We start from the raw sequence: 144,179 nt of genomic DNA, 5'->3' as shown, positions 1-144,179 counted from the left end.
AACTCCACCAAAGGTAGATGCTGCCTCCAAGAACCGCCAAAGTCCAGCATACACATTCTGAGCATATCCTCGATAGTCTGGATGGTCCTTTCGGACTGTCTGTCCGTCTGGGGGTGGAAGGCAGTACTGAAATCCAACCTGGTACCCATGGCATTCTGCAGACTCCGCCAAAACCTGGAGGTGAACTGGGGCCCTCTATCAGACACTATTGAAACAGGAACCCCATGCAGCCTGACGATCTCATCCACATATACCTGCACCAACTTATCCACAGAGTAGCCACTCCTGACAGGGATGAAGTGAGCAGATTTGGTGAGTCTGTCCACAATCACCTATATGGAGTCCAATCTGTTGGACGCCGCCGGTAACCCCACTACGAAGTCCATAGCTATATTTTCCCATTTCCACTCTGGAATAGGTAGCGGGTTAAGCATTCCAGCCGGCTTCTGATGTTCCAGCTTCACCCTCTGACACACTTCGCAAGCTGACACAAACTGTGCCACTTCTTTCTTCATTGCTGGCCACCAATAAACCTTCTTCAGATCTTGATACATCTTGGTGGCTCTGGGGTGAACGCTGTATCTTGCATTATGAGCCTCCCTCATAATGTCTCCTTTTAGCCCTATGTCATCTGGTACACACAATCGACTCTCATAGCGGAGGATCCCCTTACTGTCAAATCTGAACTCACTGTCCTTGCCTAACTGAACAGTCCTAGCAATCTTCACTAACTCTGGGTCCTCATGCTGTTTCTGAGCCACTTGCTCTAGAAACACAGGTGTCACTCTCATCTGGGCCACTAAAGCACCTGTACCAGACAACTCCATCTGAAGACCTTCATCAATGAGCTTGTAAAACTCCTTCACCACTGGTCTCCTCTCTGCCGTGGTGTGGGATAGACTGCCTAGTGACTTCCGGCTTAGGGCGTCTGCCACGACATTCGCCTTACCCGGATGATACTGAATCTTGCAATCATAGTCACTCAGCAGCTCTACCCATCTCCTCTGTCTCAAATTCAAATCTCTTTGACTCAAGATGTATTGCAGGCTCTTATGATCTGTAAAGATCTCACATTTTACCCCATAGAGGTAGTGCCTCCACATCTTGAGTGCAAAGATTACTGTTGCCATCTCAAGGTCATGTGTGGGGTAATTCAACTCATGCTTCTTCAGCTGCCTAGAAGCATAAGCAATCACCCTCTCATTCTGCATTAGTACTCAACCCAGTCCCACAAGGGACGCATCACAAAAGACTGTAAAGTCTTCATCACTGGATGGCAGAGCTAACACTGGTGCTGAAGTCAACCTCCTCTTAAGCTCTTCAAAACTCTCTTCGCACTGGTCGGTCCACACAAATTTCTGATTCTTCCTGGTCAACCTGGTCAGAGGAGCTGCTATTTTCGAGAAGTCCTGAACGAACCTCCTGTAGTAACCAGCCAAACTCAAGAAACTCCTGATTTCTGTCACTGAAGTGGGTCTGGGCCAGTTAGCCACAGCTTCTACCTTCTTGGGGTCCACCTCAATCCCATTCTCTGACACTACATGCCCCAAGAACGAAATGCTCCTCAGCCAGAACTCACACTTAGAGAACTTGGCATACAGGCCATGTTCCCTCAAAGTCTGCAGAACCAACCTCAGATGATGGGCATGCTCCTCTGCATTCCTGGAATACACCAAGATATCATCTATGAAGACAATAACAAAGTGATCCAGGTATTGACTAAACACTCTGTTCATGAGATCCATGAATGCTGCAGGGGCGTTGGTTAACCCGAACGACATTACGAGGAACTCAAAATGCCCATATATGGTCCTGAAGGCTGTCTTCGGCACATCCTCTTCCTTTATCCTTAGCTGATGGTACCCCGATCTCAGATCTATTTTGGAGAAACAACCTGCTCCGGCTAGCTGGTCAAATAGATCGTCGATCCTAGGCAACGGGTACTTATTCTTGGTAGTGACTTTGTTCAACTGTCTGTAGTGGATACAAAGCCTAAGGGATCCATCCTTGTTTCTCACAAACAAAACTGGTACACCCCAAGGTGAAGTGCTCGGTCGGATGAAGCCCTTTTCTACCAGCTCTTGCAACTGTTCCTTCAATTCCTTCAACTCGGCTGGAGCCATCCTGTAGGGAGGGATAGAGATCGGTCGGGTTCCAGGCATTAGTTCTATCTCGAACTCTATCTCCCTAGCAAGTGGTAAACCTGGCAGCTCGTCTGGGAAGACGTCTAGAAACTCTCTAACCACTGGCACCGAGGCGGGCTCTCTAACCTGACTGCTAAGCTCTCTCACATGAGCTAAATACCCCCTGACATCCCTTCCTAAGCAACCTACGAGCCTGAATAGCTGATATCAGACCTCTAGGTGTACCCCTCTTGTCTCCCCTGAAGACAACCTCTGAACCTGACTACCTTGTCCCTGCAGTCCAAGGTAGCACCATGGGTAGATAACCAGTCCATCCCTAGAATGACGTCAAAATCAGTCAAATCTAGAACCACCAGGTCGGCGGACAAGCATCTTCCCTCAACAAACACTGGGCTGCACTGGCAGACTGACTCTGCCACTGATGGATCACACTTAGGTCCACTGACCCAGAGAGGACACTCTAACCCAGAGATCATCAAACCCAACCTCTCAACTGCTCTCGGAGCAATAAAAGAATGAGATGCACCAGGGTCCATCAAGGCATACACATCTGAACAACCAATGACTAAGTTACCTGCCACCACGGTGTTAGATGCATCTGCCTCCTGCTGAGTCATTGTGAAGATCCGTGCTGGAGCTTATGGACCTTCACCTCTGAAACCCGCTGAAGAAGAGGCTGCCCCTCTCCCTCTGCCTCTGCCGCTGGCCTGAGTCATGGCTGGAGCTGCTGGCTGAGCCACACTACCAGAAGCTGTCTGCTGAGACTGTGCTCCAAAAGCTGCCCTAGGACACTCTCGAGCCATGTGTCCCTCTTGCTCGCATCTGAAGCAGGCTGCTGTCCCAGCTCGGCAAACTCCCCTGTGTGGCCTACTACACTTTGCACAGACTGCATTATCCGGACCAGAGCTAGAGCCACTCCCTAGTCCTAGACTAGACTTGACCTTGTTCCAAAACTTGTTCTTCTTGGGATTCCTAGTGGTATTATTCCACTTTTTGCTACCTGAAGCTGCTGCACTCAGAGAAGAAGAGCCTGGGGTCTTGGAACCAGAAGGCTGTGCCACAGACTGTCTGACTGATCCCTGAACGATGGCACTGGCCTCCATTTTCTGGGCCATATCCACTATGGCATGGAAGCTCTCCCTATCTGCTGACTGGATCAAGGAGGAATATCTGGAGTGGAGTTTCATGATATACCTCCTTGACCTTTTCTGATCTAAGTCAAGATTTTACCCTGCAAATGGTAACAGCTCCAAGAATCTGTCTGTGAACTCCTCTGCCTCAACTGCTCAAACTCTATCATCTTTAGCTCCCTTGAACTATCTGGGAAAGCCCATCCTGCAAACTCGTTTGCAAACTCCTCCCAAGACATGCTGCAAACTCATTTGCAAACTCCTCCCAAGAATCTGTCTGCGAAAATCGGACCGCTACCGGCGCTAGGACCCAGGTCGGCTTAAGGCCGCCGGGACCCGTAGCAAGCCTGACATGAAACCTGTAAACCTGTTTAATCCCATACATGATCAACAATCATACATAAAAATTTAAAACTTTTCTTTCATACATTCTATCATACACCAAACTCAACCTGTGCATGGACTCAACATAGTCATAATCATAAACTTGACCCCTCTGTGGGATCTCATCAATGCCCCCAATGGGTGGCATAATATGTGTTGAGTTGGTTTACAACTATATCAACGAACATCTAAGATCATGTAATAAAAGGGATGACAACATCAATAGGGTCAAGCACAACTTCTAATCCTCAATATCATTATACATAACATGACTAATCAACTTTACATCATTAAACATTTTATCATGTCCACTTTCTATCTATTACAAAGATAAGACTTTACTCTTCTTGACTTCTCTGTCTAGCCCGCACCTGCAATCCTGGGGGATTAGGGAAAAGGGGTGAGCTACTAGAGCCCAGTGAGCAGAATAATAGAAAACACTACTTAAAATCTCATGCCATCATGTAATGCAACACATCACAACAAATCACATCTCGGATGGTATTGTCACCAATAGTCCTCTACATTCCAAAGTGCCGGGACGTAGAATGGGTACAACCGGTCTTTCTCTTAACATAACATATCATAACATTCCAATGTGCCAGGGACGTAGAATGGGTACAACCTGGACTTTCTCTTACATAGTGCCAGGGACGTAGAATGGGTACAACCTGGACTTCCATACCATATCATACCGTAACATCATCATACCATATGAGGACTAAAGGATCATTCAATAACCAATCCACATCAACATCATAGATGCAATGCAACATATTCATGATTTCTAATGCAAACAACCTAATTCATCGCATGGCATTCATGATGCATGAACATGCTAGAAACTTTATCATTTAATTGCTTTAAATCGTAAAGGTTTATTCTACTCACCTCTTGGCTAGCTCTGACAAGGACTAATGCAACTAACTCACTGCTGGGGTCCTATGTAACGCCCTGGAAATCCGGACCGCTACCGGCGCTAGGATCCAGATCGGCGTAAGGCCGCCGGGACCCGTAGCAAGCCTAACATAACCTGTAATCCTGTTTAATCCCATACATGATCAACAAACTCAAAAGAATCTGTAACATTTTCATATAACAACCAAGCTCAACCTGTACATAAACATAACATAAACCTCCACTGGAGCCCTCATCACATAATGCTCCAATGGGGTATCTCATCATACATAAGCTTGGTTGAAACATAATCCTCATATCTCATATCATAAAGACCATGTACATACAAGTGGGATTAACAATCTGTATTGGTCAAGCACAACTCTATCCTCAATATTCAAATTACATAACATAACTTAAATCACTTTTACATTACATCATAATACAATGTTCATGTCCACAATCTAACTATTACATAACATCACTTCATACTCTGGCTAACCTCCTGGTCTACCCTGTACCTGCACATCTGGGGTTAGGGGAGAGGGGTGAGCTATAAAGCCCAGTGAGCAGAATAGAGAAAAACATATATTAAATATTTCATGCTTCCATGAAATGCAACACATCACAAACATATCACATAAGGATGGTATTGTCACCTATAGTCCTCGACATAGTCCAATCGTGCCAGGGGCGTAGAATGGGCCTCACTGGTCTTTCTCTTACATACATAACATAACATAACATTCCAATATGCCAGGGGCGTAGAATGGGCCTCATTGGTCTTTCTCTTAACATAGTCCAGGGGCGTAGAATGGGCCTCACTGGCAATCCATACCGTATCATCATCATATCATACCATAGGAGGACTAGAGGATCATTCAATAGCCAATCCGCATCCACATCATATTATGCAATGCAACATATTCGTGAATACTAATGTAAACAACCTAAAATATATCATGGCATATATGATGCATGAACATGCTCCAAAAAGTTATATTTCATTTATTTAAAAAAAACTTAAGGTTCATTCCACTCACCTCTGGCTGAAGCTCTACAGACTCTGAAGCAGCTATCTCACTGCTGAGGTCCTCGGTTCCTCGGGTCCGAACCTACACAGGTGGACTCCAATGAGGGACCAAACATATATAAACATAACTCTAATAAACTCCCCAAAAACCCCCTAAAACATCCTGAAACATTACATAAAAATATGCATGAAATGACTGAACAGGGCACTTTCGGCGGCACCTTCGGCGGCCGAAAGTCCTGGACAGATCCGAAAGTCAGACACTTTCAGCGGCACCTTCGGCGGCCGAAAGTCCCAGACAGAGACGAAAGTCTCTTTTTGGGGGCAACTTCGGCAGCCGAATGCTGCCTCCAAAAAGGGGGTTCGGCGGCCGAAACTCCCTTCGGCGGCCGAACCTGAGTTTCTCCCGAAGGGCAGAAACTCAGCTCCTCTATGCTCATTTTGCCTCCCAAGCTCAAATCATGTAAAAACTAGTTCTAAAACATGCATACCTCACATACATTACACCTAGGGGTCTCAAGCTATCATATACCCCAACTACAACACTTCAATCAACACATAAACAAGCTACATTGTTCATCAAAGCATCAAAACCCATAAACTCAACATATACCCTAACATGCATTTCTACCCATAGATCTTGCATAAAACTTATTTAAAACACATAAGGAGCTTAAGATCGGCCCCTTACCTCTTGAAGATCGAGAGGGAGACGACCTAAACTTGGAGATCCACGAAAATGAGCTCTTGAGTTCTCAAAGCTCCAAAACTTGTTTCAAAAGCTTAGATCTTCAAAACCAAGGGAAAACAAGTGAAAATCTTGAAAGATTTAGAGGAAGAACATCAAAAATGGGTGAGGGGCGGCGGAAAGCTCACCTTGGCCGAAAATGGGGAAAACTCGCCCGTTTTCGGCTAAGGGACCCTTTTATAGTGGCTGGCCAGACCACGTTCGGGGGCCGAATGTGCCTCCGCATCCATGCAATGTTCGGCGGCCGAACTTGACCTTCGGCGGCCGAACCTGGACTTCCCTCGCCTATGCTTTCGGGGGCCTAACGTGCCTCCAAAACGCCTGCATGTTCGGCGGCCGAACTTGCCTTTCGGCGGCCGAACCTGGGTTTTCCTCCAATGCTATTTTCATGTAAAAACTCATTTTCTTTATACTTAAAACATTAAAATACATGAAAACATTTTATAAAACATGTTCTTACCCTTCTAGAGATTTTCGACGTTCGAGATCCCACCGGACGGTAGGGATTCCGATACCGGAGTCTAGCCGGGTATTACATTCTCCCCCCCTTAAGAACATTCGTCCCCGAATGTTCCTCAACTAGTACATGGCATAACAAACAACATAACATACATACATACACAAAGAGATCTAACCTTAAAAGAGATGAGGGTACTGCTGGAGCATGGACTCCCGTGTCTCCCAAGTGCATTCTTCTAAATTGTGGTGGTTCCAAAGGACTTTCACCATCGGGATTTCCTTGTTTCTTAACTTTCTGATCTGGGTGTCTATGATCCGTACTGGCTGTTCAACATAGGTGAGATCCTCTTGGACCTCCACATCAGGCTCACTAAGAACCTTGCTCGGATCTGACACAAACTTCCTCAACATAGAAACATGGAAAACCGGATGGATTCTTTCCATCGAAGTAGGTAAATCCAGCTTGTACGACACATTCCCAATCTTTTGCAAGATTTCAAAGGGTCCGATGTATCGTGGGGCTAGTTTACCTTTCTTCCCGAAGCGAACCACTCTCTTCATTGGAGACACATTGAGCAACACTAGATCCCCCTCCTGAAACTCTAGCTGTCTCCTGCGGACGTCTGCATAACTCTTCTGTCTGCTTGCAGCAGTCTTGATTCTCTCTTTGATGATGGGTACCACCCTGCTGGTGATCTCTACTAACTCAGGCCCTGCCAAGGCCTTCTCTCCAATTTCCTCCCAGCAAACAGGTGATCTGCACTTCCTTCCATACAAAGCTTCATATGGAGCCATCCCGATACTAGCATGATGACTGTTATTGTAGGCAAACTCCACCAAAGGTAGATGCTGCCTCCAAGAACCGCCAAAGTCCAGCACACACATGGTCTCAAGCTATCATATACCCCAACTACAACACTTCAATCAACACATAAACAAGCTACATTGTTCATCAAAGCATCAAAACCCATAAACTCAACATATACCCTAACATGCATTTCTACCCATAGATCTTGCATAAAACTTATTTAAAACACATAAGGAGCTTAAGATCGGCCCCTTACCTCTTGAAGATCGAGAGGGAGACGACCTAAACTTGGAGATCCACGAAAATGAGCTCCTGAGTTCTCAAAGCTCCAAAACTTGTTTCAAAAGCTTAGATCTTCAAAACCAAGGGAAAACAAGTGAAAATCTTGAAAGATTTAGAGGAAGAACATCAAAAATGGGTGAGGGGCGGCGGAAAGCTCACCTTGGCCGAAAATGGGGAAAACTCGCCCGTTTTCGGCTAAGGGACCCTTTTATAGTGGCTGGCCAGACCACGTTCGGGGGCCGAATGTGCCTCCGCATCCATGCAATGTTCGGCGGCCGAACTTGACCTTCGGCGGCCGAACCTGGACTTCCCTCGCCTATGCTTTCGGGGGCCTAACGTGCCTCCAAAACGCCTGCATGTTCGGCGGCCGAACTTGCCTTTCGGCGGCCGAACCTGGGTTTTCCTCCAATGCTATTTTCATGTAAAAACTCATTTTCTTTATACTTAAAACATTAAAATACATGAAAACATTTTATAAAACATGTTCTTACCCTTCTAGAGATTTTCGACGTTCGAGATCCCACCGGACGGTAGGGATTCCGATACCGGAGTCTAGCCGGGTATTACATTCTCCCCCCCTTAAGAACATTCGTCCCCGAATGTTCCTCAACTAGTACATGGCATAACAAACAACATAACATACATACATACACAAAGAGATCTAACCTTAAAAGAGATGAGGGTACTGCTGGAGCATGGACTCCCGTGTCTCCCAAGTGCATTCTTCTAAATTGTGGTGGTTCCAAAGGACTTTCACCATCGGGATTTCCTTGTTTCTTAACTTTCTGATCTGGGTGTCTATGATCCGTACTGGCTGTTCAACATAGGTGAGATCCTCTTGGACCTCCACATCAGGCTCACTAAGAACCTTGCTCGGATCTGACACAAACTTCCTCAACATAGAAACATGGAAAACCGGATGGATTCTTTCCATCGAAGTAGGTAAATCCAGCTTGTACGACACATTCCCAATCTTTTGCAAGATTTCAAAGGGTCCGATGTATCGTGGGGCTAGTTTACCTTTCTTCCCGAAGCGAACCACTCCCTTCATTGGAGACACCTTGAGCAACACTAGATCCCCCTCCTGAAACTCTAGCTGTCTCCTGCGGACGTCTGTATAACTCTTCTGTCTGCTTGCAGCAGTCTTGATTCTCTCTCTGATGATGGGTACCACCCTGCTGGTGATCTCTACTAACTCAGGCCCTGCCAAGGCCTTCTCTCCAATTTCCTCCCAGCAAACAGGTGATCTGCACTTCCTTCCATACAAAGCTTCATATGGAGCCATCCCGATACTAGCATGATGACTGTTATTGTAGGCAAACTCCACCAAAGGTAGATGCTGCCTCCAAGAACCGCCAAAGTCCAGCACACACATTCTAAGCATATCTTCTATTGTCTGGATGGTCCTTTCTGACTGTCCATCGGTCTGGGGATGGAAGGCAGTACTGAAATCCAACCTAGTACCCATGGCATCCTGCAGACTCCGCCAAAACCTGGAGGTGAACTGGGGCCCTCTATCTGACACTATAGAAACAGGAACCCCATGCAGTCTGACTATCTCATCTACATATACCTGCGCCAACTTGTCCACAGAATAGCCACTCCTGACAGGGATGAAGTGAGCAGATTTGGTGAGTCTGTCCACAATCACCCATATGGAGTCCAATCTGTTGGACGTCGCCGGTAACCCCACTACGAAGTCCATAGCTATATTCTCCCATTTCCACTCTGGAATAGGTAGCGGGTTAAGCATTCCAGCCGGCTTCTGATGTTCCAGCTTCACCCTCTGACATACTTCGCAGGCGGACACAAACTGTGCCACTTCTTTCTTCATCGCTGGCCACCAATAAACTTTCTTCAAATCTTGATACATCTTGGTGGCTCCAGGGTGAACGCTGTACCTTGCATTATGAGCCTCTCTCATAATGTCTCCCTTAAGCCCTATGTCATCTGGTACACATAATCTGTTCCCATAGCGGAGGATCCCCTTACTGTCAAATCTGAACTCACTATCTTTGCCGGACTGAACAGTCCTGGCAATCGTCACTAACTCTGGGTCCTCATGCTGTTTCTGAGCCACCTGCTCCAGAAACACAGGTGTCACTCTCATCTGGGCTATCAAAGCACCTGTACCAGACAACTCTAACTGTAGACCTTCATTCATGAGCTTGTAAAACTCCTTCACCACTGGTCTCCTCTCTGCCGTGATGTGGGATAAACTGCCTAGTGACTTCCGGCTTAGGGCGTCTGCCACAACATTCGCCTTACCCGGATGGTACTGAATCTTGCAATCATAGTCACTCAGCAGTTCTACCCATCTCCTCTGTCTCAAGTTCAAATCTCTCTGGCTCAAGATGTGCTGCAGGCTCTTATGATCTGTAAAGATCTCACATTTCACCCCATAGAGGTAGTGCCTCCACATCTTGAGTGCAAAGATTACTGCTGCCATCTCAAGGTCATGTGTGGGGTAATTCAACTCATGCCTCTTCAGCTGTCTAGAAGCATAGGCGATCACCTTGCCATTCTGCATCAACACACAACCCAAACCTACTCTGGATGCATCACAGAACACTGTGAAGTCCTCATTGCTAGTTGGCAGAGCTAACACTGGTGCTGAAGTCAACCTCTTCTTAAGCTCTTCGAAACTCTCTTCACACTGATCGGTCCACAGAAACTTCTGATTCTTCCTGGTCAATCTGGTTAGAGGAGCTGCAATCTTTGAGAAGTCCTGAACGAACCTCCTGTAATAACCAGCCAAACCCAAGAAACTTCTGATCTCAGTCACTGTGGTGGGTCTAGGCCAGTTAGTCACAGCCTCCACTTTCTTGGGGTCTACCTCTATTCCATTCTCTAACACTACATGCCCCAAGAATGAGATGCTCCTCAACCAGAACTCACACTTGGAGAACTTGGCATACAAGCCATGTTCCCTCAAGGTCTGCAGAACTATCCTCAGATGATGGGCATGCTCCTCTGCATTCCTGGAATACACTAAGATATCATCTATGAAGACAATAACAAAGTGGTCCAGGTACTGTCTAAACACTCTGTTCATGAGGTCCATGAATGCTGCAGGGGCGTTTGTTAACCCGAACGGCATTACAAGGAACTCATAATGCCCATATCTGGTCCTGAAAGCTGTCTTTGGTACGTCCTCTTCCCTGATCCTCAACTGATGGTACCCCGATCTCAGATCTATTTTGGAGAAACAACCCGCTCCGGCTAGTTGGTCGAATAGATCATCGATCCTTGGCAGAGGGTACCTATTCTTGGTAGTGACTTTGTTCAACTGCCTGTAGTCGATACAAAGTCTAAGGGATCCATCCTTCTTTCTTACAAACAGCACTGGAGCACCCCAGGGTGAGGTACTCGGTCGGATGAAGCCCTTGTCTACCAATTCTTGCAACTGTTCTTTCAATTCTTTCAACTCAGCTGGTGCCATCCTGTAGGGAGGGATAGAGATCGGTCTCGTTCCAGGCATTAACTCTATCTCGAACTCTATCTCCCTAGCAGGTGGTAAACCTGGAAGCTCGTCTGGGAACACGTCTAAGAACTCTCTGACCACTGGCACTGAGGCGGGCTCTCCAACCTGACTGTCTAGCTCTCTCACGTGAGCTAGATAACCCTGACAACCCCTCCTGAGCAGCCTACGAGCCTGTAGGGCCGATATCATACCTCTAGGTGTACCCCTTTTGTCTCCTCTGAAGACGACTTCTGACCCGTCCTGACATCTGAACTTAACTACCTTGTCCCTGCAGTCCAAGGTAGCACCATGGGTAGATAACCAGTCCATCCCTAGAATGACGTCAAAATCAGTCAACTCTAGAACCACAAGGTCGGCGGACATGCATCTTCCCTCCACAAAAACTGGACTACATTGGCAGACTGACTCTGCCAATGACGGGTCACACTTGGGTCCACTGACCCATAGGGGACACTCTAACCCAGAAGTCATCAATCCCAACCTCTCTACGGCCCTCGGAGCAATAAAAGAATGAGATGCACCAGGGTCCATCAATGCATACACATCAGAACAACCAATGATGAGATTACCTGCCACCACGGTGTTGGATGTGTTAGCCTCTTGCTGTGTCATTGTGAAGATCCTTGCTGGAGCTGACGGACCTTCACCTCTGAAACCCGCTGAAGAAGAGGCTGCTCCTCTCCCTCTACCTCTGCCACTGGCTTGAGTTGGTGCTGGGGCTACTGGCTGAGCTACACTGCCTGAACCTGTCTGCTGGGACTGTGCCATAACAGCTGCTCTAGGACAATCCCGAGCCATATGTCCCTCTTGCCCACATCTGAAGCAGGCTCTGGACCCATAGAGGCACACTCCCCTGTGTGGTTTACCACACTTCACACATGCTACATTGTCTGCACCTGAGCTCGAGCCACTTCCTAATCCCAGACCTGACTTGATCTTGCTCCAGAACTTGTTCTTCTTCTGCTTCTTGGTGGTACTGCTCCACCTCTTACTACCTGAACTTAAGGAAAAAGGATCCACTTTTCCCCCACCTGGGGTTTTGGAACCGGAAGGCTGTGCCACTGACTGCTTGACTTTTCCCTTGATGATAGCACTAGCCTCCATTCTCCTAGCCATATCGACTATGGTGTGAAAACTCTCTCTATCTGCTGACTGTACCAAGGAGGAATACCTGGGATGGAGCTTCATGATATACCTCCTTGACTTCTTCTGATCTGTGCTAAGGTCCTGCCCAGCAAATGGCAGCAACTCCATAAACCTGTCAGTATATTCGTCTACACTCATGTCATCAGTCTGCCTCAACTGCTCGAATTCTATTATCTTCAATTCCCTTGAACTATCAGGGAAAGCCCATCCTGCAAACTCATTTGCGAAATCCTCCCATGGAAGACTGTCCACCCTCGGTTTGATGTAGTTCTTGAACCACTCACGGGCCTTCTTGCATTTTAGGGTGAACCCAGCCATCTGAATGGCTCTACTGTCATCCGCCCCTATCTCGTCTGTTATCATTTTGACCCTTTCCAGATACGCAAATGGGTCATCACCATCATCATATTGGGGAGCACCCAGCTTCATGTAGTCGGTCATCTTGACCTTGCTCCCTCTGGATGAGCTAGGGTTAGGAGGTTGAGTAACTGGGGCTGCTGGTTCTGTAGGTGGTGGAGGTGGGGCAACATTTTCTGTGGTAGGGTTTTCTGGATTTGGGTGATAGGGTGGTGGTGGATACATAGGATACTGTGGGTATGGTGGGTAGTATGGTGGGTATGGCATCTGTGTGGGGTAAGGGCTAAAACTAGGGTAATCCGACGTGCCTCCCATCGAATACCCGGGGTGTTGCGAGAAATGTGGGTAGTGGGGTGGCTGAACAAATCCCGAGGCCTGAGTGCCTCCTTGGGACTCTCCCATTCCCTCTTCTGACATACTAATCCCCAAACTGCCATCCCTCCTCTGGTCCACATCCATGTCACCTCCCACATCTTCTGACATACCACCTTGAACTGTTCCTCGTACTGATCTGCTTCTTCCCAGATCTAAAGACCTTCTAGGGTCTCTCACTGCTCGGTCCCTGTTGGACCTGCTAGACATTGCCCTAGGCAATGCTGGAGGACGGGCGCTCGTGCCCTCATCCTCAGGTGGCACTCCAGTCAATCGCGCAGATCGACGAGTTCCTCTCATCCTATTCTCTGAAAAACAGCTCATAACAAGCAAACATTAGCATTATATGGTTTATGTGAGCACACATGAACCCTCATCACATACATCACATAGCATATCATATCATCAATGCACATGCATAAAGTCATGGCATTTCACATCATCATGCAAGACAGGACTCAACATCCTATCCTAGTGGACATGACTTTTCCTATTGTGCTTGACCTTCTATAACATCTATGAGCCCAACACTCTAGGTCCGACCATATGAACCTAGGGCTCTGATACCATTCTGTAACGCCCCGGAAATCCGGACCGCTACCGGCGCTAGGATCCAGATCGGCGTAAGGCCGCCGGGACCCGTAGCAAGCCTAACATAACCTGTAATCCTGTTTAATCCCATACATGATCAACAAACTCAAAAGAATCTGTAACATTTTCATATAACAACCAAGCTCAACCTGTACATAAACATAACATAAACCTCCACTGGAGCCCTCATCACATAATGCTCCAATGGGGTATCTCATCATACATAAGCTTGGTTGAAACATAATCCTCATATCTCATATCATAAAGACCATGTACATACAAGTGGGATTAACAATCTGTATTGGTCAAGCACAACTCTATCCTCAATATTCAAATTACATAACATAACTTAAATCACTTTTACATTACATCATAATACAATGTTCATGTCCACAATCTAACTATTACATAACATCACTTCATACTCTGGCTAACCTCCTGGTCTACCCTGTACCTGCACATCTGGGGTTAGGGGAGAGGGGTGAGCTATAAAGCCCAGTGAGCAGAATAGAGAAAAACATATATTAAATATTTCATGCTTCCATGAAATGCAACACATCACAAACATATCACATAAGGATGGTATTGTCACCTATAGTCCTCGACATAGTCCAATCGTGCCAGGGGCGTAGAATGGGCCTCACTGGTCTTTCTCTTACATACATAACATAACATAACATTCCAATATGCCAGGGGCGTAGAATGGGCCTCACTGGTCTTTCTCTTAACATAGTCCAGGGGCGTAGAATGGGCCTCACTGGCAATCCATACCGTATCATCATCATATCATACCATAGGAGGACTAGAGGATCATTCAATAGCCAATCCGCATCCACATCATATTATGCAATGCAACATATTCGTGAATACTAATGTAAACAACCTAAAATATATCATGGCATATATGATGCATGAACATGCTCCAAAAAGTTATATTTCATTTATTTAAAAAAAAACTTAAGGTTCATTCCACTCACCTCTGGCTGAAGCTCTACAGACTCTGAAGCAGCTATCTCACTGCTGAGGTCCTCGGTTCCTCAGGTCCGAACCTACACAGGTGGACTCCAATGAGGGACCAAACATATATAAACATAACTCTAATAAACTCCCCAAAAACCCCCTAAAACATCCTGAAACATTACATAAAAATATGCATGAAATGACTGAACAGGGCACTTTCGGCGGCACCTTCGGCGGCCGAAAGTCCTGGACAGATCTGAAAGTCAGACACTTTCGGCGGCACCTTCGGCGGCCGAAAGTCCCAGACAGAGACGAAAGTCTCTTTTCGGGGGCAACTTCGGCAGCCGAATGCTGCCTCCAAAAAGGGGGTTCGGCGGCCGAAACTCCCTTCGGCGGCCGAACCTGAGTTTCTCCCGAAGGGCAGAAACTCAGCTCCTCTATGCTCATTTTGCCTCCCAAGCTCAAATCATGTAAAAACTAGTTCTAAAACATGCATACCTCACATACATTACACCTAGGGGTCTCAAGCTATCATATACCCCAACTACAACACTTCAATCAACACATAAACAAGCTACATTGTTCATCAAAGCATCAAAACCCATAAACTCAACATATACCCTAACATGCATTTCTACCCATAGATCTTGCATAAAACTTATTTAAAACACATAAGGAGCTTAAGATCGGCCCCTTACCTCTTGAAGATCGAGAGGGAGACTACCTAAACTTGGAGATCCACGAAAATGAGCTCCTGAGTTCTCAAAGCTCCAAAACTTGTTTCAAAAGCTTAGATCTTCAAAACCAAGGGAAAACAAGTGAAAATCTTGAAAGATTTAGAGGAAGAACATCAAAAATGGGTGAGGGGCGGCGGAAAGCTCACCTTGGCCGAAAATGGGGAAAACTCGCCCGTTTTCGGCTAAGGGACCCTTTTATAGTGGCTGGCCAGACCACGTTCGGGGGCCGAATGTGCCTCCGCATCCATGCAATGTTCGGCGGCCGAACTTGACCTTCGGCGGCCGAACCTGGACTTCCCTCGCCTATGCTTTCGGGGGCCTAACGTGCCTCCAAAACGCCTGCATGTTCGGCGGCCGAACTTGCCTTTCGGCGGCCGAACCTGGGTTTTCCTCCAATGCTATTTTCATGTAAAAACTCATTTTCTTTATACTTAAAACATTAAAATACATGAAAACATTTTATAAAACATGTTCTTACCCTTCTAGAGATTTCCGACGTTCGAGATCCCACCGGACGGTAGGGATTCCGATACCGGAGTCTAGCCGGGTATTACATCCTCGGTTCCTCGGGTCCGAACCTCTTGAAGATTGAGAGAGAGACGACCTAAACTCGGTGATGGGAGGGATTTGAGTTCTTGAACCTCAAAGCTCCAAAACTTGCTCAAAACTTGAAAATCTTCAAAACAAGATGAAAACTTGTGAAAGTCGTGAAAGATTTGAAGGAAAGAACTCAAGGAGGGTGAGGAACGGCGGAAGGGCTCACCTTGGCCAAAAATGGGGAGAAAGCTCGCCCATTTCGGCTAAGGGGCTCTTTTATAGTGGCTGGCCAGGCCACATTCGGGAGCCGAACGTGCCTCCGCATGCATGCCATGTTCGGCGGCCGAACTTGAGGTTCGACGGCCGAACCTGGGCTTCCCTCACTTATGCCTTCGGGGGCCTAAGGCTCACCCGAAATGCATGCATGTTCGGCGGCCGAACTTTGAGTTTCGGCGGCCGAACCTGAGTCTAGCCGGGTATTACAAAAAACATCCCCCAAAAACCCCCAAAAACACCTCAAACAATCATGCAAAATCATGCAAAGGAAGGCTGAACAGGGCAGGTTCGGCGGCACCTTCGGCGGCCGAAAGTCCCTCCAGAGCCGAAACCCAGGCAGGTTCAGTGGCACCTTCGGCGGCCGAAAGTCCCAGACAGAGACGAAAGTCTCTTTTCGGGGGCAGGCTTCGGCAGCCGAAAGGCTTACCTCCCCAGCCATGTTCGGCGGCCGAAAGTCCTTCGACTGCCGAACCTGGTTTCTGCCAAAGGGCAGAAACTTGGCTCCTCTATGCACATTTGCCTCCTAAACTTCCAATCATGCATAAACTTATTCTACAACACACATCCTCAAGCATACAAGTTCCTAGGGGCTTCAAACCAACTAAGACCCCATCTACAACACATCAAACAACACAAATCCAACATACATTTCCCATAATCCAACAAAAACCCAAAAACTCATAAAACCCTACACATGCATTTCTACTTCAAGAATCAACTTAAAACTTGTTAAAAACATAAAGTGAGCTCAAGATCGGCCCTTACCTCTTGAAGATCGAGAGGAAAACGACCCTAGCTCGAAGATGGGAGAGATTTGAGTTCTTGAACCTCAAAGCTCCAAAACTTGCTTTAAACTCGAAAATCTTCAAAACAAGGTGAAAACTAATAAGAAAAACATGAAAACTCGAAGGGAGAAGCTCAAAACAGAGGAGGGGCGGTGGAGAACTCACTTTGGCCGAAAACGGAAAGAAAAGCTTGCCCGTTTCGGCCATGGGGTCCTTTTATAGGGCTGTCCTTACCACCTTTCGGCGGCCTAACGTGCCCCCACAGCGCATGCAAGTTTGGCGGTCGAACCTTGGCTGATTTAAACAAGGCTTTCGGAGGCCTAAAGCACTCCCAAAACCTCCCCACGTTCGGCGGCCGAACATGACTTTCGGTGGCCAAACCTGGCAAAGTCTCCAAAGCCCTCTCCACTCAAATCTTGGATTTATTTTCATTAAAACCCATAAAATACATCAAATTATTTTAAGAAAACATGGTTTTACCCCTTCTAGAGGTCTCCGACATCCGAAATTCTACCGGACGGTAGGAATTCCGATACCGGAGTCTAGCCGGGTATTACAAGGACAGAGCCAGTAGGGGAACTGGAGACTTTTCCATTATCAGAGGTGGAAACAGATAAGGTCTTTAGTCTCAACGCCGGCCTGACAAAAGAGCAGAAAACCGAGGTCATGACTCTGGTCCGAAGTCACGCACCAAGCTTCGCCTGGAAGCCTTCTGACATGCCCGGAATTGATCCCGAAGTGATGACACATAAGCTGAATGTCCTCCCCGAATCCAAACCAGTAAAGCAGAAGAAGAGGGTGGTAGGAAGGGAAAAGCAACAGGCTACCAGGGAGGAAGTACAGAAGTTAGAAGAGGCAGGCTTCATTAGGGAAGTCATGTATCCGCAGTGGTTAGCTAATCCTGTATTAGTCAAAAAAGCCAATGGCAAATATAGGATGTGCATAGATTTCACTGACTTGAATCAAGCTTGCCCTAAAGATTGTTACCCCCTCCCTGATATTAATAAAATGGTCGATTCTACGGCCGGTTTTGATTATATGTCGTCTTTGGACACAATGTCTGGTTATCATCAAATCCCAATGGATAGGTCGGATGAAGAAAAGACCTCGTTCATAACAGAAGATGGGACTTATTGCTATAGAGCCATGCCTTTCGGATTGAAAAATGCCGAGGCAACTTACCAAAGACTGATGAACAAAATCTTTAAAGAACAGATCGGCAAAAACGTAAAAGTTTATGTAGACGATATGCTAGTCAAGAGCCTAACTTTCCAACAGCACGTGGCAGATTTGAAGGAGGTGTTTGGAGTATTAGATCAGTACAGAATGAAGCTGAATCCAGCAAAGTGCGCTTTCTTCATCAGAGGAGGAAAATTCCTGGGATACATGGTGAGTGGGAAAGGCATCGAGACCAATCCGGAGAAGGTAGAAGCCATACTAAATATGTCAGAACCGACCTGTGTAAGGGACGTCCAGAAACTGACCGGGAGAGTAGTGGCACTCAATCGATTCATATCACGGTAGAAAAGTGTTTACCGTTCTTCAGAAAGTTGAGGAAAGTGCCAAACTTCGAATGGACAGAAGACTGTCGTGAAGCCTTCAAAGAACTCAAAAGTTATCTCAGCTCGCCTCATGTGCTTAGTAGTCCCATAGAAGGTGAAGAACTTCTGATATACCTGGCAGCCTCTGAACAAGCAGTTAGCGTCGTACTAGTAAGGGTGGAAGAAGGAGAGCAGAAGCCCGTTTTCTATGTCAGCAAGGTGCTTAAAGATGCCGAGGTCAGATATCTGAACATTGAGAAAATAGCGTATGCTCTACTGCTGGCAGTCCGGAAGTTCAGGGTTTACCTGGAAAGCCACCAAGGAGTAGTGATGACAGATCAACCATTGAAGAAGATTCTGCATAGACCAGAGACCTCAGGTCGGATGCTCGCATGGTCCCTCGAGATCAGTCCTTACTGCCTAGAGTACCGACCTCGAACAGCTATAAAATCTCAAGCCCTTGCCGATTTCATAGTAGAATGCACGTTCAGTAAGGAACAAGGGGAATCATCTTCAGAAGCATCGAGGAAGGAGAGGAAGGAAGAACTCTTCCAAAAGTTCAACTGGAAGTTATATGTGGACGGGGCTTCAGGCGCCGGAGGCAGCGGTGCAGGAATAATGCTTAAGGGGCCTGGAGAATTTAAGGTTTGCTACGCCCTGCGCTTAGGATTCAAGGCTTCCAATAATGTGGCGGAGTATGAAGCCCTAATAAACGGAATGATGGTGGCAATGGAGGTAGGGGCAACCGACCTCGAAGTAAATAGCGACTCACAACTGGTGGTCAATCAGATAACTGGGGCATATCAGGCCAAGGATCCAACCATGCAGAGTTATCTGGCAAAAGTAAAAGCAATAGAGGCTGAGTTCATAGATCAGGGAGTTACCATCAAGTTCCAAAGAATACCACGAGAAGAAAATGAGGAAGCAGACCTGCTTAGCCGGTTGTCTAAAGAAGAACTAGAACAGCTTCCTGACGAAGTGTACATACAACACGTCCTTACGCCCGCTTTCAGTAAAACAAACACGGTGCTACAGGTGGAACAAAGCCCAACTTGGATGACCCCATACCTAGAATACCTAGAGAAGGGAAAGCTCCCCGAGGATAATGACGAGGCCAGAAAGATAGCAACTCGTGCCGCCAACTATCAAGCAGTAAGGGGGACCTTGTACAGAAAAGGGAAGTCCAGCCCATGGCTCCGGTGTGTGAGCCCGGTGGAGGCTATAAGGGTGATGGAAGAGATACACAGGGGAATATGTGGAGCTCACGAAGGGGTAGGGACCTTAGCCAATAAAATATTCAGGCAAGGATACTACTGGCCCACTGTCAAAAGGGAAGCAGAAGAGTTCATCAGAAGGTGTGACATATGCCAAAGATTTGCTAATGCCATCAGAGTCCCAGCCACTCCTCAAGCCAGCATATCCAGCCCATGGCCATTCTCACAATGGGGAATAGACATCCTGGGACCCTTCCCCAAGACCACGGGGCAGAGAAAGTTCGTAGTAGTGGCTGTAGAATACTTCTCAAAATGGCCAGAGGCAGAAGCAATAGCCACGATCACAGCTCGCAAGATGATAGACTTTGTATGGGGAAACATCATCTGCAGATTTGGCATACCAAGAGTGCTTATCTCAGACAATGGCAGACAGTTCGACTGTAGTACTTTCAAAGCATTTACAGCAAATGTGGGCATATGGCACAAATTCTCCTCCGTGGCCCATCCCCAAACTAATAGCCAAACAGAGGTTACTAACAGAGCTATCCTCCAAGGATTAAAAAAATGGCTGGATGGAGCAAAGGCGAACTGGGCAGAAGAGCTCAACAGTATCCTGTGAGCACTCCGGACTACCCCCAGGACGTCTACTAAAGAAACACCTTTTGCACTTGCCTACGGCATAGAGGCTGTAGTCCCAGTGGAGTTGCAAATCCCCACTCATCGAATCCAATTCGTTAGTGAAAATACTAATGATGACAAGTTAAGAAGCAACCTGGATGCTCTCGAAGAAATTAGGGAAGAAGCTCAAGTCCGAACTGCCGCTTATCAACAACAGGCAACACAATATTACAACCAAAAAGTCAGAGAAAGAAGCTTGAAAGTGGGAGACATAGCCTTGAGAAACCTGGAGGCGACAAGAAAAAGAGCGGCAGCGGGCAAGTTAGCACCAACCTAGGAGGGCCCATTCAGGATAACAAAGATAGTCAAACCGGGAGTATACCGAATTGAAGATATGCAAGGAAATCCGGAGCCTCACGCCTGGAATATCCAGCACCTAAAAAGGTACTTCCCTTAGTATATTTGTAAAAGAAAAGCACTGTACTTTGACAAACATAAATGAATAAAACAACACCATTGTTCACACAGTGGGATTATCTCTATTATCATTATGCATAACAATCCTCCATAGAAAAGAAGACCGGGATCCCCTAAGAACTCCCGGGAAAACAAAACAAAAAAATGGCCAGTGAGGATCTTAAAGACCTCCCAGAGCATGAAGACCGGGATCCACTAAGAACTCCCAAAAACAAAATAAAAAACGGCCGGTGAGGATCTTAAAGACCTCCCGGAGCATGAAGACCGGGATCCCCTAAGAACTCCTGGGAAAACAAAACAAAAAACAGCCGGTGAGGATCTTAAAGATCTCCCAGAGCATGAAGACCGGGATCCCCTAAGAACTCCCGGAAAAACAAAGAAGACCGGGATCCCCTAAGAACTCCCGGAAAAACAAAACAAAAAACGGCCGGTGAGGATCTTAAAGACCTCTTGGAGCATGAAGACCGGGATCCCCTAAAAACTCCCGGGAAAACAAAGAAGACCGGGATCCCCTAAGAACTCCCGGGAAAACAAAAAAGACTGAGATCCCCTAAGAACTCCCGGGAAAACAAAGAAGACCGGGATCCCCTCAAAACTCCCGGGAAAACAAAGAAGACCAGGATCCCCTAAGAACTCCCGGGAAAACAAAGAAGACCGGGATCCCCTAAGAACTCCCGGAAAAACAAAGAAGACCGGGATCCCCTAGAACTCCCGGGAAAACAAAGAAGACCGGGATCCCCTAAGAACTCCCGGGAAAACAAAGAAGACTGGGATTCCCTAGAACTCCCGGGAAAATACAAAACAATCGGAGAAGGCCTTAAGGACCTCCTAGAGCAAAAATTCCCAATATCATCTGCAGGGACAACTCCTAAAAATACAGTTCCGACCTCACACGAAAGACGAGTCCTGAGCTACCAATGAAAAACAAGACCCCGACCTCTCGAAGGAGCTCGGGGCACAATAACCAAGAGCGCCACAGCCCTAGGCCAATATTCAAAAGCGAGCTCGGTACAACATCAACCTCACAAATCAACTTCTAGTGCTGAACTAGCTAGCCTAGAAAGAGGTCCGAACAGCAAAGCGTCCGGACAATACTCAGAAGTACAGGACGCGCTGTAGATTGTAGGTATAAAAGCCTAAGCAAAAAGCAAAGAACCGATCTCCCAGCTCGGATAGACTCGCACTATGTGACATTCAGAAGGATAGATACAGGCAACAGATCGTGTTCCTAGCTCAAGCCAATTGGTCATAAGCAAACATTTAACAAGAACAACCCAAACAGAAAGAAAACGACAAAAGCCGACCTCCCCGTCCCAGTGGAGCACGCAGAAAGGCAAGGACCAGACAGCCGACCTTACAACTAAAAAAGCAAAGTAAAATCGCCTAAGGGAAGGCCATGCGAGTACAAATAAAATACAGAGATCCACTCCCTCACTACTCATGTAATAAATATTGAGGAAGTAAAGGGGCAATCTGAGGGAAATCCAATGGCATGAAACAGAGAACACCTCAGCTCCAATCCCCGTCAAGAAAGAACTAAAGGCAAAAAATCAGCCCTGCTATTCACCATTAAAAGGTACGTGATCTGAAAACCGAGCTCATGGCTAAAAATAATCCAGCTCGATTAGTTCAGATAGGAAAAAGCTCATGAACAAAATTTCTTAGTGAAATATCTTAGTAAAATATAAATCACGAGATATGAAGATTAAGTGCTCCAGTTACGATAAGAAAAGATAAGTTCAAGAATGAAATAAAAGCAACAATAGTTCAAGTAAAAGAAATTAAACTGTCATTAGAAGAAGAAGATAGTACAACTTATTTATCTGATGAGTTTGAAAGAAAAACAGTCCTCAAGGGACTTATATCTCTCGGAATGTCATCACCTATAGTATCTTTATTTACATTTACATCCGGAGGAGATCTGGCACCCTCCAACCCTGGGCCAGGGTCTCCCTCCTCAGGCTCAGGGTCTTCGCCTTCAATCCCGAAGTCCTCCATATTGTCCCCCTGTTGCTCGGACTCTTCCTCAGAAGACCCAGCCGCAATGCGAGAGGTCCCTCTAGGCAAGGGGAAATCATCTTCCCCATAAAGAACATCCTCGCCATCAGAATCCATTTCTCTAGCTCGAAGTTTTGCCAGAGGAGTATCAGGAGCACGTTTGGCTTCCCTTAACTATTATAGCCAGTTCTAAACATACGAAAGGCTTTCTGCCAAATAGCATTCTTCATCTCCGCAGAGGCTTTATACTCGTCTAGATGCAACTCGTAGGCCTCAGCTATAACCGCCTTCAATTCAGAAGAATCCTTATAGTCTTGGAGGTGAGCTTCACAGGCCCGCTCAATCTTTCCTTTCAGCTCATCCGACTCCTGATACTCCTCCAGACGCCTCTCGCACTCCTGCTGGATCTTATCCTCGGCATATCTAACCACCTTGAGCAGGGCTGAACATTTACGCTCTAAAGCCCTGACTTCATGGCTAAGCTGTTGGTTACGAAGCGTAGACTCCTCGGCCGATGAAGCCAGGTCTCTGATACGCTCAGAACTCGTGCTCAGCTCCTGCTCAAGGACCTCCACCCGAACCAAGGCCCTCTCCTTTTGAATATTCACCTTATTTAGGTGAACTTGAAGCCCTTCAAAATCAGCCTTCAGGGCCTCATACTGGCGCCGGACCTCCTCCTTCTGGCTTATGGCCTCATCCCTTTCCCGAAGGGTCTCCACCAGGGAGGACAACTACTTCAAAACTTCTTCACTTTGAATCTCTGCTGCAGCCGCCCTCTCATCAGACTCCTTGAGAACCCTGCGAGTATGAGACAACTCTGCCTCCAGGGACTTGGTATGCTCTTGTGCCTCAGTCGTTCTCTCGTCGGCTCTTTTGAGGGCCTCCAAGGCAGAATGCAGCTCCGCTTGGAGGGACTGGGTATGAGCTCGAGCTGCTGTAAGATTGCCCTTGGCATCACTAGTTGCGGATAAATTCTCCTCCAGACGCGCCTCCTCTATCCAGCGGTCCACAGATTCCCGGAGAGAGTGATCGCGGGCATCCACCTCCATGAAGAGGCCTATCACCTAAAACAAAGGAAAAAACTGTTAAAACAAAGAAAACCAGAATGAAAGCAAAGGAGGTAGCTTAGCTTACCATCAGGAGCATCTCCCTGATCGTATCTCCGAGCTCCCCGCGAGGTCGGGAACGGAACGCTGCTTGCTCTCTAGTAGAGCTAGCTAAGAGACCAGTGAGAGCAAGCAAGCGTGGATCCAAAGCCTCCAAGACGCCACCAAACATCCATTCCTTAACAATCTTAGCAACCACGCTTGCGGGGGACTGATGAGTGATATCCTCTGTGTTCAGAATGTCATTATCAGGAGCAGACAACAGTGGTATCACAGGGACTTCTTTCTCTTTCCCAATAGGAGGGAGAGCTGGAGCTGATCCCTTAGAAGCTTTGGATCTCTTCTGAGTTGGAGCTGGGGATGGCACTTCGAGGGAGGTAGGACGTTTGTCCCCTACCTTCTCTATGACATCCTCGTCCTTGGCAAGGTCGGACCTCACCTCTTCAGGGGCATCTCTGGTAGGAACCCCCGGGACACTATCGTCAACAAGAACGATCTCCAGTCCTGTCCCAGGAGCCTCCTCTTCAATAATAGGGGATTCAAACCTCCCCCCTGGTGCCTCCTCAACAGGAAGAGCAGGATCCATCCTTGTCTGTCCAATATCTCCTGCCTGCTTCACAACAGCTAGAGGAGCTCCCTCCGCATCCTCCGTAGAACCCTGACCAGAGTTAGCCTCCTGAACAGGTTTCAGGGCAGGGGCCGACCTGCCACGACCAGATGGTCGAGAGGGTTTGGCGCCTGGGAGCTCGACTTTGGAGCCCGAGAAGAAGCTCTAGTAAGAGGCCGGCTAACCTTCTTAGCAGAAACAACTTGAGCCACCTCTGCAGCGACCTCAGACACGCGGCGCCCAGCCAGAAGGGCATCTAAGGCGGCGTGCATACTCTCCCGGGACAGAACTAAGTTCTTCGGGGGCTTGATCTCATCCATTTTAATGTTAGAAGCTGCCAAGAAACACAAAACCAGAAAGAGTTAGCGTACTTTCTAATATCACTTACGAGAAAAAAGCGGAGTTGCTAAACAAGGCATTATACCCGTGTCCCGGATATCCCTAAGGTTAGACACGAATATACACCTCTCGACGTCATACTTCTTGTCAACAGAAGTCAGTCGAAGATACCCCACCTGCTCGGTGAGGCTTAGTTGGGGCAGGTCATTGATGCCCGGGGGGACATCCTCCCAGTCTAGCCCCACTCCTCACGACATGCTGGTCTCTTTTCTCAGCTCTGCCACAAGGAAATTCTCTACCCATCCCTTTATTGAGTCCTTGTAGCCCGTGAAAAGAGACAATCCACCACGGGGGGAAAAATAGTAAAAATTCTAAGTCGCCCTAACAAGGCGGAAGAAAGTGACAAATAGACACGCTGTGGGTGTAAAACCCCAACTCAAGCAAACGGATTCAAAACAAGCCATGAACAAAATGGAGTTTGGGGACAGCATCCGAGGGGTTATCCCAAAGTATCGGAAAACCTCAATGAAGAAAGGGGTAAAAGGGAAAGTCAGACCGAAATCCCTCTGCTTAAGGAAGAAGATTATGCAAAGGCCCCTTTGGGGATCTACCAAGCCAGGAGGGGAAGGGTTTGGAAGAACTATCCTTTCATTTCGGAGAGGAGCTCGAATAAGATAGAGTGGAGTGTCTAAATAACTCCGAGAAATATACTTGGTTATGGAAGAAGGAGTAATGTGCGACTCGAGATTAGCAACATCGGGAAGTTTAGGACCCTCCATGGAAGAGTGAGAGAGCGTACCTGAAACGCAATAAGGTTGAGAAAGCAGAAGAAGTCGAAGGAAAACAGAGAGCAGACGAGAACAAGTTTCTTCAGAAGACAGAAAGAATTCGAAATGAAAGGCAATAATGAGACGAAGCGTTGCTCTGCACAATTTTGTCTTGGAGCGGCGCAGTCATTAACTACTCTCGAAGTTTACCCCCTCACCAGTTAGACAATAACTGACGAGAAGGTAAAGGGGCAATGCTAACCGCTGGATTCTCCTCACCCGGTCTAGGGCCAAGCCCATGGCAATAGCCTGTCACCCAAAGGCCCACATGATATCTGCATAAAACAAGCCCAACTTGCTCAAACATTAAGACCAGGCTCCACTTGAACCTCTCACTCAGCAATAAAGACCAGACCTGCTCATTACCTAAGAAGGTCAAGAGCTCGGCTCACAGGTTAAAAACAGAGCTCATGAGTACGACTAGCTCAAAGACGCAAGCAGATGGAAGCATGATACAGACCAGACCTGCTCATTACCTAAGAAGGTCAAGAGCTCGACTCACAGGTTAAAAACAGAGCTCACGAGTACGACTAGTCCAGCTCGGAAAAAGTAAGTCGAAAGCTCAGTTGGCTAAATGAACTCTAGTTCTGAACGACCAAGGGGGCGAGAGAGAAAAAGCAATACAGCAGATCCCCCGGGAAAAGTTACGGAGCAAGCAACCTAAATACTTCATTTATGACAAGGAAAGAACAGCTCGAGTATGAACGCAAAACAAAAATTTCATTAAAAGAAAAACACATTACAGCATGTCACAAATACCAACACTACGGAATAAAAGGCTATCCTTAAAGGATTTACATGCCCAGATACATCATCATCTACATTTACACCACTATCTTAGTTTTTTATTTTAGAAGAATCTCGTAGTTCGGAAGATGAGCTTTGCAGGCCAGCTAAGCTCTGTCTCGTTATTATAGGGGAACTGAACAGGTCGACCCCCATAAGCACCCATCACTGTTCCGTCATAGATAGACATTCTGAAGAGCAATGGAACAAGTGAATGTTGCAAGCCTACACCCAAGTGTGATGCACGATACACTCATGCACAACCAGGAAAACCAGCGAAACATTCTGAAGAGCAATGGAACAAGTTAAACTTTCAATATCATGAAACATATGCGGAAAGGCATCATCAGGAGATGGGGCAGGCTTTGTTCCTGTTGACCTGAAGTTCTCGATCGATCTCAAAGTCCGAGAGGACCCAAAAGTTCGAACAATTGGAGCAGTTGAGACTGACTTGACACTGATGTACAGCCTTGAAGATTCGGAACCTCGAGAGCTCGGCATGGAAGCCTGAGCTGGAGCCAGGGAAGGACAAACCATACTCCTTCTGCACAACAAAGAAAACTAAACCCTCATCTTTTAGGAGACCGGTTGAACAAGAGGAAGGAAGATCGAAAAGAGAAATCTCGCTGTTTCGTTAAAGATCCCAAGGATGAGAAGGAAATGTCAGTAATATATAGTCAGAGGCTGAGTCATTAATGTGAAACGGGGCGACTCTATACTCTAGGCTAGCAGCATCAGAATCCTTAAAGGCTATTCACCATAAAGGAAAGAAAGCGTACCGGGAAGATAAAAGTAAGAAAGCGAGGATAACAGCGCGCACAAAGAGCAGAGGAAAGCTAAAAATAGAAAAAAGACAGAGAAGATTTAAAGGTACAAGTGACAATAAGATGAAAGGGCAAGCCGAATTCAAACAGACGCGGTCATAATGGTTCTAAGGGTTTACCCCCTCGACAGTTGGGGCAATAACTGCCGAGAAGGTAACGGGGCAATTGATGACCTTTGGACTCATCTCACCCAAGTCTAGGGCCAGGCCCATGACTTTAGCCCATTACCTAGAGATCCCCAATCCACTCACGCCAACTGGGTCCAGTCCGCTCAGCCTCACCGCCAGGCCGGCCTCGTCTTCACTGTACCTCGAGCTGATCCCGTTTGGGCCCAGCCTTGTTCCTATCCTCCGGCCCAACCCGGAACCCGAAGAAGGATCCATCCACCCGCCTCGTAGACCCGCCTACACGCGCACAGGGAGAATCAGAGGCCGTTACGCATGGGGCAGAGATCTGATTCCCTCGTACGTCTGTATCAGCGTAGCATGGACAGATGACCTAATGATACTCGTTCTGTTGGCACGTCACTAGCAGACAAAAGGAAACATATAAAAGGGGAAATGATCCTCTCTATATTTAAGCTTTTTTTAAATTTTATAGAGCCCATTGTAAAAACCCTATTTCTCTGGATTTCAGATCATTAAATACCTATGATGCTAATTAAAATAATGAATTGACATTTTTATAAAATATTAATAGTTTAATTTAATGATAAAATATAAATAAATTTAAATAGTTAATATAAAATAAATTAGTTACGTTCTTTAGATTAGGGTATATTAATTTATTTTTTAAAATTAAAAAATAATTATAGCAATGGAAGGGAATCGAAAGTCGAAAGTGAAAACATGGAGAGATACTATTTCCCGGACTCGGAGTTGACACTATAATTTTCTAAAAGAGTCCATGGTGCCGGCTATTTAAATTGGCTTTTTTATTTATTTATTTTTGTTATGGAGGAGCAAAGCCCAAAACCCAAGCTTAGCCAAGTTTCTTGCATCATTTAGATTTGAGAACCAACTCTGATTCCAGGCGGCTATCTGAATCATATTTTTAAACTATTTTAAAATAAATGTAATTTAATGGCTCGCACATGTTTCCATTTAATATACCAAGGCAGGTAATTTCTCACGATATTCACTCAAACTAATTAAATTAATTAATAATCTTAATTTAAAAAATATGATAATTTATTTAAAATATCATTTAAATAGTTATTTTTTTCACGTATTACCTTAAAATTTTTAAAGTAATAAATAATTTAAAATAACAATATCTAAGATGAGGTTATTATAAAATGAAGGTGATATTACAAAAAGAATATTTTAATTTTGATGGTATAATAAAATTTACTGATTGATAATTTAAAAAATATATTATAATATTTTTAAAATTTTAAAAAATTTAATAATTAGTTTATTTATTAATTTTAATCATTAAATATTTTACTATTTAATTTATATAATTTTAAAAAAAATTTTAATTAATTTTTTAATATTTTAAAAAAATTTATTAATTAGTCTTTACATATTAATAATATTTTAAAATTTTTTTATCATATTTAATAATAAAAATTAATTAATAAATTTTTAAAATATTAAAAATATTTTAATATATTTTTTAAAATAAAAGAATCAATCAATAAATTTTATCATGAATTAAATAATTAATCTTTCAATTTTATAGATCTAATAAAACCTATTTATTAGTTATAAAATATAATTATCGATTATTTTGTTGAGAGATTAGTCGACAGTTATAAATCCACAAACATAACTACAGAAAAATAAAGAAGAATGCGAGAAAAAAGCATATGAATTATAAATAAGGGCTTGTATTATATATTTTAAAATCTTAAAAGCTTTTATTCTATCTATTTTGAAATTTGAAAGATTAATATGTTCTTAATAGCATATTTGATCTCTTATTAAAATTTAAATATTTTATTTGATATATTTTAATAGTTGCAGAATTTATTTAAAAAAATAAAAATTTATTTCACTATTAATTTATAAATTAAAAATAAAATAGTTTTTTTTTATTTTTTTAAATAAATACAATTAATACTTTAATTTATATCTTGAATTTTAAATAAATATTTTTTCTTTGAAATGAAAGATTGAAAATTGAAGGAGTAGAACTGCAACCTTTCAGATTTACTCAAATACATTTATTACGATTAAGTTTGTGATTGCAATTTTAAATAAATATATATTTAGTTATTTAACCTTTATTTTAACTTTTTTTATTATGTGTCAAACAATTAATTTAAATTTAACAAATACATAATTATTTATTATTATTATTATTAAATGTAATTGTTGACTGCATAAATAGTAGTTCAATATATTAAAATAAGAATCAAAGCATCAAATACATTTTCTTAAAAATTGATGGATTATATATATATTGTCTTTCTAATACATATATGTAAAGAATTATCGTCCATTCATCTTATTTGTTGATTATTTATTTATTTATTTATTGAACAACGAAATTTTATTAGCTACAAATGGCATTTTCTTTTTTTAAATATTTTATTTTGATTAAAAAAATTATTAATTATTTACATATATTTAAAATTATAAAAATTAATTAATAAACATTATATTAATCATTTAAATTTATTTATATTCTACCATTAATAATACACTTAAATTTATTTAAATCCTACCGTTAATTTGAATCGATAAATGTCACCTAAATATTTTAGTTAGCATTTTACTTAATATTTTATATAAGATAATTGTAAAAAAAAATTATCAATTTCAATAATTGTACTTATTTTTTTAAATAAATATATTTAAATTAATTTTCAGATTTGTTTGATTTTCAATTTTAATTTAGTTTATATATTGTGTAAAATAATAAATTTTTAAAAGTCCATAACTTTTTTTTTTGATATTTTTCGCATCGACTTGTTATATGGCATAAATATTATAGTAACATTATGTTTAAAAAATCAAAAATCACGATTCTCTCTATTTGTAGAAATTATACATATTATTTTCATTTCCATAGAGTTAAAAATCAACAATCATCATAGTTAATTGAAAATGGCTAAATTCAGTATAATTTATAGCTACAATTTAATTGTCTAATGAATTTATAGCTACAATTTATTATAATTTTAATAAAATTTAATAGTTCATATATTAAAATTAGAAAATAAAGTTTCAGAAATTGAAATTTCATTTTGATAAATTTTTAAAAATTAAATTATATTTAATTGTTCTATTTAAAATCTATATTTTATTATATTAAAATTTAATGAATAGAAGTATACATGTATTACAAATTGTTAGATGATTATTTTATGAGGTAAGATTGTAGTAGTTGAAATTTGACCATATTAACAAAATATAATTAAAAATAACTTATTTTTAATAATAATAATAATAATATTTTTTTTCTATAAAATAACATTTAAAAATAAAGAAAAATAATTTAAAGTGAAATCGGACAGAAATAAGTGAAAAAATAATCCATGAAAGAAAAAAAAAAGTAATAAAAGTAGAGTAAATATTTTTTATGATTTAAATTAATAAATAATATATTTTTATTATATAATTATTTGATTAATAAAAATAATATAAATTTTTTAGACCGGCATTAAGAGTATTTAAAAAACATATGATAGATAAAATTTAATGTTATTTAAATCACAAATGTGTACGTACAATGCACGCTGAGATAACTAGTTTTTGTAAAACAGTCAATTGTGTTGTGCCGGCTATTTGAATTTATTTATTTTTTTAACAAAGGTGTGAATTCCAAAAATAATCCATGGTGCCGGCTATTTAAATTGGCTTATTTATTTTTATTATGGAGGAGCAAAGCTCAAAACCCAAGCTTAGCCAAGTTTCTTGCATCATTGAGATTTGAGAACCAACTCTGATTCCGGGCGGCTATTGAATCATATTTTTTTAACTATTTTAAAATAAATGTAATTTAACGGGTCGCACATGTTTCCATTTAATACACTAAGGCAGGTAATAAATAATAATACTTTTCGTATCCAACGTTTCAGATTTATAATTTATTCACTCAAATTAATCAATAATTTTAATTTTAAAAAATATAATAATTTATTTAAACGTATTATATAAAAATTTATAAAATAATAGATAATTTACACTTACAGATTTAATCTGATAGCAAGTATATCCATAGTAAGTATATTCGGATAAATATGAAAAATTTTAAATTTTACTCTCATATTTCAAATTTAATTTTTTTAAAAAATAATGAATAATTTAAAATAAAAGTTTTTCTAAAAAGACATTGATAAACGCTGGATTTTCTCCATCTCGGTCTCAGACCAAATCCATGACGATAACCCATCACTTGAAAGCCCTCCGGTCTCTTGAATAAATCAAGACCAGCTCACTCAGCCTTAATACCAGGGTCCACCCAAACCCTCCAGTCAGACCAGACCGGCCCGGCCTATTGGGCCCTGAGACCGGATCTCCACCTGGATCAGTCCACTTCTCACCAACTCTGTCATGAGAAGAAAGGACAATAGGCCCGGTCACTTCGCTACCCTGTCCACTCGCGCACCGGAGGGAATTAAATGACCGCCTGACACAGGGAGGGTCACTACAATATCCGTACGTATGAGCCCATGCTACAGAAAAGATAGTCCTTTAGCAGATAGGTGGGGACACGTCGCCAGAAAAAGGGGATAAAATGAGAGACACTCTCCTGACAAAAGGAAGTTTTTTTTTTTAAAGTTCATAGAACCCTTGTAAAGTCCTATTTTCTAGATCTCATATCATCAATTGGCGCCGTCTGTGGGGAACAAAGGAGATCTTCTCATCACCGGAGTTCCACTCTCACAATACCCATTGAAATCCACAATGGCTAACCACAACGAAAACAACCTTCCAACCACTCCCAACGACTTGAGCTCTGCCCAAGAGGGGCAACTGTTCTCTTTCTCAAACCCCGCAACCCCAAACAACCAAACATCAATCCCCTTCAACCCCTCACCGAGCTTGGCAGGAAACACATCCGGAGCTGTCTTATCCAACCAAGACCTCCAAACCATGGCTCTACAACTACAAAACACCGCTCACTGGCTGGGACAGATGATGCAACAGAGGGGCCTTAGCACTCCGATGAATGTGACGCCGGTAATAGAAGAACCCCGAACCAATGAACCCCAGCCCACCTTCAATCACCCCTAAGCCATCAGCCAAGAAACCGGAGAAAAGGGGCAAAGAACAGGAGGAGAAGACGAACCAGAAGCTAGAGTTCATGGAAGAAGGGTGAGGGAGCTGATAGAAAATGACGAGGCATACAGTTATTCTGCCAGAACAACCAGGAGGACGGAGAATGGGGAGCAGGAAGGGGAGTATCATTCGGAGAAGACGCCCAGACAAGAAGAAGAAGATGTAGATAAAAAACTATAGAAGCTGAGGGAACAGCTCCTGGCTGAGTTAGGAGCGAAAGACCATAGCCAGACTCTATTGCCTACCTCTTCTCCATTCTCGAAATGGGTGCAGCAGGAGACCATCCCCAAGAAGTTTATGATGCCACCTATGGCAGCATACGATGGAGCTAGGAACCCCAGGGAGCACGTCATGAACTATAAGACTTTCATGGAGTTGCAGACTCTATCAGATGCCTTGATATGCAAGGTATTCCTGACGACGCTTACGGGGCCGGCACGGGCGTGGTTTAACAGCTTGGAGGCTGGGAGTATCAGGAGCTTCGGGGATCTGGCCAACACCTTCATCAGCCGGTTCATAGCCGGGATACCAGCGAATAGAAAGACCAGCTATTTGGAGATGGTCAAGCAGAGAAGGGACGAGTCGCTGAGGGAGTATGTTGCCCGTTTTAATACGGAGGCCCTGCAGATCCCCGAGTTGGATGAGGAGAGAGCAGTGGAGGCCATGCAGAAGGGGACGACCTCCGCCGAGTTTTTCGGCTCGTTGAGTAGAAAGCCCCCCACCACGCTGGCAGAACTGATGAAGAGGGCGGAGAAATATATAAGGCAAGATGACGCCTTAATGACGAGTAGATTCGCCAAGGGGGCGGAAGATAGAGGAAAAGCCCCCGAAGAAAGGAGATCGGAGAAGCATGAGAAGAAGCAGGGCAAAAAACTGAGCCCTACAGACAACCCTGGGACCGGAGGGACCAAAGACCTTACCCCCCCGGATTCCAGAACAAAAGCCATTCCCTCCGTGTATTCCGAAAAACCTGACCCCGCTCAACGCATCCAGAGCCAAGGTGCTCATGGCAGTTCAGGATAAGGAGTTTCTACAATGGCCCAGGCCTATGAGGGCAGAAGCAGACCAACGAAATCCTGACAAGTATTGTCAGTATCATCGCACCCACGGCCATGATACCAACAACTGCTACCAGCTGATTAGTGAGATCGAAATGCTGATCAAGAGGGGACACCTCAGGAACTTTGTGAAGAAGCCGGAGGGGCAGAGTCCTCAGCCGAACCCAACAGCACAAACACCCAGGAGGACGGGAGCAGGGCCGGTGAATGATGGCTCCAGTGGAACCATCAACATGATCGTTGGAGGGACCGGAGGTCGGATGAGTCGAAGGGGAAAGAAGAGAGGCCGAGAGGGGGAAAGCAGCAGCGCCGAAGTCATGCAGGTAGTTGAGCACTCTCCAGTAACTATCACTTTCTCTCCGGAGGATGCCCAGGGTGTTCAGATGCCTCATGATGACGCCTTTGTTATTGAAGCCGTCATCCACAACTACCGGGTTAAGAAGATTTTGGTGGATGACGGGAGTAAGGTGAACTTGCTGCCATACCGGGTCTTCCAGCATATGGGAATCCCTGAGGACCAATTGGTTCGAGACCAATCCCCAGTCAAAGGGATCGGGGGAGTCCTAATACCAATGTATAACCTTCATATAATTAAAGTAAAAAGGATCATGTACCTTTTAAAGTGATGAGTAGAGATGGCTTTTTGTTTTTAGTTCTGCTCTGATAGGGATCGAGACTGGGGCCTTGTCTGCTCATTCACGCCGCTGGAAAGGGGGGATAAAAGGAGAGACACTCTCCTGGCAAAAGGAAGTTTTTTTTTTAAGTTCATAGAGCCCTTATAAAGTCCTATTTTCTGGATCTCAGATCATCAATTGGCGCTGTCTGTGGAAAACGAAGGAGATCTTCTCATCACCGGAGTTCCACTCTGACAATACCCATTGAGATCCACAATGGCCAAACACAACGAAAACAACCTTCCAAACACTCCCAACGACCTGAGCTCTGCCCAGGAGGGGCAACAATTCTCTTTCTCAAACCCCGCAACCCCAAACAACCAAACATCAATCCCCTTCAACCCCTCACCGAGCTTGGCAGGAAACACATTCGGAGCTGTCTTATCCAACCAAGACCTCTAAACCATGGCCCTTCAACTTCAAAACACCGCTCACTGGCTGGGATAGATGATGCAACAGAGGGGCCTTAGCACCCCGATGAATGTGACGCCGGTAATAGAAGAACCCCGAACCAATGAACCCCAGCCCACCTTCAATCACCCCTAAGCCATCAGCCAAGAAACCGGAGAAAGGGGGCGAAGAACAGGAGGAGAAGACGAACTAGAAGCTAGAGTTCATGGAAGAAGTGTGAGGGAGCTGATAGAAAATGACGAGGCAGACAATTATTCTGCCAGAACAACCAGGAGGACGGAGAATGGGGCGCAAGAAGGGGAGTATCGTTCGGAGAAAAGGCCCAGACAAGAAGAAGAAGATGTAGATCAAAAACTGCAGAAGCTGAGGGAACAGCTCCTGGCTGAGTTAGGAGCGAAAGACCATAGCCAGACTCTATTGCCTACCTCTTCTCCCTTCTCAAAATGGGTGCAGCAGGAGACCGTCCCCAAGAAGTTTATGATGCCACCTATGGCAGCATACGATGGAGCCGGGAACCCCAGGGAGCACGTCATGAACTATAAGACTTTCATGGAGTTGCAGACTCTATCAGATGCCTTAATGTGCAAGGTATTCCTGACGATGCTTACGGGGCCGGCACGGGCGTGGTTTAACAGCTTGGAGGCTGGGAGTATTAGGAGCTTCGGGGATCTGGCCAACTCCTTCATCAGCCGGTTCATAGTCGGAGTACCAGCGGATAGAAAGACCAGCTATTTGGAGACGGTCAAGCAGAGAAGGGACGAGTCACTGAGGGAGTATGTTGCCCGTTTTAATATGGAGGCTCTACAAATCCCCGACTTGGATTAGGAGAGAGCAGTGGAGGCCATGTAGAAGGGGACGACCTCTGCCGAGTTTTTCAGCTCATTGAGTAGAAAGCCCCCCACCACTCTGGCAGAACTGATGAAGAGGGCGGAGAAATATATAAGGCAAGATGACGCCTTAATGACGAGTAGATTCACCAAGGGGGCGGAAGACAGAGGAAAAGCCCCCGAAGAAAGTAGATCAGAGAAGCATGAGAAGAAGCAGGGCAAAAAACCTGAGCCCTACAGACAACCCTGGGACCGGAGGGACCAAAGACCTTACCCCCCTAGGTTCCAGAACAAAAGCCATTCCCTCCGCGTATTCCGGAGAACCTAACTCCGCTCAACGCATCCAGAGCCGAGGTGCTCATGGCAGTTCAGGATAAGGAGTTTCTACAATGGCCCAGGCCTATGAGGGCAGAAGCAGACCAGCGAAATCCTGACAAGTATTGTCAGTATCATCGCACCCACGGCCATGATACCAACAATTGCTACCAGCTGATTAGTGAGATCGAAATGTTGATCAAGAGGGGACACCTCGGGAACTTTGTGAAGAAGCCGGAGGGGCAAAGGCCTCAGCCGAACCCAGCAGCACAAGCACCCAGGAGGACGGGAGCAGGGCCAGTGAATGATGGCTCCAGTGGAACCATCGACATGATCATTGGAGGGACCGGAGGTCGGATGAGTCGAAGGGGAAAGAAGAGAGGCCGAGAGGGGGAAAGCAGCAGCGCCGAAGTCATGCAGGTAGTTGAGCACTCTCCAGTAACTATCACTTTCTCTCTGGAGGATACCCAGGGTGTTCAGATGCCTCATGACGACGCCCTTGTTATTGAAGCCGTCATCCACAACTACAAGGTTAAGAAGATTTTGGTGGATGACGGGAGTAAGGTGAACTTGCTGCCATACCGGGTCTTCCAGCATATGGAATCCCTGAGGAGCAATTGGTACGAGACCAAGCCCCAGTCAAAGGGATCAGGGAGTCCCAGTACCTATGGAGGGGAAAGTAAAGCTGGCCCTCACTCTGGGAGAAGCGCCAATGACTCGTACTCATTATGCGGTGTTCTTAGTAGTCAAGCTCCCCCTGAGCTACAACGCAATACTGGGATGACCTACGCTGTTCGACTTTGAGGCCATAACCAGCATCAGGTATGTGGCCATGAAATTCCCAACAGAAGCAGGAGTGGGGGTAGTCAGAGGGAGCCAAGAGGAGGCAAGAGTAGTGTACCTAACCACGGTGTCAGAGCCAAACTCGGCAGGAGAGAAACTCGACTCGGAAGTTCTGAAGGTCCGAGACAAGAAAAAAGAGGCCAGAACAGAGCCGGTTGGAGAGTTGGAGACCTTTCCCCTATCAAAAGCAAAGACAGATAAGGTCTTCGATCTTAACGCCAGTCTCACTAAAGAGCAGAAGATGGAAGTCATGGCCCTGATCAGAGGTCACTCGTCAAGCTTCGCCTGCAAGCCTTCTGACATGCCCGGGATTGATCCCAGAGTGATGACACACAAGCTGAATGTCCTCCCAGAAGCCAAGCCGGTGAAGTAGAAGAAGAGGGTGGTAGGAAGAGAGAAGCAGCAAGCTACCAGGGAGGAAGTGCAAAAGTTAGAAGAGGCCGGGTTTATTAGGGAGGTCATGTACCCACAGTGGCTAGCAAATCCTGTATTAGTCAAAAAAGCCAATGGCAAATATAGGATGTGTATAGATTTTACAGACCTCAACTAAGCGTGTCCCAAAGATTGTTACCCCCTCCCTGACATTAATAAAATGGTCGATTCTACGGCCGGATTTGATTACATGTCGTCTTTGGATGCTATGTCTGGTTATCATCAAATTTCAATGGACAGGTCAGATGAAGAAAAAACCTCATTCATAACGAAATATGGGACCTACTGCTATAAAGCCATGCCTTTCAAGCTGAAGAATGTCGGGGCAACATACCAAAGATTGATGAACAAAATCTTCAAGGATCAGATCGGCAGGAATGTCGAAGTGTATGTGGACGATATGGTGGTGAAGAGTTTGACTTTTCAGCAGCACTTGGTGGATCTGAGGGAGGTGTTTGAGGTGCTAGAACAGTACAGAATGAGGCTGAACCCAGCGAAGTGTGCCTTCTTTATCAGGGGAGGAAAATTCCTGGGATACATGGTAAGTGGAAAAGGCATCGAGTCTAATCCGGAGAAAGTGGAGGCTATCCTGAATATGCCCGAGCCGACCTGTGTAAGGGATTTCCAAAGACTTACTGAAAGAGTGGTGGCGCTCAATCGTTTCATGTCAAGGTCGGCAGAAAGATGCCTGCCGTTCTTTAAGAAGTTGAGGAAAGTCCCAAACTTCGAATGGACTGAAGACTGTCGGGAAGCTTTCAAAAAGCTCAAAAGCCATCTCAGCTCGACTCATGTACTTAGTAGTCCATTGGAAGGAGAAGAGCTCCTGATTTATTTGTCAGCCTCAGAACAAGCCGTCAGCGCTGTGTTGGTAAGGGTGGAAGGAGGAGAGCAGAAGCCTGTCTTCTATGTCAGCAAAGTACTCAAATATGCCGAGGTGAGATACCTGAACATTGAAAACATAGCATATGCCCTGTTGCTGGCAGTCAGAAAATTCAGGGTCTATCTCGAAAGCCACCAAGGAGTAGTGATGACAGACCAGCCGTTAAAGAAGATCCTCCACAGGCCAGAAACATCAGGTCGAATGCTCGCCTGGTCCATTGAGATCAACCCCTATTGCTTAAAGTACCGACCCCAGACCACCATAAAATCCCAAGCCCTTGCTGACTTCATAGCAAAGTGCTCGTTCAATGAAGAACAGATGGAACGGGGTGAGTCGTTTTTGAAAGAGTTGGGGAAGGAGAGGGAAGGGCAGTCCTCTCAAGAATTCAGCTGGAAGCTGTATGTGGACGGGGCATCAGGCGCTGGGGGCAGTGGTGCTAGAATAATGTTGAAGGGACCTGAAGAATTTAAGGTTTGCTACGCCCTACGTCTAGAGTTCAAGGCCTCAAATAATGTGATAGAGTATGAAGCCCTAATAAATGGAATGTTGGTAGCAATAGAAGTAGGGGCAACCGACCTCGAGGTGAATAGTAACTCCCAGCTGGTGATCAATCAGATAACAGGAGCATATCAGGCTAGAGACCCTACCATGCAGAGTTACCTAGCAAAGGTAAAAGCCATAGAAGCCGAGCTTAAGGGTCGAGGAATCACAGTCAGATACCAAAGAATACCTCGGGAGGAGAATGAGGAAGCAGACTTGCTCAGTCGGTTGTCTAAGGAAGAGCTAGAATAGCTCCCTGACGAGGTATACATCGAACACATTAGTACACTTGCCTTTAACAAAACGGCCACTGTATTGCAGGTGGAGCAAAGCCAGAGCTGGATGACCCCATACCTGGAATACCTGGAGAAGGGAAAGCTCCCTGAAGACAAGGATGAAGCAAATAAGATAGCAGCTCGTGCCGCTAATTACTAAGCAGTAAGGGGGACTTTATACAGAAGGGGAAAATCCAGCCCATGGCTCCGATGTGTGAGCCCGGAGGAGGCAATAAAGGTGATGGAAGAAATACACAGGGGAATGTGTGGAGCTCACGAAGGAGCAGGAACGCTGGCTAATAAGATATTCAGACAAGGGTACTACTGGCCCACTGTCAAAAAAGAGGCAGAGGAATTTGTCCGAAGATGCGATGTATGCCAGAGGTTTGCTAATGCCATCAATATTCTAACCACTCCTCAGTCCAGTATATCCAGCCCGTGGCCGTTCTCACAGTGGGGAATAGACATCCTGGGACCTTTTCCCAAGACCACGGGGCAGAAGAAATTCATAGTGGTGGCTGTGGAGTACTTCTCAAAATGGCCAGAGGCAGAAGCAATCCCTAGAATCACAGCCCGTAAAATGATAGACTTCATATGGGGCAACATCATCTGCAGGTTCAGAATACCGAGGGTACTCATCTTAGATAATGGCAGACAATTCGACTGCAGTACCTTCAGAGCATTTACATCAAATATGGGCATATGGCACAAATTTTCCTTGGTGGCCCATCCTCAGACCAACGGTCAAACAGAGGTCACTAACAGAGCCATCCTCCAGGGGTTAAAGAAGCAGCTGGATGGGACAAAGGCGAATTGGGCAGAAGAGCTCAATAGCATCCTGTGGGCACTCCGAACTACCCTCAGGACGTCCACTAGAGAAACGCCTTTTGCACTCGCGTTTGGCACTGAAGTTGTGGTTCCAGTCGAGCTGCAGGTCCCTACCCATCGAGTCCAATTCAATAGCGAGAGCACCAATGACAATAAGTTAAGAAGTAACCTGGACGCTCTGGAAGAAGTTAGGGAGGAAGCTCAAGTCCGAACTGCCGCTTATCAGCAAAGAGCGACTCGTTATTACAATCAAAGGGTCAGAGAAAGAAGCCTGAAAGTAGGGGATCTGGCCCTGAGAAACCTGGAAACTACTGGAAAGAGAGCGGCAGTAGGAAAGCTGGCACCGACCTAGGAGGGTCCCTTCAGAGTAGCAAAGGTGGTTAAACCAGGGGTATATCGAATTGAGGACATGCAAGGAAATCCTGAGCCTCATGCTTGGAATATCCAGCATTTGAAAAGGTACTTCCCTTGAGATGTTATCAAATGTAAAAAGATCGATTGTATTTTAAAGCATGGTAATAAAATAGACGTTGTCATCGTCTAAAATTTTTATAACTTACGTTGCTTTCATGAAAGAAACAAAAGAGAAAATTAAAATAGGCACCAAGGCCCGAAGCCTCAGGAGGGTAGGAGACAGGGATCCCTAAGATCTCTCAGCACCACAAGACCGGGATCCCCAAGATCTCCCGGCAGTACAAGACCGGGATCCCCAAGATCTCCCGGCACCACAAGGCCGGGATCCCCAAGATCTCCCGGCACTATAAGACCGGGATCCCCAAGATCTCCCGATACCACCAGACCGGGATCCCTAAGATATTCCAACACCAAAAAACTGAGCTGAAAAGACAAAAATAATGTAAAGGCAGAAGTGCCGGCCTGAGACACACAAATATGAGCCCGGAAAAGCAAGCAAGGAAAAGGCTGAACTCAGCAAACTACAAGCCTCCTATAATCCAGAAGGAAACCTAAAGTATGAGCAGACAAGGCCCCAATCTCGATCCCTATCAGAGTAGAACTAAAAAAAAAAAGCCAGCTCTGCTCATCACTTTAAAAGGTACATGATCCTTTTTACTTTGGTTATATGAAGGTTATACATTCGAGCCCCTATTAATGAAGAAATAAAAGAAAAATGGGGATGTCCAGTCAATTGTTAAAAATCGAACTCCTAAAGATTGAGTGAACGCGAAGCTTAAAGATTTTTATCCCTAAGGTAGATCCAGTTCGGAAAAGGCCTACAGATAAGAACACCCTTATGAAATTGGAAAAGTTCGTAAGTCAGGAGCCAAGTCTCTGGTTAAATTTTCAGCCCTGATTAGCTTAAAGGCAAGGGATAAAGAACAGTATGGTGGATTCTCTAGGAAAATCATTAGGCAGAGCTTAAGTGTTTTATTCTTAAGTCTTTTACAAATTAAACAAGTTAGGTTTTAACAGATTAAGTAGCTTAATGAAGCTGGAAAGGCAAACAAAGGTAAGAATAATTCAAGTACGAATGTAAAGCAGAAAAAAGCCCAAGTGTGAACAGAAAATAAAAATAAAAATAAAATTTCATTAAAGAAAAATAAAAATTACAACCTAGTCTACCGAAGGAAAAACTATCCTTAAAGGACTTACATGCCTAGGTATATCAATATCTACCTTACTATCGTCTACACTATTATCTACAAAGGGGACAATCTCCTGCCCCTGAGGTCCAGCACCTTCATCTTCCTTCCCCAGCTCAGCACCCGCCTCAGAAGGCCCAGCTGCAGTGTGAGAAGCTCCTTTGGGTAAGGGTCTGTCATCCTCCTCGTAAAGCACATCCTCGCTATTGGAGTCTTCCTCGGCATCTCGGAGCTCGGCCAACGGGGTGGAAGGGTTGTACCTGGCATCCCTTAAGCCCCGATTATACCCAGAGACGAACATGCGGAAGCCTTTGTTCCATAGGGCTATCTTCATCTCGCCAGAAGCTTTAAACTCCGCAAGTCGCTCTTCGCAGGCCTCAACTATCTTGGCTTTCAACTATCTTGGCTTTCAACTCTGAAGAATCCTTATAGCTCTGAAGATGAGCCTCACAAGCCTGCTGGATATCCCTTTTTAGCTTGGCTGACTCCTTGTACTCCCTCAGACGCTCCTCGCACTCCAACTGAACTCTATCCTCGGCCAGTTTGGCATCTTCGAGCAAGGCTGAGCACCTCTTCTCCAAAGCATTGACCTGTTGGCAGAGCTGTTGATTCTGAAGTTTGGACTCCTCTGCCGCCAAGGTCAAGCTCTTAACGCTCTCAACTTGCTTGCTCAGCTCTTGCTCCAGAACCATGACTCGAGCTAGGGCTTCCTCCTTTTGAGCCAGCAAGGCATCAAAATCAACCTTCAGTAGCTCATGCTGGTACTGGACCCCCTCCTTCTGGCTTAGAGCCTCATCCCTCTCCCGCTGAATCTCCTCCAAGGAGGACAGCTGCTTTAAAACCTTGTCGCGCTGATCTTCTGCCTCAGTTGTCCTCCCATCAGCCCTTTTGAGAGCCTCCAGCGCAGTGTGTGCTCTATCTGGAGGGACTTGGAGTGTTCCCGAGCGGCTGCGAGATTACCCTGGGCATCGCTGGTTGCAGATAAGTTCTCCTCCAGGCGTGCCTCCTCAATTCGGCAATCTACAGACTCCCGGAAAGAGTGGTCACGAGCATCCACCTCCATAAAGAGGCCCATCACCTAGCACAAAGAAAAAACCATTAGGGCAAAGAAACAAAGAAAACCACAACGAAAATAAAAGGGACAACTTACCATCAGGAGCATCTCCCTGATCCTGTCTCCGAGCTCCCCTCGAGGTCGAGACCGAAATGCTGCTTGCTCTCGAGTGAAACCAGCCAAAAGGCCAGTCAAAGCAAGCAAACAAGGGTCCGAAGCCTCTGTGATCCCCCCGAACATCTGCTCCTGCAAGATCTCCACTACAACGCTCGCCGGAGTTTGATGAGTAATATCCTCCGCGTTCAGAATGTCGTTGTCAAGAGAGGACAATAGGGGAACCATGGGAGCCTCTTTCTTCTTCTCGAGAGGAGGGAGAGTTGGAGCCGATCTCCTAGAAGCCTGAGACTTCTTAGGGACAGGAACCGGGGCAGGCACTTCAGTTGAGGCAGGACGCTTGCCCCCGACCTTCTTGGCGACATCTCCACCATCAGTGGGTCCGGGCCCCATTCCCTCGGAAGCAGGGACAACCCCAAGAGGGGCCTCATGGACACCTTCAGCCACCGGGATGACTTCCATTCCTCTCTCCGGAGCCCTCTCTTTAGCGGCTGAGGCCTCAAGCCTTGCCTCCGGAGCATCCTCAGAAGGAAGGACAGGATCCGTCCTTGTTAGCTCGATGCTTTCAACAGGCCTGGAGATGACTCTCGGAGCCTCCTCCGTCCTTTCTTCAGAAGTCCGTCGAGACCGGGGAGCTTGGGAGGACTGAGGAGCCGAGCTCGATCTGCTACGGCTGGACAGCCGAGAAGACTTGCTACTTCGGGAGCTCGGCTTGGGAGCCCGAGAAGGAGCTGGGATAGGGGGCCAGCTTGCCAACCTGGAGGAAGTGACTTCGACCACCCTCTGAGTAGCCTCCCCCATGGATCGCCCAGCCAGGAGGGCGTTCAGAGCCGCGTTCATGCAGTCCCGGGAAAATGTAAAATTCTTGGGAGGCTTGATTTGGTCCATCTTTACCTTAGAAGCTGCAAAAATTCAAAATCAGGACAAGTTAGAGCAACCCTCCGCAAAAATCACAAAAATAAGGCAAAACAGGCAAATGAAATAGAATACCCGCATCCCGGATATCCCGGAGATTGGACGCAAATAGGCACTTCTCGACATCATACTTCTTTTCGACAGAAGTCAGTCGGATAAATCCGACTTGCTCGGTAAGGCTCAACTGGGGCAGGTCATTGCAACCCAACGAGACATCCTCCCAGTCGAGTTCTACCTCCCAAGCCAACCCAGTCTCTTTCTTCAATTCCACCACAACAAAACCCTCTACCCAACCTTTGATAGAGTCCTTATACCCCGTAAAAATTAACAGCCCTCCGCGAGGGGTAAAATAGTAAAACTTTTAGCTCGCCTTGACTAGCCTGAAGAAGGTAACGAATAGACGCACTGTGGGTGTGAACCCCCAGCTCAGACACACAGATTCAAAAGAAGACATGAAAAGAATGGAATTAGGGGTCAGCATTCGAGGGGTAATCTCGAAGTACCGGAAGACCTCGATGAAGAAGGGAGAGAAAGGAAAGGATAAACCGTATTCCCTCTGCTTAACGAAAAATACTAAACTCATATCTTTCTGAGGGTTGATTAGATCGGAGGGAGAAGGATCAGGAAGAACGATCCTCTCATTCCGGTAAGGGGCCCAAATGTGAAAAAGGGGGGGTATCAAGGTATTCCCTGGAAATGAAGTTTCTGATGTTGGACGGGGTAATACTAGACTCTAGGTTGACGACATCGGGAAGGCTAGAGCTATCCATGGTAGGAGAAGAGACGTACCTGCAAAGCAGTTAGAGCGGATGAGCAGAGGAAAGTTAAGAGAGCAAAAGGACGGAACGAGCATGTAATACCCGGCTAGATCAGGCATCAGAATTCCTACCGTCCGGTGGAATTCGAGGATGTCAGAGGTTTCGAGAAGGGTAAGAGAAAGGTTTTCTTAAATGTTGTTACGTAGTATACAGGTTTTCTTAATTGATAAACTGTTTTCAGTGTTTCTACTCACTGGGCTTTAGTAGCTCATCCCTTTCCCTTAACCCCAGTTTTGCAGGTTCAGTGTTAGCTGGGAAAGTCAGAAGCAGCAGAGTGTTGGCTCCCGTGTTGCTTGTGTAATCGAGTAGTGGACATGATGTAAATTAAAGAGATATATGTAAAGGCATGTAATAAAGAGTAAGATAGTGTGTAAATGGTTTAGTATGTGCTTTGCCTAGAGTATGCATAATCCCTGGTGTATGCATGTATCCTGTTTTATGTTTCTTGATGAGAAATGAGTCAAACCAGGCTTCATAGATGTTGTGTTTCGAAAACTCTAGTGAAATACAACTGTGAGGGAAGAAAGGGTTTGATTCCCTTGACCCAAGACCAGACCGTAAGGGAAGAGAGGGTTTGATTCCCGTGACCCTAATACGGACATAATTACTGGTGTAAGCCCTGGGGGCTATTTCAGATTGGTATATCTGAGTGTTTTAAGATTAAGTCTGGTCATGTTAAAGAAAAGTTTTCCAGTTGTATGATTATGTCGGATCATGTATGGGATTTTGTCAGATACTTTGAGTTCAGGTTAGGCTTGCTACGGGTTCTGGCGGCCTTAAGCCGATCTGGATCCTAGCGCCGAGCAGTTTGGGCCGTTACAGAGAGGTATCGGTTTCCGGGCGGTTACAGAGCAACTCGCACAAAAAGCAAAGGAAAGCAAGAGTTTGGAGAAGATGGAGAGAATTCAAAGATCGAAATGACAATAAGGTGAAAAGATGTTCTGAGGCAAGCTGTACTTAGACGGCGCGGTCATAATGATTCTCGAAATTTACCCCCTCATCAGTCGGGCAATAACTGATGAGAAGGTAAAGGAGCAATTGATGACCGTTGGATTTTCTCCATCCCGGTCTCGGGCCAAGCCCATGACGACAGCCCATGACTTGGAAGCCCTCTGGTCTCTTAAATAAACCAGGACCAGCCCACTCAGCCTTAAGACCAGGGTCCACCCAAACCCCCTAGCCAGACCGACCCAGCCCATTGGGCCCTGAGATCGGATCTCCACCTGGATCAGTCCACTTCTAACCAACTCTGTCATGAGAAGAAAGGACAATAGGCCCGATCACTTCGCTATCATGTCCACTCGCGCGCCGGAGGGAATTAAATGACCGCCTAATACAGGGAGGGTCACTGCAATATCCGTACGTACGAGCTCATGCTACAGAAAAGATAGTCCTTTAGCAGATAGGTGGGGACACACCACCGGAAAGGGGGATAAAAGGAGAGACACTCTCCTGGCAAAAAGAAGTTTTTTTTTTTAAGTTCACAGAACCCTTGTAAAGTCCTATTTTCTGGATCTCAGATCATCAGACATTATTGTAGAATGAAGTAATATTATAAGAAGAGTACCATTTTCATATAATAAGATAGATATGGAGTCTGTTTGGTTTAATTATTGAATATAGTTGATAGTTGATAACTAATAATTATGGTGTTAATAACGGATGATTGATAGGTAATTGTTTAAAATATTTAAAATATTTGATAAATTATATTTATTTGTCGCCCTGTTTAAATATAAAATAATGAATAAGAGTGTATATTATATAGTTTATTTATAATTAAAATGCATATAAAAATTATAATTTATTATATAATATATATGAAATTAAAAAATATGGTTATTAATAAAATAATTTATATATATATATATAATATTTTTATAATATTTATATTTATTTTATAATTATAAATAGTTTTATATTAAAATTTATTTTAATATAAAAATTTGATAATTAATAAATACTAAAAGATAATATACTTTAAATAAAATATAAAATCCCATTAACTATCAGTTGATGAGAAAAATCCCTAAAATTAGAGTCCATTACTGTATTTTTTTAAGAGTTATCAAATATAAAAAAGAGCAGTTTATGAACTGATTAGATGTCAGTATTAAACACCTCATAAATAGATTTGCATGTGAGCTTTAATTGAAAAGAGGAAGAAGAAGGACTAAAAAAAATTATTTAAAGTTGTCTATGCGTAGTTACCCTGCTATATAAGTGGTAGTGGACTTGAACGGTGGTATGCAACTCAACTCTAAACTCTTAAAGAAGGCAATGGAAATGGTAGCTGCGTTGAAACAACGGTGGCAAGAGTTTGCCTTCAATCCTGTGCTTGTTTTCTCTCTTCTTCTCTTATCCTTTGTTCATCTTTTTAGGCTAAGTCGAACTCGCAAACTCAAATTACCTCCATCACCACCAAAGCTACCAATTATTGGAAACCTTCACCAACTTGGTGCTTTCCCCTATCGCTCCCTCAAAAAACTCTCCGACAAATATGGCCCCCTTATGCTTATGCATTTTGGCGGAGTCCCAACTCTTGTAGTTTCAACTGCTGAGATGGCTTACGAAATCACTAAAAATCACGATGTTACTTTCGCAAGTAGGCCAAAAACCAGCGCCGGAGATGTTCTGTTTTTCGGGCGCCAAGACATTGCATTTTGCCCATATGGTGAATATTGGAGACAAGTAAAGAAGGTTTGCGTTCTTGAACTCTTGAGCCAGAAAAGAGTTCAATGCTTTGAGTTCGTGAGAAGAGAAGAAACTGCTAAGCTAGTGGAGAAGTTGCATGATGCTTGCAACGAAGGATCTCCGGTTAATCTGAGTGAGATGCTTGTTACAATCTCCAACAATATCATATCAAGATCAGCTCTCGGTACAGTATATGATAATGAAAGTGGCCTTCAGAGCAGTTCAGGAGATTTAGTTAGATTAACAATAGATCTTATGGGGAGTTTCAGCTTTAAAGATTCTTTTCCTTACTTGGGGTGGCTTGATGTTTTAACTGGCTTCAGTAGAAAGGTGAAAAAGACTTGCAAAGAATTGCATGGTTTCCTTGATCAAGTGATTGAAGAACATCAAGAATCAAAAAGCCAAAGCAATGTTGAAGATACAAATGACATTGTGGATATTCTTCTCCATCTTGAGAAGAATGGCATGCTTAGTGCTAACTTCACTCGTGAAAGCATGAAAGCTATCCTAGTGGTATATATATATCTCTCTTTCTTATATAATACAGGGATCAAATAGTAATTATTCCTGTTGTATATTTATCTTTCATCTTCTACTTATGTATTAAATTGTTTCTTTTTTCACTAATAATTGTAGGACATGTTTATTGCTGGAACTGATACTACTGCAACAACTATGGATTGGACAATGGCAGAACTGATGAAAAACCCAAACATAATGAAGAAAGCCCAAGAAGAAGTAAGAAGAGTGGTCGGAAACAGATTGAAAGTAGATGAATCTGATCTTGATCAAATGACCTACCTAAAATGCATTGTAAAAGAGACGCTGAGGCACCACTCAGGAATGCTTCCTCGACAAACAACTACGAGGTCGGAGCTGGCAGGCTATGACATTCCACCTAATACAACAGTTTTAATCAACATGTGGGGAATTCAAAGAGATCCAAGATTATGGGAAAATCCTGATGATTTTATTCCTGAGAGGTTTATTGACAATCCAGTAGATTTCAATGGCAAAGACAAAAAGTATATTCCATTTGGTTTTGGGAGAAGGCTTTGCCCTGGAATATCATTTGCAGTTAAAGAAGTTGAATATGTATTAGCTAATCTCCTCTTCTTGTTTGATTGGAAGTTGCCTGATGGTCAAGGACCTGAGGACTTGGACATGAGGGAAGTATTCTACCTTGTGAATCGTAAGAAAATTCCTCTCATGATTATGCCGACCGAGCATTAATAATCAATAATGAAAATTTTCTAGAGAGTTGAATTTGAAGTGTGATATTTTCCTTTTGTATCCAAATAATCCTTGAAGGTTAAATAAATAAGCAATATGTGCTTTTCAGTTTTAGTGTATGTTCTCTTATAGTATGCTTTATTTGGTTATAATTTAACTATTTAAATTATTTATTCGGAATAAAAAAATTTAGAATTATTTAATTTAAATAACTTTTTTTAATAATTTTTTTGTTTGAATGAAATAATTCAATTTTTTAAACTTAAAAAAATTTAAAAGCAAAAGTTATTATATATTCTCTTCTCAATTAAGTTTTACAAGTCGAACTTTACTTTTTCAGATTTTCTCTCATCTCACCATGAATATCAAGTCGCATGCACTTTTACTTCAAAAACAAAAATTGTTATATATCATTTTTCTCACTTAAACTTTACAAGTCGAACTCTTGCATTGCAAGCTGATGATTGCTCCTTGGTTTTTCGCAAACGTTGCAGGTTTCTCCTCCTTGGATATTCTTGCAATTCACTTGCAATATAGTGCCAAGAAACCGTAGCTCTAGAACCCAACTAACCTACCCAAAAAAACTCTAGACCTAACAAAGCATAAAGCCAAGCGCCACACCTCACTTCTAAAAGAAACAATAACGAAGAGGAAATCTCCTTCTATAATTGGCTAACTACGGCCTTAAAAATTTTCACTTATGAATCAAGGAGGAAAAAGCAAAGCTCGGAATGTTCTAGGATGAGGAAAGCTCGGCTTGAGGCAGAAAATCTACATGCAATCACCAAATTAGAAGCGGACATAAATGAGTCTATAGAGAAAAATCTCATCCTTAGCTACTACATGAAGCCTGTGTATGGGTTAAAGGAAGCTTTTTCATTCAGCCATGACACGAGTAGAAGAGGTAGGTGCGTTCTTCACAACCCCTTGTGTCCATGGAGTTAGGTAAATTATTATTTTTAATTAAAAATAAATATATTATTTTATATATACTACTGTTTATAAATTAACATGCCAATCTCATGAAAAGGCTAGCAGATCAAGATGTCTGGTAGAAAAAAATCGATGTGGTGTAGAGGTTTTTAGGTAAATTATTATATTGTATTCATTTAATTTTAAAATTTCACAATATATTTTATTTGACTTTTTTTAGTAATTTTAATTTATAAATATTAAATAAGTTAATTTTATTAGTTATTTATAAATATTTTAATTAAACACGTAACTATTAAAAATTTATAAATTTTAATAATTTATAAAAAGTAAATTCTATAAATTAATTTTTAATTTTTATAAGTTAAGTTAAACATTTTATTAATGAATTCATTGTAAAATTAAGATTTTTTTTAATTTAAAACAATAAGTTTAGTTATTTAGTCATTATGTATTTATTTTTTAAAATGAAATAAATGTATATGTCATGTGGGATCCACAAATAGGTTCTAAACTAAATTTACAAATGCATTAAGAGATTTAGCTGGCAAGTGTATCCGAATAAATTTAATAGATTTTAAGTTCTATTCTCTTAATTTTTCGATCTTTATTTAAAAAAAATTAAATTTATAAATATTTTTAAATTATTGCGCCAAAATTTAAAATTTTAATTAAATAACAAAACATGTCAAAAATTTTGCTTTTTAAGTATCATTAACACTAACTCTATTAAGTGATTAAACTTGAATTTGTATACAGTTGAAGTTGAAGCGAATTTATAATTAAAAAAATAAAAATATATATTCTCAATAATTATGATAAATTATTATACAAAATTAAATAAATAATATAAAATAAAAACAATTTAAAATGCAAAATAAATATAAAATAATATTTAATAATAAAAATACGAACTAAATTAAAGTAAAAATTTTTAAAATGCCATTGAGAAATTTTATTAAAACAGTTTATGTACAATAATTTAATATAGAACTATTATTTTAATTTAATAATAAAAAACTGTCAAAATTCTAAATTCAGTGATTAAACATTAATTTATATAATAGTAGCAATAAATTACTCACAAAGAAAAAAAATTCATTGAAGCATTTTAATAAACACAACACAAAATCAAAGAAAAACTATATAAATTCGTTTAAATAATTCAATTTCACAATTAAAACATCAAAATAATACTAAAATTGAAAAAAAAAATTACTTATTCAAAATTAAAGAGTAAGAGAAATAATATGATATGAAAATTTTAATTTTTTTGGTATATTTCTAGCCATATTTTATTGGAGAATAACTCATTGTATTATTAGCTCAAGTTTTATTGAATATTATATAAAAATTAATTTTTTTTTCAACTAAATATTTTTTAATAAAAAAAAGTAAAGTTAATACCGCCACTTATCCTTTTAATTTATACACAATCATATAAGGGCTAAAAGCATAACAATTTTTTTTAGTAGATTTAACTTTAAGCTCCACACACATACCTTCCTTCTTAGAAAGGAAAGACTTACACTTTAGAATCAGTTTAAAGTATATTATTATTATTATTATTATATAGTGTTGAGCAGTATTCGGTTTAAATTTAAAAAATTGGTCGAATTGAATTAATTTTAAAATTCAGTTTAATTTTTTATTTAATTCAGTTCGGTTTGATTTTTAATTTAAAAAATTTTGATTATTTCAGTTCGGTTCGATTCTGATCATAAAAAAATCAAACCGAACCGGTTAGTAATAATAATATATTATTTTTAATAATATAGAAAAATTAAATTATATTAAAATTAAAACATTTTAATTAAATTTTAAAATATTAAAAATAAAATATAAAAAATAAAAAATTTATTAAAAATTGAAACCGATCAAATCAAACTGAATCGAATTGAATCAGACTGGTTCGGTTTCGATTCGGTTTCTGATCAAAATCGATTCGGTTCGATTTTTATAAATACTAAAATTTCGGTTTATTCGGTTCGGTTCAGTTTTAAATCGAATCGAATCAAACCGGTTTGGTTTCGATTCAATTTCTGATCAAAATCGATTCGGTTTGATTTTTATAAATACTAAAATTTTAATTTTCAGTTTATTCGGTTCGATTCAATTTTGAACCGAATCGACCGAATGCTCACTCCTATTATTATATACACATGCTTAAAGTCATTAAGTCATAGAAAAATACATTCAGTCTTAAATCATAAGAACAATTATCTACAAATCTCTAATTAACTGTTTCTATTTTATTTGTCTGATCTTTAAAAATTTGGAAGATATTAGATTTTAGATTGACAACTTTTCTCGATAATTATTTAAGGATGTTTTTATATGCTTAGAATTGTTTTGATTGTGTTCTTAAACGAAACTATACTATTTAATTGCGGTGTTGATGTTCTTGCCACAAGAAATGGAAGATCGAAGGGTGGCCGCATTTTCTCTCAACAACCCTAAAATTGTTTTAAATGGATTATAGGCTTTATTTTTTATATTTGGACTTGGATGACCCCTTCCTATTAAATCTTAGGCATCTTTTTGAACTCCTTGCTAAGTCTATTTAGGTACTATGCAACTTTTAATTTATTACCACACTATTCTTAAAAAAAAAAAACACAAAAAGATAATGTTGTGTAAGGTTGAAAAGAAACCACATGAAGTCTTCGAGCAAGTTGCACGGAAACTTCTTTGACATACTTTGTTTGAAAGATAACTATTACGTAAAATTATCTTTTATAAATTATATATAAAAAATACAAAAAAGGTAAAAAAAAAAATTAATTAAATCTCTAATTTTCCATTTATTTGCAAAAAATAATTTGAATTTAAAAAATATTTTTTAAAAAAATATTTTTCAATAAAATAACACAACTTTTATTGTTTAATTTTAATTTAAAAAATAAATATATCAATAAATTTATATATGAAATTTTTAATAATATCTTTAAAATATGAAAAATTATTTTCTCTTCTTAAAAAAAATATTTTTCTTAAAATTGTTTAAAATTTTCTTTATTAGAAAAATATTTTTTATTAATTAAAATTTTTGAATATTCCTACTGTAAAAAAATATAAAAAATATTTTTAGAGTAGAAAATTCTTTTATAGAAAAGTAGCATTTAAAACACCAAAAAAATTTAATAAATAAAAAATATTTTTTAAATTAAAAAAATTAAATTATTTAAAAAAATATTTTTTAAAAGAGAAAGTCACTTTTCACATTTTAGAGTTTTTATTAAAATTTTTATATATAATTTTTTAATATATTTTATTTTTTAAATTAAAATTAAATAATAAAAAATAATTCTATTTTTTATAAAAAAATATTTTTTAAATATAAATTATTCTGTGGAAAGGAATGAAAATTAAAAATAATCATTTTCTTTTTCCTAAAAGTAGCCATTAATGGTATGTTTTTTCTCTGCTTTTCTAAAAATCATGGACCTGTCACAGTCCAGGAGAGTACACCTACGGGTCCACATTCCAGCTAAACACATGCATCAATATTTATTAATTTTTTAAAAAAGAATTATCATCAGTTTTCTGAAATTTTTAAGAAATTCACTTGAATTATATTTTAAAATTATTCAGTTGAAATGTTTTTATATTTTATTAAAATTAAAACTTTTAGTTTTTTATTAAAAAATTATTAATTAATTAATTTTAATTTTTATTAAATAAATTATATAATGTAAATATTTAAAATTATAATATTAAATAATATATGTAGTTAAAATTATTGAAATGAAACAATATAAATATTAAAATTAATCCATAATTTCTATATTAATAAATAAAATATTAATATTAATATTAATAAATAAGAAGTAAATAAATAAATAATAAGTGATAATAGAGGTAAAAAGTACTTGATTCCAATTGAAAAAATTAACTGGATTAATTTAAAATTTTAATTTAATTTTTTATCTATTTCGATTTGATTTTTTAATTTTAAAAATTTTAATTAATTCAGTTGGATTTTATTAGTAAAAAAATAAAAAAATTGAATCGAATTAATTAAAAATAATAATATATTATTTTTATTAATATTGAAAAATTAAATTATAATTAAAATTAAAATATTTTAATTAAATTTTAAAATACTAAAATACAGTATAAAAATAAAAAATTTATTAAAAACTCCACTGATTAGATCGAACTAAATCGAATTAGACCAGTTTAATTTGATTTAATTTCTATTCAAAATTTATTCAGTTTAAATTTTTATAAATATTAAAATTTTAATTTTTAATTTATTTAATTTGATTTTAAATCGAATTATCAAATATTACATAAACACACTTATTAATAATTTATAAAGATATTAAATTTTTTTTATTTTACTAGATATAAAAATATTTTAATTGAGTGAATTCAGAATTTTATCAATTAATTTCACTTTTTTTAAAAAGAATTAATTATTAAAAAAATTTATTATTTTTAAACTTTTATAATTTTACTCCATATTAATTTAATTATTAATTAAATATTAAATTTTATATATTATTTCAAATATATTCACCATTAATTTTAGTGTTAATATTTTTTTTTGAAAATAGTGTTAATATTTAACTAAATTACCACTGCTATATAACAAATTTTAGAACACAATTAATAAAAACTTAAAATATTATAGTGTAACTTTAATTTTTTAAAATTTTAAGATTTTCTTATTATTTTATCTAAAATTAAAATTTATAACATTAAAAATATATATTATTAGTATAATATATTTTTTTAATTTTATCTATAATTTAAATATATTATTTTATATTAATTTAATTTTGAATTAATCTATTTCTTAAACTATTTTTTAAAAATCTATTAGAAATATTATTATAATTAAAAAAAGTTACATGATTAATAATATAGTCAAAAATAAAAAAATATAATTAATAATATAGTTATAATTGTATCATATACTAATTTAATAATCAATTTCTATCTTTACAATAATTTTTTAAAAATATTTTTAATCATATTATTAATTATATATTTTTTAATTAAAATGATAATTAAAGTGAATTTTAAAAAAATAATTTAGAAGAGAGATTAATTTGAAATTAAATTATTGTAAATTGAATATTCAAATTATCGATAAAATTAAAAGTAAATATAATAATAATATTAAGTATTTTAATTGTTATAAATTTTAATTTTAGATAAAATAGTAAAAAAATTTTGAGTTTTAAAAAAATTAATAATTATATTGTAGTTTAAAGTTTATTAATATAATAAATAATATAATAATAAGGTGATAGATGATGAGATAATTTTATTAAATAATATATAAAATTTGAAATTTAATTAGTAATTAAATTAATGTAAAGTATAATTATAAAAATTTGAAAAGTAATGGTTTTTTTTTATTAACTCCTTGAAAAATATAAAAATGTGTAAAAGTGAAAAACCAAAAAGCCCTACACTCCAAAAACACACACTGCAATTTTGCTCCCTCCTATTCTGTCCTTCTTTCCTCCCCTTTTCTTCTTTTATTTTTATTTTTTTAAATTTTTTGTTCTCCTTCTTCCTCTTCTTCAACTTCTTCCCATTTCACATAGATCAATTCAAAGCACAAATCACTCTGTATCAGCTCTCTCTTTCGCTTTCTATCTTCACTACCAATCAATCTGTTGAAGCTTCTATTCTTTCTACACACGCTTACAGGCGTAATTCTTATATATTCTAACTTCTCGAGGGGGCTGTGGGGTTAGTAAAGATGAGCGGTGGTGGGGTTAGGGTTTCAATCCCGAGCAACGTGAGGAAGATGATCCAGAACATAAAGGAGATCACGGGCAATCACAGTGAAGAGGAGATTTATGCAATGCTCAAGGATTGCTCTATGGATCCCAATGAAACCGCTCAGAAGCTTCTTTTTCAAGGCAACTTCTTTTATTAATTTATGTTTGTTGTATTGTTATTAGCTTATGGTTTCCGATTTTTGGTTTCGTTTAAGTTTATGATTTTTGGAGTGCATGCTTTCTATTTTGATGATTTCTTTGTGATCCATGTTTTTGGACTTGTGGATTTGATTTATTTTGGATTTTGTATTTTGAATTTGCTCGATAGGAAGTGTGGATTGAATTGGGTTTTCTTTTATTTAGTTATTTTCTGTGATGGGTCTTTTCTGCGCTTTTCTTCTTTTCTATAATTGATCCTAACTTGCGGGCCAGGCGGGGGTTATGTTAGATTTTACAAATGCTCCTTCTGTTTGTCAAGCTTTTCCATCTCTGAAGTGAAAGCTTTCTCCTTTACATTTCGCTTTTTATTTATTTTGGTAATTTTGATTTGTGGAAATCGCTTCTGAAGATTTTCAAGAGTTAAGAGAGATAACTTATAAGCTAAGAGCTCAGCTCAAGAAATTGGGGTGCTTCTCCTGTTGATTTCACTATAATGCCTGCTGTTCAGAGGAACAACCTTCATAAATTTATATTTTTAAAGTTCATATGAGTTGCTTATGGGCTCTGTGTTTGAATGCTCATAAGCCGAGGTAGTATATACTACATAGAAAAAGAGTGAATGATTTTGTTTCTATGTTATATTTTCTTTTTATTTTCCATAATCCAATTATAACCGGCCTGTATGTGGTTTCGCAGATCCATTTCATGAAGTCAAAAAGAAACGTGACAGGAGAAAAGAGGCAAGATATACTTTTTCCTGCTGTTACTTTGTTGGAAGGTTAAATTGCATTCATTTATCCCCGGTTTCTTTATCTGCAAAAAATGATTATATTATTGACCATCCCTTCGCACTTGAGCTTGTTTTCTATACTGTTATTATTATGATAGTTATTCCTCCAAGTGAGTGTGCTGTTAGTTTGACTATATGTGATTGTAACTTTGCCTTGGCATTATAATCTCTATGAAGTGTTCATTCAATTTGGCTTCATTGTGCAGTGCATGAATTATAGAGAGTGTCATTGTGAACTTTGTATTGCTTAAATTATATGTTTAAAAGTTGTGCAGTGTCTACAATGAGATGGACGGCTACAAGGTTAATTCTACTGGTTCACAATAGATGATATTGGCGGCAAAGAGGAATAAGTACATTTCTAAGGTGCTATGTATTAATCATAAAGTAATAAAGATGAACATATACAGATTTAAGTGGCCTAGGTTTGATCTTTAGAATGAGGTGGAGGCAAGAGACACTACTTATTTTCATTTAATCAAGTAATTCCTTATTATTTCCGTTGGGTGGTCACATGCAAGTGCATGTATAATGCGAAGCATACTTGCTATTTTTGCATTTTGGATCAAGCATGGATTCTTATATCATTATTTATTACTTAATTTTAAAATGTTGCAGAATGTGAACAATAGAGAGTCTGGAGAGGCTCGTTGGAAACCTGGAACACAGGGGAGGGGTAGTAGGGGTGGGCGGCCAAACTTTTCAGCTCGTTACACATCACATGGTAAAGACACCTTGTTGAGAATTTTTTTTTTTTAAAGACCTTGTTGAGAATTAGAATTGTAATACATGATTATTCTGCTGCATTTACCCTTGTTCATTTGTTGGCTTTATCCATTCCAACTTCCAAGTTCCAACTCATTTATTTACTAGTTAGTTGGTGAATGCCACTTACTGAGGTTCATTTTTTTTTTTTGCCAAACCCCTGATCCTCCAACCAATTTGGAACTTTGGTTCATGCTGTGTGGAATATACCATCTCAGTTATAATGTTTGATAATAAAAATTTTGTTGTATATCTAAGATCTATTCTAATTGTAAAGCTGATTTTTGACTGTGAGGTTGGTCTAGATGCTGGTGGTGGCAGGAATACTGGCCCTGCAAGGGACAATGGAACCAACCAAGCTGCAGAGAAGGGAGATGGCAATTCTTTGCCAGCCCCTCAAGAGAAAAGTAAGGAAACAAGTCTATCAACAAGGTGACTATGAATTATGAATCCATACTTCTTCTATATTTGGCTCTATTATGGTATACAGGATAATTATTACTTAGCTTACAGCTCTGCTGCTGTTGTGGCCAATGGTGCCATTGGTGAACCTTCTGGAAGCAACAGTGAAATGCATGCTTCTGACATACCTTCAGGAAGTGGCAGAAGTCAACATGAAGTGACTTCAACAGCTACTGCTGGTAGTAAGTTTGGAAGTTCAGTGTCCCCCATTAATGCTGATAAAAACCTCATCATTGCATCTGGAACTGGGGATGCACATAGTGAGCCCATTCCAAGCTCTAGTAACTCCTTGGTACCTGCGACTCCACCATCGTCGTCAGCAGTCTGTTTCTCATCATCAGATCCTGTTCTTGTTCCATCTAATGATTCAAGGCTTTCTGGTACAGTGGGCACCATTAAACGTGAAGTAGGAAACCATAGAGCTGTTGTTGAATCAAATACAGTTATTCCTGCTGAGAAATCAGGTAAGGACTTGTCCTAACTCTATTCCAGGTTTACTGGTTTTCTTTATCTTCTGTTGTAACTCATAACTTGACATTGGGCTGCAGCCTCTGAGATTGCTACTCCTTCCCTGCAAGGGAAGATTCCAAGTAAATCCCAGGTTGGGAAGGGTCAGCTCAGTGAGTCTTTGCAATCCTCATCTGCATCAAATCATGGTGGCTCTTCTGGCAGTCGGCCTTCCTCTAACTACAGTAGTAGGTCACAGCAAGTGGTTGGCCTGCAAAAAGGTATGACCTTCCATATTGTCGCTGTCGTTGAATTTATGGCCTTGTTATTTGTAGCTGCTACTCAGAAAAACACTAATTCGAATATGTTGATTAAAGGCAACTAACAATGTAACTTTAAGGTAGATCATACATAATTGAACCATGAGAACTCACAATAGCCAAAAAGCTGTTTCAAAATTCAAATTACTTCTTACAACAAATAAAAGGTTATTTTTTTCAAAAAGTAGTTTCAACCCTATTACTTGTGGAGTTGATGTACTAGAACAACATATTAAATTCTACATCTAACATCAAGCATTTTCAGATTCATATGAAGCATGAGACGTTGTTTGATTTGAAGATGTTATCCCTTATGCATGCTGTGTTTCAGCTTGTTTGAAGTTTTGCTGTGGAGAATATGCAATTTTAGTAGTTGTTTTAAATTTTATATTTTCTGAAAACTAGATAGACCTTCACCAAATTGAGTTTAATATTTTCTGTTCTATTCGTCATTCCCTGCTTATTTCCATTTCTCTGCTTATTGCTCATTTGGGCGTGTACAAATGCGTACCCATTGATATGCATTTCTTTCAGACGTAAAGGTTTAGTTGCACTGAAGTTTGGTAAGAGTTTTCACTTTTCAATAGGCTTGCATGTTGGGAGTTGGAATGTGAGGTTGCAAATTGCTTTGTGTTTTATCCTAAGTTGTAATTGAGCAAGGTACTGTCTGTGGTTCAAGGGATTTGATACATAACTTAGGTTCCATTTGCTTTGTGGACAATAATTTGTCTATATGAAAAGATAAGTTATTTTCTGTTGTTTGGTTGCAATAATGGAGATCTGTTGGAAATTATTTTTTGGCTTGTGGATTACATGATAAATTGTTTTCTTTGAATAAAAAATGGCTTAGTTTTCTCTATTGAGCACTGTACAGATAATGTTTTCTGGGCTGATGTCTGCTGTAAAACAAATTGCCTTAGATACATGTGATGCATCTTACCTTGGGGGAAGGGAACAGAACTTTGTTCCCAATATTCAATGCTTGTTGGATATTGTATGATGACTTGCTTGTGTCTAAATAATTGATCATCCCGCTGTCTTCAACAGTTGGTTCTACTAAGGAGTGGAAACCAAAGCCAGCAATCTCTAATGTGCCTCTTGGCTCTGGAACTGGTTCATCAGATGCTCCTAATATTCCAGTTGAACCCAGTGTCCAGTCACAGGCTCTATCAAATGTCCTCAGTTCCGAAGAGGCTACCTCTAAACTGCAGAAGAAGCTGGAGGAGCTGCATCTTCCACAGCGACAGCATGTTATTATTCCAAACCATATTCATGTCCCTGAATCTGAAAGAACGAAATTTAGTTTTGGAAGTTTTGATGCGAGTTTTGGATTAATGGCAAGCTATGTTAGTGGTCCAGAGAGTGATAAGAGTTCTACACCTTTGTCCGAAACTTCTCAAGGCATTGAAGAAGCTGTGGAGGAACAGGCTGTGAGGTATGTGATATGAACGCGTTTAGTTGGATTTATATATTGTTGAATATCATAGTCTGCTGACTCATCACCGTTATCCTTTTTATTTTCATATCCATATCAAATATAAGGCATAATGTATATATCCCTAACCTTCTTTTTAATCCCAACAAAAATAGAGGACAATTAGTGGAAGTGAATATATATAGATGGAGAGAGAGAGGGCGAGATGTTAATAACCTTGCAGGTAACAAATAGTATAAATAATAAACATACTGACGTCTTTAAGTGCGCTTTATTTTTTATTGTTTGCTTGGCATTTAGTGATGCTTTTAGCAATCCTATGTGTCAATAGATTGTTTGCAGGGCTAAATTTTCTGTATGAGTATCAGAGTATGTTGCATGCTATTTGAGCTGTAACATTTTCCTGGATGCAGCAATCAAGATGCATTATTGACTGCTGAGGAGGAAGCTGATCATCCAGAGTCACCTTCACATGCACCTGAAAATTTACCTGGTGATAATGATGTCTCTTCCAGTGCAGTACCCGAGTGTAATGAGTCCAAGCCAGAGACTGCACTGCTTTCTGGGGTTCAGCCATACTCAGTGGTACACACTTCTCCAAGCTACAATTTTGGTTTTGCACCTCCAATGCTGAGTAGTCAGACTGCACCATTTGAAAACTGTGAATCTCAAGAACGCGATGTTTCTCGTCTTCCTAGCTTTGTAGTGAGTCTTTCCTATCAAAACTATGTTCCCTGTATTATCTACCACTATTTTTTTTTCTTATTAACAGTATTTAATTAATATGTGGTAACTGGTAAGCCATATATAACACTTTGCTTATCATGCATAACTATTATGCTAGGATAATTTATTGTGAGATCCTAAGCATTTATGTTATAATAACATGATCACTGTTATGTACATTAGTTTTTGGGGTAACATATTGAAAAATTTAATTAATATGTTTTTGGTTTTAGAACTTGTTTTTATTTGATGGTTTCTCTTTATAGGTTCAACAACCATTTGATCCTACAAGTTATTATGCCCAATTTTATCGTGCGGGTGCTGATAGTGATGGTCGTGTTTCTCCCTTCCCTTCAGCTGCAGTTGCTGGTAAATATAATGGGAATGTTGCAGTGTTGCCTCCACATAGTTCTCAGTCTCCCCAAGAGGTTTTGATTGATAAGCTTTCTCTTTTGTTACTCAATTTATAAAAAATGCGAGATATTTCTGTTGATGAATTTCTTCATGCGAGAATTCTTTTTCATGCAACTTCAGCAATTGGTGGCAAATGTAGGTCTATCATGACATGAATAAGAGTGTTCTTACATGATAATACACCTTTAGTAGCTATTCTGGTCTTTCAATGTCTATCTTTTACATTTGGCGAGTTTATCTTGTGGTATGATGATCTTAAACGTCATGCTTTTACTTCATTAATATGCATTTCAACGATTGAATGACAGTAATTGTCCCTTGTTGGAACTTGGAACTGTTTCCATATTTGAATAGTCTTTATCAAGTACAAAATGTTTTAACCTTCGCATTATATCCAAATTCTAGTGATTTGTTGCTGTCATATAATACTATTTTTCCAAAAGACCTTAAAAAGGATACTAGAAGTATTCAAAGCCAATGACTCATCTGGTTACTTGGTGCTCTCCTAGTTCTATTTAATGCTGTATGTTGCATTATTGCTAGCAAGTTGGGCACAGACTTCCGACTTTGTTAGCATTTTAATTTTCTTTGTAAGAGGAAATTGCAAAACAAAATCATTGCCATTGGGCTAGTACTAGTTCATTGATTAGTGTATAATGTTTGCCTCATAGTGTACAAGTTTCTGATGTACCTAAAATGGGAACCCCTGACATGGTAAAAATTTACGTTTTTGTCATCATTTTTCCAAATTGACTCATGTTTTCTGACTTTTTAAATTCTTTAACTTTAGTCTTTTGGTTAAAATATTATGTGTTGGTCAGAAAGAAAATTAAGCAGCTTGGCTCCCAAAAACTTTAACTAAAGTGTATATATGAATTTAGGTAGTAGATTGATTTAAAAGATAGGGACTAAAGTCGGTTATGTTTCATAGAAGGACTAAAGTGTAAGGAATTTAAAAAGTTAAGGACCATATTATTTAATTTGAGAAAAGCAAGGACCAGGCGTCAATATTGCCTAAACTCTGGGACTTTTCTTTCCCTTCAAAAATTTCCTGTGATGAATTACAGCAAAACTTACTTGAGAATATCCACGAACAACGAGAAGCATTTGGAGGCACTACTCATCCATGTGTCCGTATGATCATGATAAGCAGAATGAAAGAGCATGTCCAGAGCATTGAGAGTAATTTTAGGGCCTTTCTGCAAGCATCACTTCCGCCATTCTTAGAAACTAGCTGTGATCTGTACAGCATTAGTCTACACAATTGTGGTGTTTCCTTATAAAGATTAATGCCAACTCAAACACATAAGTAGCTAAATTTCTGCAAATCTGATGTTATGTTGTACTCATGCTATGTTTGTTAGTTTTGGTGTTGGTATAATCTTTTTGTTAGTCCAAAGGATGATGGAGTTCATGAGTTCCTAGTAATTTTCCTGGATAATGCATTTATTGTGAAAAAAATATGGATTACTAATGTTCTGGACATTTCATTATGCCAAGACAAGTTTTATTTTTCAAAATATTTCAACCTTTTTTAGGAGGGTCGGGGGGGGGGGGGGGGGGAGGTATAGTCATGCTTTATATTGTCTATACATGTTTCCAAATTATAATTCCTAATACATGTGTACTTTTGCAGGGTGGGAATTCACTAGTTCTGTCAACAGCAGGTCCAACTCCACAGGTGACTCAAGCTGGTCTCATGCAAAGTTCCATTGCTGTGACTCAACAACCACTCCCTGTCTTCCGTCCACCAACAGGGTTGCACATACCCCATTATCCCCCAAACTTGATCCCTTATGGTCATTACTTTTCCCCATTCTATGTTCCTTCTCCAGGCCTTCACCAATTTTTAAGTAATGGTGCATTTCCCCAACAACCTCAAGCTGGAAGCTTATATCCTGCTCCACCAGCTGCAGCTGCCATGGGGATCAAATATTCACTTCCACAATACAAACCAGGATCTAATACAGGGAATTCAACTCATATTGGAATGGCAAGTGGCTATGGGTCATATGGCTCCTCTCAAACTGGTTATAGTCCCAGTTCTGCGGCAACAGGAGGAAACTCTACTACAAATGAAGATCTGGGTGCACCTCAGTTCAAAGAAAGTAATGTTTACATCACTGGGCAGCAGGTAGTATTCTAATGGTTCTGTGTGCATTTATCAGATTTTATTGGTCTTTTATGGGAAAATGCCTTGGCAAGATGGTCGTATTTGGAGTTGAATCCTATTTAAAACTGGAATGTCAAGGCTAATAAGTAAGAAAAAGGATTTTCTTATATTTTTTTCTTAAAATTTAATTAATTTTATTGCCCACTATTTACATTGTCTTTATAGATTTTCTCTCCCCCCCAAAAAAAAGATATTACTGTGTCCTTGATGTATTCACTCAACTTATGGGTTTATTTTGGTGAATAACAAAATAGATGTATAACTTTTTGAGGTGGTTGATAAATTGGGAGAGAGTGCTGCGCATATTAAACTTTAGTTCATTTTATGTGGGCATTTATAAATGATTGAGTTGCTTTACACATCAAAATGACTAGTTTATATTCACCCTTTCATCTTCATTTGCTCCCAATGTGAGATTTTATTCCCAACACTCCCCTCTCAAGTGCAGCCACATGGTTAATGCTTGATAATTAATTTGTTGATTCGTATTAACCCAATATGGACCTAAATTACACAACCTTATGGGCAGCTGAAACCTACAATCTGAACTGGGCTCATATACCATGTTAAATTTGGAGAGTGCTGATATTAAACATTATGTCATTTTATATGGGATTATATAAATGATCAAGTTGCTTTACGCATCACAATGACTAGCGAATTTGATATTGCAATCCAACCACTTAAATTCACCCTTCACCCTCATTTATTCCCAATGTGAGATTTTCATTCCCAAGAGTAGTAATATGAGTAGGATGGTGGCAGTAGAGGTTGTTGTGGTGTCTAGGGGTGTACACAGGCATTGGATGTTCGAACGGAATAGATAATAGCGTAGTGAACCAACCTATTTTTTCTGTTTTGGTAATTCAGTAAGAACTGAACTAGAATTGTACCAGGTCAAATCCGTACTCCACCAAAAACCAATTATATATGTGTGTTTTGTTTTTCTTTATTATATAGTTTCAATATAATTATGTATTTTTATATGCAATTAAGAATGTAATATATCTATATTATAATTAAAATGTGATATATCTATATTGTAATTATTATATTTTATATATTGTATTGAGAACTAGTTACAAACTAATATTATATTTCATTTATCAATGTTTCCTTAATAACTTTAGTTATAAATACATTAAATCACTTGAGCATTCTTAATTATAAGTGTATATTTTATAATATGTTTAATCCTTTGTTATTTATGTGCCTTGCAATTAAAGATTATATAATTAAGAAGTCTCTAGAGTCTAGACTGTATATTACACAATATGCTTATACTACTTTTCCATACTTGTTTATATATGTACTTGTAATTAAAGATTATACAATTAAGATTTAAGAAACAGTTTAAAGGTGTATTATATGATATAATATGTATTACTAACCAACTTTATAGCATAAATTACTAATTCAGTTCTGACTTTTCATGAAAACAATGCATAAAATTGTTTCAAGAACTGAAATCTGAATTGGAGGTGGACCGAAATTGAAGAACCAAGCAGAATCGGAGCCATATTGAAATTTGGTTTGGTTTCGGTTCCTAAGTAGACCCTGAACTAGAATTTGTAACTGGAACTGCACACCCCCTATGGTCATGTTAATTGTGAAATTGAATGTCATTAGTGGCCTGATATCGGCAGTATTGTGGGAAATAGTGAGAGCTGACTAAGACGATGGTGCCATTCGGAGCTCCAGGCAGCTAACAAAGCAATTGCCTTTCAATCTCAATTTGCCTCCAGCTGATGAGCTGGAGCCCGCCTCAACTGCTACCCAATGACTGCTTTGTAATTGGAATTGTGGTTACAATTTTTCTTTCCTACTGTTTGCAGTAGCATTGCTGATGGAGCGGAGGCAAATGTGATTTTGATGATGTAGCAACTGTGGCTGCTACAGCAGTTGCTTTTTTATGATTGTTATAGTAAAGTGATTTTGGTGATTAATTTCCTGTCATATGGCATTTATGGTATATGACATGGAATGCTATGAATAAGCTTTTCTCAATCAATAAAATGTTTCTGTATGACTGCTGTAGAGGTTTTGATGATTTTTAATCTTTTCTTTGTAACTACTTCAGTACCTACTTATTTGTTCAGCTCAGTTAGTCACAGATGACATGTTTAATGTATCTATCGGTGCGTGGTTAGTGCTGGTCATGGGAATACTTGGTGTGTGCTGGATTGTTGATTCCATAATGATTAGCTCATAAAATCTCTACTCTATTCTTTCACTGCTACAAATTGACATTTGTTGTTGATGACGTTTTATTTTTCAGAGTGAGGGTTCAGCTGTGTGGATTGCTGCTCCTGGCCGAGATATATCTAGCTTGCCAGCAAGTTCCTTCTACAGCCTTCCTCCTCAAGGTCAGCATGTGACTTTTACCCCAGCACAGGCTGGTCATGGCACCTTTGCCAGTATCTATCAACCTGCACAAGCAGTAACGGCAGCAGCTGTTCACCCACTTCTTCAGCAATCTCAGGCCATGGCTGGAGCCGTTGATATGGTGGGACCTGCAGCCAGTGTATACCAGCAGCCTCAGCATCAACAGATCAACTGGCCTAGTAATTACTGAAAGATGGATATGATTATATCCTTTTGTACACCAAAAAACAAGTCCAATCTTTGGATAAATTTTGGGACTTGAACGAGTTTGGATAGAGGGAACAGAAAGAAGATACAAAATTGGCTGGACTGAGAGAGCAAATCTAAAATAGGAGTTTGAAGAAAAATTGGCCGTGGGTATCTTCTACTTGGTTTCTGTTGAGGGCATAAGAAGTGCATTCTTCTGTAACAGATATTGACCATTTTAAGTTAGTCTAGGTAGGTATGTGCAGTTCTCTCTTTCATGTTCCTGCCATGTGGTGCTGCATTTTGTTCATTTGGTAGTCTATTTGTCTCCTTCTTCTTTTGAAAAAATATTTAAACTTAGGATTTCTATTGTTGAGTGGTGAGAATCTTTCCAATTCTTTTTTGAGGTTTTCTAGGGTTCTGGAAGGAAGGTAAGCTATAGGTTGGTGGCGAATTTTTGCAAATCCGTTTATTGTCTTTCCGCTACCTGTAAAGTGAATTTTGATAGCAAGAAAAGGGATGTACCTAACTGTTGTAATTGGTATAAGCAAAAGTGAACAATTCCATTGTTTAGCCTGACTGATATTGTCATAAATGCTTGGTAAATAATGTGATTCTGGGGAAAGTTCACTGGGAATATTGTGTTCTCTTTGTTGAAAAATTTTATGTTATTGGAAGTTTATATAAACTCTTCCTTGATCCCAATCAAGATTGGAGTTAATAATTTCTAGTTGATGCTTGGAGGAAATGGCCTGTGCCCATGTTTCAGGTGTTCGATTCTGTAATTAAGTTGCAAATTCACTGAAAGGTGGCTGACGCACCTGCGAGCTTGGAGCTTGCTCGAGAGTGAATCTAGAATCTCCTGTTCTCTGCTCATGGGTTCTAATGAATGGAGGTTAGTACTTAGTAGCAAGGCTTATCTATGTTCTGGTTGTTTGTAGCACATATTTTTGCAGATCACCTAACGAATGTTAAAGTACAAAAGCCGTTGCTTGCCTCGGTCTCTGCTTGGTAATCCTGCATTCATGTTATCTTTTACTAGAATTTCCTTTAATCTTAAACTCTGATGATCGAAGCAAGTGACGGTTAAAAGGGGGTTCAAGTAGTACTACTCTTGTCGATAACTTTCAGAACAAAATGTTTCATTAGACATGCTTGATGAGTTAGCTCGAAGTACTTAAACTTGCACTTTTGCGGCGTGGTGAACAGCCCACGCCAGCGAGCCCTGCAACCCCAAACAGCCTGCGGTTCTCCTGTCTAGAGGACTATCTGCAATGGTGGGAAGGTTGAGTGTTACGATATTGCAATACCTGCAGTGAATATCTTGGTGTACCCAATCTTATGTAGTAGTCAAGCTGGAGGTTTTCAGGATACCATGGGACTAAGTGGTTTGACCAGAGAAAATACTCACCCCAGGGTAGAAATTCATCATCGTTCTGTCGAATGGTGAAGAAGGTTTTGGCGAAGTATAAAACCGTAGCTAAGAACTATGCAAAGAAGATTTTTCAGTTAAAATCAATTCCTTGAGCAGGGACTTGAGAAAAAGAAGTGGAATTTAAAAGCATGTAAACGTTCGTTGGCATAGATGGGAAGCACAAGGTCTCAGGTTCATACAACACAGAGCCAAGCAATCACTGAAAGCCAAGGGATTGACGAGTTAGTGTTTTTTTGGTCAAAGATAAGATCGTATTAAAAGCCATTATACTGGCAGAGGAAGTTACAAACACATGCAGATAGAAGAGCTTGCATCTGGAAACATCATAAAAAACAAACTTCTTAAAAGAGCGTGAGCTCCAAGATTGCCTTGCCTCCTAACAAAAGAGAAAGACAGTATAAGTGATATTATCATAAATATTCATCAATTTTCAACAAAAATATATATTAATTATTATGATACAAGTAATATTATCGTCATCAATTTTTAATAAAATATATGATATATTTTATTGAAATATAAAATTTAATAATATATTATAAATTATATATTATATTCTACGGTCACGGATTCAACTCTATAGTAACGGATTCAACTCTACACTCACGATTAAATTATTAGTAAGAGTTTGAGAACCCTACCTATTCTGAAAGTATATTCTTTTTAAAATTATTTTATTTTATTTTTTATATATAAATATATAATTTTTTTAATGTATTATGTTTAAAAATTTTAAAAAAATAAAAAAATTTTAACCATCGTGAATGTAATTAAATTAGTGAATCTACATTTATTTTTAGATTATGTTATTACTCCTTCTTAATGTATTTATATAATTTTTGTATTTTTTGAACTTTAAAACATTAAATAATACTACACTATATATACATTATATTAGTCTATAATTGAATATTTATATATTTTTATTTCATTATATATTTTTTTAAATACTCACTTTCCTTTAAAAAACGCTTTATTTTTTACTATGAAATTATTATTATCATTATTTTCATATGTTTATATACTTAAACTTATTATTATCTCATATTTATTATTATGTAATTAATTTTTAAATTAAAGTTTTTTATAATTTATATATAAATCAATATAATATTGATTAAATTTATATATATAATTAAATTGATTATACATTTATATTAGTATTTTTTTTTGTATTTATGTTATATATTGTAATTATTTTATCTCATATAATAATTTAATATATAATATATTAAGTAAATGATAATATATTAATAATTTAATAGTTAATAATTGATATTTTTTAAATTTAGCTGCATTTGTGTTATTTGATGGAGTTATTTGTTTTAGAAAGAATTATTATTTAATCTTTCAAGTTAGTAAAACTCCCTAGTTAATTTTTTTATTTAAAAAAATGTTAAAATATCTTTAAAATATTAAAAAATTTATTAATTAATTTTTTCATTAATTTTAATCATTAAATATTTAAATGTTGAAAAAAGTCTAAAATTAAAGAATTAATTATATTAGTTTTTATAAATTAAAAGATGAATTAATAAATTTTATTTATAATATAAAAATTAAATAGTAAAATACTTTAGACATAATATTTTTTATTAGTAAATATTTTAATATTTAAAGTATATTTTAATAAATTTTTTAAATTAATAGATTAATTAATAAATTTAAGAAATTAAATAATTATTTTAAAAAAAAATTATTTATAATATTAATAATTAATAACTCATGTGAATAAACATGTATTGAAAATAATTTAATTTAATTTTTAAATCAAGCTAGAATTTGAGGTCCAACTTTATATTACCAAGATCAAACTTCTAATTTTAAATTTTTTAATAAATTTATTTTCGAGTTTAAATAAAATTTTAATTGTTTAAATTAAATTTAAATTTAATAAAATTTAATTGAATCAAACTTAATATAATATTAGAGTTTAAATTTAAAGTTAAATCTGTATAAAATTTTATAAATTAAATTTTTTTTTTTAAAATAGAAATTAGAGGAGTCGAACCTTAGAACTTTTCAGACTAAATGATGTACTTTTTACTGTGTTAAGTTTTGGACTGCTCATAAATTAAATTTAAACTTACTAAATTCCGCTCGGTTGAATTATTTTGATCATGCCTCGAAAGTGCAATATAAAGATTTTTTTATTAAAAAATTATAAAATCTTCATTTTCCTTTTTCATTTATTATTATTATTAGTCGTCTTTACAAAAGGTTTTCAGACAAAGAACCTCAAATCATGAAAAAAGATACGAAGATACAGAAAAAACTCACGGAAAGAGGAGATATAGACAATGAGAGAGGAAGAAGCTGATGATGATGCATCAACAGTGTCCAGTGGAAGAGACGAAGAACAAGAGGCATGGAACCTCAGGAACCAAACCCTAATCCTCCAACTTTCAGAAAGCCTTATCAACGGTGATCTCCAAACCCAAATTCAAGCTGCCAAAGATATCAGAAAGCTCGTCAGAAAATCTTCCGCTAAGACTCGCTCCAAATTCGCCGCCGCAGGTGTCATTCAGCCTCTCGTTTTCATGCTTCTCTCTTCTAACTTCGACGCCCGTCAGGCCTCTCTTCTCGCTCTCCTCAATCTCGCCGTCAGAAATCAACGGTGACCTCCCTCCCTCCCCCCCCCTCCCCCCACTTTTTGTTTCCTTTAGGCGTATGCTTATATATTTAGCTTTTCACTGTGATATGGGTACTTGTCAGATTTTTGTTTTATGCTCTTTTTTTGAATTATTTTTTTTATTATGGAGTTTATTGTAACTGACCAAAGGAACTTTAATGATTACTGTTGATCGATTGATATGGCGGTTAAAGCATGTTGGGGATTGATTTATGTTCTCTAAAGGGAACTAGAAGAAGAAATGAGCAACTAGCAATTTGAAGAATCAAGGTTTATTTTATCCTGGATAATTTGTTTTTTTGATTTGGTTGTTTATGTAGAAGAGGATGGTGGATGATTTTTGTTGATTTTCTTTCATTACTGGGTTGCAAGAAGAAAAAAATTATTTTACTTATAATTTTTCAATACTCGTGCTTTTTGTTTGTCAGGAAGGCTATGGTGTTGGGGACTTTGTGGTTGTTGCTAATGCTATAATAAATTATTATCTGATGTATATTAACAGGTTTCTAGATCTATCTAGATGTTTTTCTATTTCCAATAACATGAAATGTTGTTTCTGCTAAATTGACAAGTTAGTTTTCATTGCTTTACATCTGGCCAAATGTATTTGTTTAAATTTTTTTTTAATCACTGATAAGCAGTCAAGTAATGGTGACTTGTGTATATTGACATAGTTATTTGAAATTTTCTTGTGTTGTCCTTTCTTTCTTTCTCCCGTTCATATTATGCTGATAGTACTCTCAATGTATGTGCCAATTTATCTGATAAAATCCTTTGTTTATTTAATTGCTTATCAGAAACAAGGTCCAGATAGTAACTGCTGGTGCCATTCCCCCACTTGTGCAACTGCTTAAGTTCCAGAATGGTAGTTTAAGGGAATTAGCAGCTGCTGCAATTTTAACACTATCAGCTGCTGAACCTAACAAGCCAATCATTGCAGCTTCAGGAGCTGCACCTCTTCTGGTTCAGATTCTAAACTCTGGCAGCGTTCAAGGGAAAGTTGATGCTGTGACAGCTCTACACAACCTCTTATCCTGCACTGAGAATTCTCATCCGATTGCGGATGCTAAAGCAGTTTCCCCTCTGATTAAACTCCTTAAAGATTGCAAGAAATATTCAAAGTTTGCTGAGAAAGCAACTGCTCTACTTGAACTTGTTTCCAACTCTGAAGAAGGGCAAATTGCAATCTCAGATACAGATGGTGGGATTTTAACTCTAGTGGAGATAGTTGAAGATGGATCACTTGTTAGCATGGAACACGCCGTTGGAGCTTTACTCTCTTTGTGCCAGAGCAACCGAGACAAATACAGAGAACTCATTCTTAACGAAGGGGCAATTCCAGGGCTTCTGCGACTAACTGTAGAAGGAACCTCTGAAGCTCAAGAAAAAGCTCGAATGCTCCTAGACTTGCTTAGAGATACCCCAGAGAAAAAGAAATTAGCCTCCTCAGTATTGGAGAGAATTGTTTATGACATTGCTGCACAAGTTGATGGCTCTGATAAAGCAGCTGAAACTGCCAAGAGACTGCTACAGGACATGGTTCAAAGAAGTATGCAGCTCAGCCTTGACCGGATCCAGCGTAGCGCCACATCTTTTACACCACCCGAGATTTCATCCACATGACAGGTACTGTTTGACTTGAAGAGAAAGTTTATGAGTAACCCGGGTTAGAGTTTTAATCTGAATCCTTGTTTTGTTTGGCCAGTTAAAACTCTTGTACCCATTTCTGAGTCATTCTCAACCAAGATGAATGAACAAACTAATATACTGAGTGGATTTTACTAGAGTTGTGACCACATCGGTGTGTTGTACATTCCTCATGATCATGTATATATATGAAAAATGAAGACTTTTTAACTTGGAAAATTAGAAAATTACAATTAGTTAAGTATTTGTTTTTCTCTTCTACCTTGCCCTCAGTGTAGTGATCATTATATGCCTGACAAACAAAACATTAATTATTTTAAAATACAACAATTGATTGTTGTTTTTACTTAAAATTTTGAGTACTAAATAGTTTATTTAAATAAATTATTAAAAAATAAAAAATTATATATAAAAAAATAAGAATTTTATTTAGTGTTTATATTATAGAATATATTAATTAAACTATAAAATGATTCGGAGTATTGACACAATTCTAAGGCAACTATAATGGGTATAATTTCTGAAAATAAGCATTTCTTTCACACTTGAAAACTATAGTCTATACCCATTGATCTAACACATTATTATATTCATCAAGTGATAAATACGAATTTGTTATTGATAGCCCAATAATTTTCTAATTTTTTTTCTTATCAAATATAAAAGGTTCACTAAAAATTATAAACAGATCACAGTGAGAGCAAACCATTATTCCTGCTTAGGCAATTCCAAACCTAAGTATCAAGGACCACCACCTCCACAAAGAAGCTCACTATCAGACTCAAATTAAAGCCACCTCAAGTCGCAATCTTAGACGGAGATATTGAGCTGGAAAATTTGGAGAAAATAGATCCTTGAATACTAAAGTAAGGATAGAAACCAGCCACCAGAAACCAACATGCAAGGAAAAAAGTATAGGAGCGGAGGAGATGGACTCTTCACAAACCCACTTGCACCTTCGGACGGTTTATCTCTAATCATAGTCCTATAAGACATCTCTAACAATTAAGAAAATTGCACGCCCACTAATTCCAAGGCCCATCAAAATTGTGATCCGAACTCTCCTTGTCAAAATAGTGTTCGAGGGTAAAAAGAAAAAAAACCCACAAATTAAAGCTTCATATCTTTGAGCTAAGATTTCTCCTTGAAACCCGAACAAGCACTTAGTATGCACAGAAAAAAATAATAATAATAACATAAAGAGAAAGACAATAAAATAAAATAAAATGCATGTCTGTACACATGTATTTAAATATTTGTACGTACATTTCAACTTTAATTATAACCTAAAAACACCTAAATTTTTAAAAAATATTACTTTTAAATACTTAAAATTAAAAAAAATATTTTAAACATTTAAATTTTAAAAATAATTTTAAAACAATGGATTTGAAAAGTTACTTTTGAAAATAACTTTACAATCATGAATTTTGTAAAATTATATTTAAAAATAATATATATTTTTTAAATTTAGTAGGACGTACAAGTGTTTAAGTGTGCATTAAAAAAAATCACTATCCCATAAAGGTCATGACTACTTAGAAACATCCACAATACGAAAGAACAAAAAGTATATATAACTCTCTTGGAAAATGAATACCCACGGATCAAGTGAGAAAGACTGGATTTTTTTTTTTTTTGGATTTTTTAAATGTTTAGTGTTAAAAAGAATTTTAGCTTTTTAAATTTAAACTAAACTTATTTGGGAAATAGGGGTGACGTATTTTATAAAGTGCGGAAAAAAATATATTTTATTTATTTTAATTAATATATTATTTCGCGTTAAATTTATACGATATTATTGAATAATTACGTATAAAATTGAATAATTTTTAATTAATTAATTAATTAATTAATATGAATAATTAAAATTAAAAGAATTTAAGCCTCAAATATTTTAATATTATTTATAGTATAATTTTTATAATAATAAATATTTTAATATTATTTGTAAGATATTAATGTAGTAATAATGTAATTAAAAATAGTATTTATTGATGTATAATTATTATATTTAATATATTTTATTATTTTTAATATAATAAAGGAAACTACCTTAAAAAATTTTAAATTATGAAATGACGCTATTTAGCGGTTAAATGGGTAATAAATCACAGATATTATTTCTTTTTAAACTAAAATCACTTATTCTATTAATAAAATTCTATCAAACAAAAGGAGATATTATTCTAAATAGAGAGACGATTATATCTAATAGATTCTCTAGTCAAAGTACGAGTAACTAGAGTGGTATGACGATGAATTCATTTAACAGAAATATCAGTTTTAGAATCTAATAAAGATTTACCATCATTCAAAATCAAACCTAGTTCACAAATATTTAAATATGAAAACTGAAGAGATTGAACCACTTGCAAACAGTTCATAAGAATGGAGCCATTAAAAGGTAAAAATTCCGTCGCAAAGAGCAAACAGTGATGAAAAGGTAAAACTTTTGTTTCCATAAAAAAATAAAATATTCTACTTATAACTATTAATCAAATTCTTCAATACATTAACTGTCCAAAAATTGTTGAGTCCTCGACAGTTCCAACACAGGACGACCATTGCTTTCGGCTATCCCGACTTTTAACGGGATGAGCCACTTGAGTGTTACCTGTCAAATTAATATTTGCAGGGTACCTGTCAAATTAACATTTGCAGGGTGTGGTTAGAGGCAAGGTGTGGTTAGAGACATTCTGTTGAGAGAAAGGAAAATCTATAGTAACATCATCCCCTCTAAAGATGTCATAATTCTGCCAAAGAAGTCTATATATTCTGAAAATTGATTGGATTGTATATGAGAAACATCTCCACCATACAAAAATCATAAGTGACGATCAAAATATCTCTGAAATTTTTAATAGGGAAAACAACATTTTCTTTTTAATCGATAGTGAATTGACGCAGATCGTTTTTCATAACAAAAGAAAAGTATAAGTTAGGTTTAATAAAAAGAAAAAAGTGAGAGTATCGAGTCACAGAAGAACCACATAGAAAACTTGTATTATTAACTTAATTTTTTTGTTTTAGCAAAATTTCATATAAAAAAATTAATTAAATCACGGGTATTATTTAATTATAATATTGCTATATTAATATGTTAAAAAAATAAAATATATTATGATAAATAATTAAAAAATTTTTTTATCATTGATAAACCTGAATATATTACTGAGTTGTTTTTATAAAATATATTATTTTGCCTGGTACAATATTACTACATTGTTTATAATCTATAAATAGATATGAATATTTAAAGTTAGTATTTTAATATTATTTATAATATAATTTTTTATAATAATAAATATTTTAATATTATTTTTTAATATATTAATATAATAATATCATAATTAAAAATAATATCACTTTACCATGTAGTTATTATATTTAATATATTTATTATATTTAATATATAAATGTACTATAAAAGTTGTTAATAAATAAAATTGTATTCAAAAAAATTTAGATTTACGCAATGATATTGTTCTATGATTAAATATGTATCAAATCACTAATACTATTTAATTATAATATTATTATATTAATATGTTAAAAATAATAAAATATATTATAAAAAATAATTAAAAAAATTTATCACTATTATATCACTGAATATTTTTTACAAAATATATTACAGTGAATTAGACTTATACGATATTATTGAGTTATTTATAATTTATAAATAAATAAATTAATATAAATATTTAAAATGAAAAAAACATCAAAGACCGAAACATTTTAATATTATTTATAATATAATTTTTTATAATAATAAATATTTTAATATTATTTTTAACATATTAGTGTAATAACACAGTAATAAAGAATAATATTAATTGTATATTTATTAATACATAAAAATTATATTTAATAAATTTTATTATTTTTAATATATAAAAATACTATAAAGTTAATAATAAAAGAAATTGTATTAGAAAATATTCAAAATAGTATTATTAATTTAATATATTAAAAATAATAAAATTTATTAAATTTATTATTATAAAAATTATATTATAAATAGTACTATTAAATTACCATTTCAAAAAAAATACTATTAAATTAATATAATATAAATATATTATTATAATATAATAATAATTAAAAAATAAAAAATAAAATAATTAATTTTTTTTTTAATCAGCCTCCGCAGTAGGCTGAATGAATAAAGCAAGCACTTTGCTGGCTTTGTTTATCAGACATGTTAAGTGTGCGCTGTAGTTATAGCAGACGGTTAAATCTTTATTTAATAAATAATTTTGAATTAAATTTAAAAAATAAATAATTTGTTTTTAACACCAAAACTTGCCTGCGGGACGAAGAAAGGCCGCCAAGTAGTAGGGAAAGGTCTAAATCTAGAGACAGTAGCCAAAAGTCACTAAGAGATTTCCTCTCTGAACAAATTGAAGAAAGAAGAGAGGATTTCTTTTTAAGCCTCAGTTTCTTTTTTAACAATAGTCTATATGTGAAAAATATTTTTTATAAAAAATATTTATTTTGATAAGTAATATTTGTTAAAAAATAATTTACTTTTTAGTATTTAATTGTAATTAAAAATAAAAAAAACTAATAAATTTATATAAATTAATAAAATTTTTAAATTTCAAAATATAATGCTTTTAGATTTGTATAACAATATTATAATAATAATTAAAAAAAATTATTTTTTAAGTATATGTAATAGTTTAAATATTTTATTTTATTAATTTTACTTTTTATCCAATATAAAAATAAATAAATTGTGGCATTATACTATTATGGTAATGGAGGTGAGGTAGATGTAGGGGATTAATTTATTATTACAATTTAGAGGTATAAAATAATAATTTTTAATTATTAATTTAGATTATATATTTTTATAATTATATGATTTTATCTTTTAAAAATTAAAATAATATTTTTTTTAAAATTATTTTTTAATAAAATATTTTTCATTAATTAATTTTTTTTTAGCTTTTAAACATTGAAAAGTACTTTTTTTTTATATATATAAATCAAACAGATGCTGAAAGTTATTAACTTCTTTTAATTTATATTTTTAAATTAATTTCTAAAATTTTGAAGACTTTTTCCTTTCCTATTAAATTCATTTTTCTGCCTAAGTTCAATTTTTAATTAATTACAATTTTTTTTCTTTTTAACTTTGGCTAATTAAATATATTTAATTGAAATATAATTAGTTTTAAAGATATATTAAATTGATAAATTTTTCTAAAAAAGTAAGTAATCTAAAAATAACCTGTTCATTTATTTCTACGATTTTATTTTATTTTAATTAAAGTAAAATAAGAAAATAAAAGAAAAAAGAAATAGAAAATGAATTGTGATTATTCTTATTTTGATAAAAGAGGAGATGAATTTATTTTTCTTTCCAGGAAAGAAAAATAAAAAGGGTACCCAAGAAAATTTTAAATATTTATTTGTTTTTTGTGTTTTCAATTTTATTTATAAATATAATATATAGAAGTTAATTATTTTCTTTTTCTTTTTCTTTTCAATAATAAACATCTTTAGATCCAATCCTAATTACATTTTTGCCACTGTGTCGGTGTTCCAGACTCCCATGTAAACGAATATCCACGTGGCAAGATCTCATGCAAATAAGCGCACTAAACCTACGGCTCACGTTATCAGAGGTCCTCTTTGGTTATTTTATTTTATTTTTTTTATTCCTTTACAAATTTTTGACGAGTGAGACACAACAGTTCATTCTCCACTTTACACATCTCAGTGTGCAGCTTAATCCTTCTCCCTTAGCTCGAAACACAGAACTAACTCAGAATCAGAGACACAAAGAAAAGAGGGATATGAATCTGCTCACTGGTTTTCCTTGATCTTCATATATGTGTAAGTGAAATATTCTGTACTACATTTTATTGCCAATTGGGTCTTGCATTCTTGGTTTGTGATTTTGATTCTTTTCAAGATCCATATATCCACTTCATCGCTAGATCTCTCATTTCTTGGTTGCTTTCTGCATTTTGGTCATCTGGGTTCTGTTCCATTTCTTACATTCGTGGGTAGATTTTCGTTTTAATTGAGAATCTTGGCTGAAGAGGGAGGGAGGGAAAAATGGTGGGTCGGGCCACTTTTGCAAGAACAGGAAGTTTTAGGCCAGAAAATCTTGGCCAAAATGCATTGGCCATGATTGGGAATCTCTGCTTTACAATATTTGTGCTAGGAGTCCTCATTTTCACCATTATTGCTGCTACATATGAGCCTGAAGACCCGCTTTTTCATCCATCAACTAAGATCAACACATTCCTCACATCAACCTCAAATGCCACATTTAAATCTGATAACACTGTGGTGAAAACCGGGGAGGATTTCATGGCCTCAAACCAGACTGCATTTGCCACTTTTATCAACATTACGGATGTAGAAAACCCTAAGGATGGTGGTGGTGGTGGTGGTGATGGTAACCCTGAATTAACTGCAGAGAATTGTGTTGGTCCTGTAGACTGCAAAGATCCGGAAGTGTTTCATTTGATGATGAGAAAGGCAATAGAGCAGTTTAAAGATATTCATTTTTATAGGTTTGGGAAACCCGTTCCTGCCAATAATGATAGTAGTTGTGACATGGCTTGGCGATTTAGGCCTAAAGAAGGTAAGACTGCTGCATTTTACAAGGATTACAGGCGGTTTGTGATAGCTAGGTCTGAGAATTGTACACTTAGTGTTGTGGGGATTGGAGATTACCATACGGGTGTAAATGCTAGGAAGAGGAAGAAGAATCAGAAACCAGGGTTTGAAAAGACGCCTGCGCAGCAACAACAGGGAGTGTTGTTGCCTGTTGTTGGGGAAACCGTGAATGATTCACTCCCCGTGGTTGAGTCAGAGAAGGCATTTAGTCATGGTAAGTATTTGATTTACAATGGGGGTGGTGATAGATGCAAGAGTATGAATCACTACTTGTGGAGTTTCTTGTGTGCGTTAGGTGAAGCGCAGTATCTAAATCGAACTTTGATTATGGATTTGACCATTTGTTTGAATTCAATGTATAGTTCTTCAAATCAGGATGAGGAAGGGAAAGATTTCAGGTTTTATTTTGATTTTGAGCATTTGAAGGAGGCAGCATCAGTGTTGGACCAGGCTCAGTTTTGGGATGATTGGGGTAAATGGCATAAAAAGAATAAGTTGAGTCTTTACCTTGTGGAGGATTTTAGGGTCACACCTATGAAGCTTACAGAGGTTAAAGATACCTTGATCATGAGGAAGTTTGGATCAGTTGAGCCAGATAATTACTGGTACAGAGTGTGCGAAGGAGAGACGGAGTCTGTTGTTCAACGGCCATGGCATTTGATATGGAAGTCAAGAAGGTTAATGGATATTGTTTCAGCAATTGCCTCAAGATTGAATTGGGATTATGATGCAGTTCACATTGAGAGAGGGGATAAAGCAATGAACAAGGAGCTCTGGCCTAATCTTGCAGCAGATACTTCTCCTAATGCTCTGCTTTCAACCTTGGGCGACAAGCTTGAAGATGGGAGGAACGTCTACATTGCAACAAATGAACCCGACACTTCCTTCTTTGATCCTTTGAAGGACAAGTACACGACCCATTTTCTTGACGAGTACAAGGATCTTTGGGATGAGAACAGCGAGTGGTACTCCGAGACGACCAAACTTAACAAAGGTGTTCCGGTGGAATTTGATGGTTATATGAGGGTGTCTGTCGACACAGAAGTGTTCTTGAGAGGGAAAAAGCAGATTGAGACATTCAATGATCTCACTAACGATTGCAAAGATGGCATAAACACCTGCAACACAGCTGCCAGCTAATTCTGATACAGGAGATTCAAAACTTTCATATTGCCGCATTGGAATGTAAGCACGTGTACTTGTCCCTTTTTTCAGCTTCAAGGAACCATTAGCATTATTTGTTAGTTTTGATAGAAGTGTCGTGAATTTTGTACTTGTAGAACAATATCAACTAGTATCATCACTGTTTCATTACCTCGAGTTCTTGATTTGTTCCGTTCTGCTTAAGCAATGATGCTGTATTCTCAAACATGGTGAGACTGTTTATATACTTGATCTGTTTTAAATAAGAACATTGTTCAGAAAGCGATTGTTTGCTTGATAATTTGAGTTAAAGAAAAGGAATATGAAGAGGTGGATATTGTTGCTATTGAGATTTTATGTAATATTGCTTTGATCTATTATTTTTGAGTGATTTTTACGGTGTAAATGAATTAAACGCTATCTGAATTTTGAAAAGGTTTGAAAATGTCAAACTTGATTCGTTAAAATTTTTTTGCTCGAATTTTAAGAAGTTCAAGTTTGATTCGTTTAGCAAACGAGATTAGACCAGTCGAAATTTTATCGAATTTAGTCTCGAATAATTTAAAAATAGTTTAATTTATTTATATGTATAATGATTTTTAATTTAAAATTAAAATAATTTTAGTTAAATAAGTATATTTACAAATCAACTCTTAAATTTATAAAAACTAACTTTTTAAATCTTAATAATTTAAATATATGCAAGTAAAAGTGTAATTAAACTATATAAAGCTGAATTTTAGAAAATTTAGATTTGTCTCATATGCGGGGTTTAAGTTTATTTCTTTTATGATACTAATCTCAACTTACTCAACAAAACTTTTCACAGAGTCTTTTTGCGAGCTTATTCGCGAGTCTGCTCATAAAATTATAAATGAGCCAAATTCATGAGACTTAACGAGCCGAATACTATAAAATTCAAGTTTGACTTTTTACTAAACGAATTTAAAAATTAAACTTGAACTTAACTCGTTTAGAAATCGAATCAAACTCGATCGAGTTTTTATCAAATTAAATTTCGAATAGCTCACCAACGATTTAATTCATTTACCTCCATAATAATTTCTATGCTTCTCCACTCTCGTGAAGGTTGATTTTTCCAACCTAGTAGCTGACGGTGGGGCTATCATTAAATTTTTGTCAATACATATTTATATTATTTATGTATTTCATTATGTAACATCACAACTCCGGTTAATTAGTTGAAACAATTGATTTAATAATTAAAATCTTAAAATGTTGACAACTCATGAATGATACAATCTAGTAGGACTTTCTTGAAAAAGCAAGTTAAATTAAGAGAATTAAAAGAGATTAAGAGTAGGGATTATCATATTAATTAATTTTTTTTCATTGACCATCAATTAAATTTGTATTTATCTTCATAATAAATAAAAATAATTATGAAGTCAAGATTTGTCCATGGAAACAGAAGAGATATTAATGGTGATAAAATTATCTAGAAGACCACATACTATAATTGAATTGAAAAGCTCTATGATTCTGTCCTAACAAGAATATAGTATACGTGTATTTATATTCTGCATAAAAGCATAGCTGGAGTTAAGTATAGACGTGGTCGCATATCATCTTTTAACTCCTTCCAAACCCTTATCATTGAGTATTGATATTACCCTGTTCATCCACTTTTTTTCTATTATTTTTTTATAATTTATTTTGTAATAATTATTTTTTATGCAATAATAAATAATAATTAATTAAAAATAAAAAATGACTAATAATTTTTTTTTAAATAAAAATTGAAAGAGTATAATTTAAAATATCTCAAATTTATTCAAATACACTTATTATCATATTAAGATATATTTATTATCAAAATTAAAACACCATCAAATTAAGATGCACTTACTATTAGATTAAATCTGTAAAATTAGATTAAGTCTGTAAAATGATTATATAAAATTTAATGTTATATGAAACTTATTTTACCTAGATTTTGAATCAGTTCTATAATTAAAGTTTTTTTATTCAGTAAATAGTTGTTTTGTTTTTATTATTTAATTTGACCATATTACCTTTCAAAAATTTATTAATTATAATTTAAAATTTTTATTAATAAATTATTTAAAATTATAAAACATAATAAATAAATAAATTTTAAATAATAACTAAAACAATTGTAATATTTTTTGAAACTTGTTATATTCGTTATTATAATTATAAAAATTAAATATATGTACGAAAAAATTATTTTTAATTTTTAATTTATAAATATTATATTTATTTTATTAATATAATAAATTAATATGTATCTTTATTAGTAATTTTAGTAACAGTTGAACATAATGTATCAAAATAATATAAATTATTAATTGAAATCAGTATCATTACAATCGATTATTGATTATTAATTATAAGTAAAAATTATTATTATACCAGGTAATGTAAACAAATAGAAAAAGTACTTTGTTATGATTTTGGTGATCCAATTGCTTTTATAAACTGTATATAAAAATTAAAATGATAAATAAAAATGGATAAAGAATATAAATATATTAAAAAGAGAAAAAAAAAATTCTAAATCCTACCTAAATTGAATCTACATAAACCATAAACCATAGTATAAATTTCCAATAAAATCCATATAACAATTATAAAATTTAGTATAAATTTCTAATAAGATCCATAGAACAATTGTATTTATGCAAGTTTTGAGTACATGTAAATTCAATTTAAGCAAAAATTACTCACTTCATATATTCAAGCAAAATTTGAGAGTAAAACAAAGAGAAAAATCAAAATTTTCCAAATGAGACTTAACAAGGAAAAGGGTTTGAGACCAAAGTTGCATTGATGCATAGAACATCATAAACTTTGCAATATGTACAATGAAATTCTTTTGGTCTCTCAAGGACACATGAGTTTAATCTCTTGCAAAACACAAGCATACAACAACACCATGTCCTGGCTTATACACTCTACTGTCTGTACACTACACAGCTGTACATGAACATTTCTCAAGACAAGCAAGCTTCTGATATATGTTCATCAAAAGAAAGAAGATGTATCCTCTTCTTCAGGCATCACAGGAGACCTGCAAAGTGGACACGTAACATTCCAATAATCCAACCACTTCTCCAAGCATACCTTATGAAAAAGATGGCCACAAGATAAGCAGTTTATCTCTGATTCCGGCTCAAATTCAGTCAAGCAAACTGAGCAGACATTCTCAGGTTGTTTACAGCTAGACACTGCATCAAATCGCGTTGCGGGACTCCTGTTCCGGAACTCCTTAATGTATGCATCTGATGGAGTTAAACGAAATTCAAATGATTCTGAGGAGTCTTCAGAATAATCTGATGATGGGGTTGAAGATGATGATGAGGAGAAGGATGATAAACGGATACCAACAATGTGAAGGATCGACCGGACTATGCCTTTGAAAATGGAGATTGATAAAGCTGTGTTTACCAAAAGCACACACAGTACTCCTTCAGATGGAGCTGGAAGACTTAATAAACCCATGTTCTTTGGATCAATTGAAAGTTAAAGAGATTTTGATCAATCACAGAGACGATGAACAAGGATGGACCAGAAGTTTTCCCTCTTTCCTTGATGAGTTTTCTGATATACATCAAAAGGAGAGTTAGAAAACTGTACAAAAAAGAAAATCATGGACAAGTATAACAAACAATAATAACAATTTTCACTGATTTATCAGTTACCTTGTGTGTTTCAGTAGTCTTATTGAATAAGATCAAGGAGGGTAAAAGCCTGACCTGCAATCAAACCAAAACACAATAGAGAAATGAGATTAAAGAAACTCAGAAAAGGGATGATTAGTCCTCTCAAGAACTGAGCAAAACAGGTTATTTTTTAATGTCTATGGAACAGTATCAATTGGGTTGAAGAACGCAGAATATAAGACATCCTCAAATTAAAGCAACAAGAACTGACAAAATTACTTACAAATAAGTTGTCCTTACACAGGAATTGGATTGAAGTAATAGACTAGTCTCACAGCAAAAAAAAAAAATCACACAATCCAACAAATGGAAGCAGCCAAATTATCCTTACCTTGTTTTGTACCATCTGATTTAATATTTTGATAGAGACAAATCCTAGTTATAACAATTTCATTATAAAGATCTAGTCTAGCTCAGAAGTTGGTCTAAAATTGAAGATCAAATCCATAACCAAAGGTAAATGAGAATCATGAAGAAATACAAGCTCAAATTCATAAATTTTAAAATGAATTCTCTGAACCAAGATAAAACCCATTAAACTAGTGCATCAATATTGATGTGAGATCTAGCATTTTTTCCACACAAATCCAAATATATGATCTTTCTTTATCTTAATAACATAAATTATTAACATTTAAAAGAAAACCCAGAAAAGAAAAAATGGGAAATATATATGGAGAGAGAAGAAATTTCGAAATGGAACAGCAAGTGTTTGATTCTTACACTGAGTGAGCTCTGGCAGAGAAGTTATATGAGCAGCAAGAACCAGAGCTTACTAAGTAGAATCATTTCAAGGGATTGTGAAAGATAATGGTATCTGTTTTGTTGATGGGCTGCGGAAGTTATATAGTTGCTGTAGAGAAGATGTGAATATGATAATGGCTGCTTTGCATCTGATGGTCTCCAACCTCTTTCTGCTGTTGTGTATATATAATAGAATGGCAACCGAACCAAACGCCCAAACCCCACCATCACCAGCGAACTGAACCCATGTTCCCTAACCATGGTTAGTCTTCCGTGTTTTCCGGACTCTTATCTCTCCCTAACCATGGTTACTTTATATCACCTCCCCTGTTTTACTCCTCTTTTGCCTTTTCTTGTCCCACTTTTTTAAGCTTAAATTCATGAATGTATTTAGACATCACAAATGGTGAGAATGGGAGTTGATGGGTTTGTATTAGATAATTCTACAATTTTATTTGCAATTATAAACTTTATTTAAAAAATTTATTATTATTCGACTAATAATAATATTAATTAAAAAGTACTTATAAATTTAATCTAATAATAAATATTTTTAAATAAATTTAAGAGTTTATTTACTAATATTTAATTTCATTTAAAAAAAAATAATATTAGTCGAAACGATTTATGTTCTTTGCTGTAATAAAGTTTTACTGTAATATCATGCCGCTCGGTCCGTTCAACTACATAGTCGTTTGTTAGGCCACATGGCTTATTTATTCAGCAACATAGTTCATATGTCCGCTACATGGCTCATCCGTACACATAACTCTTCGTTTGGCCACGTAACTCAACAACCGTGAGGCTATTTAATAACTAAATTTATTTTATATTACTAAAAAAATACTAAATATTAAAAAATATTTTTAAAAAAATATTAAAAATTAAATAAAATTATAACATTCAATTTATAGTATTCTATTTCGGTGAAAATGTGGTTATTTAACGTTGCTTTAATTCTTCACTTTATAAAAATAAATGATGTCTATTTTAAAAAAAATAAATAAATAAATGATGAGAGAGGAAGACACAGTGTGATGTGTGAAACATTATAGAAAAATTACACCACATGAGAAGCAAAGGATTTTAGTATTTTATATTATTTTGATCAAATATATAATTTTACTCGTAATTTTTATATAAAAAATATGTTGAAATTTTTATTTTTTTTATTATTAATTTTTAACGTATAATTATTTTTAGTATTTAGTTGATGCGTTTACAGGTGGACGTGAGTTATAAACACTTTAAAATTTAGGAGTTAAATAATTATATTTTATAAAATTTAAAATTTTATTTTATAAGTTTAATTATTAAATAATTATATTTTTATTAAATTATTTATTAATTATATTTATTTTAATTATATTTATTTATTTATTTATATTTATTTTTTAAAAAGAGTGTTATTATTACGAGTAGAGACCGCAAAATGTGTTATTTTTTATTGAAATAATTCTTATTAAATCTTTAAATTTTTAAAGAATTTATTAATTTATTTTTATTTTAAAATTATTTAATTAAAATGTTTTTATATTATATAAAATTAATTTTTTAATTTTTTTATTAAATAAACTGTTAGTCAATTTATTTTATATTTTATGTGCAAATTTTATTATTATTTTTATGGATTATTGTGGCGTTTCTGTAAAAAAATAAATTAAAAATAAAGAAAAGTAGTGAAATCGCGAAAGAAAAATTAAAAGCAATTGATAGTTTTCCTTTAAAAAATTAAAAAAATTGTGAATTGAAAGTGAAAGAGCATTGACTACAGTTAGGAATTATCATGGGTAGCTTTAGCAAATTTCTACCTAGGATTGCCCCTGTCAACATCACCTTCTTCACATGCTTCGAAGCTAGTCAGGTTCATGAACTTGTGTAAAAACTTCACTTTTGTTCCTTTTATGGTTTTTGTTTTTCAATTTTTCAAAATTACCATAAAATTTATTCCTAAACTCATATATAATTTACGTTAAATTTCAAAAAATTATCTATGGTACGTCTTCAAGGGACCTTAATTAAAAATTCAGTTCTTTATTTCATTAATTTTCTGAAAACATTAATTTCCATAAAATGGATAAATCTAAAAAAGGAAAAGAAAAAGACAAAAATAGGAGTCCAGGCATGAAAATGGAGCAACAAAAGGGTCCAAGAGAAAAGACGATACAAGGCTTAGGTTGTAAATATCAGCAAAAGTGTCGATTTCCTTCCAATAATTATAGCCAAATGGCAAATATTCTCTGATTACCTGTCTACTATTATGACACGTCATATTTTTAGCTTTTATCAACACGCCACCATACACACCCACGTGTCTGCTCCTTCTCAGGGATCTTTTCCATTATTAATCGCAATCTTACTTACCTGCTCCCTTTCATTATTTTATTTTATTTCTTTCCCATTAACATAATTTCTAATACGAATTTTAAATAACAGTATACTGTAATTTTTTCACAATATTTAAAAAAAATAATATTAATAATTTCACAAAAATAATTTAATTAATTTAATTTAAATTTTTATTTTTGATATTATTAAAATTAAACTAAATTGTAATCAATCAATTTATAAAAAAATATAAAATATAAATGAAATAAATTATTTAGAATTTAAGAATAATTATTTAAAAATGAATATTTTGATTTTTATTTCTATTAATTTTTATATTATATAAAAGTAAAGTTGATTATTATTTTTTTAAATTTAATTAATATTAATTAATGAATAAAAATATTGTAATTATAAATGTAGTTTGAGTTCGCTTTTCTATAAATAAAATTATATATTAATTTATTAAATTTTTATTATATGGTTTTATTTTAAAATTACAAAATTTATTATAGTGTATTAATTATTAATTTTTATTTTTAATAAAATGAAATTTTATGTGTTTTAATAAAAATTTATTTAAATTTTTTTATAAAAAAAAAGACTTATCTATTACTATTATTCTATATTATTTACAAAATATTATTTAAAAATATTATTTAATTTAATGTAATAAAAAAATAGCTATTAATTAATTTATTAATTTTAAAAAATATATTAAGTTATCTTTAAAATTTTAAAAATTTATTAATGATTCTATTTATTAATTTTAATATTAAATATTTTATAAAAAATAAAATACTTTTAATATAAAGAAATTAATTACTAAATATTTTTATAAAATTAAAAAATTAATTAGTAAATTTTTTATAATATAAAAATTAAATTTTACACATCAAACAAAAGTCCATATTTTAAAATCCTCATATTTTATGTACTGATAAGTAATAACGATTCGAATATTGATATTAGCACAAAGTGGGACCCATTCGGGGACACGTTTGTTAATCTGAACGGAGAATCTGGAGGATGCATGTGCAGATGGGTAGGGGTGTGGGCCATGGGCCACCCGCAAGTGCTACCATTACCGTCCACGTGGCATAAGAATTAATGATGGCCAACTGTGTCGACTGTCAAATGTTCCGGTCAATTTTATTTTTTTAAAGTTAGAGTAACATATTATAAGCAATACTTGAAAAATAATAATAATAAAAATGTCCCTATCAAATTTGGATGAATCCCTTCTTTCCTTGTTACTGTTATAACATGTGTCTGTGTGTCCTAATCCCGGTCCGATCTTCATCGATTTCCCCTGGATCCCACCTCATCTCAATTTTTTTTCTTTTAAAGATAAATAGATTCGCACACATAATTTAAAAATAAAATTATAAAATCTGTGAAAAGAAATAATGTGATTTTTATATAAGTTAAAAATATTTTATTTTTAAATTAATTTTTAAATAAATTAAATTTAAATTAAATTTAATATAATATTAAAATTTTTCAATATTAAACTTTCTATAAATATACCGTACCAATAAAATTTCAAGAAGGACGAGGTATATTGAATTTCAAAGCTGCTGTCATCCTCTCCTCTAGAAGTACTAGGCATGTTCCTGGAGTTCTCGGCCAAAGTTCTGAGTCCTATTGTGTTATTGGTGACTTGGTGAGGCATCAACGATTGAGCACGGGTGTCTCTCCCTTGCTTGTTCTCTATGGCCTACGCTCAAATTCACATCAGCAACGCATTATCCCTAGAGAAAAAGAGTGGTACCTCCTATTTTTAGATTTATTTATCGGTATAGGTTAAATTGAAATTGTAGTTTGTTTTTTCTTATAGGCATGACCTTATACTTTAATTGATTAGGTTTTGGAATTGAAACCATAGTATGAAGATAATTAGGGTTCCTATGCAGGTATATGATAAATTGAGTAGAGGTGTCTAGAAAGATCTAGGCATATGTCTGAAGAATAGAGAGAGACATTTCACTTCACTTGTTTTTGTGGAGGACCATCTGTAATTATTAGACCGTGAACCAATTTTTGCTTGGAATCTTGTCTCTGTCTGCTTTACATGGCTGCTGGATTACCAGATTCTTTTTACCATGTAAACGAGGGTGCATGATTTTTTCTTTAGAGTGGTAAATTTATAATACATTAATAAAATATATACACTTGTCTATACATTCATCTATACAAAAAATATATTTATAAAAATTTTAATAATTAAAAAATAAAAAAATTACTACTTAATTATTAATTAATCTTTTAATTTTAAAAAATATATTAAAATATTTCTAACATTTTAAAAAATATACTAATTAATTTTTTCATCAAAATATTTTAACATTTTAAAAAGTATAATTAGAAAACAAAATAAAAGGAAAGTACAACAAAAAAAGAAATTTTATCACTCATGGAATAAGGAGAGAAAAATATAATAGAAAATATTCTTTTAATTTTAATAGTGTAGTAATAAATTATTAAATTAATTTTCATTTAATTTTAAAATAATAATTATAATTATATTGTAATTTATTAATATTTGAATTTAAATAATTAATTTTTAATTATACTTTATATATTTTTAAGGCAATTAAATAATTTTTAATGTTTCTATTTAAATTACAATATATACATTATAAATTATTAGAGATGAATATAAAAATTGAGGAGTTCATTAACAAAATTAAAAATTTGCTACATTTCTTTAAGATTTTGTATAAATATTTAGAATGACTAATAAAAATTGCAAGAGATTTATTTAAAAAACCAAACTTTATTATACTTATTAAAATAATTTTAAAAATAGTTTAAGGGGTCAAGACCTGCATTATATTAATATACTATAAAAATTTATTATATTCAAATTACTTAATACATATAAAATAAAATAAAAAAATAAAAATTAATAAATATGTCCTATTTTTAAATTAAATAGTTTTGTTATTATATTTTGGCTTTGATAATTAAATGTCATTCCATTAAAATAATTTTTCCTTTTTAATTTGATAAAGTAGAATACATGGACTAAATTTTCTATTTTAAAGAAATTTAGAAATATAAATATTAATTATGATATAATTTAATAATTAAGTAATACTATATATTTAAATATAATTATTTATTTTAAATACAATTAACAAAAATTTATATATATAAAATTTTAATTTGACTGGTCAAATAAAGAGACTAAAATTGTTAAATTTTAAAAATAAAAAATATATATAATTAACTTTAACATATTTCAAGGACTTAAAATAACTTATTTTAAAAAATAATAAATAAGACAATATTTGGTTCTTTTACAATTCAAACGTAAATTAACGTGGGAAAATACATAGATTTAATTAATGTTTTTCTAATGGAAAACATTTCAAGAAAACAAAAATTAGCAATTAATTGCTTTTTATTGTTAATTTTAACAAAATATTAACAAGGGATTAACAATTTATTATTAAATAAATAGTAAAATTTAAATTTATCAAACAAATAAAAGTGACTTCTATCATCACCTTGTTTAAAACAAATAAGCAATTATTTTGCTATAAAAATTAATTAAATTTTACGAAAATTTATATTTTTTACTTTAAATTTTTTTAAAGCATATCTATTTTTACAATATCATTTACTATTCAAAATACATATATAAATATAAGATAATTTATAAATAATCATATCTATTTGATTTCAAATTCAAATAAATTTTTTTTTTTAAAATGGAGATAGAGAATTAAGAAAGTAGAATCTGATATCTCTTAAATTTATTCAGATAAATTTACTACAAACTAAATCTATAAATATAAATAAAATTTTATTAAACGGTTAAAAAAATTTTATAATTATTAATAATCTGATTAAATTTATATCAAATATTTTTAATAAAATGGAAAGCATAGTCCAACATCAACTTCAATATTACTATTATAAATATTGCTTTGATTTAGCTACAAATTTCTTTGTCTTTCCAACTCGTACTTAAAATTTAGTTAATTTTGTCGATATTTAAATTTATTTTAAATTTAATTAAAATTTATTTTGAATTAGCTAAACACATTCTGAATTCAATTATTATTTTGAATTAAATGAAATTTCAATCCATTTAATTTTATATATTTTAATTAATAATTTATATAAAAAATATTTACAAATTATACATAATAAATGCTGCATATGAGGTGCAATGCTCGTTATGAATCCTGCATCAATATTATATTTAACTCTACTAGTAATTATTATTAACCCAAACCTAAACACTAATTTGTCTCTCTCTTAAATTATCTCGAGTATAATATGCTTTTTGATAAGAGAGATACACAAATGAGGATACGTGAAAATTACTCTATTCGAATTTGAATTCAATTAATTTTATCAATACTCAAAATTTATATTAAAATTTATCTTAAATTTCTTAATTATTATTTTTTAAATAATACAAGAATCCGTTTAATTTTATATATTTTTTCATGCAAGTCTTGTCACAAAATTTGAGGCGAAAATTTTATTATTTAGGAGTCAATTTTGCATTTTTGTTAATTTTTTAAAATTTTTTAATAATTTTTCTAATTAAGATTTTTGCTATTATATATAGCCTTTTTCGGTTGTTCCAAACATTTTTTAATTTTTGAGAAATTAATAAGAAATTTTGACTTTTACCCTTTTGATTTTTAAATTTCGTCTCAGCCAAACGTTATTAGTTAAAACTCGTGATAGAGTCTAATCAGTCCTATTTTAGTTAGTATGAGAGCGAAGTTCATTCATAGTTGACAACCAAGAGGCACGATTCGCTGCAATTGAAGCATCCTTACCAGAATTAAGGAGGATGATCTGATAGCTAACCCTACAACGGGGTAACAACCAACATGCCGTAACTAAATGCCCACAGCTAATTCCAAATCCTATAGTCACAATTTCTGTGGCCGTAAACCCCCAATAGGATTATCATGAAGGTTACAAGATAAAAATAGACCTTCAAAACTTTTCTGGTTCGTTGAATATAGAATCTGTCATTCATTGGTTAGCGAAGGTTTATCAATTTTTTGAAATTATGAACGTGGAAGAGGATTGAAAGGTTCCGACGTGGCTTATAAATTAAAGGGTGGCGCAACAATATGGTGGAATTCTATTCAAAATGAAAGCTATTGCAGGAAGCTGAAATCGGTACGAAACTAGCTATTGATGAAACATATGATTGAACAGTGATTCTTGCATAGTGATCACGCTCAGATTTTGTATAATCAGTATCATGACTGTATTCAAGGGAATCAAAGGGTGGATGAATATACTGAGGAGTTTTTGAGGTTGCAAGTGAGGTGTGAAAACTGTGATAATGAAACCTAGCAGGTTGCTCATTATTAGAGGGAACTGAATCACAAAATTCATTGTTGATGGGAGTAGCTATGATTTTCACTTCGACAAATGCTATTGAGATAGCAAAAAGAGTGAAAGAACGTGTCGATTGGCAGCCTTGACATCAGTCTAATCATAATTTTAATTACAGAAATTTTAGTTTGACAGGAACTCAATAGTATAGAAGTAATTACAGCGGACAACCTTCTAAGGTTGTAAATTTTGGCAATTCTTAGAATACTATAGAAGAAAGGAGAGACAGTAAGGGAAAAACAGTTATCAATACAACGGACAAATGAGACAAAATCAATCATTATCAGAAACCAACCAGTGACATATGTTATTGCTCCAAGTATCCTGGTCATCGATCGAATAATTGTCCAAAACGCAGAGGAGTTAATAATGATTACCGACAAATTAATGTGGTTGAGTAGGTGGTTGAATATGAGGAGGAAGTGAATGATGACGATGGTCTATTGTTGGTTCTGAAGATGGAAAGGTCACCTATGTGGTGAAGAAAATTCTATGGTCAACGAAATAGGAGGATGAGACGCAAAGGAGGAAGATTTTCCAAGTGAAGTGTCGAGTGGGAGAAGCGATTTTCAAGCTAATTATCAATAGTTGCAATTGCGAGAATCTGATAGCTAAGCAATTGGTAGAGAAGCTGCAGTTGTCTACATTGCCTCGCCCTTCGCCATACAAAGTTGGGTAGATTAAGGAAGGTCCGACAATTGAAGTCAACAGAATCTGCAGTGTGCCTATTTCAATTGGTAAATCTTACACTGAATCTATTAATTGCGATATTATGGATATGGATTGCTATAGAATTTTATTAGGTCATCCTTGGCAATTTGATGTTAATGCATTGCATAAAAGGAGAATTCATATATGTTTACATGGAATCGAAAGAAAATTACGATTTTGCCTTCTGGTTCTGCAAAACATTCTGGTTCTGCAAAATATTCTAAAGTGGAAGGGAAAACTGTTGTTGTTGTTTCTATGGGGTGCAAAAACTATCAAACACAGTTGAGAAATCTAGAGGCATACTAGCTTTATTAGTGAGAGCAAAAGATACAATGGAGGATGCACCATCTTTACCACCACCCGTCAAAGAGCTGTTGACAAAGTTTCTTAGGGTAATGGAGGAACCTTCAAAGCTTCCACCTTTCCAGGATATTCAACAACGGATCGATCTCATTCCTGGATCAAAATTACCGAATCTGCCTCATTACAAGATGAGTTCAAATGAGAGCAAAATCCTCCAAAGAACAGGTTGAAAAGTTATTAAAGAAGGGGCACATTCGGGAGAGCGTAGAGTCTTTGCCTTATTGGTTTCAAAGAAAGATGGAACATGGAGAATGTGCATGGATAGCAGAGTTATCAATAAAATTACGGTTTAGTATCGATTTCCTATTCCTCGACTGGATGACATGTTGGGTTAGTTATCAGGGTCTAAAGTCTTCTCTAAGATCGATCTTAAAAGTAGCTACCATCAAGTTTGGATTAAGGAGGGAGATGAATGGAAGACAACCTTTAAAACTAAGGAAAGCTTGTACGAGTGGCTGGTTATGCCATTTGGTTTGATGAATGCACCTAGCACGTTCATGCGACTTATGAACTAGGGTTTGCATCTTTTCTTGTGCAAATTCGTGGTTGTTTATTTTGATAATATCTTGATTTGTAATCGCAGCGAAGAAAAACATTTATAACACCTTCATCAAGTCATGACAGCCATGCAAGAAAGTGAGCTAGTTATTAATTTAAAAAAATATATCTATATGACGAAGCGCGCTTTGTTTCTTAGATTTGTTGTTCGTGCAGAAGGGATACATGTTGATGAGAAGAAAGTAGAAGCAATACGGAATTAACCCATTCCCAAAAATATTTCAAAGGTTTGCAGCTTTCATGGACTTGCTACTTTCTATTAGCGGTTTATCAAAAATTTCAGCAGTATCATTGCCCTTATCACAGATTATTTAAAGAAAGAGAGAATGCAGAAATTTACTTGGACTGATACTGCCAACAAGAGCTTTGAGAAAATTAAAGATAAGCTTACTTTTATCCATATTCTTGCTTTACCTGACTTTGATAACTGTTTGAGGTTAAATGTGATACTTGTGGAGTTGAGATTAGCGGTGTGTTATCGCAGTCTAATAGGCCTATTGCCTTCTTTAGTGAGAAATTGAATGATGCTAAGAAAAAGTGGTCTGCTTATGAGTAGAAATTATATGCAGTATTCTGAGCCTTTAAAACTTGAAAACTGTATCTGATAGGGTAGAAGTTTATTATTCACATAGCTCATCAATCTTTAATTTACTTTAAGACTCGAAAATATGTGAATAAGATGCATACTCGATGGACAACTTATTTTGGAGCTTTTCATTATGTCATAAAATATAAGACTGGCTATAGTAATAAGATAGCAGACACTTTGAATAGGAGGGTTACTTTGTTGATTATAGTTAGTTAGGAGGTCATGGATTTTGAATTTCTAAAGGATTTGTATACTGCAGATAATGATTTTCCTAATATATGGGCGAAGGTCCAGGCTTGCCAGCCTGCTGATGGATTTTTGATACAAGATGGCTTTTTTTTTAAGGGGAATAAGTTATGTATTCCTTGCTCTTCTCGCTCTTCTCTGCGGGAAAAATTGATTCGAGAGGTCATAAAAGATGTTTGAGTGGTCATTTGGAGCGTGATAAGACTATTGCTAGTTTAGATGAGTGTTTTTATTGGCCACAATTAAAAAAGGATATAGGTCGGATGATCAAAAAGTTTCCAGTTTGTCAAACTCTGAAGGGTCATTCGCAGAATACGAGCTTATACACTTCATTGCCTATTCCATAATATCCTTAGGAGAACTTGTCTATGAATTTTGTACTTGGCCTTCCACGTACTCAACGTGGATTTAATTCCATTTTTGTTGTTGTTGACGGGTTCTCCAAAATGGTGCATTTTATTCTTGCTAAGAAAACTAATGATGTTTTTCATATTGCAAAACTGTTTTTTTCAGGAGGTTGTTTGTTTATATGGCATTCCTAAGACCACTATTTCTTTTAGAGATGTGAAGTTTCTAACGCACTTTTAGGTGATTTTATGGAGCGTTTTGCAACTGAACTTCGATACACTAGTACTGCCCATCTCCAAACTTATGGCCAAACTGAAGTGGTGAACCGCACTCTTGGCAATTTTGTGCGTTGCATCTACAGTGATAAGAAAACTACTTGGGATATTGCTCTTGTCCAAGTAGAATTTGCTTACAACAGTTCTATCTACAATTCTACAAAGGTATTACCCTTTGCAGTTGTGTACAGAAAAATTTATGCGCATACAGTTGACCTTATTGTCTTTCCTACAGGTTTTTATAACAATATTGCAACAAACAATTTGGCAAATCAGCATGTAGATATTTTCAAACAGGTACAACAATACCTTTACGAAAACTAATGATAAGTATAAAGTTATAGTTGATAAACATAGACGTTTCAAGTCCTTCAATGTCAGTGATCAAGTTATGATGTATTTGGGCAAGAAACGTAGTGAAGGATAGAAAAAGTTGAACCTAAAAAAGATTGGTCTATTCCAGATTATTCAAAAGATTAATGACAATGTTTATATTTTTTACCTCTCAGATTGTAAGAAAACAACTTGGGATATTGCCATTGTCCAAGTAGAATTTGCTTACAATAGTTCTGTCTACAACTCTATAAAGGTATCACCTTTTGCAGTTGTGTACAAAAAAATTTCTGCGCATACAATTGACCTTATTGTCTTTCCTACAGGTTTTCATAACAGTATTACAACAAACAACTTGGCAAATTAGCATGTAAATATTTTCAAACAGGTATAACAATACATTTATGGAAACTAATGACAAGTATAAAGTTATAGTTGATAAACATAGGCGTTTCAAATCCTTCAATGTCAGTGATCAAGTTATGGTGTATTTGGGCAAGAAACGTAGTGGAGGATAGAAAAATGTGGACCTAAAGAAGATTGGTTTATTCCAGATTATTCATAAGATCAATGACAATGTCTATATTTTTTACTTCTCAGATTGTATGAAAATTTCCAAGATGTTTAATGTGGCAGATCTATTTCAGTATTACCCTGCTGATGACAACTCGAGATCGAGTTCTTTACAAATGGAAAGAAATGATACAGAACAATTAATCTTAGATTTTATGACAGATTGGATCGGGTTTAACTTTTACTGTCGACGTCCGTTGGAGACCCACGATAACTTTTGAAAGAAAATTTTTAAAACACGTAACTTTTCAAATTGTAACTAAGACAATAGACCTATTATTAGGGGTCAACATTCGATCGGTTCAGTTCAAAACTGAACCAAATCGAATAAATTGAAAATTAAAATTTTAATATTTATAAAAATTAAATCAAACCGATTTTGGTCAGAAACCGAATACCGCTCATCTCTACCTATTATAACGTCGGATGCAAAAATTTTAATATTTAAAAAATAAATTTTACATTTTTATTATTTTTTAAAATTTTCACATGATTATAATTAGCTTTTTCTTAATTATTTAAGATATTTTTTAATTTTTAAAAATTTGATAAGAAATTTTAATTTTTAACATTTTATTCATCTTCATTAAATATTATTAATTAAAATTTCTAACAAAATCCAATCAATCATATTTTAATAATATAATTTATATAAAAATAATTTTCATTCAAAAAGTTAATATTTTTTTCAAAAAATTCAATTCTAATTTTAAATGAAATATATAAATATTATTACAAAGTGTATTTTATATTAAATTATTTATATAAATATATTCATATAATAAATATTTAATATATAAAATTTAAATCCAACCAAATTGATATATAAATATCAATTTTAAAAATTAAATTTATTTCAAATACAATTATATATTACACAACCTCGTATTATTAGGATTTGATGGTATCAATCTTTCGAAAACCTTAATTCTTAATTAATTTATTTCAAAATTATATTTCAAAAGTCACGTGATATATTTTTAGAAAGTTGATTTAGTCTTTAATGTTTGACAAAATTTATAGAATAATTCTTAATTAATTTTTTAATAATAAATTAATTTGTAAAATAAAATTTAAATTTAAAAGTTTCTTATAAATATTTTTGAAAATAACTTTTTTTCTAACAATAACCCGTTGCTAAAAGACTTTCAATCACTTGTTCATCTTGATTTTGTTTTCTCATCTAGAAAATGGAGTTTAGAGCCGTTTTTATTTAATTGATAATTATTATAAAATAAATTGCGAAAAAATAATTAATGATATAATATATAAAATACAAATAATGCAGATTAATATTAAAGTAATTATAAAAGATTTGCATTTTTTGGAATATATTTTAATCGTTTTATATTTCTAATAATAAATTCCAAAGAGGTTTTGCAAATTTGCAGTAAACCCTAGTTCCAACGCCAGCTGACAGAGAAAAGAAGTAAACGAGAACGCAGCAGCAGCAGCAGCAGCTGCAACACTAGAGCAACTGCGCCATTCTTCTTCTTCTGTTCTAATCACTCGCCAGGTAACCCTAATCCTAGCAATCATCTCCTTTTATGTTTCTACTCAATGTGCAACAGGAATTTTCCCTATATTTTGGCCCTAAATTTTGTTGGGTTGATTCTGAAGCCCGATACTTGTTGAAACACCAAGGTAAACGATGGCCGAGGAAACCCATATGCCAGAATCGATTAAACCCTTAAGGAAGAGGAAATCAGGGCATAAGAAAGGCAACAAGGCAAAGAAAAAGCAGAAACAGTTTCAGGGTATTAAAGAAAGAGTCAAAATAGACCCCAAAATGAAGAAATTTCTTCGGAAGAAGGCTCGTGATTACAATTCTGATGATGAGGAGGAGGACGAGAGTGCCCATGGTATTGGAGATGAGAAAGTTTCTTTGCATGATAATGATAAGCAGGATTTTGGCATTGAAGTTGAAGGCCCTGAAAATGAAGATGAAGATGATGAAATTCAGCCTGGAATTACTAAATTCAGCGAGGGTTGTAGAGCATTTAGGATTGCTTTTATGAGTATTATGAAGAAGAGTGTATCTGATGATTCACTGGTGAGCTAGCTACATTGACTCGTGGGATTCTTTTCCTCATTTTCTCTTTTCTGGGTGAAGAACTGGGGAATGTGAGAACCTTTTCTTGAATTTGCAGGGACCGGTGTTATCAGGGCACGAGAAGCTTGTAGCAGAGAAGCTTGCTGAGGAGGATGCAGAAAGGAAGGTCAAGAGAGAGGCCAAGAAGGAGAAACAATTGGTATTTTGAATTTCACCCATTTGATTATTTTGATTATGCTGTTTAAAACTCAAATTTTGTTGGACAGTTTATATATTCTCTTGCGCTGCCTGTTACAGTCTTCCCATGTATGTTGCAATTATATCAATATATCCTGTTACTCATTTCCTTGACATAATAGGTGGGAGAGAAGGGCCATGTGAAGCCTGCTAATTACTTAGACTCACATGAGAAGTTTCTTATAGGTGTTGCTACTAAAGGAGGTACTGAATGTTTTATGCATGTTCTATGTTTAAACTTAATATTATTGTTGTTACTCATACTGACACAGATGATATTTACTGTTTTATGTTGCTGGTGTCAGTGGTCAAGTTATTTAATGCTGTAAGTTAATTTTCAAAATTTTATCATGTTGTTTTCCTTTCAAAATCCGTACTTGTTTGATTTTCTCTTTTTATTATTCATTCTTCCATTCACACTGAGACTTAGCTTTCTTGTTTGCATCTTATCCAGGTTAACAAGGCACAAAACGCACAGAAGGGATTGGATCCTTCAAGAACAAAAGACGCAAAAAGTAAGCTTATCACGTAGCAACTAGAATTTCAATCCCCTTTTTAATTACAAGGGTGAAAGTGGTACATATTTGTTAACTGGAATTGATGTGGCATTGTTCCTTATTGCTAAGCATAGTCATTTATTATGACTTGGTTACTGCTTATTTGTTTCTTAGTTAATTCCTTGTCAATAAGTCACATTATAGTGCTAATTATAGTGGATTATAGTTGCTCTTTTACATCATTCAGGAACCATAATGGTTACTCAACATTAGAATGGAGGCTTTACAGCTTCTCTTAATGAAGCTCTGTTTCTCTTAATCGACATTTGACTTGAGATTGTCTTGCCCTGTCATTTGCTCGACCATATGCTAGCACTTGAATTGGGGAGACTCCATTGATCATGCGACATTATCTTAAATCATGCCGTGCTGTAGAAGTTTAATACAGTTCATGTTTTTTGTGTTTAGAAGCACAAAACACTGATATACCATACATCTTGTTGCCATTATGGCCAAATTTGGACTGCATTTTTATTTTGTTCCAAATGCTTGTATGATCCTTGTTGTAATTTTGACTTGAAAATGTAAATTTTGTCTTCTTATAGTTAATCCCTATGGTGTGTTTGTATTATCATGGCTTGTAGCCCTCTTATTCTAACTAAATGTGGTCTGCATCTTGTCAGTAATAAAGAAGCGGAGAAAAGAAGCCTACTTTTCAGAGTTAGGCAAGACACCAGCGTCTGACTCTAATGCTAAGGTTTGTGATTTCTGTATTCTTTCTTGGTTCAGCTCTACCTGTCATCTGAGGAGCTATTTCTGCATTTATCGCCTTTGCATATTCAGCTAAATTATTTTACATCTTAAACTATAATTCCAATCTAAAAAATCACGCTTTTTCCTCTGCAAACTAAATCTTTGTGTAAGATAAGTTCATGTGCAAATTAATTACATAAACTACAATAGAACCATCATTTCTGAGCTGTGACCAATGAGATCAATTAGCAATGCTTAATATTGTGCAATTGGACATGAAGTCTGCTTTGGATCATACCTCTGGAACATATTGTTCAATGTTTTTTGCCAAGTTTGATGATGTCATCAGAACGTGCAGGTTCATAAATCTTCAGGCCCAGTAGATAGTGAAGGGCCCTCTTGGGCCCCTTTACGTGACAACTACATGCTAACAAATTCCAAGTTGAAGGACTGGGATAAGATGCCGGTAAGGCTATATTATTCTTGCAAATCTCTATCCTTCTCTGAAAAATGCGCACATACACAACATCTATGAATCTCATTCTTTAAAGCATGACCAAACACACGATACCTGCAGTTTTCATGCGAATTGCTCTTCATGTTCTTATAAAGAAACATCTGCAATATGATGCAGGATAAAGTTGTAGCAGATGATTTTGGGAAGATGTCTGAAGATAGTGATTCTGATGATTGATATATTGACATGATATTTTTGCTGTGAAAAACTCTTATGTCAACTTGGGGAAATTGTTATAGGGATAATATTAATCCACAGGAAAGGCCAATTTTATTTCTTTGTGATGTTTTGATATGCAATATTTGAATGATTCAAGCTAAATGCTATTTGCATTTCCTTTACTTTGACCTTTTCTTCTTTCATGGAATAAGTATGGAAACATTTGATCACCACAAATATGTATTTAAGAATGTATTTAATAAAAAAAAAAAAATTAAAAGTACTTTTTATATAAAATATTTTAATAAATATTGGCCAAATATATATGAATAATTTAATATTTATTTACTGAACACTTAAATTATTTTTTTTAACCTATTGAAAATCTAAACTCATTAAATCAATATATTGAATGCTTAAAGTAGTTAAAACCATTACAATCATATGTAGTGTAATGACACTCGTTAAGCAGCAAGTGAATAGCAAAAGAGAGATCCAGCATGGCAAATTCAACAGTTCTAATTCTAAGAAAAGATACTAATGGCTGCAAAGTAAAGAAAAAAGAAATGTATTTTTCTTCTCATTTCTCTTCGTCTTCCAAAAATTTTGCAATCCTTTTCACTTCCATCACATTTTTCTCCATGAAAGCTCTAGTATCAAAGTTAATATAAAAATGAAAATAACCCAGAAGATGAGCCACACAAACGCTATTAAGTTCAAATATACAAAAATGCAATCTAATCAATTAAAACTTTAGCCATGTTTAATTCAGACGACCTATGGTTATCATTGTTCTCTCAATCTCAATTTCCAAGTGCAAGATCGATCCATCTCTCCATTAGAATAAATCGATCGGTACATGGAATGTAAGACTTGTATCTAGAAACAAAGGAATTTGAGAAATTGAATAGAGAATCGCAAAACCAATACGATACATGCAACACAGGAAGGGCAAATAGTAATATTAACAAGAGAGCCAATAGTGAAAGCTTGAAAGAAAATGCAGTTGAAGAACAGTGAAGGCTTGAAGAGAGAATGACTAAGCAAAAAATGCGGAGGAGGATGAAAGCAAAACAGAGATATTAATGTGTAAAATTCACTCATCTATGATTGTAATAATTTGTGTTTGATTATAATAATTTTAGTGATTTTAAGTGTTTGATAGGTTAAAAAAAATAGGCAAATCTCAAATTGTTGAGGAGGTATGAATTACGTATTTGCCCTTGTAATATTTGTAAACAGGTACAAGCATATCCTTGATCAGGAATAATAAGCAAGCAGCAGAATGATCAAAAGTCCATAAAAACTTGAAAAGAAGACTTGAAATATGAACAACCTCACTGCTTCACTAATCCCAAATCAACCAGAAAAAATATATGTTTTCTTCCAGTGGATAATATACATGCAACATAAATCTGAATATAAACATAAGACTAAACAACAAGGTATTAATTCCTGTCTTTGAATAAATTTCTGCAAATTCATTCAATTGCATCAATAATTAACCTAAAAATACTCACACACACACATTCAATACTTGCAATTTATCACTATAAACTACCCTGTTACCAGCATATTCTATCTGTCCAAAAGGGAAAAATTACAGCTTAAAGTTTCTGTGTCTGGTCTTACCAAGTGTTTGGACCAGACATACCCTCATCTGAAATATAGATTCTGTACTATACATATCCAATGGAAAACAAAATGAAAGGGGTAAAAAAAGAATTTACAACTGCAAGATCTTTGGTTGGTCATGCAACTGAGAGTTCAGTTCAGTTCAGTTCAGTTCAGTCACCCACCATGCTGTGGGAGCCACTTTTATACAAGTGACCAGAGCAAGAAGCTAGGAGAGTAATAGTCAACATTATGAGCACTGAACATTTCTATGGCTTCATAATTAAATAGTTTCCTTCCCCTAGCAAAGAACTGGACAGAACAAGTTGTTAATGGAAGTGGAAAGGAATTCAAGATTCATAGTTTTAACGGCAAGACAATCCGTGTGGCCTTGTTCGATGATGTGGAAAACGTGTCCTTGGTGTTGATGGAAACTTGTGCATCCAAACTTTATTGGCGAAGCACGAGAAACCAGCTCTTTTTCATCATTTTTTTTTTTGTCTTCGCATGAAGACTTAGATCCCTGTGATACAATCATACAGCTTGTTATTGCACAAGGAAAATCATGCATCAATGTCAGCCAGCGTTTAGTTAATAAAAATTAATGCTCTCAAAATAAACCTCAGTTTCTTTCCTTTTTCTTTTTAGTTTTTCTTTCTAAGAGTATGTATAAAAATTGTACTCAATAGCTTCTGGTTTGGCTCAGCGGGTCATAATCATAAGCATCACCAGCTTTGACAAATCGTCCCTTTACACGTCTTCTTACATCAGCCCTTGCTTTACGTGAAGCATACCTCACTTTCTTCTCAAACCTATAAAAGAATTAGCCATGCCATTAAACATTCAAGTTGCTTGAGGGGCAGAAAAATATTTACATGAAACTGCAAATTAAACGCAGGTTACAGCTAAATATGTCCATTTTTAGTTATAGTCTACGGTTTGGAAATGTTTCTACAGATAACAAAAAGAGGTGAATGGAACGACATGCATATCTATGTTACTGTTTTTTCTGTACAATTTTTTCTCCAACCATTAATGTTGGACACCTTCAAAGATGGTTGAGAGATTAAAAGCCTTCACTTACAGAAGCAGTCGAGTTAAAACAGGAGTTACAAGAAAAAGCAACCATATCAGCTAAGAGATCAGATATACAAATGTGTCTTACGCATGAATTACAAACACTTGAAGTAAAAGCACAGGCATGCTTATCTATGTTTGAGCGCTTAAATATATCTAGTGCTTGCAAGTTATAAGATATTCATTAAACCAGTCTGAATTTTACAGTCATTTTAAAAGATTTCATTACGTGAAATATGAAATATTAGAAAATGGAAAAAAAAAAAAAAAAAAAGAGAAGACAAAACATAAAACTCTCAAGAGGGCATGTAAAACATACACATACACATACAAAAAAAAAAAAAAGAAAAAATACTCAAGCTAATGACAGATCTCATCATTTAATAATTTCAGTTTTTCTTTCTCAAGTAATAACTTAAATCCTTCAATTATAACACTTATTACAATTTTAAGGGTTACCGTACAAAGTGGCCTGTGTAGTAATTCCAAGTAAAGACTGTCATTGTGAATTTCCAAAAAACTGAGGTCTGATACTATTATGTAAGTAGTATACTTACTTTCGAGTCTTCTTTTTCTCCTTGTAACGCATTACAGCATTACATCGGTTAGATGATGGGCATGAACTCTCAGGGCACGGGGGACACCATGGAGGCTCTCCCATGAGAAGCATTGAAGATGCTCCACAATCTTGATAATCTCCAGCACTGCTCTCTCCAGTAAGGCCAGAAAATGAGAGGCTTGAATGGCCTTGCCTTGTTGTAAAACAAAGGATTGGTTCAGTTTTAGCACTCAGCATGGAATCAGCCGATGCTGCATTGCTACATGCTGGCTGCATTGCATTAACCAGTCCAACTGATGATCCCTGGAGAAATCTAACCATAAGTCCATTAAGTACGAAATCATAATTGCATAGTTGTCAATGTCTCACAATAAGCAGGCAACCATAAGACAGACAAATCCTTAATAGATCTAACTAATCAAATTATCATACAAATATGAAGGAAAATATTGAGTTTGTTATGTAGGTTGACTTAAGGGTTTCATTTAAGAAACAAAAATCAAATGTTATGTCCAAAATATGAATGCTCAAAGTTTCAAACAGGTCACTTGAACTGCATATGCATAAACAAAATTAACCATATTAACTAGTAGTGAAAACAGTAAATAAAGCAAGTTTCATTTAGATGCTCTGACATGTGAGAAATACACAATGTCCATTCCTAAAGCCACAATCTAACACCATATATAATTAACAGAATGCATATCTACATTCAACAACCATGAAAGAAAAAAGGTGCAAGAGAAGATCACTACAATCCTGTTCTTAAGTCAGTCTAGACAGGAACCAAGTGTGCATCAGAGTACATGGAAAACACTTTGCTCCCAGGTGCATCCACATGTTATCTTTATCAGGAACATACTGAAATCTATCACGTTAAGCTGAAGGTTAACACACAGATTGAACTTGGCATAACATAGCAGGTGGGGGCATTTTTGTACAAAGTTTCATGCATAGCTTGTCCCAGTTCCTTTTTCCTTTCAAATGTTACCCTTGCTATAGGGTCGGGGAACAGCCCAATAACACAACATTATGAACTTTGGCACCTGTTTTCACAACTAAATTTCGTTTAATTGATAATTTAGGTTCATTAGTCACATAGTTGTATCCTTTGTGACACTGTTCAAAATTGTCCGTAGATTTATTAGTATGGACATTAAGCAGCAGACATGGGAAGTGCACTATTGAGAAGCAGATTATTTCACTTCCCTAGAGCATAAGATATAACAATAGAAATCTTATGTGACAGTGATTCATCTAATTTAATTGCCATTATGCTTTGGGAAGTGAAGTTCATGTCACATCACCTTTTTCTCAACAAAATGAATTTGATCAGTCATGCTTAGTGTCAATATTAACAAATTTAATGTTAATTCTGGATAAAGTAATAACTAAAAATGTGGTTGTAACACATTAAAGTTTGTTATATGAATTGATTAAATAAAAGTATATAATTGTAAATAGAGCCAAAGTTACCATGTATTTCATTCAGTAAATGCATTTGATCAAGGTGAAGTTCCACAAAACCCGTCTCACTTAAAGTACACACACATACACAATCATGTAATTGGGCATTCATTAAGCCTTTGGTAATATGTTTCCATACTTTTGTACATGCAATGCAAATTGGGAAATGGAAAAATATCACACTTCTCCAATGAACAAACAACAACAATGAAACTACACCCTTCTGTCATTTGTGAACAAAAAATAAAGCCACCAATGAGCTTTTTAGCTTAGTGGTATTGGAGTTGTCTCTAGGGTGATGAGATCTAGAGTTCGAATCCTATTTGGAACTAATTGTCCCCAAAAAAGAGAAGCCAAATTATTTTTTTGACCACATGAAGGGGGGATGAATCATGCATTGCCATTTGAACCATGGAACGAGACACAAGAAGCTACAAATGAAAATGTAATGCCAATTAAGATGTATGAGCAGCATAAATATAGGACAAATAGAGAGAACCTCAGCAGCCACTGCACCCTGACAGTTGGAATCAGCTGCAGATATGTCCTTCGTCCCAAACAAGCTATTGATCCCACCATTCTCAAGAAGCTCTTCTGAATGACTGAGGGTAACACCAAAGAGTTCCTCGTAGTTTTCAAGATTCAAATCCATTTCATCCATATTGAAGTCCTCGTAGAGATCATCATCTTCACAAAGTGCAGGACCTTTAGTTCCAGGACAGCAGAACTGCATTTTAATAATGTGAAGTTTGCAAAGGTCCTTAAGAAATATAAGCATAATAACAATTAAGCATATACAAGTGAAGGAAATGCTTTAACATTTTAATTAAATATTGTTATTTGCAAACAACATTCAACTTCGTTGAAGTTTGACAAGAATGATGTCATAAAGCTGAAAGTTCAAAGAGTTGTTAAGAACTCAGAAAAAAAAAAAATAATAAAAACTGGACACTTGACTGAAAGAGAAAAGAGAAAGTATATCTCGCAATGTGCAGGATAAGCTCCATCACCAAAAATGAAGACTTCTCCCAAAAACTAGTAAAGCTTCAGTTGACTGGGTTTTTTTGCAAAGTTTAGCTGATCAACTAAGCTGTTCCATTTGATAGGATGGACTAAAATCTCCAATTCGATGGTTGTTAAACCATCCCAGAGAAACAACAAATATGAATCAATCTCAGCAAATGGAGGGGTAAAAACAAAATTATTGAGAAATTTTAAAACCCTGGCTTTTGAATAAGTCCAAACATTCAAACAATATGTGTTGGAGTTGGACAAGAAGATCATCTCCCAACAAACTTCAAAGTTTTACAATTAATATAATGCCATTTCACAGGTAGAGATCTAAAGAGTAAAGATATTTGACAAGATAAACAGATTTGCCTGCGAACCCAAAATTTGAATCACTTTACTGATAAAGACTGTTAATGCATCCAACTGCAGGATACCTGAGATTTTCTACAGAAAAGGAAAATCAATTACCCCTTCAACACTAATACTCCAAAGCACAATATATACCTTTGGCAAAGGGGCATTTGCAGATCCCACTGGCTGCTCTGGATTGTTTGGCCCAGAGATAAATTCAGGCATTGAAGAAGTTCCACCATAAACACTTGATTTAGCTACATCTGCCTCATCAACAGCAACAGTACCAGATACATTTTGGTTAACTGTATTCTCAGGAGGACCCCATTCCCTACTGCAGCTATTTTCAATAATGCTCATCAATCCCAACTCCCGTTCGCAAGTAGATTCACCGGCAGAAGTTAAGTCCAAAACAAAGGACCACAATGAAGCAAGCTCAGAAGCTGATGGACAGCCAGAGTAACAATTGATTGTTTGCCTTTTATGGTTGGTAGAGGAGGAAGAGGAGCCATGAACCATCCAATCACAATTTTGACAAAGAGAGATCTTCTCTTCAGCACATCTAATTAATGCAGGTTGTGCATTGCATCTCTCACATAAGAGGGTTCTTGAATGCCTTTTGGACAAAGCATTAGCTGAGTGCACATTTCGATCACAGGACAAACATAAACATGCAGCATCTGATCTGCAGTAGACCATGGACCTCTGATCCCCACAAAAATCACAAATGTAACCCATTTTCTAACTTAGTCTCCTCCTTAGACTGAAACTGCAAATCAAACCAACAAAAATCAGATTCTCTGCTGCAGGAGAATTCCACTGAGGGCTTTTACAACCTGCAAAGAGTGCCACAAGAAGACAAGGTTAGTGTTTCTGCCACAAATATAACAATATCAAACGTAGATTTGCAGTTCAATGAGATAACTGAGCTAAATTTATTTAACTTTTCTCCCCAACACTCTGAGAAAAACCAAAAAAAAAAAAAAGAAAAGAAGAGAGAAGGGTAATTCCTCAAAACAAACAGATGATGAGAAACTAGAAAATAAATTATTAAGGGAAATTTTTGCTTAAAATAAATGCACTTTTCTCCCAAAAGTACAGCTTTGTTTATTTCTGTTAAAAAAGAAAAGGAATTCCTAGGAAAATCACAAAACAGCACGCCATAACACAAAAGGAATTATGAGATACTACTATTGTTGATCAAATTGAAGAAAAAAAATCATTTCATATGGGAGTATGAACCAAGCAATCATATTTAAATAAACAAAACATTAGAAAAAAGAGAAGAAAAAAAAACCCCTTAACCAACCTCAAAAGCAAAAGGAAAAAAGCATGAGATTAATCCTCTAAATCACAACCAAACATAAGAACCTACAAGGATCCAGAAACAGCAACCATGGCACAAAATTAAAAAGCTACAAAATAAAAAGACAACGAAAAAAGAAAAAATTATCAAAATTCACTAATAAACAAACTCCAAGAAAGATCCATAGCTTAATTTCTCTACCTGCATAACTTTTTACAAAAAAGAATCCTACCCAAAAAGAGGAAACAGGTAACAGAGAAGAATTAAAGAAAATTACCAAATATAGGAACAAGATCTGTAAAAGCTGTTATGATTATAGGAAAAAAAAAACACTGCAACAGAAAAAGATTTACAAGGCGAAGCAGAAGCAGAAGCAGAAGAAGAAAGAAAGAAATCCAAGAACAGAGAAAGCTATTTCTGGAATCAGTCTCAAAGACTTTGCTCTGTTATCAAATGCAAAAAATAAAAATGGGAAAATTCAATTTAAATAAAATTAAAATTTATATATATATACTAAAAAAAAAAAAGAGAATGAAATATGAAGAGATGGATAGACAATGGGTGGGTGTGTAGAGGAAAGCAAATTGTGACATAAGCTGATAAAAATTAAAAAGTGCAGAGTGTGGGGGATGCTTGTGGGTCCCATTTGCCCTCCTTTTCATTAGTGAAGGGAAAAAGTTAGGCCTTTTCTTTTTAATAAAAAAATATATATATATTTTTTAAAAATTTATTAATAGTTTATGCTTTGTTGTTGTCAAAAGTGTTGATTAATTAATTATTATTTTTTAAAATAATATGTGCTTTTTGTGTACTCTCCTGTCTTGCTTGGACACTTCACATTTATTTCCCTAATTGCTAAACCTATCTGACACATCACACATTTTCTTGTTTTAGTTGGATTAATGATATAATAATTGGAGAATTACAATCAAGTCCATAAATTTTTTAAAAATTTATTAATTCATTTATATTTTAAATTTATTCAATTAAAATATTTTTCATACATTTTTATAAATCAAGTTTTTAATATTTTTTTAAAAATATATTTTAATAGAGTATTTTAAAATAAAAATAAATTAGTTAATTTTCTAAAAATATAAGTACTTATAATAATTTACCTAAATTGATCTTTAATTTCATAAATAATTCAATTTTTTTAATCAAGGAAGTTTTTAATTTTATATTATTATTTAGAATTGTAAATTATTTTATAGTGCCTCCTTCTCAACTTTTGTGAGAATTAGAACTTTATAAAAATTTAATTCAATTAACTTTTCATAAATCTATGTCCAAAATTAAAATTTTTAATTTTAACTAAAAATTTTATTTAAAATTAAGAATAATTATGTAAAAAATTCAATTAAATTCTTTTCATTTAAATAATTTTTTCAAGCAAAGCTTTTATTTTTTTTTTCAACCATTAATTGAATTGCCCTTTTAATATGTATACATAATTTGTTTAAATTAAATAAGAAAGTCAATATTTTATATTTTAACTTAATTTTTTTTATTTTAGTTTAATTGACCTAATTTTTATATTTTGATAAATTTTAATAAATATGTAAATTTTTAAATTTAATAGTTTATGTCGCAATTTAATAATTTAATTGACATACCATGTGTATTATTATTATTATTTTTTAATTGGTCAATTGACATAAAAAAGTCTAACATTTGTGTTAGGTTGCATTTTAATCTAAATATTAATTTTAAATAAATTGGTCCAACATTTATATTTGAATGTAATTTAAATAAATTTTTAAAATTAAAATTAAATATAAATAATTTAATTGTTAAATATGTAGTTTACATTTTTAATCGTGATAAATTTTATTATAGTATAATAATTATAAATATTTTATAAAAATTATGTTATTTAATTTAAAATAATAATATATACAAAATAATTAAATATATTATATCTATTATAAAATCTTTATAATCAATAAGGTCAAATAAAATTTATCTATCATATTTAACAATTAAATTATTTTTATTTTTATAATTAAATATATTATTTAATTATAAAAATAAAAAAATATTACATTTGATATTTTATTTAAACTCTTACTTTTTAATTTTTAAAATTTAACTAAAATTATACCTAAATATAAATGTTGGATCAAATTTATATAAAATTTAAAATTTAGATTAATATGCAAAATAATGTAAGTGTTGGGACTATCAAATTTAAAAATGTATAAATTGGTTAAAATTATATTAAAATGTAAAGATTAAAGTAATTAAATTAAAATTAAAATTAAAGAATTGGATTAAAATATAAACACGTGTAAATATTGGATTTTTTGGATCAATTGGAAAAAAAAATGATGTGTTGGAAATAAATATATGCAGTGGAAATGGAGACTTAGCTTGGAGATTACTTAGTGAAATGGAAAGTTGGCGGCCACATCAAAAGGAAAGTGTTTGTGTTTTATTTGAAGTCAGCAAAAGTAAGGAATGGCCAACTTCAATTCTAGGACTCAACTCAACTACCCAAAACTTTAAGAAAACAAATCCTTTTATTATTATATTATTTTTTTTCCCCTTTCTCTCTTCCTATATGTGCAAGAAATTCGGCTGCAAACATTACATCATTAACAATTTTAGATTTATTAACTCTTAATTTCAAGCATTGAATCATAAAGTCTCTCCCAAAGTTTTCCTAGAAATAAATTTTCCCTCGTTTTGCCAGATTTTATAGTTGTTTTTGTCTTTTTTTAATAAAAATCACGCTTTAATCTTTTTTAAATGCGAATTTCTCCCTCATTTGGATAAGATTATACATAGAATTTGAGATTGATTTTGATCTGATTGATTGATGTATTTATGAGAAAAATCTTTTTCCTATTATTTTATCATTTGGTTATTGCAAATGGAGGCACCGCCAAATATGTGGCGACTAAGAATGTACATCAACATAAAAAATAATGATGAATTATGGAACATGGTCGGCTATTGAAAATGCTTTTTTTCTTTTCCCTTTAAGTTTGGAGAATCGAATGTCACTGTGAAAAACTCTCATTTCGAATGAAATTAACCCACGGATTAAGGAAATAATTCATAGATATCTATCATATTTTTTTCACTAATTAATAAATTAATTACATGTATGTAATATACAAATGAAAATATAAATTCATGGTGTAAGCGTGTATCTTGTATTTGCTTATTTACTTAGTATAAAGAGATCAACATTCAACCAAAAATGCAACTCATGGACCACAATATCTACTTAATAGTTTTCATTTTTCTTGGATGAAGTACTGCTAGGAGTGAGCAGTATTCGGTTCAAATTGAAAAAATCGATCGAATCAAATCGATTTGAAAATTTAATTCGATTTTTTATATATTTCGATTCGATTCAGTTTTGATCAGAAAAAAACCGAAAAAATCGAACCGAACCGATTAGTGTTTATAATATATTTTTTCAATAATATAGATAAATTAAATCATATTAAAATTAAAATATTTTAATTAAATTTTAAAATATTAAAAATAAAGGGTAAAAAATAAAAAATTATTAAAAATCGAAACCGATCAAACCGAACTGAATCAGACCGGTTCGGTTCGATTCAGTTTTTGACCAAAATCGATTCGATTCGGTTTTCATAAACACTAAAATTTCGATTTTCGATTTATTCGGTTCAGTTTGATTTTAAACTGAACCGACCTAATGTTCACCCCTAGATACCGCCTAAAAACACATGTTATATACTACTTTTTTTTCACACCTTGCACATTGGTTCACATGGCTTTTTATACACTAAACTAATATGTCCATTCACATATGGAAATAATAGTGGAAATATGGACTGATTTTTTTTATATTTTTTTTTCATATATAAATTTATAATATTTTTTATTAAAAAATTTATAGACAATTAAAAAAATTCTAACCGCCGTGAACGTAATCAAATTAGTGAATTATATTAAATCTATATATTGTTTAATACAGTATATTAACTAAACTTTAATGAATATTATTTTTCACCGATTAAAGAAAATTGTTAATATAATACTCTATCCATTCTATAATTTTTATTTATAATTTTTATTATCTTAAAATTATTGTTATTTTTTTAAAATTATAGTAATATATAAATCAATTATTATAATCTATTTAATTTTATTTTATTTTTAATAAATCTCTTAAAATATCTCTTAATATATAATTAAATTTAATATATTTAATATATATATAATTAAAAAATTAATAAAAAATATTTTTAATATACATAAAAAATAAAATAAATAAAAATTATGAAACCAACGGAGTAATTCTTATCTATAGTTTTAAACATGATTAAAAAAAAATTAAAACCTTCCTCTGCCTCATAAAAATAAGTTTTTTTTATTCTTTTTAAAATAATAGTTAATTTTACTTTCTAACATAATCTTTTATTGATTAACTTCCTATCCCGATTTAATATATATTGAAAAAGTGAAATTTACGCTTCAATAATAATAATTTAATAATTGAGTAATAAGAATAGATAATATATTAAAAAAGATAATATAAAATTTAATACTTTAAATATATTAATTATGTATTTTTTAATATATATGAAAATAATTATAAGTTATATTTATAAAATAAAGAAAGTATTAAATTGGTAATATATGTAATGCTTGTTTCACATTGAGGTCCAGGAATTAAAAAGTATTTTTATTAAATATCACTTAAAAAACAATTTGAAAAAAAAAATTGTTTTATTATTTTGAGTTTTCTAATCAAAATATATCAATTTATTTAATTTTTTTTATTAATGATTAATAGATTGCATTTGGCAAGATTTATGGAGCTATACAAAGGGAGTGATAAACAGAAAATTAAATGTCAAATTCAATATAAAATCATAAAAAATAAATATATATAAATCGAATCAAACTAAATAAGCCAATTAAATTATACAATCAAATTAAATTTAACTCAAACCAATAAATAAAATAAATTATATAGTATGAACTCTAAATAAAATACTGACCCACCATCAATACGTTGAATTAACGAATAAAATAAATTATATAGTTTGAACTTTAAATAAAATATTGACCCACCATCAAAACGTCGAACTAATGTACTTATATCATTAAACACTACAAATTATTTGCCAAAAGAGCATAGCATAAAAGATTGAAGGCAACACAAACACAAAAGTAAAGAAAGAAAACAATCCTAATACAAAAATCAAAAACCACAACGAACATTGATAACCATCACGCCCATTATACAAATAATAACATGTAAAAGAGAAATAAGGCAGAAGAAGGCTTGTAAAGTAGAAAAAATGTGTTAGTTGTCTAAATAATAACACGAAGAGAGCTCAGCGAAATACTACGTATTGGAGTAGAATTAGTGAATGTAACGACACGGTTCCAATTTCGAGATACCCAACGAAATTCATACCCTCCTTAGAAGCCAAACAAACCAATCTCGGAATAGAAAATCAGGTTCAATATTAACTCTTATAATTACAAAGCATAACTAGCAAATAAAGAAAAGAAAAACAAACCACAAATAAATAAAGTCGATTAGTAAAGAAAATCAAAAAACAGCAAACTGAAAAGAAACTAAACCATTAACCTCTTCCCGGAAAGGAGAACCATAATACTCAAAAATCACCAAAGGAAAACACAACAAATCAAGAAAAAAGCTAAAAGCCCATAATTCACCCACCAGTCACTCACTCTTCTCCTTTCTTTTCTCTCTTTCTCTCTTCTCTGCCTTATAGAGAGAATGTAATTTATTTTTAAATCAACTTTTACTAATATAGCCAATATATTTTTAAAATATAAATATTTTTTTGCTGTAGTAATATTGTCAAATAACCTCATACTAGAATAATATTAATATTCAATGTAATTTTCCTTTTTACAATATTCAAAAAAGGAAAGTACACTCATACTCATTCTAATTATATATTATTTGAAATCATATGCTTTTTTTTATTTATTTTTATATAATTTAAAATATGACTAATCGAATCTCTTTAAAAATATTTCAGAATTTAAGTATTATAGAGAAAATTTATCGAACTAAACAAGCTGGCTAATATTATTCTAGGAATTATTCATCAAAAATTTATTAATGAATTTATTTTTGTTAGGAAATAGCAAGATAAAAACATGGTTAAATGTATAATTTAGCTTCTAATTTTTATATAAGCATTGAATTATCGTTATAATTTTTTTATTATTAATTTTTACACTTTAATTTTATAAAATTATAACTATTTAATACATAAATCTTATAAAATATAATTATTCAACTCTTAAATTTTATATTACAATCGCTCAAAATAGACAACGAACTTTTACCATAAAATAGGGTCATGTGATAAGAATTGATAAACTAATGTACGGCTTCACTCATAGAAAGGAAAGTCTGAACGATTAAGGTATTCGGAATTGAGAAAAAAAAAATTATGACGTTTCAAATCAGTTTCAGATTAAATAGATTTGTATTCTTCATTTAAAGACGAAACTCCATAGAAAAGTTACCATTATTTAGCAAATTCATTTTATACATGAAATTATAAGAATTTCTGATTAAATAGTCCGTGAAATCTCTTATCAATAAACCGGTCATATTATTATCAGCATAGTGTGAGATAATAAAAAATATCAACTAAAAATCAAATTATATATTCTTGGGGAAAATAAATTATAAAAATAATTGTTGTTCTTTTAATATAAAAATCATAAAAAAATTCATTTCCAATAAAATGACTATAAATGCTATTATCTACTTATACTAATGTAAGTGATGACACTTGTATTTTAATTTTAAGATAAGAATAGAAAAATGAATCACTAATAAAAGCTAGCTTTAAAATAATATAATATTACATTAAAAATTGATGGGAATATAATAAATTCTCAAATCCAGAGTGGATTCTCACAATAAATTATTTAAGTGGACTTTATGAATTGAAACCAAGTGGCATCAATGCAGACTGCCTTAAGAGATTTCACTGTACCTTAATAATCCACTTGTCCAGTAATGTTAAGGCTCTGTTTGGCATACTAATTATTTTAGTAATGGTCAATTGTTTTATTACTCATTAATTATTAATAATTAACTATTTATATAATATTTAAAGTAGAATGTTGAGTAAAAAAAATAAAGGTTGAATTAATTGTTAAATATAAAATAATGAAAAAATAAGAAATGATTAAAAAGTGATAATAATTCATATGAATAAACAGTAATTAAATAATAAAAATAATATTTTAATTTAATTCAACACTAAACATCACTGTTAAGTACTATTGCCAAACACAGCTTAAGTTATTTTAATGGTTAGTAGTTGTGCTACTGATAGTTAACCAAATATTATAAAAAATAATTTTTTATAATTCATTTTTTTGATTTTTAAATATTAATATTTTAATTAAATTAAAATACTAAAAAGTATTTTTTAAATTGTTACTGATAGAACCATTATTTAAACTTGAATTTAAATTTAAAAATTAGTATTATGATGAATTTTAATTTTATATATTAGATTATTATTTAAATTTATTAATAAAATATAAAAAAATATTTTTATGATCATATATATCAATTTAAAAATAAGACATAAATTTTGATATGAATTTTTAATTAAAAATATATATTTAAATAGATTTAAGTACTGTTGTAGTTTATTTTAAATTTTAATAAAATTTAAAAAATGTTCAAATATTAAAAATAATAATTAAAAATATTTTTAAAATAAAATAAAATATTTTACTTTTAATTATATGAGTCTTATTGATTTGAAAAAAAATAGATAAAGAAATATTTAATTCAAATAAAACTAAAATATAAGAATTAAAGTTTTTGAATTTAAAGTATATTTTAAAGATTAAAAAAATAATTTAAAAAACAAGGAAAAAAGAAAAAGCTAAGCTTGGAAAGTAGGCAAGGGGAACCATCTTTTAACTATAACTATTTATTCAGATAAGGCATTTTGTATGTAATCAACCACTTGATGACACTAAGAAAAGACATGTCAGACTCAGATCCCAACCCCACAAAAAGTTGTTCACTTTTTCCACTTTTTATTACATTTCCCAAACTGCCCTCCTCTCTCTTAGCCTTTACTATTGTTGTATGGATTAGGTTTAGACCATTAATGACATGGATAAAACGTTTGACTTGAGGGCCCTTTCTAACAACCTTTGTGTTGGCTAAATCCTACTCAGCAATCAAGGCCCAACTTATAAATTATTTAAATATACGAATTTTATAAAATATTTTTAAATTAATTTAAAAAAATTCTTTTTAAGTGTAGTAAATATAATGTAAGTTTTAAATACCAACTTTTTGGCATGAAAAGTGCAAACATACAAGTAAATGATAATGATTAACTGCGCATGTGTCCTTGGTTGAAATCCCAATTCCTAAATTTTATATATTACATAGCAAAAGGCTGGTTCTTGAAGCAAACAAGTAAGCCACGTGCACCAGTTAACAAAGAAAAAAAAATTCTGAATTCTGCACATTCCAAAAGGAAAGATGTTATAATTCACAGACAAGCCCTAATTTCTAGGGTAACGTATTCAAACATGGGCTATCTTTTTGTCCACACATGACACATTCATTGGTATTGTCTTGTTGTTTAAAATTGTATAACTTCAATGTTGACAGCAACCCAATTTCAACTTTGTACTAGATGGAAGTCTGCTGCAAAAATAATTTCGATAGGAAACGAGTTAAAATTTAATATATCTATATGGTTGGATTTGAATTAATTAATTAATTTTATATTTATAAATATTAGAATTAAATAAAAGAAAAGAGTAAAAAAAACCATAATATAAATATAAGTAATATGAAAGAGTTATTATGCACACATGTGAATGGACATATTGGAAAGAGTTATTATGCACACATGTGAATGGACATATTGGTTCATTGCATGTCTATGTAAAAAGCCATGTGAACCAACGTGGAAGGTAGTCTATGCAGGGGCGGAGGAAAGGTACGGTAAAGGGCACGTGCTGTACCGACAATCGAAAAATGCTTTTAAAGGGGATGAAGGTGCCGCAGCGATATATAACATATGCTTTTAAGCAGTTCCTCATTTAAATATTATGGTTCATGAGTTGCATTTTTTATTAATATTAGTCTTAGATAATATGAATTATTTTTTCTTTTAATAAGAAAAATATTTTTTATTAATTAAAGTTTTTAAATATTTTAAATGTTAAAAAAATAAAAAATATTTTCAAGTGAAACAAATAATTTAATATTGATTTTTTTTACTCTAATTATGCAAAATTTCACTAAATTTAAGATAAATATTTTACTATAGGTGTTTCATAAAACTATTATTGGTTTTCTGAATAACTTCTTTAAAGAAACTGAAAAATAAAATTCATTTTTAAACCTATTTTAATAATTTTTAAAAATATCACAATTAGCTTTTTATTTATCAAATTAATCTTTATTTTACTAAATAATTCTGCAAGGCTGGAGATGGTCAGGAGTTTTTTCCAAATTGGGCTTGGCTTGGGTTGGAGTTCGTTTTAATTCATCAAATAAATTAAGTAGTATAATTTTAGTTAAATTTTAAAATTAAAAATAAGTAATTTAATTATTAAATATGTAATTATACTTTTAACAGTAATTAATTTTATTTTATTAATAATAATTATGAATATTTTATAATAAATAGATTATTTAATTTAAAATAATAATATAAATAAAATAATTAAAAATAATATATATGTTATAAATTCTTTGTAATTATTAGTATAAAATAATTATCTACTATTGAAATCGTAGACTACATATTTAATAGTTATATTATTATTATTTTTAAAATTAAATATATTATTTAATTATAATTATTAAATATGAATTAATCCCAATATTTTACGTAGAGTTAATTTATATTTAAAAAATAATAAAATATTATATTTAATATTTTATTTCAACTTTTATATTTTAATTTTTAAAAATTAACTAAAATTATTGAATTAATTTATATAAAATTTAAATATTTAAATTAAAATGTAAAATCACTTAAGCTTTAGATTGTTTTAATCCTTTGACATTTAATTATTGTATTTTGATTTATATAACTTATAAAAAAAGCATTTTATTTTATTACCCCTAGCAGTTAATTTCTATTTGTAATTATTTTCATATAATTAATAAAATATAGTTAATATAATTAAAACAATAAATTTTATATTATTTTTCTTATACTCTCTATTTGTATTGTTTCATTATTAAATTATTTTTGAACTAATGAATTTTATTTTTAATACATTTAAATAAAGATATATTAAAAAATTAATATCTAAATTATTATAAATAGTAATTTATAATTTGACACGAATAAAAAAAATTATAAAGTTTATTTTTTATGAAATGGAGAAATTAATATTTATTATTTAGGTCCTAGATCTAGCTCAGGGCTTTGGGATCCTTATAAATCCTTTGTTATCTACTGGGCCTGGCCCATCCAACTATTGAAATTTACCTTGGAAAAAAAAAGGCAAACGCAGTGCTTAATGGCGGTGGGATGCTGGAAGCGGGGAGCTGGCGCGAAGAACCAATTAGATCTCAACTCTCAAATTACTACCATTTCCCTTTTGAGGTTGAGATCGCACTAAGAGACGTGAAGACTTAAGATTGAGCTTCTTCTCTGAACAATCACACACTCAGAGATGCAGAAAACGGCGCAATCATGGTTCGTCGGAGGACCAAGCAGCACCACTACATTCAACGATCAACAGCAACCCAAATCCTCCTCTTTACTCGCTGATTGGAATGCTTACGCCGCTACTCAGGATGCTGATTCTTCTAATCTAGGCTTCGATCTCGAAGCTGCAGTTCGTACAACCAGTGACAAAGTCACTGGTACTTTCAGCGTGTAAACACTTCAATCCTCTCTCTCTCTCTCTTTTTTTTTTTCTTTTCAAGTTCCCCCTTTTACGTTTACTGGAATTGGGGCTTTCGAGATTAGTTAGATTTATGAATTGAAAGAACAACTGTAATCGTTATCTTATAGTTGAATTAGATCATATGAAAGAGCTCCTTAGTTAATGCAGCACAATCTCAAGTATGTAGGGCATAGTTACAAGGTTCAAGTTAATTGCGTTTAATAGGCTTTACAGATAGCAAACTATTTTTTTTTTTAATTTCAATTTTTACAAAAATTGCTATTGCAGTTTTGATGGCTTGTGGGTTTGTGATCTGGAGGTCATAGGAAGGGAAGGCTACTTGGACATCCTTTTGGGTGGTTTATCAGAAGCCATTAAACTATGTCATTTTTGTTTTCCGTAAAAACCTTAATAATCTTGACTCGAGTTTGCTCTGTTAGTTCCATCACATTGGGTATTTAGCTATTAATGGATATGTCTTTGTATCGTTGTAGTTACTGTATATTGTTAGAATTGTCTATCAGGATTTGAAGATTTAATTTACAATTTACCATTTACTTCAAGTTTCATGCACGAGAAAGTACAAATGTACAATGATTGATGATTTATATCCTAATGATTTGTTCTTTTCCCTTCAACGAGGCTACAAATTAAAAATTTGGAAGAGAAATTACTTACAATCTGTGACATATTCTGACCATCATTTCGTGAATGGGATTGGTATATCATTTTCCTGCCACTCCTGCTTGCCTGTGTTGTAGTAATCCTTGAATATTTCATATGACCCAACTTTTGTTCAGGGTATCAAAAGGAGTGAGAGATTTGCCTGGCAACTTTCAGTCAGCCACTAGCAATGTTCCTTCTGGGAAATCTCTCATGTACTTTGGTGTGCTCCTTGCATCTGGAGTGTTCTTCATCTTTATCGCATTCACCATGTTTCTTCCTGTCATGGTGTTGGTGCCTCAGAAATTTGCTATCTGTTTTACCATTGGTTGTGCTTTTATCATTGGTTCATTCTTTGCACTTAAAGGCCCAAAGAATCAATTTGCTCATATGTCTTCAAAGGAGGTACAATGTTTCCTTTCTTTTACCAATTCTTGTGTTAATCCGTCTCTTGAAGAAACCACTAAGTCACTGTTGGTTGTGTTGGCAACAAATTTTAGTTTCTCATATTTGTCTGTCTTCTTTTTGACAGAGGCTCCCTTTTACGTTGGGATTTATTGGTACCATGGTTGGAACCGTATATGTCTCTATGGTCCTGCATAGTTATGTTCTTTCTGCGCTCTTCTCTATTTTACAGGTACAAAAACCTTTCAACTCCTCTTGTTACTTATTTATTCATTAGCTTTCAAACTATTTCACTTATGGGAAATAGGGACTAAAATGGATTACTTTGGTGGAGTGAAGATCAGGTAGTTTTAAATGTTACCAAGTTTCCATGATGATATGTTCTCACTGTTGCTAAATCTTGTATCTTTGTTAAATTCAGAGAGAGTATTAGACATAGTAGACGATAAGTTATTTTATAGATCAAAATGACTAGCCAAGTCAGTATTGCAACCCAACCATTTATTTCAATGCACCTTATATTTTCCCAAAGTGAGACAAGAATTCCCAACACTTTGTTTTACATATGAATGACACCATTTTAAAATTGGAGAGACTCTGGATATATTAGACATTTAAATGATTTTTAAAATAGGTTTCTATAGGTGACTAAGTTGTTCTACATATCAAAATGACTAGCCAAGTTAATGTTGCAACCCAACTATTTGTATATTGCTCTTTCAACTTATGTTTAATCAATGCGGGACAAGAAAAGAATTCTCAACAGTCTTCCTTACAGTGTCCATTTCAGTTAGCATGTGATGTTTATTTGAATTGTTGACTGCTATTAGGTATAACAATTGTTTTTAATGCTCCTGTTCTCCAACTTTCTGTAGGACTTTATATTCATAAATAATTATGTTGATCAGTAAAATCTGTGTTCTTCTCAAAATGAAGAAACCAAAAATTTGCACCAACCAAAAATTTTCACCCTTCTATTTTTTTCTGGATGTCTATATGTGAAACGATCATTTAATATTATCCACCATATGAAACACCATAAATGTTGGCAATTTTTTCTTGATGCTACATGGTTGCATCCAAACATTTCATGTCAATTTCTTTCTTTCCTTTTTCTATATCAACACTATATATTCACAGAAAATGAAACTATTTCTATTGTTTCTAGGTCTTTGCTCTATCATACTATGCCATTTCATACTTCCCTGGAGGATCAACTGGGCTGAAGTTTCTTTCTTCAACTTTTACCTCCTCAATACTGAAATGTTTTGGAAGGTGATGCAGCTATTGATTTTTTTTTAAAATCTCAAATTGAATTCTTTGATCACCCAGAAGTTTGTTATATTATTTTGTAAGATAGGAAATGCTCATGCTGGAACACCATTGCGTAGTGTTTGCAGTAAAAATATGTTTGTAGAATTCAACTTGTTTCCTTCATATGCTCTAAGAAATTTTTCCTCAAATATTGATTATATTTGTATATATTCCCTCCTTTTTGTTGGATGAGGTTTGTTTGATATGCTCTAAGATATATTTCCATGAAAGTTGATTATATTTTGTATATATCCCTCTCTTTTGCTGGATGAGCAGTAAATAATAAAAGATTCACTTTTGGTTCACTCATTTCATTTAAGATCTGAATCTAAACTTTTATTGCTGTGCCTGTTTCTACTCTTTTAGTGTCTCCAAATATTGATTTGGATTCATGAGACCAACCAGGGGATCAGAAACAGGGCTCTTTCTTGAGTTTGAAAAAAAACGAGGATAATACTAACCTGAGACTAGACATATCCAAGGTAGCCTTTTCCAACATTATATATTATTGTGATGGTTATTCATGCACAGGATTAGTAAGTTTGGTAACATAATAATTAATATGTTTGTTCACTCTAGGAAAAAGAAAACAGCAGTGGAATGTTTACATGCTTTTTACTGATCAGATAAGGTCATAAAGGATCTCCCTGATTTGTGATGCAGTTTTGTGTGAGAATAACTATCAGATGTGTTAATGTGGTATTTGCATTTGAGATGTATAGGATAGATGAAAATTGTAATGCACAAAGAAATGAGGAGTCATAACCAGATGTGGTCTGAGTCAGATTGCATGTACCTGGAAAAAAAAAATCTGTCTATATAACAACTGCACATGATAAAACTACAGAGTGAGTGTAAACCATACTTCCCAATGGAATAATGAATGTAATATGTACCAATGAAGGGGTTCAGGCCTGATTTTGCAGCTTAAATTCTTCTGGCATGGAAAATCTCCAGGCAATGGGAATGGCTATGGCTATGTACAAGTTCATTCTCATTGTAGCCATTGCCACATGCATATAATAATTTTCACTCCATCTTCCATGCATAAAGAAAAAGGCAGAATTCGTGTGTTGGTGCACTGCTTGTCGTCGAAAAGTACTTGCTTAAGTCGCTGGAATCGCTACTGGTAGCTTTCGGGCTGTCATCTTTGTCATCATCAGGCTCTGGTGCCCCTGGCTTAAATATGAACAAGCCATGACCTGCTCCAGGGGCATTAAACAACCAATCATGCACATCCCACAAAATTTGAACCTGTTGCTCATTCACCATCACAGTTTGGTTCCCTCTAAATTTCCATTGCAAATTCTTAACATGAATTACCACAATTCCATCTATGCTAATCCACATCTCAGGGTCTTTAGGCCCTGTCGTCGAACTCTCTACAACAATGTCGTGTTCTTGTTTCATTTCTTGTTTGAATTTAGCCCTGGTAGAGAAGGATTTCTTGGCAAGTACATTTTCCTTCTTGTAAAATAAGGTAGGATCCACAAGAGCAGGTCTTGCTTTTGTTCTCTTATAAGCCTTCTTCTTGTAATCTCCCAACATTAATACAACTTCTCCATCTGAAACTAAAGCAACATAATAATCGCTGCAAGGCTCGGGGCTACCGAAAAATCTAGCAGAACGAAAATCCCAATGGATATCGACTTGGCATCCTTGTAGATCAAATGATTTGCTCCCTCTTTTGCTCCAGAAAAACCATGGCTTAAGGTCAATCTTGCAACTGTAATAGATTTCTCCCTCTTCAGGATTATTGAAGATGAGATTGAGAGAATGATTCATGAGGTTCTTGCACCATAAAACTGTAACATTACAACAATGTGCAGACACATGCATCTGATATATAGAGGTTACCATGCATTGAGGTGTTTTATTGGTTACAGGATTATCTGCTATTTTCTCTGCTAAATTTGCAGCTGATTTAGCTCCCAGCGAGAAGGCTTTCAATGGATGTTGGAAAGACATTGACATTAAAACTTCTCCTTTATTGGTAAGTCATTCAATCACCTGTTTAGTGTTCCAGAACCTGGCAAGGACCAGCAATGACAAGAACAACAATCTTCATGTTACCCATCACCCTTTTCTGAGAATCCTCCGACCGAACAATTGAGGTCAACAGGAACCACCTGATCAATATTGTCTCTGTTAATTCATAATCTTCTATTGCAGCAACAGAAACAGAAACAATTTTGCAGGAAAATGGTTCCAGAAAGATTCTTTTATTCTTTTTAATTTTTTTGGGGGGTTTTTCTTTAAAGAGAGACAACAAAGGAAAATGGGGGTGGAAAAAAGTTAGTGAAGGGAAAAATGTCTGAAGCTAGGGGCTGTAATAAAAGGGGAGAAACGAAACACACGAGGGGTTAAAGAAGCTGTCTTCGTTGTTTTTTTTACCATATATACAGTTAGTTTCCCTATCCAACGCCCTCTTTCGTTTGTCTTCACAACTTGACATTAATCAACAAACCGTTTGAAAATATCTTAATCGTCCATATGGTTGAATAAATCACGTGCCATGCACCTACCTAGCATTCTATTATCTTCAAAAAGCTCCCTGTGATAAAGTAAAAATATACCGTTGACAAGTGACTTCAAATTTCTTCAGTTTTTAACTTGCAGTTATTCAACCTGAAACAGATTCCAAGCTTCATAAATCATATTGGATCCTAAGATTAAGTCAGATTTTGTATATTAATAGCGAGGTGTGAGTAGAACTTAGGGTGATGGAGAACAAAAGCTTAAATTTAGGACTATGGAGTGTTATACGTATTTAATCGAATCAAATCAGATTAAATAAAAATTGTAAAATTGAAACTATAAATAATGAATTCAGCGCTACAACAACACACTAATAGTAGAAAATAACAAGAGGAAACAATAAACCCTTCAATCTCCTTATTCACATCCATTTACATTTTGTGGCTGCAAAAGGTTTCAAAAGAAAATGGAAGTTAAGCTTGGCTAGACTCTAGAGTAAGATCTTCCATAGGAGAAGCAGCTCGAGCCCCGAAACCTAACCTCAATTACTGTGCCATAGAGTTATCAAGATGAATATAAAAAGAAAGAGAACCGCCAATATATACAGTAAAAGGGAGGCTTTTTTTAATAGCTAGTGATAAGGAAGCTACAATGGTCACGAGATCAAGAGGTTACATAGAATGGGAAGATTGTGAGGGGCCCTTGAGTGCCAAGGTATTAACTGTCATATTGTATATGCCTGCCTGCCTTCTTATCATAATAAAACTGACAATTAACTGTCATATTCACAATAGAACTAAATAAGAATGGTAGTCGAGCGGGTATTCAATCCATTTAAATTTTAATAGGATGAAATTCCTAATTTTTATATAATTTTAAATTAGTACTAATTAAAAAATAATTACATCTATTATAAAGATGAATTAGGTTAAGATTCATATTGGGTTAATTGTTAAAAATATTCTATATTTTAATTTTTTTTTTATAATTTTACTCTATACTTTAAAAATATCTTATTTATTATTATACTTTTAATTTTTCAAAAATTGTACCTAATCGTTGAAACTTTCGTTAATGCACTAATTGAAATGTCACATCATCGACATGTTATGATCATGTTATTTTTATATCATCATAATATAAAATAAATTAATTGTCAAAAAAATTATGTATTTTACAACTTTATCTGATACTTTAAAAATAGATAATTTAATCATATACTTTTAAAATTTTCATCAATTACACTAATTAAAATGCCGCATGTTTCTTTCGAAGATGGAGATGCTATGTCATTGTTCACTATCATATCATCACCACATTATTATAATATAATGTGAGATATTTGTAGGTATATAGTGATTACGTTTTTGAAATAATTATTAGAATTAATAAAAGTCTAATCGGTAATTTTATAGAAAAAATATTAAATTTACCCCTAAAATCCATAGAAGGTTAAAAATATCAAATTTTATTTTTCAATCTAAATTTGTTCATAAAGATCAAATAAGACCAAATAGATTGAGGATAAAAAAAATTAGATAAGTGATGATTTTATTTAATTTTTTAATAATAATTTAAGGGTAAATTTAAATTTCGCCTTTAGATAATTTTCTAGTATGTGGCATGATTATGGTGTTTTCATTAATGATATAACAAAAAATTAGTTACTTTTTTAATAATTCAACGTAATTAATGAAAGTTTAAAAATATAGAATTAAATTAGCTATTTTTAAAATATATGATAGGATTGTAAAGTATTAATGTAACATAATAATCATCCAAATTAAACTATAAGTTATAGACCGATGAGATGATACACAATCCTGAAAAGGAAAATCTGGACATTATAGTTATTGGTTTTTCACCAAGACTCATTCTCAATTTAGTAGGACGAGATTTCAAAGAAAATTATCGTTAGAAAATACAATCCAGCAAATCCCCATTATACCTATAATCGCGGGATTTCATATTCACTAGCCGGTACCAGATAAATTTTTACGAAATTTGATAACCAATTCCATGTTTTTACAGTATAAAAACTGATGAATACAAAGATTAAGTTACATAATTTTACACTATTACTCTTAAATTCTAACTAATTCATTACACTCATTTTTTTCTTCTTACTTACTTATTCTAAGTAATTCATTACTCACTCTTTTCTTTTTATTTGCTTAAATGTCAAGAGGAGTAATTGACGTAGACACCAACTATCTCTCATTCTTTTTTTTACAAATTAATTAATTGAAATACAGTTTTATTTCAGCCATATTAAATATAATATTTTTTTAGCAATTATTTTACATTATATTTTTTAGCAATTATTTTTATCATAAAAGAAATAAAAATAAATTATTTTTTTAAAAAAAAATTGACTTTCACTTAAAAAAATTAAGTAATTTTCTACCATTTGAAATCGATATTAATATCTCTATATTTAAATTTATTAATAAATTTTATTTTTAAAATAAAATTAAGTAATAAAAAAATTATTTTATTTATATTGACAATTTTGACAATTTTGATGTTGGTTTTATTTTAAAATCAATTTTGTTTTTTATTTTTTTGGGGTGAAATTGATAAGTGAAAATAGAGATGCATGCATGTTGTACACGGCTAGACTTGGAAGAAAACACAGGTAGAGAACTTAAATGAATTGAATTCAAGTCTGGCTTAATTAGGATTTTGAGATACTGCTTTTGAGGCACACGGGACTTGACTTGCAAGTCAATTTTTTATTTATATTTAAATAAATCAAAGTCCGTCTGCTTTTTTAATGCCTGCTACAAAAAATTCTCCTATAAATCTAACTAATTAAAATATTATATTAATATATAAATTCTATTATATTTTAATAATAATATTTTTAATTTTAAATAATATATCAATTACATTCATAAATTTAATTTAATAATAAATACATTTAAATAAATATGAGAGATCTCAAATTTTACTTTTAATTTTCATTTAAAAAAAAATAATTTATCAATTTTATATTAAATAGATATACCTATTCATCAATCATGCCCAACACATAACTGCTGCTTTAAATATATTAACAACTGGCACAGTGAGTCATCGCGAATTCAAAATCATCTGGTTGGCAAATAGAATTGTGTGGGTCTGGATATTAATTATCGACTACTCCTTCTTCACTTCTAATGAAAATAATGGAAAACCTGTAAGCTGTAGGATAAACTCGAGCTAAAAATTAGTTTAAAAAGATATTTAAAATTTAAAATTAAATTAGAATATAAAATATTTATAAAATTTGATATTAAATAAAAAAATTTATTATCATATTAAATTTGAAATAAATTTAATTTAGTCTAAAAATTACCTAAAATAAAAGAATTATTTCTATTTTAAATTTGTGTGAAATTTATTATTGCATAATATAAAAAAATAATCTATTATATATTCTCTAAGATTTAATAAAATTTTATAGCTTATTTTTCACCATTTTAATAATAAACAATTTAAATTTTTTATTTTATTGATAAAATATTTGTTTATAAAAATTTATTGTTAAATTATAATTTAATATTTCAGATTTCATTTTTTATATTTATTTAGTTTTCTTAATTTTAATACTCTTTTTATATCATAATTTTTATCGATTTTTCTTTTTAATTATTCTAATATTATTATCTACTCCTGCAAGAAAACATTTTGCTAGGAATATGTTGATGGATAAATCAAATAATCATTAATTTTGTCTCTTCTTTTTTTCCAGCCAGATAAATCTTTGAATTTAATTTTCACATTATTTATAGTGTGATTATATATAAATTTTACTAAATTTCTGTCAATGATTCCTTTATAGTTCGATATTTTTATTATTTTTTTATTTTTTAAAATTAAATTTTTCTGTGATCATTTTATAACTCGATATTTCCACTCTTTTCTATTTTTTAAACTTAACTTTTTCTTTTTACTTTCCCATAGAAAACTATCTACATTAAGATAAAAAAGAAGATATTATTGTCCCTATTAAAAGCTGCAAAAATATTTCGATCGTCACTTATAATTTATATACGGTAGAGATGTTTTTCACATACAATTCAATCAATTTTTAGAATATGCATACCTTTTTGACAGATTTACGGTGAAATTATCGGACAGTTATTGTATTGTAGAATTTGGTTCCTAGTAACAAGCCGGTCATTTTATTTTTTATGGAAACAAAAATTTTTAATTTTCGTATGAAATTTTTATGTAATTTTTTATATTTTAATAGTTGTTTCTCAGTCAATAAATAAGGATTGGAAAGAAACTTTTCGTTAATGTGGAAGAGTTATGGGTATATTTATGTGGTTGGCTTTTTTTCAAATTTTATTAATTTGGTTGTTTCGGAAGGTAATATTCAATGGAGATTTACTAGTTATTATGAGTTTTCGGAATCGCAGTGACGACATTAATCTTAAAACCTTATTCGAGTTTTATCTCATAAAAATTTTCTTCTGTGACTTTATTCGGAAGATTTTAATTATTTATGCTCGACAGATGAAAAAGAATGAGAAGTATTTTTGTCAAATTATCTTATATAAAAGTTTAATTTTAAATAATTATAAATTTTTGTTAAATTATAGAACTGATATTTCTGTTAAATGGATTTATCGTAATACTATTTTAACTGCTCATATTTTGACTAAAAAATCTATCAGACATAATTATCTCTTATCTTGAAATAAAATATATCTTTATTTAATAGAATTTTATTAATCTAATGAGCAGTTCTGCTTTCAAATATATATATATATATAAATTTTATTTTTTATTTAAAATTAATAATTTTATAAAAATTTAATTGAATTAATTTTTTTATAAATAATTTAAAATAAAAAAATTAATTTTTTAAATTTAAAATAAATTTAAGAAATCCCGTAATCACCGCAGTCGATCCATTATCATAACTTTATCAAAAAAAAAAACATAAATAGGCTGGTGAAATAAAAAAATGCATCTGTCATTAAAATTAAGAAAGAATTTATTATTTCAGTGATTTAATTAATTAATTAATTTTTAAAAATATATTAAATAATTTTTATTTTGTCAAACCATTAAATGATTTTGTCATTTTATTTATTTAATCATTAATATTGTGTGAAATTGCTAAAATATTTTTTTTTCTAATTATTATCTATAATTTCAAAAAACACATATCTGTAATTTATAATTTTAAAATAATAATTATTTAGTTTCTGCTGTTAATGGACGGCACTAACTAATAAATAATTTAAAAAATAGAAATTATATTTAATATATTTTTAAAATTATGAAAATTAAATAATTAATTATATTAAATTATAGAAACTAAATAATAATTTTTTGAAAGTATTATTATATTTAGAGTTTTAGAAAATTCATTAATTTATTTATATTTTAAACTCACTTAATTGAAAATTTTTTATATTTTATAAAATTGAATTTATTAATCTTTTTATTAAAGAAATTGATAATTAATTTATTTTAATTTTAGTAGTGAAATTAAATATATAATATAAATATTTAAAATTAATGAAATTAAATAGTATATAATTAAATTATAATGACTAAATAATATAAATTTAAAGCCATTCATGATTAAAAATTAAATTTATGAAATATTAATACGTTTTAATTGATTAATTTAAAATAAAAAAATTAATAAATTTTTAAAATTTATCCTATAATTAATTGTTTATACAAAAATTAAATTGACTTGCGGAAACTTGCATTCATTCCCACCTAAGATGTGAAAGTCCTTTAGGACTTTTCACCAAGCGCGTGGCGAAGCCGTGTTCAGCGGACACGACCGGGCCAACATAAAGCCGATGAAATTTTAATATATATATATTTTTTAAAGAGGGTTAAATGTTATATATATATATATATATATATATATTTTGATGACCGCTGGATTTTTTCACCTCAGTTAGGGGCCAAGCTCACGATCGCGGTCCATCGCTCACAAGCCCACACATCCTCTGTACTAATAGGTCTGGCCCTTTCGAGCTTTGATACCGGGCCCCTCTGAATTTCTCCACCAGGCTGGCCTCGCCTTTACTGCACCTCGGGCCGATCTCTTTTGGGCCCAGCTTTGCTCCTATCTCCCGGCCCAGCTCAGAACCAGAAAGAAGACTCATTTATCTGTCTTGTGGACTCATCTACACGCGCGTGAAGAGGATCAGAGACCGTTATGCATGGGGCAGAGATCTGATTCCCTCGTACGTCCGAATCAACATAGTAGGGACAGGTGATCCAATGATATACGTTCTGTTAACACGTCACTAGCAGACAAAATAAAACATATAAAAAGAGAAATACTCTCTTGTAGGTCTAAGTTTTTTCAGTTTTATAGAATTTATTGTAAAATTCTATTTTCAAAAAAGAGGAAAATCTTTAAATAGCGATAATTTGATAAAAATAACAGAAGGTTAAATTTATACTTATTGTTATTTGTTAATTATTAAATTAAATTAAATTAATATTATTTTAATAATAATAAATATATTTTAATGTATGAATAATAATAATACAATAATTTTTTTTATATATTTAATTGTAAAATATTATTAAAAGATTAAATAAAATTAAATAAAATCAGATAAAAAAAAAGTATTGTTCACCCTCTTACTCTCTAATAAGTGAAAATCTCATTTAGTCTTTTAAATAATAATTCAAAGAACAAATTAATTTACTATTTTTAATTTCCAAATTTAAATTTTTAGTTAATTAACTTTTCATAATTTAATTTTTCAAATTTAAATATTAATATATTAATCTAAAAAATATCTCCCTACCAGAAAGGAACAGTAGAGAAGAGCAGACCGAGTCAGATGTAAGTAAGATGTCTCTAGAATAAATCAAAGGATGTCTCTGGATTAAAGCAAAGGGCTTTCCGCTTAGTTTGAAAAATTAATTAATTAATTAATGCTTGCTATGACTACTTATTTTTAAATTTAATATTATTTTTATTTCTTATAAAAAAATATTTTATTTTTTAAATTTTTTAATATTTTATTTTAAATAATAAATTAAATAGACCGAGTCCACTCTACTATAATATAATTCTTCACATTCAATGTTTTCTTTGGGGAAGTGTTCGGTTGGCAGTGTGAACTTTGGACTTGGAATTATTTTATTTAATTTAATTTTTTAAAAAAATTCAAACCCAATTTTATAAAATAATTTATAAATCACATCAACTAAAAACAACTTGAGGTAGTTTTCTTCATTCATTGATTATTCGAACGACACGTTAATAATTTTAATATTAATGAAATTTTCCTTTACAAATAATTATTGTCTGAGTCACCAATTTATCCATACTTATTTATGTCTTATTTAATAATATTGAATATTTTCTTTATTTTATAATTTTTATTTATTTTTTAAAATTATTTTAAAATTATTATCTATTTTAGTTTTTTTACATTGTAATTAATCTATAAATTAACTTTTATAGTACTAATTTATTTTATTTTTAAAATAATTTCTTATTAATTATTATTTTTTAAATAAATATTCAAATTTAATATTTTAAAATGAATATAATTAGAGAATTAATAAAAAATTTATCTTTTTTAATATTTATTTTCTGACAATGTATTTCAGTTGATAAAAAATTAAATAATAAATAATTATTTTCCATGCCTCTCATAATTTTTTATTTTTTAATTATTTTAAAATTATTGTTATTTTTTATATAATAATTAACATATAAATTAATTATTACAATTTTATTTAATTTTACCATTTTCGATGCAACTTCCAATTAACTGTTATTTTTTCAAATGAGTATTTAAAATATTTCTTAATATTTAATAAAATTTAATTTTTTCGATATGGGTATAATTATAAAGTTATATTTTGTTTATTTTATAAAAAATATTCTTTTTATATTTTATTTCGTTTGAAACATTCATAAAATTTAATTAATAAAAAATATTTTTTTAATTAAAATAAAAAATAAATCATTTTAATGAAAATTTTCTCTTTTGAAAAAGAGTCATTTTTTAGGTCTTAAGATTCTTATTAAAAGTTTCATATATAATTTATTAATAAATTTTATTTTTTATATAAAATATTTTCTATAAAATATTTTTTAAATATAAATTATTTTCTATAAATAAACAAATAAAAATTTAATAAAAAAATTATTTTTCTTATATATTTTTATTTCTAACATTTAAAATAAAAAATTTTATAAAAATTCAATTCGATTAATTTATTTTATAAATTTTTTATTTAAAATAAAATAATTAAAAAAAATTTAACTTAAAAAATTTTCATCATATATAAAAATAAAATTATAAAGAATTTTATAATAATTTATTTAAAATTTTTCTTATAAAATTAGAAAAGATTATATTTATAATAATGAGAAAAAATATATATACATACACGTATAAGTATTTATATATATAAAAATTCATTTATATAATTTAGTACACTAAATCAATTTTTTTATGTTACTAAAATTAATTAGTTAGTTTTTTATTTTAAATTCAATTTAAATGTATCTATATTCTATAAAATTAAAATTATTCTGTTAAATTTTTATTAAAAAATTAATAAACTTATTTTAGCCTACTTAAAAGAATTAAATAAAATAAATACTTATAGACCAAATAATAAATTAAAATTGTAATGACTAATGAATATAAATACTTCAAAAACAGTTTAATTTTAAAAAATTAATTGAAATAAAAAGTAAAAAATAATTAATTTTAGAAAAAATATAAGAATTCAAATAATTTGCCTTTTGTCATAGTGCTCAGTTGAATCGTGTACTTATTGGGAAGTATAATTTAGTAAATTTTTAAATTTTTATAACAAATTAATTTAAATTTAATTTAGTTAAAAATTTTAAAAATAAGAAATCAAAAGTTTTCTATTTGAAGCTAAATTAGGGAATTAAGGAATTTAATATAAAAATTTGGATTTTAGATTAAAATTTATAAATTAATTTAAATAAAAAGTTAAAAAAAAAACTTTTCAATAATTTGGAATTCATCCACACCCAAAAAAAACTAAAAAAAGGATGTCGCGTGCATTGACTTGACTTCAATCCCCATCCATGCATATGTGGGGGCCATTCATAAAATTGAGATTGGTTTACAAGAGGGAGGATGGCCCACATGTAACGCTAGTGGGCTCCACTTTCTTCTCATCCTAAGTCCAACGTGTCTTCCAACTTGCATTGCAACATCTCGTCACCTTCTGTTGTGATATCTATGGAAAAGTATTGAAATGAATTTTATTTATTTATTTATTAAAAAATTAATTTATTTATGTTTTAAATAAATTTTAATTCACAATTAATCGATTCAGACAAATATTTAACGTAAATTGACTATTTATTTTTTAGATTAGGTAACAATCTTGTAAGAGAATTTTCTACTTTAATTTTTAGATTTAAAATTATAGTTTTAAAATATTTTTAAATAATTGATTCAAAAAAAAATATTTTTAAATAATACAAATAAATCTCATATTAATGCAAATTAAATTAATTGGTTAAATTTAATTTTTCTATTTTTCTTTTGTATCTTAAGTTTTAAAACGATAAGACCAAATATTTAATTTTATTAAAATAAAAGGGTCAAATTGTAATTTCAGTAATTAGATTCCGTGTGGGTTCCATGTTTTTTTTTTTTTTTTTTTTTTTTTAAACACTGAAAAGGCTTTTCTTTTCATCGGAAACTAGAAGGAAAAAGCATAGAGAAGGCTCTATAAATAGCTGGACTTACCACAGTCGAAGCCAACAAAACATAAGCAATTCACATTCCCTGCTTCATCAATTCCCATACCCAGAAAACAAACTACACTTTCTTTCTTTTTTTCTTTTTTGTCTGAATACTTCACGACAAGAAGCCAACACTATGAAGGTAATGAATTTTGAATCATACAAACAATCACTTAATTTTGTGTTGTATCAATGATTTATGCTAATATTTGAGTTGGGTTTTTGCTTTCCCTGAATTGCAGCAAAAGGTGGTGATCAGAGTTCCCTTGAATGGAGAAAAGTCTCGCTCTAAAGCCATGAAGATTGCAGTCAGCGTTTCAGGTAAGCAGAACAAGAAAAAATCGACTGAATTTTCAATCCCCACTTGCAAAATTCAGCAATTTTAGTTCATTTGGCTGATGGGTTTTGTTTATTTTGATTGTAGGAGTCGAATCAGCTGCTTTAGGAGGGCAAGACAAGAGCCAAATAGAGGTGGTAGGAGATGTCGACCCTGTAAAGCTAACAACTCAGCTGAGAAAGTGCGTTGGGCAAGCAGAGCTGCTGAGTGTAAGCGCTGTGGGAGAAAAGAAAGAAGAGAAAAAAGAAGAAGTAAAAGTGCAGCAAATGGTGTGGCCTTATGTGGGCAGCGTGCCTCATCATCAATATATGTATGAGGTTGTGCACCCAGTAGAGCAGTATCAAGATCCCTTCTGTTCCATCATGTAATTGCAAAACACAGACACAGAGTTCCAAGTTTTCAGGTTCATGTCTTAAGTGTACGGCTGCAGAATTCAGAAATGGGTGATTGGGACCTCGGCTCGTGAGTGATGGTCGTCTGAAAACCTTTTTTATTGTACAAATCCTGGAAAAGTTTTCCCAGCTGCAATCTATTTGGTCTCTTCTTCTTCATAAATTTCTGATTGGTTTGCTGTAAAATTTTATCACAGTTATAGTCGTCTTCTTCTTCTTCTTCTTTCTTTTCATATCATCAATAAATTAATTTGAGTTATTTTAAGCTATATGTTAATATAAATTATTTATTTTTATATCATAATATTATTAATTGTAACAACCTTATAACTGTAACAAAGAAAAAATTGGACAAAAAATGAAAAAACTGTGAGAAAATTTTACAGCAAAACATTCAGAGATCTATGAAGAAGAACAGACCAAAAAGGTTATAACTTAGATTGCATGTGGGAAAACTTTTCCAGGATTTCTACATTAAAAAAGGATTTAACCAGAGCATCACTCATCAGGCCAAGATCCCAAGCACCCATTTCTGAATTCTGCAGCCGTAAACTTAAGACATGAACCTGAAAACTTGGAACTCTGTGTCTCTATTTTTGCAATTACAAAAATTCATAAATCAGAGGATGTGGTGAAGTATACTCTGTTTTTGTTGATGAAGCAAAGGATGTTTATTTTTTTATTTTTAAAATTTAATACAGTAGCCCTTCAACTTTTATTTCATTAAAATATTTTTTTAATAAATAAAAAAATAGTTATTTTTTAAAAAAATCATTTTTCACATATTAAAATTCTTATTAAAATCTATATATATAGATTTGTTAATAAATTTTATTTTTTAAATTAAAATTAAATAATAAATAATAAATTATCTCATTAAAAAATATTTTTCATGAAAAATATTTTTCCAATATAAATTATTTTCTGAAAATAAATGAAATCTATTAATAAATATTATTTTCTAAAATAAATTATTAGTTTTTAAATCTAAATATAAAAATATTTCTTATTCTAAATAAAATAAATTAAAAAATATAAAAACAGAAGAATGAAGATATTAAATAGTTTTAATATTTAAAATTACTAAAAAAATGTTTTATTAGGCTAAAACTTATTTAGATTCAAATGTAAAGTTTGGGGCTTGATTTGGTTCTAAAAGAAAAAAAAAAAACAAAAGGGGCTTATTTGAATTTGATGAAAAATTTAAGGGTTGATTTAGACTTTTACCTAATTTTATATTGTCTATAAATACCCTATCCATTGTTAACTTATTATTAGAACTAATCAATTTTATTTTTTTATGTATATTAATTACAAATATATTAAAAAATTACTAACTCTATTCTACCATATCTATAGTTTATTCATCAAAATCAATATAAGTTAATTAATAGTCTTAATTTATAAAAATTATAATAATTTATTCAAAATATTTTTTAAATAATTATGCTTTTCACATATTAAAATTAAATAATTTAAACTTAATAAAAATATGTATGAAAAATAAAAAAAAATATTAAAAATATATAAAAAAATAAAAATTAATGTTACCTTGAAATTTGTAAAGTGATGGATAAATATGAGAAAAAAAAATATTTTAACAATTATTATAGGATGAATGTGATAATAAATAAATGGATAAATTATATTTTAATTTTTAAATTTTATTATAATTAATGAATTGATTTTTATATTTTTTAAAATTAAATATAATTAACGGATTAATTTTTATATTTTTTAAAATTGAATATAATTAATAGATTGATTTTTATATTTTTAAAATTAAATATTTAAATATTTATATAATCATTTTATTCAAATTAAAAGTTTTTTCATCCATAATTTTATTAATCAACCGGTTAAAAAGAAATAAATATTTCAAATATTTAAAATATTTCATAAACACTTAAATTATTTTTAATATAAATAAAAATTTTATGTTGAATAAATTACTTAAATTATTTTTAATATAAATAAAAATTTTATATTGAATAAATTACATTTTAATTTTTAAATTTTAACGTAATTAACAGCGTAGTCTTTATATTTTTAAAACTAAAATTTTAAATCTCTCTATATTTAATTCATTTAAAATTATAATTTTTCTATTATTATAAACATTAATTCAAAATTAATGAATTGTCAAATTTATTTTAAAAGTATAATTTTTTCTTAAACTACTCTTTATAAAAATTTATAATCTATTTAAAAGTTATATGATACTATTTAAAAATAGCTGAAATTATAACTATTTTCTGAAAAATTTAAAATTATAAGTATTAAAGTATTTTAATAAATGAAAATTGAAGGATAAAAAATATTAAAAATTAATTAAATAAAAAATAAAGAATCAAAATTTTTAAATTATAATAGATGATAACGAATTGATCATACAAAAGTCTAAGCTTATAATTTTAAAAATATTGAAATTGATTCATTAATTATATTGAAATTTAAAAACTCAAATTTAGTTTATCCATTTAAAAAAAAAAGCAGTTCTGTACTTTTAATTGCAAAAATAGATGGAGTGATATTTAATTTAGATAATTAATTATGAAGAAATTTAAATATTTGGTTTTAAAAATATAGAAATTAATCTATTAATTATATTAAAATTTAAGGATTAAAGTGTAATTTATTTTAAATAAATTAACATTTTCAATAAAGAAAAAATGAAGAAAATTCACAGAAGAAGAATCTCAACAGATAGAGAAAACCTTTGCAGAGGACTCGCAGCTCCTAGTCAACAAAACACGATAAGAAAGTAATCAGCTTCTTCGTTCATGGACTTCAAGGACTTTGATTATTATTTGAAGAGAGAATTACTATTAAATTTCTAAGAAATTTCTTAATTTATTATTTTTTAAAATCAATCAATTTCATCAATGAAATTTTCAAAAATTAAATACTTTAATAGTAATTTATCTTTATTTTATTCCATAAAGCTCGTGATATGAACGCCAGCAGTTTCTATGCAATTACGTTATTTAGGCAGCTGATTGCAATATTTGCCTCCCAATTTTTCTTTTTCAAAAATATAATAATCACTCTATTAATTATAATAAAATTTAAATATTTAAATATAATTTATCTATTTAAAAAATTAATAAAAATATTTTCATACTTTTAATAATAAAAATAAATTGAAAAATTTTTAATTTAGATAAAATGATTATAAGAAGATGCCAAAGTCTAATAGATTATAAAATGGGATGTTTGAATTTTCAATATTGTACAATAAATTAAGAACCATAGACTAATTTAGGAAGTGTCTTTCACGGTTAGATATAAAATTGATTAGCAAGGAAACTTTCTATAGAAACAAACAACAAAAAGTTAAGAAGAGGAAGAAAAGGACAATACATGCATCTCAAACTCAACAGTGTCTACTCTCAGGGTTAAATGGCACCACGCAACTCATACGGCTAACTACTTTCTCTTCTCGTCCTAGGGGTGTAAACGAACCGATCAAGCTGAGTTTTGAAGAGTTCAAACTTGGTTCGTTAAAATTTTTTCGAACTCGAGCCGAATTCAAACTTTACTCATATCGAACTCGAGCCGAGTATTAAGAAACTCAAGTTTGGCTCATTTAGTAAACGAGTTTAGACGAGTCGAGCTTTTATCGAGCTGAGTCGAGCTTTTATCGAGCTGAGTCTCAAATAGTTCACGAATAATTTAATTTATTTAAATGTATAATGAGTTTTAGTTTAAAACTAATAAGTTTAAAACTAAAAGTTTAAAACTAAAATAATTTTAGATAAATAAGTATATCTACAAATTAGCATGTAAACTTATAAAAATGAGTTTTTAAATCTTAATGATCTAAATATATGCAAGTTTAAGAGTGTAAATAAAATATATAGAGATGAATTTTAAAAAATTCAGATTTGGCTCATAAAAGTATATGCAGGATTTAGTTTATTTCTCTTATGATAGTAATTTCAGTTTACTTAATGAGATTGTTCACGAGTCTATTCACGAGCCTGCTCATGAACTCAGAAACGAGTCGAGCTCACGAGTTTTAACGAGCCGAATACTATGGAGCTCAAGCTTGGCTCGTTTACCAAACGAGCCTAAAAATTAAGTTCGAACTTGACTCGTTTAGAAATCGAATCGAACTCAGTCGATTTTTTATCGAATCGAACCTCGAATAGCTCACAAACGCCTTGACTCGTTTACACCCCTAGTCTTGTCTCGTCTCCTCTCATTCTACTCTTCACCGACATCAACAAGCCACCTTAAAAACTCAGAGCTCTCCCTTATTTGTTTGGTTCAAGTAAAAACTATGGTAAAGTATATAATATTATTATTTTATTATTATTATTATTTTGAAATTTTCATATAAAATAAAAATAAATAAATTTTTTACTAAAGTCTTTTTTTATTTTAAAAAATTAAATAAATATTATAACATATTGATCATTCCACAACTTGCTACCATCAGTATCTCATTGATGAAAATTATTTTTTATATTTAAGTATTGAATTTTCAATTAAAAAAATAGTCAATGATCCACACAGAAACAAACAAATCTACTAAATAATCACGACTCAGACCATTGACTAAAAGTGGAAAATTTACCATTTATTCTTTAAATTTTATCTCTAATAATAATGTGGTCATTATATTTTGAAAATTTAATTATTTAATCTCTTACGTTTTAAGACATAAGTAGTATTTAGTTTAAATTGAAAAAATTTATTGAATTGAATTAATTTAAAATTTTAATTTGATTTTTTATTAATTTCAGTTCGATTCAATTTTTAATTTTAAAAATTTCAGTTATTTCGGTTCAGTTTTAATTAAAAAAATTTTAAAAATTGAATCGAACTGATCAGTGATAATAATATATTATTTTCAATAATATAAAGGAATTAGATCATATTAAAATTAAAATATTTTAATTAAATTTAAAAATATTAAAAATAATATGTAAAAAATAAAAAATTTATTAAAAATTTAAACCGATCAAATCGAACTGAATTAAATTGATTCGATTCGATTCAATTTTTGATCAAAATCGATTTAATTCAGTTTTTATAAATATTAAAATTTTAATTTTTAATTTATTCAATTTAGTTCGATTTAAAATCAAATCAATCGAATGCTAATCCGTGATTACTTTCCTCTCACATTTTAATTTCTTCTATTCATATTTTTATTTTCTAATAATTTTAAAATTAAAATACCAATTCATATAAGTTGTAATTATTGACAGTTCTATCCCTTAATTTTATAATTATTCATAATTTTATATATTTTTTATTTCTTCTCTCACACAGGAGAGAGATATATAGAGAGAGAGACAAAAAGAGGGAGAGATGAGGAGATAAGCATGAGGGATTAAAAGATGAATGTGGGATGAAACTGTAACTAATTTTAAAATTGGGGAATATAATTGTAAATAATTATAATATTTAATGATTAAATAATAATTTAATTTTAAAATTAATAGAAAAAGTAAATAGTATAATTTGCAAAAAATAATTATCAAATTATTATTATAGATAAAATTTAGATACTAACTAAAATTTTCATTCAGAAGTTGATACATCAAAAGGAAGAAAAAAAAAACAAAAAGGAAAATTCAAAAGACTTGGAAAAGTCTAGTCGCCGGGGACTCGGCCTTGGCTCTCTTCCTTGTGTAAAATCAATCAAGCAAAGCAATTGATCATTTAATAAATAAATAAATATTAAATAATTTTTATTATTAAAAATATAATTTTAATATTTTTATTATTAAAAAATAAAAAAAAAATTATTTTCAATCTTATAAAAAAATGGATTAACTTTATTATGAATGAAAAATTTTAAATAAAATGAACCACAAACTTAATATTAGATAAACTTTGATATCATTCACAATTTTGAAAAAAAAGAACATTTCTTCTATAAGTAAAAAAAGTAAATAAAAAAACAATTCTCAATAATTAATTAATTTTAATATAAATAATTTTAAATGAAATATTTTTTTATAAAATTTTTGATAATATTTTCTTTTTATTAAAATTAATTCTCAGAAAATAATTTTATCTAACTTTCTAAAATTGATTTGGACAAATTTTATTTGAAATAAAGTTGGAAGGGAATGAAACATCAAGGCTAGAAAATCGGCCAATCCAAAAACCAAAGGCAATAAATTCTCAGAGGAAATTTACTGATATTATTTATATTATATTTCATTATTAATTTCTATTTAATTAAACCTTATTATGAGCACGTTCTCCTTAATTAGAAATATTAAATTCAAATTTTAAATATAAAATAATTTTAAAATTTAAAAAAAAATATTTTGTGAATTTAATAAATCTTCTTAACATAAATTTAATTAAATGTTTATAAAATGATTAATTTCAAATGTGTTTATTACCTATATGGAGAGTTATATTTTAGATCTAATTATGATTAGGGGTGAGCATTCGGTCGGTTCAGTTCAAAATCAAATCGAATTGAATAAATTAAAAATTGAAATTTTAGTATTTATGAAAACCGAACTGAACCTATTTTGGTCAGAAACCGAATTGAATAAAACCGATCTGATTCGGTTCGATTCGGTTCGGTTTGATCAGTTTCGATTTTTAATAATTTTTTTATTTTTTACATTTTATTTTTAATATTTTAAAATTTAATTAAAATATTTTAATTTTAATATAATTTAATTTCTCTATATTATTGAAAATAATATATTATTATTACTAATCGGTTCAGTTCAATTTTTTTGATTTTTTTCTGATTAAAATCGAACCGAACAGAAATAACCGAAAGTTTTTAAAATTAAAAATTAAATCCAATCGAATTAAATAAAAAATCGAATCGATTTTTTCAATTTGAACCAAATACTCTCAGAACTAATTATGGTTTGTTAAATTTTAAAATAGGACGTCATGTGGTCAAAATTGTACCGTAAATTAAGATGAATAAACTAATTACAAAGTGTCTAACACGGTTAGGATATAAAATTGATTAAGAAAAGCAAGTCATGTACAAATCTTTTTTAAAAGCAAAAAAGAGAAATTACTATTTATCGTAATTAATATTTATAATAAATATTACTTACATTCAAAATAAAAAATATTTATATTTCTGGTAAATGAAATGAATTATTTTTTAAAATTCGAGTTCGACCATCAAAATGAAATACAATTAAAATTTAGAAAAGGGTGTTTTTACTTTTAATAAATTTATTTAACGTAAATTTAAATTAATATAAATTTTAAATATTAAATTATATATTTAGAAAAAAAAAAATCAGCATTGTCCCTTCTATAAATAGAACAACCCATCTGGCTACGCTAACTACTTCCTCTTCTCTCTCTTCTTTCTTTTCTCCTATCTACTTCCTCCTATTCCCTCTCCTCTTATCCTATCTCCTCTTACTCTCTCCACCACCATTAACACGCCACCCCATCAAAGCTCTCTCTTATTTGTTTGCTTCAAGCCAAGACCATGACAAAGGTATACAACGACAACATTATTACTAATTATTATTATTTTGAAACTTTCATGCAAAATAAAGTTATTTGGATTTTTTTTCTAAATATTTATGGGATTTGGTTGCTGCAGAAGAAGATGGTGATCAAAGTATTCATGAACGGTAACAGCAAGACTCGCTCCAAGGCCCTGCAAATTGCAGTTAGCACTGATGGTAATTAAATTATAGGAAACAAACCATGCATAAATTTTTTTATTTCTTAAATTTTTGTAATTTTCTAATTATGTTCCTTGTGGGCGGCGGATGGAGCAGGAGTGCAATCTGCAGCTCTAGGAGAGAAAGATAAGGACCAGCTAGAGGTGGTAGGAGTAGGAGTGGATGCAGTGAAACTCGTAGCTTCATTGAGAAAGAAGTTGGCGAAATGGCCTTGCTTGACTTATATTTTGCCAAAAACTAAAGTGCACGCAGAGCTTCTAGACATGAACGACGTAGAGGAGAAAAAGAAAGAGGAGACTAAACCAGTGGATTGCTCATATCCATATATCTACCACCACAATCCCAACCCTTTCTACATATACATATAGCTTGCTTTCATTACTTTGTTTATGCTTCTTGCTTGATTATACTTCAAACAGAAATGTTAAGCAGATGGATATTTGATGCATGCATGTACTCTCTTATAAGATTAAATAATTAAACTCCAAAAATTGATCTACTTTTAAGATTTGTTTGAAAAAAAAAGGAAGAGCAAAAATTTAAGAATAATTTAGAATTTATTTAGTTAAATATTAAAAATATAAAATAATGTGAAATGTAACTTAAAATATTATAAGAAAATTGCAAGGAAATTTCTCTTGTAATCATCTTCTGTACTTATTAGTGAAGAGAAATTACACTAAAATTTCTGTATAATTGTTTAGAATCTTCTTCATTTTATTAAGATTTTCCTGGAAATCAGGTTTATATATGGCAAATGTCGTTTTCATGGTGAGAATTAGAGGTCTTCATGAAGAAGACAAACTTATGTTAGATATAGCTTGCCCAAATATCAATTTTCATCTCTAATTAATTAATTAATTAATTTTTTTAATTATTCAATTAATTAAAGGGTCAATTTTTTAGTATTTAAATAATAATAATGGAAATACTGAATAATCGCTATTACTAACTGTGTTGACTTCAAAGTCGATACATAGAAAAAAAATAATAATAAAAAGAAGAATATTCAAAAATTAGAAAAAGTCTGGTTGGAGTGGGACTCGGCCTTGGCCCACTTTGCTCAACTTCAAATGTCTTGTATGACGTGTCGTTTTCTACAGGGAAAATCAATCCAACTATACAAAAAAAAAATGCAAAACATTATCATTTTTAATATTTTTTAATAAATAAAAATCTTGTTAATGAAAACCATGAAAATTTAGCATGATTTCATTCTGCTAAACTCTGATCAACAGAATTCTCCTTGACATCTAGCCTAAGAAGAGCACACTAAATATTTTTTATATACAAATTATTTTTTTAAATAAATAAATAAAAAGAAATTCAGGTTAAAGTTTAAATATAAAATTTTATAATAATTATATTAGTTATAATTTTTTTTATATAATAAAAATATGTATATACATTCAAAATTATTTTTTTAAGAATCACATTTTTAAATTATATATAATATTATATATATAATAAATAATATAATATATTTTTATTCATCATTTTACATATAAATAATAGCAATTAAATATGATGACCGCAGGATTTCTCCACCCCGGTCTGGGTCCAGACCCACGGTATCAGTCCATTACTTGGAGGCCTTTAAGCCTCCCGCATGAGACAGGTCCAGTCCACTCAGCTTTAGGACCGGTCTCCAGCTAGTTTCCCCCATCAGGCCGGCCCGGCTCTTTCGGCCCAACAGATAGGTCTTCTCTGGGCTCGACCTTTATTTTATCTTCCGGCCCAGCCTAGAACCGGAAAGGAAACCAATCCATCTGTCCGGTGGGTCCATCCGCATGCGCATTCAGGGAGAATCAGAGGCCGTTACGCATGGGGCAGGAATCTAATTTTCTCGTACGTTCATATCAACGTGGCAGGGACAGGTGGACCAATGGTAGACAGTCTGTTATACGTCACTAGCAGACAAAGGAAACAGATAAAAGGGGAAATACCTCCCCTCTAGGTCTAAGTTTTTCTCCAAGCTTATAGAACCACTGTAAAACTCTATTTTCGGGATCTCAGATCATCAATTGGCGCCGTCTGTGGGAACCGAAGGAGATCTTTTCATCACCGGAAGTTCCACTCTTACAAAACCCACTGAGATCCACGATGGCTAATCACAATGAAAACAACAATCTTAACACTCCCAATGACCTGAACTCTTCTCAAGAGGGGCAGCAGTTCTCTTTTTCCAGTCCTACAACTCCAAACAATCAACCACCCATCCCTTTCAATCCCCTCGCCAAGCCCGGCGGGAATGTGTTCGCCGCTGCTGTAATACCCGGCTCGAGTCCGGCATCGGAATTCCTGTAGTCCGGTGGAATCTCGGGTGTCGGAACCCTCGAGAAGGGTAATGCATATGTTTTCCAAGGTATTTTCACTTGTTTTCATGTTTTGAAGTGTGAAAAGCATTGAGTGTTGAAAGAAAAGCAACAAGGGAGAAATGCAAAGGTTCGGCCGCCGAAGGTCACTTTAGGCCGCCGAGGCCGCCGAACATTGCATGGTTGCGGCTTCACGTTCGGCTGCCGAAGGTGGTCTGGCCAGCCACCTATAAAAGGGCCAAGAGTCGGTGGAAGGAGGTTATTTCTCCTCCACTTGCAGCCAGAGGTGAGTTTCAGCCTCTCCTACGTTGACTTTCATGTTTTCCATGATTTTCATCAAATCTTTCAAGAGTTTTAAGAGTTTTGGTGACTTATGAAGGTTTTGAGCAAAAGAACCACGTTTTGAAGCTTGGAGCTTTGGAAGAGCTTTTCTTCATATCTCCACGTTAGGATCCTTCATCCTCAAGTTGTGTAAGAGGTAAGGGAAGATCCTGAGCTTCTTTGATGATTTTGAAAGGTTTTATGAAGTTTGTATGGGTAGTATGCATGTTTAGGTTTAGGTGAGGTTTTTGGTGATTTGTGGTGGTCAAACATGTTTAAGTGTTATGTGCTATGTTTGTTTGGGGTTTTAGGGTAGTTTTAGACCCCTTTGTGCATATATATGTGTATATGCTAGTTGGGAGTAGTTGATATGCATGTTTGTAGGTTTTTGGGCAAAGTTTGCATGAAACAGAGCAGGGTTCTGCCCTTCGGGCAAAACCAGGTTTGGCCGCCGAAGGAAGGTTCGGCCGCCGAACCCCTGGTGGAGGCAGTTTCGGCTGCCAAAGGTTGCCTCCGAAAGCTAGGCTTTCGGTTTAGACAGAGACTTTCGGCCGCCGAAAGAGGGAGTTTGGCCGCCGAAAGTGTGTGAGTTTCGTCTCTGGACGAGACCTTCGGCCGCCGAAGGTGTCGCCGAACATGCATGAGTTTCGTCTCTGGAGAGGGGTTTCGGCCGCCGAACTTGCCGCCGAAAGTGCCCTGTCCAGCTTTCTTTTGCATGTTTTATGTGATGGTTTTAGGATTGGTTAGAGGGGTTTTGGGGAGTTTCTTAGAAATGTTCTTGCGTGAGTTTGGTCCCTCATTTGAGTCCACCTGTGTAGGGACAGACCAGAGGAATCAGGGAGGTCAGCAGTGAGTCCAGTGTCAGAACCTGCAGAGTCAGTTCAGAGATAACCAAAGGTGAGTGGAACTTAACTTAATGTTTTAATATGAGAACTGAATATTTTATCATGCTTCATGCATCATGAATGTGCTTAGGGTGAGTGCATTAGTGAACACGAATATGCCGCATTGCATCTATCCTTGTACTTGGCATGGCTCCTTGTACATTGCTTATGTGAGACGGCACGGACTTCGTGAGGATTCATTAGCCCTCAGAGGAAAGACCTGGAACAGCCCTACGGGGACCAGGCACACAAAGACCTGGAACAGCCCTACGGGGACCAGGCACATGGTACTTAGGTACCCCAGATGAGATAGAGGGAGTTTTGATCCGTCCGGCCGAGGTGATGTGATTATGTGTTGCATTCCATGAGAGCATGTTTTATCACCTGTTATT

The 144,179-nt window shown here is 33.6% G+C and overlaps 13 protein-coding genes across 22 annotated transcripts; 10 read left to right on the top strand and 3 right to left on the bottom strand.

The window, feature by feature from the left end:
• Positions 1 to 33,749: 33,749 nt before the first annotated feature.
• LOC110629169 lies at positions 33,750 to 35,669 on the top strand. Its single transcript, XM_021776083.1, has 2 exons — positions 33,750 to 34,226; positions 35,433 to 35,669. The coding sequence occupies exons 1-2, from the start codon at positions 33,750 to 33,752 to the stop codon at positions 35,667 to 35,669; spliced, it is 714 nt and encodes a 237-aa protein (XP_021631775.1).
• A 362-nt stretch (positions 35,670 to 36,031) lies between these two features.
• LOC110629168 lies at positions 36,032 to 36,790 on the top strand. Its single transcript, XM_021776082.1, has one exon. It carries the CDS (start codon positions 36,032 to 36,034, stop codon positions 36,788 to 36,790), a length of 759 nt encoding a protein of 252 aa, XP_021631774.1.
• Positions 36,791 to 46,553: 9,763 nt separating this feature from the next.
• Positions 46,554 to 48,327, top strand: LOC110630568 (cytochrome P450 71A1). The gene is made up of 2 exons (XM_021778106.2): positions 46,554 to 47,493; positions 47,617 to 48,327. The coding sequence occupies exons 1-2, from the start codon at positions 46,567 to 46,569 to the stop codon at positions 48,211 to 48,213; spliced, it is 1,524 nt and encodes a 507-aa protein (XP_021633798.1). The 5' UTR covers positions 46,554 to 46,566; the 3' UTR covers positions 48,214 to 48,327.
• A 6,249-nt stretch (positions 48,328 to 54,576) lies between these two features.
• LOC110629751 (GBF-interacting protein 1-like) lies at positions 54,577 to 65,789 on the top strand. 6 transcript variants are annotated; one of them, XM_021776856.2, is made up of 11 exons: positions 54,577 to 55,031; positions 55,746 to 55,789; positions 56,458 to 56,563; positions 56,910 to 57,011; positions 57,111 to 57,530; positions 57,615 to 57,794; positions 58,881 to 59,268; positions 59,682 to 59,973; positions 60,261 to 60,422; positions 62,045 to 62,542; positions 64,860 to 65,789. In XM_021776856.2, the coding sequence occupies exons 1-11, from the start codon at positions 54,869 to 54,871 to the stop codon at positions 65,154 to 65,156; spliced, it is 2,652 nt and encodes an 883-aa protein (XP_021632548.1). In that variant the 5' UTR covers positions 54,577 to 54,868; the 3' UTR covers positions 65,157 to 65,789. The 6 variants fall into 6 exon arrangements, with proteins under 6 accessions (XP_021632548.1, XP_021632547.1, XP_043805197.1 ...); XM_021776855.2 differs by having other exon boundaries at positions 56,910 to 57,036; positions 57,118 to 57,530; XM_043949262.1 differs by having other exon boundaries at positions 56,900 to 57,011; positions 57,118 to 57,530.
• Positions 65,790 to 68,763: 2,974 nt separating this feature from the next.
• On the top strand, positions 68,764 to 71,118 carry LOC110629167 (U-box domain-containing protein 2-like). The gene is made up of 2 exons (XM_043949263.1): positions 68,764 to 69,204; positions 70,017 to 71,118. Exons 1-2 carry the CDS (start codon positions 68,888 to 68,890, stop codon positions 70,840 to 70,842), a joined length of 1,143 nt encoding a protein of 380 aa, XP_043805198.1. The 5' UTR covers positions 68,764 to 68,887; the 3' UTR covers positions 70,843 to 71,118.
• Positions 71,119 to 76,553: 5,435 nt separating this feature from the next.
• LOC110630224 lies at positions 76,554 to 78,936 on the top strand. Its single transcript, XM_021777601.2, has one exon. It carries the CDS (start codon positions 76,942 to 76,944, stop codon positions 78,649 to 78,651), a length of 1,710 nt encoding a protein of 569 aa, XP_021633293.1. The 5' UTR covers positions 76,554 to 76,941; the 3' UTR covers positions 78,652 to 78,936.
• Positions 78,937 to 81,393: 2,457 nt separating this feature from the next.
• LOC110629373 (probable E3 ubiquitin-protein ligase XERICO) lies at positions 81,394 to 83,274 on the bottom strand. Its single transcript, XM_021776309.2, has 3 exons — positions 83,085 to 83,274; positions 82,341 to 82,394; positions 81,394 to 82,239 (listed from the first exon to the last, which is right to left on the bottom strand). Exon 3 carries the CDS (start codon positions 82,138 to 82,140, stop codon positions 81,664 to 81,666), a length of 477 nt encoding a protein of 158 aa, XP_021632001.1. The 5' UTR covers positions 82,141 to 82,239; positions 82,341 to 82,394; positions 83,085 to 83,274; the 3' UTR covers positions 81,394 to 81,663.
• Positions 83,275 to 96,166: 12,892 nt separating this feature from the next.
• Positions 96,167 to 99,209, top strand: LOC110629116 (RRP15-like protein). Of its 3 annotated transcripts, none has more exons than XM_021776025.2 (9): positions 96,167 to 96,327; positions 96,432 to 96,864; positions 96,962 to 97,063; positions 97,224 to 97,305; positions 97,407 to 97,426; positions 97,556 to 97,616; positions 98,282 to 98,355; positions 98,710 to 98,817; positions 98,986 to 99,209. In XM_021776025.2, exons 2-9 carry the CDS (start codon positions 96,463 to 96,465, stop codon positions 99,043 to 99,045), a joined length of 909 nt encoding a protein of 302 aa, XP_021631717.1. In that variant the 5' UTR covers positions 96,167 to 96,327; positions 96,432 to 96,462; the 3' UTR covers positions 99,046 to 99,209. The 3 variants fall into 3 exon arrangements, with proteins under 3 accessions (XP_021631717.1, XP_021631715.1, XP_021631716.1); XM_021776023.2 differs by having other exon boundaries at positions 98,701 to 98,817; XM_021776024.2 differs by having other exon boundaries at positions 96,174 to 96,327; positions 96,456 to 96,864; positions 98,701 to 98,817.
• Positions 99,210 to 100,461: 1,252 nt separating this feature from the next.
• Positions 100,462 to 106,947, bottom strand: LOC110630073 (zinc finger protein CONSTANS-LIKE 9). Of its 2 annotated transcripts, XM_021777387.2 has the most exons (6): positions 106,690 to 106,946; positions 105,260 to 105,942; positions 104,244 to 104,471; positions 102,276 to 102,580; positions 101,324 to 101,453; positions 100,462 to 101,164 (listed from the first exon to the last, which is right to left on the bottom strand). In XM_021777387.2, the coding sequence occupies exons 2-5, from the start codon at positions 105,842 to 105,844 to the stop codon at positions 101,324 to 101,326; spliced, it is 1,248 nt and encodes a 415-aa protein (XP_021633079.1). In that variant the 5' UTR covers positions 105,845 to 105,942; positions 106,690 to 106,946; the 3' UTR covers positions 100,462 to 101,164. The 2 variants fall into 2 exon arrangements, with proteins under 2 accessions (XP_021633079.1, XP_021633078.1); XM_021777386.2 differs by having other exon boundaries at positions 100,462 to 101,453; positions 106,690 to 106,947.
• A 9,964-nt stretch (positions 106,948 to 116,911) lies between these two features.
• On the top strand, positions 116,912 to 119,927 carry LOC110629082 (protein transport protein SFT2). The gene is made up of 4 exons (XM_021775948.2): positions 116,912 to 117,286; positions 118,097 to 118,364; positions 118,492 to 118,596; positions 119,533 to 119,927. Exons 1-4 carry the CDS (start codon positions 117,081 to 117,083, stop codon positions 119,641 to 119,643), a joined length of 690 nt encoding a protein of 229 aa, XP_021631640.1. The 5' UTR covers positions 116,912 to 117,080; the 3' UTR covers positions 119,644 to 119,927.
• A 780-nt stretch (positions 119,928 to 120,707) lies between these two features.
• LOC110629062 lies at positions 120,708 to 121,646 on the bottom strand. The gene has a single exon (XM_021775911.2). The coding sequence runs from the start codon at positions 121,644 to 121,646 to the stop codon at positions 120,708 to 120,710; it is 939 nt and encodes a 312-aa protein (XP_021631603.2).
• A 10,225-nt stretch (positions 121,647 to 131,871) lies between these two features.
• LOC110629090 (disease resistance protein Pik-1) lies at positions 131,872 to 132,887 on the top strand. Its single transcript, XM_021775956.2, has 3 exons — positions 131,872 to 132,031; positions 132,132 to 132,210; positions 132,314 to 132,887. The coding sequence occupies exons 1-3, from the start codon at positions 132,026 to 132,028 to the stop codon at positions 132,592 to 132,594; spliced, it is 366 nt and encodes a 121-aa protein (XP_021631648.1). The 5' UTR covers positions 131,872 to 132,025; the 3' UTR covers positions 132,595 to 132,887.
• Positions 132,888 to 139,921: 7,034 nt separating this feature from the next.
• Positions 139,922 to 140,766, top strand: LOC110629091 (heavy metal-associated isoprenylated plant protein 47). 2 transcript variants are annotated; one of them, XM_021775958.2, is made up of 3 exons: positions 139,922 to 140,074; positions 140,186 to 140,264; positions 140,364 to 140,766. In XM_021775958.2, the coding sequence occupies exons 1-3, from the start codon at positions 140,066 to 140,068 to the stop codon at positions 140,633 to 140,635; spliced, it is 360 nt and encodes a 119-aa protein (XP_021631650.1). In that variant the 5' UTR covers positions 139,922 to 140,065; the 3' UTR covers positions 140,636 to 140,766. The 2 variants fall into 2 exon arrangements, with proteins under 2 accessions (XP_021631650.1, XP_021631649.1); XM_021775957.2 differs by having other exon boundaries at positions 140,183 to 140,264.
• The last annotated feature ends 3,413 nt before the right edge of the window (positions 140,767 to 144,179 follow it).

The sequence above is a fragment of the Manihot esculenta genome, chromosome 13 (genome assembly GCF_001659605.2).
Source record: "Manihot esculenta cultivar AM560-2 chromosome 13, M.esculenta_v8, whole genome shotgun sequence".
Lineage (NCBI taxonomy): Eukaryota > Viridiplantae > Streptophyta > Magnoliopsida > Malpighiales > Euphorbiaceae > Manihot > Manihot esculenta.
Note: the sequence above shows the minus strand (reverse complement) of the source record. Positions and strands in the feature narration are given on the sequence as shown.

Excerpts from the sequence above, each read along its gene's own strand:
- LOC110629169 (XM_021776083.1), top strand. The coding sequence starts at position 33,750 with ATGAGGGCAGAAGCAGACCAACGAAATCCTGACAAGTATTGTCAGTAT. Across the intron at positions 34,227-35,432 it reads TGGTGGATGACGGGAGTAAG|GTATTCCTGACGATGCTTAC; the intron begins GTGAACTTGCTG and ends TTAATGTGCAAG.
- LOC110629168 (XM_021776082.1), top strand. The coding sequence starts at position 36,032 with ATGGCAGTTCAGGATAAGGAGTTTCTACAATGGCCCAGGCCTATGAGG.
- LOC110630568 (XM_021778106.2), top strand. The coding sequence starts at position 46,567 with ATGGAAATGGTAGCTGCGTTGAAACAACGGTGGCAAGAGTTTGCCTTC. Across the intron at positions 47,494-47,616 it reads GCATGAAAGCTATCCTAGTG|GACATGTTTATTGCTGGAAC; the intron begins GTATATATATAT and ends TAATAATTGTAG.
- LOC110629751 (XM_021776855.2), top strand. The coding sequence starts at position 54,869 with ATGAGCGGTGGTGGGGTTAGGGTTTCAATCCCGAGCAACGTGAGGAAG. Across the intron at positions 56,564-56,909 it reads AGCTCGTTACACATCACATG|ATGCTGGTGGTGGCAGGAAT; the intron begins GTAAAGACACCT and ends AGGTTGGTCTAG. Across the intron at positions 57,795-58,880 it reads AGTGGTTGGCCTGCAAAAAG|TTGGTTCTACTAAGGAGTGG; the intron begins GTATGACCTTCC and ends TGTCTTCAACAG.
- LOC110629167 (XM_043949263.1), top strand. The coding sequence starts at position 68,888 with ATGAGAGAGGAAGAAGCTGATGATGATGCATCAACAGTGTCCAGTGGA. Across the intron at positions 69,205-70,016 it reads CTCGCCGTCAGAAATCAACG|AAACAAGGTCCAGATAGTAA; the intron begins GTGACCTCCCTC and ends ATTGCTTATCAG.
- LOC110630224 (XM_021777601.2), top strand. The coding sequence starts at position 76,942 with ATGGTGGGTCGGGCCACTTTTGCAAGAACAGGAAGTTTTAGGCCAGAA.
- LOC110629373 (XM_021776309.2), bottom strand. The coding sequence starts at position 82,140 with ATGGGTTTATTAAGTCTTCCAGCTCCATCTGAAGGAGTACTGTGTGTG.
- LOC110629116 (XM_021776023.2), top strand. The coding sequence starts at position 96,463 with ATGGCCGAGGAAACCCATATGCCAGAATCGATTAAACCCTTAAGGAAG. Across the intron at positions 97,064-97,223 it reads CCAAGAAGGAGAAACAATTG|GTGGGAGAGAAGGGCCATGT; the intron begins GTATTTTGAATT and ends TTGACATAATAG. Across the intron at positions 98,356-98,700 it reads CGTCTGACTCTAATGCTAAG|AACGTGCAGGTTCATAAATC; the intron begins GTTTGTGATTTC and ends TGATGTCATCAG.
- LOC110630073 (XM_021777386.2), bottom strand. The coding sequence starts at position 105,844 with ATGGGTTACATTTGTGATTTTTGTGGGGATCAGAGGTCCATGGTCTAC. Across the intron at positions 104,472-105,259 it reads CAAATGCCCCTTTGCCAAAG|TTCTGCTGTCCTGGAACTAA; the intron begins GTATATATTGTG and ends ATTAAAATGCAG. Across the intron at positions 102,581-104,243 it reads AGGGTGCAGTGGCTGCTGAG|GGATCATCAGTTGGACTGGT; the intron begins GTTCTCTCTATT and ends AGATTTCTCCAG.
- LOC110629082 (XM_021775948.2), top strand. The coding sequence starts at position 117,081 with ATGCAGAAAACGGCGCAATCATGGTTCGTCGGAGGACCAAGCAGCACC. Across the intron at positions 117,287-118,096 it reads GTCACTGGTACTTTCAGCGT|GGTATCAAAAGGAGTGAGAG; the intron begins GTAAACACTTCA and ends ACTTTTGTTCAG. Across the intron at positions 118,365-118,491 it reads CTCATATGTCTTCAAAGGAG|AGGCTCCCTTTTACGTTGGG; the intron begins GTACAATGTTTC and ends TCTTTTTGACAG.
- LOC110629062 (XM_021775911.2), bottom strand. The coding sequence starts at position 121,646 with ATGTCTTTCCAACATCCATTGAAAGCCTTCTCGCTGGGAGCTAAATCA.
- LOC110629090 (XM_021775956.2), top strand. Across the intron at positions 132,211-132,313 it reads GATTGCAGTCAGCGTTTCAG|GAGTCGAATCAGCTGCTTTA; the intron begins GTAAGCAGAACA and ends TTTTGATTGTAG.
- LOC110629091 (XM_021775957.2), top strand. Across the intron at positions 140,265-140,363 it reads AATTGCAGTTAGCACTGATG|GAGTGCAATCTGCAGCTCTA; the intron begins GTAATTAAATTA and ends CGGATGGAGCAG.